A 122,970-nucleotide genomic window follows, 5' to 3' on the forward strand; every position below is an offset into this window, starting at 1 on the left:
CAAACCAACGCTTGTAACATATTTTCCTTATGAAGAAGAAATTAACACAAAAAGCTACAGACATTATCATGAAGAAATTAGTACAATGAACTGGCCACGGCTCACAAGTACCTAACCATTAAAATATGACCCTCTTATTCTTCAAGTAGCAACTTCAGCTGTAGCATTTTTCTTAGAGACGGTGGCTTTGAATGATGGACGATGATGGCGCGTCGTGGACACCCAAGCAGTTTCGCCACTCTCACAGTTTCAGTTTTCATCTAACCTGACACGGCTACCCCACTATGCCCATTGATTGCACCTCCTTATCCCTACAGCTCCCTTTAGTATCTCGTCCTGAACTATCAATTGTAGCAACTCATACTCCGCATGAATACGCGGTATTTTAGAGAATATAAACTATGTAAAAATATTAACACTGAAAACTGCTTTTACGATTTACATATCATGTTTATCATTTTAAAACTAATATATGTATTTGAAGTTAGAAAAATATTTCAAACTAATTAACACGAAACTAAGCTATATTAGTAGTTTTTATGACATGTACGACCTTGACTTGTTTAGGTTTTAAGAAGGTACCTTGTTTAAATAATTCATATTTTATGTTGTATCCAATTAAGCCGTAGGACTTACAAGGACTTATCGTAGGACGATTTTCTACTTTATCCCTCGTATGTTCGTCCCGGTATTTTAATATTGAAAATAAAACCGCCTTTATTACATTTTTGGGTAAAACTTCGAGAAATTTCCATCGCATTACCGCTTTCTCCATTCTTCTGTAAATAATTCAACATGGCTGACGTGTAACGGACAAGAGACCATTACTTTGATTGAAATAATATTTTCTGTTCCGGATAAGAATATTTGATGAACCAATATTAATTAAACCATATAATATACTACTATTATTTTCTGTATTATTATAAATAAATATTATACTTTTCATTTTTATATATGAAAATCTAAATAAATATAGAAACAAAACAATAGACCAGTTTAAATTGTCACATTTGCAACTTGAATAAATATTCTATCAAATCTCTGATTACATTTACAACAAATCTAATTATTGTGAAATCACCGTGTGACTTTTTAAATGTATTTCCCTGGTATATTTTCCGAATCGAAAACTCAAGTAGATAAGTGGAATGACTTATCGAGAATAAACTGTTTGTCGAACACTCCAAACCAAATTTTCTTCTCATTTCGTCTGGATAAGTTTGATTTCAGAAGCAATGCGTATTTTTAACGTTTTTTTTTTTTTTTTATGATTGAGAGATTACTGGTGGCCCGAAGGCCTTTCCAGTTTCACCAGGACAGGTGGGCGAGCAAAGGCTCAGCCAGGAGGGGTGGGATTTGCTAACAGCTGCCCGAGCGCCTCCGAAGGAGACCTAACAACTCAAGAGCAATTGCTTCGCGAATGAATCTACTACCGGATCGGAATCGCGACCCGCTGAGAAGATCCGGCGAGAAACTCAGCGGGCTGATGCATGGGCTAGGTTGCACGTCGACCTCTTTGTCGAGTTCGACGAGTACGGTTACTGGGGTCCCTAAGCCTGCTCCTAGTATTAGAGCTGAAGGCATCTAATGCAAAGGTTATTGGATCTGATGGATCCGTAAGGACGTGTCTAGGGCGTCGACGGTGACTGGCTCCTGCATGATCAGGATTCGGTGAGTAGTCAGCGGCGGCAACGATAAGGCGATTATCATGACGCATAGCCTTATCGAAGTACCGTTCCGACGCTGACTTCATGTACTTCTGGATTGATTCAAGGCCCAGGTCGTCGTGTAGGTCAACGTTCCTCACGAACCACGGAGCCCCGACGGCTAACCTGCAAAAGCGGGATTGTAGGGATTGGAGGGTGTCTATGTGTGTGCGGGCCGCGTGAGCGAACACCACACTCGCGTAAGTCATGATGGGCCTTATGCAAGTTTTGTAAAGTGTCACCTTGTTCCGAAGGGACATTTTACTCCGCTTACAGATCATGGGATAGAGTCTGCCGAGAATGAATGCGGCACGGTCGCGGACTGTTTTTATGTGTGGGCGGAATGTCATAGATGCATCCAGGGTGACTCCCAGGTACTTAACCTTCCTGACCCAGGGTATAGGTTGGCCGAAGAGGGTGATTGGGGGAGTGATATTTCTCCTCCTAATGCGGGAGGAAATAAGCGGTGAGTTTCCCCTTTGAAATAACACTGCTGTGCTTTTCGCCGGGTTGATGTCTATGCGCCATTTTCGGAACCACTGTCCTAGGGCTAGGGCTGCGCTCTGAAGCTTCTTCGCGATTAGGGACTTATTTCTACTAGAATAGTAAACAGTCGTGTCGTCGGCGAATAAAGCTAAATGGGTCGGCGGCGACCGGGGAATATCATTAATAAATAAACTAAATAGGAGTGGTGAGAGAACGGAGCCTTGCGGCACTCCAGCCGTGAGTGGTCGCGGGGAGGAGCGGGTTCCCTCTACTCGATATCGAAAAGAGCGGTTCGACAAGAAGTCCCGTATGATGAGCACGAGACTATCCGGCACGCCCATGTTGAATAGTTTGAAAATCAAACCGTTGTGCCAGACTTTGTCGAACGCTTTTGCGACGTCGAAGAAGAGAGCTCCCGTGTATAACGGTTTTGGTCGATTAAGTCCCACAAGAATGTGCTCCGTGAGGCGGTGCACCTGTTGTACGCATGAGTGATTTGCACGGAATCCGAATTGTTCATCGATGAGAATGCCCTTGGATGAGACGAAATCTCTGAGGCGTTTGTAGAGCAGACGCTCATACAGTTTGCCTAGAGACATGAGGAGGCTAATCGGGCGATAACTCGTCGGATTATTTTTTGGTTTACCGGGTTTGTGTATGCCGATAACGTCCGCTTCTTTCCACACCGTGGGAAAGATACAGTTAGCCATAGCGGCATTGAAAATAGATGCCAACATCACGATGAGTTGGACGGGTAAAAGTTTAATAACGCGGTTAGATATACCGTCGGAACCGGGAGCCTTGCGAGGACGTAGGTCTTTGATCAGGTCTTTAACTTCCATTGAGGTGACGGGCAGTAACGCGTCCAAGGGTGGCAAGGAGGCTCTGCGTTCTACCTCACTGTCTACTAATTCTACATGAACAGGGTCCGCGGATTGAATGCTGGGCATGCACTGGGCTTGCAATGTATCGGCCAGCAGCTCTGCTTTTTCGTCATCATCGAACGCCGCGAGTCGGCCTGAGGGGCCTACGAGAGGGGGCATAGTTACTACCGTATCCGATTTGAGAGTACGAGCTAAGCGGTAGTAAGACCTTTGAGAGGGCGCGATTCCTTCTAAGAAATCAGACCATCTGGCATCTCGGACTTCGGTGATGCGAGACTTTACGTCGCGTTGTAGGGCACGCATTCGAATACGATTTTCCGCGGTAGGATACCTATCGTACGCACGGATCGAGGCGTTCTTAGCTCTAAGGAGTTCCCTAATATCATCGGGCAATTTGAAGCGGTGAAGGAAGTCCTCCGCTACAACTTGCTTCGATGACCTATCTAATGTCGAGGTGATGTGTGACGTTACGATGTCTATGGCTTCAGCGGTATCCTGAGGAGACGGGATAGAGTCCGGACTAAACGGAAGCGATGGTGGATCAGATTCAGCAAGGCTGATGCCCAGCGTGTGCCAATCCACCACAGTCCTCGTGACGGGAACGGAATCGGGAGCGCGACCGAGCTTCATAATGACGGGACGATGGTCTGAATCTAACTCTGAAACTACTTCAATCGAATTTAAGCGCAGAGTTACGTTTTTTAATAACGCTATGTCGAGTATATCCGGGCGATGCGCGATATTTAGCGGGTAGTGAGTCGGGGTCAGCGGAGCGACGATATCGAAGGCGAGATCATCGACTAACGCGTCGAGGCGCCTGCCATTAGGGGTTGAGGTGTGAGAGTTCCACCTGACGTGTTTACAATTTAGGTCACCCGCCAGAATGACAGAGCTTCCCATGCCGAGCAGCGCCTCAATATCACTACTTAGAACAATTTTATCCGGTGGAAGATAAACGGACGCGATAACGATCGGCGCGTGTCCAGTCAGTGAGATTCGGCATACTGATGCTTCGATGTTAGAAAGCGCGGGGGGGTCGAGTGGGACGCAATGCAGGGCTCTTCTATAGTAAATGACGGTACCACCACCACGAGCAGTGAGCCTGTCGTTCCTAACCATGTTGTAGTTCGCGATTTTAGGGTCGCGGCGCGCGGGCTTAAGCAGGGTCTCCTGCACCAAAAAGATGTCAATTTGATGGTCACGCAAAAAATCACAAACCTGATCACGTTGATTTGCGAGACCGTAAGCGTTAAAAAATCCTATCGTTACGGATAGGGGCTTGATTCTACTTATGTACGCCATTGATTACCGGCGGAGTGAGGGGAGGACGTACGTATTTAACGACGCGTATACGTCAGCGTATTCTTGCACAACGGCGATGAAGTGTTGTGCAGTGGAGGCGGCGCGAATGGCGTCGCCCAAAGCATTAACGCGATCAAAGTTGATCGACTGAAAAAAGTCGATCGCTAGAGCGAGATTGTCGGACGCGGTCGGAGGGCAGGTCGCGGGGGAGGGACGAATTTTTAACGTATTTCATGAAATGTATTATAAAATAGTAGTTACACATTTTAATATATTATTCATTTTAGTTTTTGTTTTATTATTATTATTATTTGATTTTTTATTTTTTTATTATTATTATTGCTTTTGTTTTATTCCAAGATTGTAGTTATTATTTTTTTAATTCTGGTAAACAATATGAAATGTTAACGAATGTAATATGGATGCAAAATCTGAAGTAAATGAAATAAATAAAATAAATAAATAGACATATTATTATTATTGACATTGCCGATTGTCGCCCGCATCAAATATTTGTTGACAATCTTAATTATTCATATTATTTGTCGGATTCCCATACAATGTGCAACTATAACTCTACTATTCCACCTGCTTATAATATATTATTCGCTACAAACAACATTGATCTTCCATTGTTTCATAAAAGCGAAAAGGTTATGATTCTCATGTTAATACTTCATAAATAATATAATTACCGTTAATTACTGCGTTATAATGTGCCTAAATTTTACCAGTAGCTTTGATTGCTAGATAACGCGTGAAAATTAAATTTTGAAATAATATAGCGTAACAAGCTTTAGTACTGCCTGAGAAAAGATTCAAACCTCAGTTGAACAAAAGATAAGAACGTAGAGACATTTATATCAATGGACTTGAATTCATAATGGTGATCGCGGTCACTTTGACCTCTGAAACTAATCAATCTTACATTCGCAAAGGCCCTATGAATTCTTATTAAAAATTCTTAGGTTTGAAAGGAAATTTTCCTTTCCAAGAATATTCAGGACAGAATTAATAGAATAATTAATTAAAATTAGCTCAGTTATGTATGGACTTTTTTATTATTTCACGTCAAATTTCGTCGTCAAATTTTCTACATTCGGCCCCCAAAGATTTTTTTTCAATCTGCTATTAATAATTTCCAGATCTAAATTAAATATATATTTTTATTGTAAATATTTAAATAACAATATTCGACATTCAAGCGGCAAAGAGTAATTGCCTAAATACCATCACAATCAATCGTACCTATTCATCTTTAATGTTAACATTCCTGATTTGAATTCGACAATTTTTGAAAACACAGAAGGAATCTGACGAAATCCTGAATCGCGCTAACGAGGGTTTCCAGAACTATATCATTACCTTCATACTTTTGTAGGCAGCGGCTTGGCCTTGCCCCTGGCAGTGCTGAAGTCCATGGGCGACGGTACCCACTCACCATCAGGTGGGCCGTAGGCTCGTCTGCCTACAAGGGAGGAAGAAAAAAAAAAAAAAACTTACTGTCGAACATAATTATACACAGCTACTATACCTGTTGGCGGATTATCTATCAATAGTAGCGTTAGGAAACTACAATTTCACATAACTACAACTTTAAACGTATCCTAGATAAGGTATCTTCTTTGGGAAATCTCATGACGTCGCACTTATTTTCATACGCACAGAAAAGCTGACGACTCACCTCCTATGGAGTAGGTGACAATTTATATACATAGATTGTATTATAAAACTTACCCTTTCTTTCAGAGCATAAACCGCGATTGCTTCGCGGTAAAAATAGGCGAGAAAGTAGGATCGACCCATATCCAATACGATCTAAGGATAAGATCACAGCAAAACCCCTACATAACGGAACTCTTTTCAATTTTAAGGACCAAGTTAGTGCCATATTATTAAAATTGAAGTGACATAAATCATTAACGTTGTGTAATTGGAATGTTGGTAATCAATCTTCTCTCTTCATATTTAAATGTTTACAGATATTCACGGCACACTAATTGATTAGAGGAATCAGGATTGTCTTTGAGGATAAACAAACGGCAACGTAATCACCAGGTAGAGAAACTGGAGACGGTCAGCCCTGGGCTGATAGGGCTATCACATATTTATTATTATATTATATATAATAAATTTATCGCATATTATGAATAAATCTATTTATATTAATACTTGCTTCACACCATTTTTACTCTTTATCTATATATATAAAAATGAATTGCTGTTCGTTAGTCTCGCTAAAACTTGAGAACGGTTGGACCGATTCGGCTAATTTTGGTCTTGAATTATTTGTGGAAGTCCAGAGAAGGTTTAAAAGGTAGATAAATATGAAAATGCTCGGAATTAAATAAAAATAACAATTTTGTTTTTGCTTTGATGTGTCCCCCGTCGGACGGATTCCTTTGGTTTGTTTAAAGTTTATTTAATACAAAAGTTTAGATCTTTTATTTATCGATTGAGGCACTACAAAGTCTGCCGAGTCTGCTAGTTAAAAATAAAAATAAGTGGGCAAGCTCACGGCCTGTTCTTAAGCGGTTACCAAAACTTTACTTAACTTAAGACTGGATTGTATAATAATTAAAATTATTTGCAATAAAAGTTGTTTTCATCTTTTGCTTTTATTTATCAATATGATCAAATTATAATCTCTGTTGGGCAACGCGGAGGACGCTAGCGATGTGTTCTGTTATAATTAAAATTTGCAGTGTTTATAACATGTATGAATTGCAACGAAATTCTACTGGCGGAATAACCCAACGTGATTACGATGTTCTAACAAAAACATATATTTTACGTAAAGATAAACGGTGTCACGTTTATCTGTACTCACGATATATTATTGTATTCACAAAAATAAAATTCTCATAGCTTAGTGTCAACCCTTAGTTCACGTCACGACAGAAATGCAGAAAATGTGTTCTGTTTTATTAGAGAGGCCAATAAATTTTGTACGTGAGTTCTCGCATTGGATCACAACCCGACTACGTAGAGACCTACTGCTCAATGTACTCTTCACAGCTTTGTTATTTGTCGTATCATTTTTTAAACTGCCCTATGTGACTGTTATCAATCACGATTGTCGTTTAATTAGTTCAGTCTCTATTTTTATAATTCATTTAAATTACTGGGTTACGATCAGTGATTATTTAATATTAATAAATTAATTCCTATGTGCTATAACCTCGATTACATTCCTGATGTCTGAGCCTTAACCTACATATATAACATAATAACATAAAGCATATATGACGCACTCAAGTTCCGGGCTCTCCACACCCTTCACTGGCTGAAGGGTGTTTCTTCTGAAGACGCCTAAGCCTCTCCGTCTCCTTTCTTCTTCCCCTTTGTTATTTTGGTTTTACTTTTTATTCTGTCTTTCTTTCTGTGTTGTTTTTCTTTGTGTTTTGTTTTTTGTTTTGTTTTCTTTTATGTTTTGGGGTCACGTCCAAGCCTTTTTCGGCGTGATCCACGGGAGATGGTGGGCCACTTTTGGTCGGCCTTTTTGATGGAGTAGTGAGCCGACATTGCTTACGCATCTTCCGGCCGCTGGTCGCCATGTCCCCGGCTTTGGCTAGAGGGGAACGCCCTTCAGCGGTACCGAGTAGGGGTACCGGTATACCGGTGTGGCTTCGTCGCTGTTGCTCTCTTGAGCGTCGCGCGGTGGTATTTCTTGTTGCTCATTGCACTCGGTGAGCCGCCGGCCAATCTGTAATCCTCACCGCGTCGGGGATGGGAGCCGCTGCCGCGAAGTACGGGACCGCAAGGACGTAAACCTCTTTAAAAAATGCCCCAATCCTAAGCTCGGGTGCCCGACGATGCGTCCAGTGGGTGGGAGACGCCGGCGCTGTTTGTGGACAGGATAAGGAGATGCTGATGGAGGCTGCGGCTATTGCTGCGTGGGAGCCAAAACCCGCGCGGCTCGCGGACGTGGATGCGGAGGTCGATTGGTTCCGGGGCACTATGGCAATAATCTGTGATGCAGCCATGCCCTGGGTCAGCCCCCGAGCACCACCTGGTGGTGGGTTCTGCTGGTCGCCCGAAATCACTAGACTCCGCGAGGAGTGTGTGATGGCCGTCGTCGCGATGTTACATTCGCGGAGACGGCGGTCTGGCTGCACGCTGACTGTTGCCAAAAGCAGGCGGCGCTGCAGCTGGCCATTGGTGAGACCAAAAAGAGCATGAACACTGTCCTCGAGTCGCTCGACAATGATCCCTCGGGGTGTCCATACAAGATGGTTCGCAAGAAATTTGAACCGTGGGCGCTCCCGGTGACCGAGCGGCTCCAGCCTCGGCAATGGTTTCCGGACTTTTCCCGCCGGCAGCGGGGGGAATTTTGAACCCATATTTAAGCAAATAATTATCTTCGTGTTTTAGGTACATTTTTGTTCTGTTTTGCTGCACATTTTTACCTTCCCCTACTCTGATTTTAAGCTTACATTAAGCTCGCCTTTTGTAGGATACTATTTAAATTATGCTTTTTCCATTTTAAAAATAAAAAAATACATTTCACGACAACAATATCAAGTGAAAAGTAAGCAGATCGAATGCGTAGAAGCGAATATCTGTCGCAGACACGTTCTCTCCATCCCGGGGACATATTTTGCAATTTCATTTCCCCCGGGAGGGCACCAGACACGGTTTACGCGACACCTTATTCTTTGCGAACTTTAATATTTCTGTGTAATATTTAGCCTGCCTCGACCCTGAAGATATGCAAAGTCGACACTTGCAAACGTATTACGCCGTCTCACACTCTCTCATGTTTTCAGCATAATTAATTTAAAAAGTCTTAAAATTTAATGTAATATGTATAAGGATATTTATGTACGTAGATATTTAGCGCGAGGGTTTTATAGTTTAAAATATTTATGTCAAACTGGCGACAGTCAATCCCAAACTAAGCAAAAAGCTTGTCTCTTAGGTTTCTGAGTGCAGCAAATCCAGGATCATAGCGGTTAAATAGCGCGCGGATGATTTTCAAATATGCAATGTAAATTACTTTTAAAAGATAATAAAGAAATGATGGAAAAGTAGCGAGGGAGGGTTTTTTGGCAATGTTTGCATGTTGATAAATCTGTATGTGTGTAAGTGTGTGGAATGTGTGTGAGGGTGAATTTTACTTTAATTTAGTTTTACGTGTTGGTTGTACCAAAGTGAATATCAAGAATGCGGATTTATTTATTCATTGATGATCCTTCTTCTTGCGAATGTAAATGTAATCAAGTATACTTATGTGTTAATAACAAAAATGTTTTTACTGATGGTAGGACGTATTGTGAGTCCGCACGGGTAGGTACCACCACCCTGCCTATTTCTGCCGTGAAGCAGTAATGCGTTTCGGTTTGAAGGGTGGGGCAGCCGTTGTAACTATACTGAGACCATACAACTTATATCTCAAGGTGAGTGGCGCATTTACGTCGTAGATGTCTATTGGCTCCAGTAACCACTTAACACCAGGTGGGCTGTTAGCTCGTCCATCCATCTAAACAAGAAAAAATAATGTTTTAGAATGTTATTACCATGTTCATTAATTATGTTCCGAAGTAGCATTGTTTCACTTTTAAATTGAATTGCAGAAATGAATTTTACACAAAGGTGAATAAAACACTTCACAACTCAACGTAACCAACGATCCATGGCCAGAACCCTAAGCTTACAGACGTACAAAAGGTATTAAATCTCGGCCTGAGGAATTAAGTCGAACGCAGCGAGGCTACGGTGAGCACTCGACTACGCCCGGCGGACTATAGCGATTTTTACAAGTGCACCCATTACCACATTTAATTAAATTCTCACTGTTTTAATTTGACTCGGTAAATTACCGCAGAACTCGAGGAGGCTGAAACGCATGCACAATAATGAATAACGCCTAGAAATTGTTTCGGAAGCGTTAGGTAAAGACTGAATTCATAAAAAAAAACTAGTATTTTTTATAAATTTGTAAAGGATTTTTTTAGAAAAAACTAACAAGAAAACAAAACATGTCTGAAAAGGTTTCGACATCGGCCGAAACTGAACGAGATACCGAAAATTCAATTTCGGTCGGACACTGCTTCTTATGGCTACCATTGATATTTTCATATAATGAAAACCACCAATACATATGATAATAATACTTTAAAATGCATTTGATAATAATACATTGAAAATTCGCAAAGAATGTTCAAAAACTAGCAACATTTCCGCTTGTATGTGACAGGCCAGCTTGTCCAACGGACCCACGCCAACCGTGTGCTTTTTCCCAAAAAAAATACCCCGAAACAAACTGACGCAACTGTTTTTAAAAACAAAACAAAAGCTGCCAGCGTTTCGGTATTGCAAAACCGTTCTTCAGCGGAATACGAAACGAAAATATATTGCGTCGAAGTAGGTTCGCGTTTTGCCATATTTTTCAAACTATAAAATGAATTTCATGTTTTTACGTGAGCTCATCTCATCAAACTCTAACTACAGACTTTTCAATGGGCTGTCTATTAAACTAATAAATATTAAATCGCTTAAAATTTAAAGTCTCGTGTAAATATAAAATATATCACTTGTCACATGATTCCACCCTAATGCCTTTGCGTACTTAGTGTTTTAATTTTATGCTCCTACGGAATACTCATGTACATGTTCATTACAGACATAAATCCTGTAGACAGAACAAAGAATATGTACATACATATAACGACCGACCATTCCTCGAGCGTCTAAAAGAAATTCCGATACATAAAGGCCTGCGTTGCCCCGCCGATATAGAAGAATAATAATTTAGGGTATATTTTTTGCTGTGGCTAGCGTTCGCGTTTTATTGCACACTATTCCGACGAATAATCGCGCCGAGAGGGGGTTTAATGGACCGGCCGATGGTCTGGTGCCCCCACCGCCCCCTGCCGTGGGCAGTCCACTATATTGACTACGAATATTGAATACTTTTGCTCTGAACCGTAAGGCTTCGTGTGGCACACCGCTAATCAGTGGCCTGTGATGGAGGGTACGTGAAAACGCAATTTGTACTCTGCTACAATATAACGAGCTTGTAGCACGAAATTAGTTAGCAAATAAATAACATAATGTGGACTTATCGTGTGATTAATATACCGAAAAAAAAACTTTTCAGAATAAGTGTCGTTCAAAGATGAAAATACTGGTTTGAATACTTGTGAAAAAACTGGAATTCCATGTCAATGATATGATACAACATATCGTCGCTGTCAAACCAAAATCTGCTATGTGCAAAAACTCTATTTTGAATTAACGAGTAAAAACATTTTCGTATAAATTTTTATATGAAGGTGAATTATTAAGAACTATATAAAATGAAAGCTATAGATAAATATTAAAGCTATAGACACATAAGTTTTTTTTTATACGGTAGATAGGGCTGTGAACTATACCTACGAAAAGGTCAAAAAGTAAAAATCTCAAAAAGTGCACATAGCAGATTTTGGTTTGACAACGACGATATATCACTTCGTATTATGTTATCACAGTTAGGAATATCTAAGAAACAAAATGCGTATTCACAGTTTTCTTGTCACCGTAAATATGTTTCAATGTTATCTTCGAGTTCTGGAAATGACAAGCCTTTTAGCGTTTTCTCCACTACAATCATTGAATATTCAGTGTCGTGTCTATATAAACATTTATGTCGTACATAACGATATATTATTTACACATAGCACAGTACTGATTTATGATTACATTTTATTTTAGCTAAACATTGACTATAGCAACTGTTACCGATAGATGAAAAGAAAATTGTCCTCTAAGCGTTCAAAAACCATTCATAAAATTGTGATGAAATATGATATCGTTGTTTTTGGCGTTCTAGAAATGGTTTCTATCGCTTCCGCCATCAACGTACGCCGGACAGAGAATGATTACATTCAAGAAATTGATACTTTTAATACAATCGGAAATAATAGGTGATAATTCAATGGTGCTGGAACCTTCCAGTTCGGCATGCAAGCAGTTATTGGTTACTTTGATAATGAAAGCACTACTTAAAAATTTATATAAACACACTCTAAAAACAAATGAAATTTAAAACAGCAGTATTTGATTTAGTTCAGGCCAGAATATTGGACCAAAGCAATTGACTAATTATATTCTTATCGATCCTTGATGCGTATGCAAATCTTCACGCTAATTGGATATCTTGAATTAATTGACAAAAATTACTTTAAAATAACTCGTTACATATTAAATAGAATGATACAGTTAAAGCCGATAAAAACATTTAGAAATAGATTTTAGTAGTATATTTTATTTTAAGCGTAATTGTAAATGATAAATAGTTAACTGGCGCGCGATATTTACGGGATAAGGTGAACGCGAATAGCATTTTGCATGTTTTCTTGAGAAAAAATAATTGAATAATATTGAAACGGATAAATATTAAGCTTTTCCCACGAGACTAATACCGTGTGGCAAGTGGATTCAGTGTACTGTTGGATCTTCGACACGAATGACAAAGTATTTTTCGTGTTCTGTACTATCTTGCTAATAATCTTGATAAAGAATTTATTTCAACAAGTATATTATTAAAAAAATAACAATTCGGGTTTGAAATTTTCATTGAATATATCGTTATTCTATTAGGCCGAAGTGTTAAATTTACCGTGACTAATATGATTCCTTAACACAGTAAAATTATCATCCAACTCATTACAAATTCCAACAACAAACTCTTGAAATAACATCTCGAACGTAAATCAATGTTTATTCCGGCAACAGCCAACGAAATCAAAAATCCGTCTGTCTGCATTCCCGTTCTCGGAATCCACATTGGAAATTGTGTATTCCGTTTGAAAAATCAGAAAGTTCGATATGACTACACCGGCTCGTTCGTAACTCCACCTACGCCGTACGTTGGTTTAGTTACTTGGAAAAACTAAGATAGGCAAGTTTTATTCAGTTCGCAGTAGGTATAAGTTTGCTCTGAAACTTTTTTTCCCAACTTCCGTGATAGCGTATCGAGAGACATGTTTTCCATTCGCTTGGAAAGGGCTTATATTATTTTCCGGTGAAAATTATTCGTGCTTCACACTAAATAACGATGATTGTATGAAGTCATTGATCCTATCCGCCCTAAACACGTCATTACGGATCCTCCCGATCTATTAACGGTGCTTTTGGGTACCTAGAGCACCAGTCACCGTCCTCGCCGAACCCGTCGCTTGCAACGAAGGGCTCGACGAGTAAATTAACCCACAGACACAGCCCAATGAATTTCACGTCGGATATTCTCAGTGGGTCGCGTTTCCGATCCGGTGGTAGATTCTGCGAAGCACTGCTCTTGCTAGGGCCAGTGTTAGCAACACTCTCGGCTTAAGCCCCGTGAGCTCACTTACACGTCAAGGAGAAGCTGGAATAGCCTCTCAAGACTATCAGCATAGGTTGGAAAAAAAAAATAGAACCTGTCCTTTGTTGAAACGAATCGCGTGCCGTCCAATAAATTTTATATTATATATAGATATGTATAAGAACTAAAACATAAAATCCTGAAAATAAACAATAAATTTTTCATTCTGTGAATCCGAAAGTTAAGTACCTAAATAACAAAAATCGTTCGAAATTTCATTCTGTTCATCGGTCAGAATATTCGGAAGACTATTTATTGGCACTGTAAAGCCAAATATGAGATAAAAGTATTTTCTATGTGTCTTGATTATGGACAAATACTAAATTTATGATTTACTTTCATATAAAAATTCCACTGGACCGGTCGAGACCTATGTCCAGCAATGGACATCTGTGGGCTGAAAGATAAATAGATAGATGAAGATTCATATATCAATCTGAAGCATCATGTAAAAACACATCAGTAGAAGATGAATCTGACCTGCAATATTCTGTTTTGAACACTTTATATAAATATGATTCATACAGATGAATGTGATTACATTTTGCAAGGGATATACAATGGTGAGTACAGGAAATTGAAATTGAAGATTTATCACATTTGAATTATCGCTGTATCGTCATCATTTCATGAAGCTCTGCAATTCGTCAGTAGCGCCTCGTTGATCGAGTGGTGATAGACCTTGATTACCATACCACGAACTTCGAATTCGGTTTTCAGAGTTGTAGTCAGTCGTATTGCAAAAGAAAATCAAGCTTGGAGCGATTGAATAGATTAGATATTGTTATGAAAACCTAAAACACAAAACGGTTAGGCAAGCTAAACCGCTAGTGAAAAAATGGTTGTTAACATTGAACTACATGGACACAGAGAACTTAATTAAAAGCAAGAAATAGAAGTAGATTTATTAGTATTGTATCTTTTTGTATATTTTTTTCTAATTAACTTTGTTTATATTTGTTTATTTATTTTATATACGCACCCCACATATGTGTAATTATTTGATGTGTCATTTTTATTACACAAATTATTTTATTATATTATATGTTAAATCTTGTAACGCATGCTTTTGAGCGTAATAATTATTAATAATAGTGATGTCGTTTTGAGGTCAATTATATACATAGTAAATCGCATTTTGGTCCTCACGATACAGCCTATGCATAGTGTGAGGATCATTGGTTAATTTTATATTGTTGATGCCATCTGCGTAATCTCTGAATCTATTAAATATGTAAATAGTATTCTATGTCATGATTTAGAGTTTATGTAGTAAATAAATAATTTATCATTATATTATTATTATTATTGAATGGTATACGTTAACTGTTTAAAGTTTTTGCTCGCTAAAAAGAATCTCTTTCCTACAACCGTTTATAATAAAAAAGCACATTTACAAAACTCGCGTCCCACAATGGATACCTTCTGTTAAACTTAAAACACCTACAAATAAATCAAGAGTTGCCGTGATATTTTACGGCATGCGGAACATTAAATACGCTACGTTATTACGTCTAACTGAAAACGATAACAAAATACCTACGGATCATTGATTCCAACTACTAAATAGTCGGATACGATCGGAATATCTTACATTCCCAAGACCCCGGGCTGGCTGAGGCTACAAAGTTTTTATTGTTTAATACCAAACGAAGGTTTTATTCGATGTTGTAAACACAAAATTGCATTTCGTATTTACGTATTTTCATAGCTCCAAGCTTTTATTACGGTTGGAAGCCACAGCATTATTTCATTGTGAATACGTTAGGTGATGAGTTCACGAGTGCTCACGATTGACAGTCTGTTTGTATTGGCTTTGTTAATGGTCTTGGTGATATTTGCTCCTATTAAAAAACGTCGTTTTTTTTTTTCTACCTACGAATTTTAGTGTTGTTACGAAATAGTTTCTTCTACTGTACCTACTAACGGTTCATTGCATAGTTTGAAGTCTTCTTGAATATCTGTAATGCTTTAGAGTTATTTATAGTTTCTTTGGTTATCGGGAGACGCGACATAATTGAAACCATATTATTGTTAATGCATTATTCCCAAGTACTAACAGCTTATTGCATACTTTGAAGTCTTCTTGAATACCTGTAAAGGGTTAGAGTTATTTATATGTTCTTTGGTGATCGGGAGAAGCGACATAATTGAAACCATATTATTGTTATGCGTTATTCCCTACAACCACGACGACCGGAAAAAAAACCTAACTTGGAAACGTACGAAATAACTTAATTAATTGAAACCATATTATTGTTATGCGTTATTCCCTACAACCACGACGACCGGAAAAAAAACCTAACTTGGAAACGTACGAAATAACTTAATGCGAATACCAAGCGACGGATCACCCGAAATTTACATATAAATACAATAAACAACAGAATATTATTACATATTTCGGAAAATCAGAAACTAGATACACATTCACAACATCAACAACACATTCAAAAGTAATCCATTCGTCCACTACCAAATTTACCAGGCCCAAGTTACTAAATTTTCACTGTATATTTATTTCTGTTTACGGCTCGCCCTCCACGGCTGGGCCCTCGTTATTTCTCGCATTCAATGTTCCAGAATGTTCACCAGTTTCCAGTTCACGATTTTGCTTTCAATGCACATGCATCGTCTGATTTTATGCGGAGTTTCAGCGAGCAATCTGTTGCGAATCACTTTTAATATAAAACTATTTTCGTTTCGAATACTACCTAGCTAAAATGCCATTCCGATTTTTTAACGGTAACATTTTATTTTTAACATCCCAGTACAGGTACATGTTCTTGTTTTTATTTAAGTTACTACAGCTACCGTTAATATCAATAACAATATATACATTTTTTTTTTTCTTGCTTAGATGGGTGGACTAGCTCACAGCCCACCTGGTGTTAACTGGTTACTGGAGCCCATAGACATCTACAACGTAAATGCGCCACCCACCTTGTGATATAAGTTCTAAGGTCTCAGTATAGTTACAACGGCTGCCCCACCCTTCAAACCGAAACGCATTACTGCTTCCGGCAGAAATAGGCGGGGCGGTGGTACCTACCCGTGCGGACTCACAAGAGGTCCTACCACCAGTAGTAATACTATTTAATAAATGAATTTATAATCATTTTTAAGCTTGTTCTTCGAGATGATTATTTTAACCGTAGATTTAATGTCTTAGGATAAGTTATCTATATAGATTTTCTCAAATAAACAATAATAATATTAATAAACCCTTTAATACGGGGCTCTTGTTTCAATTCTATATTTTTATTATGATTGCCCTAAGTGCAGTGATCTTAAGAAGTACGGAACTCTTCGAATGATTTCGATTACTCTAAACCCTACCTTACAACTCTCCTGTACTAACTTTCTGTAAGTGTTCGTAGCCAACTTTTTTGTTAATTCCCTCTTTTCCTTTTACCATTTCTAGGATATTGATTCATTTCACGCTTCCCCCCATAGGTTTGGGAAGTAAAACATAACTATACGAAACGACCGTGCTCCCCAAAAATATGTACACAGCAAAAGGTAATAAGGATATTTATTTACATTTATACAAAAGGCATTTACAACCAGTATCACCAGGGTATTATAGGTACCATTAAAATACATATAAGCCTACGCAGAAAAAACTAATTCAACACTACCAAATTCTAATGTAAACAAGAAAAGAATTTCCACAAGGGGAAAACGTGCGTCGCTGTATGGCTCGGAGAGTTTTAATAACAGGTGTGTGGAGCGCACAAAGCAGGACAGGGCATTGTCTGTGCCTCATTCAAATCACAAACGAACGACTCATTCCGTACCGCCGCGGGCTGGGACCGCCAAAAATATTTGAACTAGGTTCGCTGTCGCCCGCAATGAACTGCACAGACTATAAATGATGTCTTTGTTCGGTTTTCAGGTCCATAATTAAAACACAATTTACTTACAACTCTATTACTTAATTAAAATGACTTTTACGGTTTGGTTCCTCGTACTTTACAGTATTACTTAGTGGTAACGGACCGTGACCATATAGTTTAGGAAACTCGGAAGTAATAGAATGACAATAAATAACGCGACATTAAACCGTACGAGTCGGTTTAATTATGTCTACGGCTCGCGAAATGAAAGAAAATACTAAGTCAATTAGTCTTAGGGTAAGGTACGTGTAATCTAAGTCACCCTCGCCTTTTGTAAAGATTATAAGATATATTATAGATATTTTATTTTACATTTAGCATTACAGTAGATATATTAAAACTTAAAAAGAATGAAGTATGTATTGATCCTATTAAAATCGTAATAATATGTTCCAATGTAAAAACATAAAATCAAAAATATATAAGATACATGTAAGAGTAGTAGTTTTAAACCACAATTACACAATATGTAATATGTATAGAGATTGTGTCTTCATATAATATAGGCTGAGCATGCGAACTCGTCCACCCGCCATGAAGAAACGGAAAAGACGAAAGTCCCTATCTTAAAAAATTATAATTTATAGTCAAGATAAGTAAGTTACGAGAATTTTCTGTAATTCATTAGAATGTAGATTAATTTCAAAATCAGATTATATTGATCAAATGAGAAGATTAAATTGGCAAACAAATCTTTTTCATAAAAATACACGTACTCATTATTTCACTTACACATACCTCCATTATTGTTCTGGAGTCGGGCCTCAAACGAAATGAGCTTTATTTATGCCCCGACAGAATCCGCATTATCTCATTTTAATGACAACCATTTTCCGAGACGGAAAATCGCTTACAAAGAAGTGCGATGGAATCGCTTAACGAGACGCGTGTAAAAAGATAAGTAAACAAATAAGCGAATAATACGGTTAGAATAGTCACTCGGATTCGCTTGGAACACTGAAAGCGTTTAATAATGAGAATGCTATAAACGCGGCCATTTCTTTTTATTCCGCCTCCTTGGCCTTTGTTTCGAGCGCTGTAATACCCAACCAACCCAAGAGCAGGCTATTTGCACGTTATTTTATTTTCAGCTAACTTTCAAGACAGGAAATTTAAGGTTGAATACCCCATTTTTCTGACAGAAACTTGGCAATACCCACTCGAAAATTTTCGGCAAAAATAAATACAAACAAATCTCTGATAAATGTTTGGCTGGTATTTTATATGGAAAGCGCGTGAACTCAATAAGGTGTTGATGTAAAGAAATGGAGAAAACTTCTTATTCGTGTGCTTCGAGACTTATTGTGAACAAAATGAACTACTGTAATTTCATTACTTTTCAGCCGCGATTTGTTTTTAAAAGTAAATAAGTTTTGTTTTCCTTCCGACACCACTGCTAGCATCTCGTCCAGAATTAGGTTCAGTAACTCCATTCCCGCCATCAAAATCTTTGTACAGCCCATTCTGTTGGCTTCGTTGTCGTACCTAGCATAGATTATACACTTAATACCTAGGAGTCACCCTTGACAGAAGGATGACAGATCAATAGTGTCGTATACTGTGTATCGTGTCCCTGCGGGTCAATTGATTTATACATGTTGTTGAATGGAAATCTAATTTTTTTTTCTCCTACCTAAGCTGGTAGCCTTGAGAGGCTATGCCAGCGTTACCGAGCAAGTAGTTGTGAGCTCATAGGGCTCTAACCTGAGGACATTACTAACACTAGGCCGAACAAGAGCAGTGCTTCGCAGAATCTACCACCGAATCGGAAACGCGACCCACTGAGAAAATTCGGCATAAAACTCAGTGGGCTGTGTCTGTGTGTTAATTTACTCGCCAAACTCTTCGTCGCAAGACGGGTTCAACGAGAACGATGACCGGTGCTTGAGGTACCTAAAAGCACCGTTAGTGGATCGGGAGGATCCGAAATGACGTGTTTGGGGCGACGTCGACTGCTTCCCATTCTGTCCGCAGGGTCGGAAACGAAATCGCAATGGACCAGGGTATTATTTATTATTTATGCAATGGACCATAATACAGGAAAGGATCCAAGTATCGATACCATTGATTCGATTCGATACGATTCTTTGCGTAGCTCCAGTATCGGATCAAGTGTTTTTTTTTATAAATGAAACAAGTTTTTAATAGAATTAAAATACAATTTCTTTATAGTGTAATTTACTCGCTAAACCCTTCGTCGCAAGCAATGGGTTCAACGAGAACGATGACCGGTGCTTGAGGTACCTAGAAGCACCGTTAGTGAATCGAGAGGATCTGAAATGACGTGGATTATCATTAACACATACCTAATATGCAACTTTTAGCCGTGTAACCATCTTTCTTTGGTTGCTGAGAAGCGTTGAAAATAAGAGTCAACGGACCTTCTGAGATAGAAAGAAAATCAAGGATGCTAGTCACGATAGACCAATAAATCTTATCAACTGAATTTTATTAACGGTGATGAAAATAAATAGTAACTTTGTATGAAAATAATTTATTTACAATGTTGACTACATCTGATCGATTGAACGAAGATAACCCGAAGAGGTGATAAGACTCAACAATGTTATTGTTAAGCTTTCGTTTTCTGCAAACCGACCTCTTAGCTGCGCTAACAGAGCACGCTCAATTCTTGCAAATTCTCAATATTTGTAGTGTGGCAAATAAAAATAAATCCAACAAGCAAACATAATATATCATTTAGTACAAGATTAAATCATACCAACAAAAGCGAATGAAATTCAACTTAATTTATAAATTATTATTTCACTAACAATGTACTTTAACATTCAACACAATTATCCTAATATTCATGAGAGCAAACTCACTCCAGAAATCTTTCCCTGTCCCCAATAAATTCATTAAGATGACAACATAATATCGACAGATGGCTGTAATAATTTTAAACATTAATCCATTCACCCATTTCAGCTAATTTAACAATTTTGCAAATTATTCATTATAGTTATTATCTTGTAATTTTCCCATCAGTCAACAAAATCCTAGTTTGGACCTGCGAGTTCAAAGCACTAATGTAACGATGATATTAATTCTTTTCATTAACACAAACAATGAACAGGATTTCAGAAATGTGTACACCTGTTACTTGTTATCTTCAAGAATGCATAGTGCTATCACAAAGTCATTCTGATGAAATCAGATTTAACTTTTACCAATCAATCACCATGTATCTTCAAGGGATCTGTGAATTGTGCCGTCACAATATAAAACATAGCCGGAGCGGGCACTAACGACAAATACCATAATTCTTTAAACCCCGTTAGTGATAATATGCCATATGCATGGACCAACCAGTGTCCAAAGAGAATAATTAAATTCCGTGTATTAGTGATAGAAGAAATCAATAGTGCTGGCGCAGACTGTTCTGATTTAATTGAGAAATGCGATGCTGATGTCATCATTGATATTATTATTACTATGTAGGGGAATGAGCAATCTGAAAAAAATAAAACATGTATATATAATAATTTTGAAACCATTAAGAACGTTAATATACTCTGTGTATTCATACCAAACTACTCGACTGTGGCAGTGCTCTTTAATCCCACCGGTAGTACCAGTTTTTAATATAATTTCGACTTTTCGCATTAAAAGCGTACAATTCCCAAAAATATTCGAAATTCAGTTAATATAACCAGTATTTTTCTTATAAATACTGTCAAAAGAGCGTAGTTTAGTATTAGTTTTTTTACCTACATTTTGACTATTATTAACAAAATTAATACATAATTTTAACTTACTTTAAAAGACAGATAATGTAACTGGTAATAAATAAATAAAAAATGTTGCAAAGATGATTAATATTAAAAATATCACATGTTAAAACCTTTAAAACACTGTAAAATTATAAAGTTTTGAGATTATAGTTTTAATGCGAGAAGACGATTTGTTCTTAACTAATGTTCACGTATGACTTCCACAGTAAACAAAAAATTACATGTTATAAAAAATTCTGAATTTGCATAATTACTACATTTATGAGACCTCAAGTGGCTCTGGTTTTTTTTTTTTTTTTTTTTTTTTATTGCCCTTGTAGGCCGACGAGCATACGGCCCACCTGATGGTGAGTGGTTACCGTCGCTCATGGACTTCAGCAATGCCAGGGGCAGAGCCAAGCCGCTGCCTACCTGGTAATCGCTTAACACTAGCTTTTCCATGAGCTTGTTCAACTATCTGAGGAATAAAATCAATATAAGCTATAATTTAATAAATAATAATATCTTAATAAGTAATTTACTTTAAAAGCAACATTTAATGTTAAAATTAAAGTTTAGCATTATACACCTGAACAATATCATTCATATCAGTAAATTCATCTTCGAGACCTTCTGTAATATAATATATGTAATTTCAAATATTAAAAGTGTTATATTATAAAAATAAGAACATAGTTTTATAATATATGTCAACAGTTTTATGTTGGGGACAAAAACAATATTCATGTAACACACAAGAAATGAATAGGATTTGTCTTTTAAAAAACAAAAAATATCAGGGTGAAAAAAGGATCAAAATCACTTTGATCAGATCAAGACTTCTAAATGATGCATTAAGAAAATGTGTACTCACAAATTAAACCGGCAGCAACAGTATGAATCAATACAAGTATAGGATGAAAATATAAAGCACAATATATTGCCTTTTTACCAGAATTGGGTGCATTCCAGGCCAGTAACCATGGTCTTAATGTTATGGTCATTAATAAGCTGAATGCATAAATCAGAAAAACTATTGTATATCTGAAAAAAAAAAAAAATTATATCTTTTAATTTCAAAATCTTGTATGGCAATTAAATTTGCACAACAGGAAGTGAAGGAAATGACACAAAATCCACGACAAAGAAATAAACAAGTTTTAGCAACAGAAATGGTAATCTATACTAATATTATAAAGAGGAAAGATTTGTTTGTTTGTTTGTTTCGAATAGGCTCCGAAACTACTGGACCGATTTGAAAAATTCTTTTTCCATTAGAAGCCGACATCGTCCCTGATGAACATAGGCTACTTTTTTTAATTTTTTTTTATTTTATTTTTTTGGTTTCATGTGTGTTTTAATGTTTCCGAAGCGAAGCGAGGGCGGGTCGCTAGTTATTAATAAAAATACAACATGTGACAATCCCACCTTATTTTACTCAATTTTGATATTGATAATCAACTCACAAATTAATTTATAAGTTTAATGATGGACAGATAAGGATGACAGCAAGTAATTGACAATTAAATTAAGAAGTAGATTAATAACGCAATATTGCTAACATATACCAAGTAATCCAAATGTGTCAGACCAAATGACTGCCAGTCAAAATAATCACAGTCCCCAAATCACCACACTTTAATAAGTTTATTCGTGCTATAGTGCTTTGGCAAAGTGAGGGAACATCTAATAGAAGTTAAACTTATAAATGATTACATGATGGTTAAATAAATTGGCTTACTACTCTGAAATTTTTTAGGACTTACATTCAAATGAAAAATTCAATTTTTTTCATCTATGAGATAAGCTGAAAGTTTTATTGACTAAACAATATCAAAATTTCAAATTTGTTAATTTTTCTACTTACATTACAAGTTGCATCATAGAGTGATTTTGGCTCTACCCCTGGCATTGCTAGCGTCCATGAACAACGGTAATCACTCATCATCAGGTAGACTATATGCTCATCAGCCTACAAGGGCAATAAAAGAAATTACTAAATTACTAATAAGAAAAATTTAATACTTACAAAGGATACACTGCTTCCTGAGTACAATGCAACATCTCTTTATAATCTGGCTGTGGATTATGCAACAGTGTATACCAATCCGAAAGTGCTTTTGGTGAACACATATATAGTGAGACTGACCCAGGCGGAGGCAGCACTAACAATGCGGCAAGTGTTCCTGATATGACCTCCAAAAAGGCACACATGTGTTGTATGATAACGCCATTCTCGCTGAAATGTTAATTTAAAATACATAAGTCAAGAATCTCAAAATATTTTTAGTTCTGTATTATCAAACTTTCTTGTAGAGCTAACAAAATTGTTGATGAGACGAGACAGGTGATTCAGTGAAAATGGAAAACTACCTTAGATTTAAATATTATGATTTACTTTTTCGAAATCTTATCCCTCATAATAAATAGGTAAGCACAATGTGACTGTGTCCGTATTCCAATTTCATTCTGCTTATAGTTTCATGAGCCTTGTAAATAGTGAGCCTGAGATTGGCTACTAGGATAGTAATAATCGAGTTTGAAATTTATGTAAAGATGGAACTAATATTATGAATTGTTTTCTTTAAGTATGAAATACTCACGCTTTACCCCTGGTGACCATGTCAATGAAAAACCAATGCAAAACCATGGGCAGGAGGACCATAAAGCCAAGGTACTGCCAGTCATATAGAGAGGGTTCATCAACGCACGGCATGCAGTAACTTGATGCGTTTGTCCTGAAACCTCGCGGACACGCCCCACAGTCACTCCACGACCCATCTTCGAGTTCAATACGACCACAATACAGTCCTGGACACGATCTTACAGCTGCCATTCTGTAATGGAACAATCTACAGCTGAGCTGTATAGATTGTATTTACTGTTGTATTGTCTAAGTGATATTACTATTTATATTAGTCTCAGAATCTTTTTTTCAGAATTATTACTTCGTCATAATATCAGAATCATATGTTAGACAGCGTACCTGTGTGAAATATTAATATAAATTTTATAATTCTTTTAATTCCCAAGCTTTTAAAAGTTTTAAATTGCTGATATCTGTACATACATAGTAGTCAATGTCAATGTCATGTTTTTCTTATTTTTTTGCACTGTGGTATGCAAAGAAATAGCAACACATTCTATGTACGGTACCAAATTGAATAGAGGTGGCATGTGGCTTAGAATAGGAAATATTGGTTTTCGTCGGAAGAGGCTACCACGCTAGCAATTTATTTAATTCAAAGTTTTAATAAATTTTATAATTCAAAGCCTTTAAAAAAAATTTTACTCTTTGAAAATTTATAAATACAATTCCACATCCCCAAAATGGATGTTACCATTGCTAGCATTAAAAAAAGACTTGACCTAAAGGTTTTAGTTACCAGGTCATAAAATCTCTTAAAGAAACCATTTTTAAGCTTATAAAGTTTTTAAGATTAAGTACCTACCATAGGTTATACACTTAATATTTGTGCCTACTATCGTGTCTATTTCTGTCGTCATGCATCCTGACTTAATGAGTGGGACACATGTTTTACAATTTAATAAATCAACCTCGTATCTCCAGGCGAGTGGCGGCTTTCACTTGTATTGTCTATGGGCTCTCAGTACTGAACTCTGTCCGGGCACAATCAGTCAATTCATTCAATCGAATCATGTTTCCAGATGAGCGGTGGCATACACCCCCTAATATCCATCTTTTGTTGGTTTTTAATACATGAAGTTCCTAACTGAAGCTCAGCAATATTAATTATTATTTATTTGCCTATAAAAAATGTCACCCTTTTTGGTTCTGAGATAAACCACTCCGGTAGATATTCCGGTACGAAGGGTATGAAACGTGTAGAAAACCAATTTTATTCGATCCTCAAACTTATAGGTATCTCAATGTTAAGGTTTGTACCGTAGAACACAAGTACTACTGGTGTAATTAAAAACAAATTTCACAAAATATGTTTAATATTATCGATACTAAATAAACATTTTAATTCGATTTACAAAGCCTTGAATTTTCCTTCTGGTCCTTGACCAGTTCTCAGCACAAATCGTGCTCGTAAACGTCTGTAAATACATTTCAGCACAAGAAAAGTTAAATATAGCAGAAATAGAACGACTGCAAGTATATAAGTAAGAATGTCCAACATGTAATATTTGATGAAGGTAACGCCAACAACTGGTGAACGTAGATGTTGTGCGCCGCGGTTACGAAGAACGTATTCAGTCCACCAGACAGCGTTGTCGGGACCCGAAATCAACGGATCGACAACCATACCTTTAAGCTTAATTATCGCTTTTTTGTACCTGAAAATTTTAAAAGAAGTCAGTAAGTAGATACCAAGTTTCCGAATTAAAACTTATTTCAATTTCATACTTACTTTTCATCAGTGGCCACTGTGGATATGACCTGTTTCAATGTTTGTTTGTCAATGTGTAAGGGGTCCAAGATTTCACCAGCGCCGTACTTGGTAAGCTCTCTTATAAATATCTTTCTAGATGTGATAAGAGGAAAACCTATGATTGGTACTTCATAAAATAGTGCTTCTTCCAAAGATCTAGGTCCGCCGTGAGTTATAAATGCCCTTACGTTTTTGTGTGCTGTAAATAGAGAAAAAAATCTATTTAAAAGTTTCAAATAATTATTTGGATTTTGGAGTATTAATGGCATAAAAATGTCACTACTTAAAATAAATGAATATCGAAAAAAAAAGTTAAAATTCATTAATTATCTTAATATTGTCTCATTACCAGTACCTAAATAAAATCTGCAAAAAATAATAATTACCCAATAATTGTTGTTGCGGAAACCATACGTCTGTGATAACGTTATCAGATAGCTTTAACGTGCTCATTTTACCAATCTTCCACAAAACTGTGAAAGGTAATTCTCTAAAAGCATCCGCGAAAACTTGAAGTGTTTTAACAGATAATTTCTCCGCCTCTTGTAGAGTTCCCAAGCTAAAGTAAATTACTCCCTTCGTTTGAGAGTCTAACAATGATTGTAAATTCTAAAACAAAATTTTGCAAGTACATTCATTACTTACATAAAAATATTTCTGCAGCGTTAATGATCTGTAGCTATAGAATACTATCTCTTAATTAAAATCCATATGTTATGAACATCACAAATAATGAACAGTAAAGTCTTATAACAATAAAACTTTATGCATATAAAATATAAGCAATAGGCTGCCTAATCTTATAAAGCAATCTGTTTAAGCATATATTTTTGTCAGAGAAACCATTTTCGACAGAGTTAGCAAAGAACCATTTTGTGACCTGAGTCCAAAGTCATCACCACCTAGAAACCATATCATCTAACACATGAGATACGAGATCTAACGGAAATTGATAACTGCTTCTCCCTTCTACTTCTTCTTGTTCTGCGGGTTCTTGCCCACAACATACCCTTTTATGTGCCTGCGGCTGAATATATATAAGGGGTGTGCCTAGGGCACTCGATTTATGTAGCACCCTCCCTCGTCGAAAATGTGGTTATGCAGATGGAAGTCCGTTAGACGAAATCGGGTGATGTAAGTGATCAACTAACTGACTCTCCCATACAGATCGTCCGAGCATGAACCATCAGTCAACAACCCTTCCGAGACAGGTAAGAGAAGTGGCCGCAGTCAATACCTCAACCAGCAGCCACCGCAAGAGCGCCAGACTGACGGAATCGTTATCGAAAACGTCTCCACGTGGCGGCACTGCTGATGTTTGGGGATACCCCTCTAGATCAGATTCAGAGGCAAAACCGTGGTTCTTTATTTTAAGCCTAATGAGCTTCGCACGGCCTCGATTTCTCCAGCCACTCCGAATCCGGTTACCGAGAGAGACCGCCATCATAACACCGAACATAACCTAAAACATAACGTTGTAATATATAAAAATAAATACCTGCGGAAGACTCATCCTTGGTTTAATATGCATCCGATCCACAAATTGTATGGCAGGTACAACCGGTCTATTCCCGATTAACAGCGGATTACTGGCAATGAACAACATATCGATGTCATATTCAACTTCTTGTAAATCTCTTTTCAATCCTAGTATCTTTTTGGCGGCAACATCGCATAACGGCAAATAGTTGTTGTAAAACTCTGTTTTCGTTTGTATGTGTCTGTAGAATTCGATAATTTTCTGCCAACGAGTCAAATTACCGTAGTTCAGTGAGTTCACGTCGGGATACAAAATAGGGTGAATGGGATTGCCTTTAGCTTCGTACTGGTGAATTTTTCCATTAAATGTACTTATCGTTATATGTGGAGTCTGGTATTTGTCAGCTAAAGCGTAAAGTAATGGTACATCTGCTTCAGTTATTACCAAGTCGAATTTTACATTAGGATTAATGAGCAGCGCCGTCATTTGCTTGGACTTCAGCTGCGCTATGGCAATTTTTAGTGAGAGCTCGTTCAGTGCTTTAAGCCGCGGATAGTAATCGTCCGTATTGGTCATCAGCCTTTTGTACTCCTCCCAAAACGGTGCTGATTCTTGACTAACATCTAGCTCGATTATGTTTTCTACCTCCGGATATTGAAACTCGCCTGGATAAGGAGTCATGACCACAACGGAATGTCCTCTTTGAGCGAGGAGAGACACATAGCCCCGAAAAACCAGATGATCTGAATAGGAAAGTGAAGAGAAGACTGCTAATATCGAAGCGCCTTGAGCCGCATAACACGGACATAAAACTAAACTAAAGAAGTAGAAAAACTTTAACCACATTGTGGAGAAAACGGACACTACACCAAAAGTGACTAGTTGTGACTGACGTGGAATTCAAAATGATATAAGTTTATGAGGAGGGCACGCAGTAGGTATTATGAGCAATAAAAGAAAATTTCACATCTGTACAAACATGCTCAATTTAGAACCGATTCATTGTAATATAAAAATGTTATGGTAGAACTTGGCTAGAATACGTGCATATAGACAAACATTCATTATAATGAGTTGTAATTATTTTCTTCTGACTTGGTAGTAGTTGTACCTGACTGCTGAGCCAATATTCGTGGGTTCGATTCACACATCGGCTACACATTCGTGTGTCTGAGAGGCTTATTGCTCATTAACTTAAATTATGCTTTTTGGCCTGAATATTTTATTCTACATTGTACTAATTTATTTAAAGGTATTTTAGCAGTCTGTGGTTCCTATAGTAAAGGGAATCCTAGTATGTGCTAAATTAACCGTTGTGATTTGGGCCAGATAACAAATCATGCACTCAAATGGGAGGAGAACATATTTTTTGGTATCAGACAGTGCTACAGCATTTTAAAGCGCTGAACGTACGCTGTTTTAGATAGTCCATAGTCTTGCGAAACGAGATGCTTCGTTGGAAGTACCTACCTTCGTAACATAGAATTTGCAACGTCGACAATTTTCTTTACTGTTTTTTAGTAGCTTAAGTGGAACAACGAGTATAAACAACTACGACACGGCATTTACGATGCAATTCGATCATATTCAATTATGACAAAACACTTTTCTTCTTGTTTTTATTTGCAATATTTATGTTTTTACGAGCTCAAACGTGGAGTTAAACTTAGTGGCTCGGACTACCGCGTACATGAGTAATTTTTTTTTAATTCAGTCGGTTAGAGATGCAAAAATGGCACATAAAAAAATTTAAAGAAATGTAGATAAATCCAGCGTTTCAGAGCTACTCAATTTTTCTAAAAAAATTTATTAGCATATTTTTCTAGTGCACATGTGAACGTTCCTTAATCGTCATAGCAACCAGTCGCCAACAATACTGTGTTGATTATAAAATATGTTATTGTAATATTAAAGTTTTGTAGATAAAACTTAGGGATTATAATCTGTTTTAATGTTATATTAGATTCCATAGTTTCTAAGATGGATTATGATGTTAATAATTATACAGTCGTTGGTCGAATCGGTGAAGGAGCCCACGGGCTTGTTTTCAAAGCCAAACACAACACAACAGGTCGCGAGGTGGCCTTAAAGAAAATTCTGATAAAGAATCTTGAAGATGGAATACCGGTCCATGTCATGAGAGAGATCAAGGCTTTACAACTACTAAGATGTAAATACGTCAGTACTTGTTTAAATTCACTGTAATTTAAATCCAATCCTTTCGTCCTAAAAAATACCGTTACAAAAAAAAGACCGTCAAAAAGCTCAAATTACTTATCTAATTGCAGGAAATTGTATTGTATTTTATTTAAAGTAAATATATGAAAACGATACAGATCCCTTTTTTTTCCTACCTAAGTTGATAGCCCTGAGAGGCTATATCAGCGTCGCTTTAACTAGTAGGTGAGCTCACGGGGTTCAAACCTGATGACGTTGCTAACACGAACCCTAGCAAGAGCCGTGCTTCGCAGAATCTACCACCGGATCGGAAACGCGACCCACTGAGAAGATCCAGCGAGAAACTCAGTGGGCTGTGTCTGAGGGTTAATTTACTCGTAGAGCCTTTCGTCGCAAGCGACGGGTTCGACGAGAACGATGACCAGTGCTTGAGGTACCTAAAAGCACCGTTAGTGGATCGGGAGGATCCGAAATGACGTGTTTGGGGCGAGGTCAACTGCTTTCCATTCTGTCCGCAGGATCGGGCATGTAGTTACCGGCGGCCACGATGAGAGGATTCTCGTGTCGTGCCGCTTTATCCAAGTAGACAGATCCCACAGTTAAGGCGGCGTTTGGTGTGATTTTTAAACAGAAAGGATTGCCATTTCACAGTTCGAAAAAATAACACCGTAACAAAACTGCACAGTGATTGATTTATCTTTTTTCTAATTTCAGATTATTAAACTATACGATATGTTCCCGCGCGGCATGAGTCTTGTTCTCGTGCTAGAATATATGTACTCCGGATTATGGGAAATGTTGCACCAATGCGAGCATGAACTGACAATAGCTAGAGTCAAAACTTATGCAGAAATGTTATTAAAGGGAATGCGTTACATGCATGCTCATTACGTCATGCATAGGGTATAGTATATCATTATAATTAGTACTTTCTAGAATAATCCAGAGCATTTCAATTATTCATTTAAATGTTAATTCAAAATATAATTTCAAAGATATTCGTAAAAATGTATAGCTTTTATTGTGTTTAAGGATCTGAAACCAGCAAACCTGTTAATAAATCATGAGGGAATATTGAAAATAGCAGATCTAGGATTAGCGCGACTATACTGGCCTGAGGGTGGTAGGCCCTATTCACATCAAGTGGCCACAAGGTTAATACGCACTATATTATTTAATTAAACAATCAAAGAAGCCACGTCCGCATCGTTTTTTTTTGTCAGGAGGAAATCACCGGACTTCCGCCCTCCCCTGGGGATGGAGGGCGGGGCATGTCGGAGTTGAACCGACTAAAACCTCCTGTTGCTCAACAACCAGCATCGAAACCTCGCATGAGACAGAACTCATGAAAGGAAAAGGGGAGAAAGTGAAGCGCTTAGTGCGGAGCACATCTCTCCCATCACCTTCCCCCTCGGGACGCCGGACCGGCGGTGGTCGGCGCCACGACCACCAGCCCTCTTGGTCGGCCTCCGCATCGTTTAGTGAATTTTCAAATTATAAAATCGTATCGTTGGCATTGTTTATGGACTGAGAATTCCATACCTTCGTATATAACTTTACTTTAAACTTCACTAAATTACAGGTGGTATCGTGCTCCGGAATTGTTGTATGGAGCACGCTATTACTCTGAAAAAATAGACCTGTGGTCAGTTGGATGCATAATTGCCGAAATGATTACAAAGAAACCACTATTTGCTGTGAGTAATCTAGTATTCGTATTTTTAGTATTTCATTAAAACAATTATTATCGATGTTATAATCACTATTATCAAAGGGGATTTTAATAGGATTTTTAGTCTACACGTTATCATGGCGGCTGCAACAGCGTCTAAATATCAAGAACTTTAATACCTAATAAAAATCATCGAAATTAATAATTACTAATCCAAAGAAATTTAGAAATTTTATATTTGCTTTTTGTTTATTATTTATGAACTGATCTCAGAAAATACAAAACCAATTTTATATTGGATTTCTCTTGGCAAATTATTACACAAAAGTACGGGCACCATTTTATTAGCAGAGCGGAAGGGAAGTGAAGTGACATAGATACATATTGTAATAATACATTATAGACTAACTAAACTAAATTATAGACTAACATATTATTATATAGCCACAGAGTAGTGCACAGATCCTAAAATATACTCAACACACCCCCTCAATTTATAGAAGTTTACAACTGCTAAAATTGTTCAAACAAAATACAAGTTTAATGAATTACAAATTTTGTTAACTGTCCACTCTGTGCATTACTAACACTATTTATCATAAATACCTTTTTTCTTTTTCTTTCAATATTAGTTACATTAAAATATTTACTAAATTAACAGTTATCTAATTAATTCTCTTAAGATAATAATAATGCTAAACAATTAAATATGTATAACATATGCATAGCTTTTCTAATACAATATTTAAACTAAATTCAACTTGCTACAAAAATAATTATGTTTTTGAATAGTTAAAGATTTTGTAAATATATCAGAGATATTTTCATTTGTAGGCACATATGAGATTGACACTATTTTCTTATAAATTAAATCTTTAATGTAGTGATATTTTATTTCAATATGTTTAGAAGCTTTAGTATTCATCTGATTTTGTATCAATTTTATTGTACTCTGATTGTCAATCAATAAATGAGCTGAAATGATACTAGTACTTAATATGTCAGAAAGTATGTATGTATCCTTTGATGTGAATAAGTTCACTCATTGAGTGTGCTCCAGCCACATACTCAGCTTCAGCTGTTGACAGGGCGGTACATGTTTGCTTTCTAGAGAACCAAGTTATTAAGTTCTGGCCTTGATATATAGCACAGCCACTTGTGCTCTTACGGTCTGTTCTATCTGCTGCCCAGTCAGCGTCTGAGTAGGCTATAAGTTTTGTGTACTCTTCGGTCTTCCTATAAATCAGTCCCTGATGCGAGGTTCCTTTAAGATAACGTAACACTCTCTTACTTGCTGTCCATAATTCTTGTGTGGGTTTATCTAAGAATCTGCTTAAGAATGATACAGCATAAGCAATATCCGGTCGACTATTCACAGCAATGTACAACAAAGATCCTATTAATTCCTTGAAGGGTACTTCAATTATATCTGATGGTGATGGAATGTTTACATTAAAATTAATTTCCATTGGAGTCTTGCTTGATTTGCAATCTTGCATGTGATATTTCTCCAGGAGTCTTTTAATTATTTCTGTTTGTCTTATTTCCAAGCTGTCTTCTGTTCTTGTTACTTCCAATCCTAAATATTGATGTACTTCTCCTAAGTTTTTTACTTTAAATTCCTTTTCTAATTCCTTTATCATCTCATTGCTATTTCCAAGGTATAAAATATCATCCACATAGAGTAATATCCAGATTTTTCCTTTTCCATATAGACATAAATCATGCTGTGATTGTACAAACCCTTTCTGAATGACAAAATTATTAAATCTTTGATTCCAGCATTTAGGTGCTTCTTTTAATCCATACAAAGCCCTTTTAAGTTTTAAAACTTTTCCTTCACTAATTTCCATTCCTTTGGGACATTTTATATAGACATTGTCATTTAATTTTCCATTTAAGAAGGCTGTTGGTACGTCCAATTGCTTTAATGACAAATCCAGTTGAACTGCTAAACTCATCATTAATCTGATAGTTGACAATTTGGCTACCGGAGCATAATGATTATCATTGTTCTGTTGCTGAAAACCTTTCGCTACTAATCGAGCTCTCTTGGTTCCATTTTGTTTAGTTCTGAATACCCATTTTGTGTCTATTGCTTTACTTCCCATTGGTAATGTAGCTTCTTCCCATGTCTCTAATTTCACTTGTGAATTTAATTCTGTCTTTATTGCTTTTTCCCAGTCTTTGTCATGAATTGCATCTTCAAATTCTTGTGGATCTCCCGATAAAAGACAGTATGCTATATTTAGATCATATTCTTCTAAGTTTTTTGGTTTGCGAATTTCTCTTCCTGATCTTGTTATATATTTCTGTATATTTATTCTACCTTTTTTATTCAATTTTTCATTTTCTTCTTCATCATCTTGATTATTCTTTGATACTTCTTTATTTGTTTTATCAGGTATTCTATCATGTTGCATGTTTTCATCATTCTCATTAAGTATTCTTATCTCTTGGTCATCTTTTGTGTCCTTCTCAGTATCTTCATTTTGTATTAATTCATCTTCATAGTATGTTTCTCCTTTTATGTTATGCTTTTCTTCAGTTTCCTTGTAGTTTAATTGAGTTTCATCAATTCTGACATCTCTTGACACTATCACTTTATTACTTGTAGGGTCCCATAGACGATATCCATTTGGGCTATATCCTACGAGTCTCATTTCTTTAGCTCTTTGTAAAAGTTTATCTTGTTTTGGTATGATATGAACCCATGATTTTGATCCAAATATCCTAAGTCTTGTTAAGTCTTTGTTTCCAAACATTTTCTCTGCTGGAGTTTGAAAGTTGATAGCAGACGATGGACATCTGTTGGTTTGATAGACAGCACATCGCACCGCTTCACCCCATAAGGTTTTTGGTAAACCAGATTCAATTAATAAAGTCCGAGCTCTGTTATAAATATTTCTGTTCATGCGTTCTGAAACTCCGTTTGATTGTGGGCTATAAGGCAAAGTAAACTGTTGAACAATTCCCTTATCTTTGCAAAATTTATTTAGTTTTTCATTTTTAAACTCACCACCATTATCACTTCTGATTTTCTTGACTTTACATTCTATTTGTCTTTCCATTCTATTAACATATTCTATGAGCCTATCGGTTGCCTCACTTTTTCTTTGTAATAAGTATACCTCACAGAAATGTGTGTAATCATCTATAATTGTATGAAAATATACCTCATTTGTAAGTGTAGGAATATTTATTGGTCCTGATATATCTGTGTGTATGAGTTCTCCTATATACTTTGATCTCGGCTTGGGTGTTGTAGAGAATGGTAATCTTGTTGATTTTCCTTCTACACATATTCCACATGGTTTTTCTGAGATAGGTAATTTCAATAATTTTAAGTGTTTTCTATTAGCATGTCCTAACCTTTTGTGCCATAGATCTTTATCATTATTTATCGAATAACATTTTTCTAAGTTTAATGTTAGATTGATTGCATACAGACTATTAAGCATGGTACCATAAATTATGTTATTTCCTTTAGCAATTGATACAGAATTTTTATGAAATCTGACAGAATTTCCTTTCTCTAATAATTTTTTAACAGATAATAAGTTGTGGGATAGCCCCTTGACAAGTAGTGCTTCTATTTTAATAGGTAAGTTATTATATTTTACATTTAAAATCCCTTTTTTACTTGAAAACAAATATTGACCATTAGCAACATAAATCTTAGTTTTAGTTTCTAAATATTCAATGTTTGACATGTACTTTTCATAACTATCAATGACTAAATTTTGAGATGCTCCTGAATCAATAATAAACTTAATGTCCTCATTATACACATCAACAGATAGTACCTTTTCACTGGCAACAAAAGAAAATGGATTTCTCTCACTTAAAGCACTTTTTCCTTGTTGGAGTATGGTGTCCCTTGATGATCCCCTCGATTGTCCTCTCACGTTGCCTCTGGGATTGCTTCGGTTAAAGCCTCTGCCGTTACCTGGATTGAAGTCTCTGCCGTTGCCTCGATAGAAGTCTCTAGTGTAACTTCCGTTGAAATATCCGACGTTGCCCATTTTGCCTCGATGCTGTCCTCTCATTAAGTGTCCAGTTCTGCACTGTATAGCTTTGTGACCAGTTTTACCACATTTAAAGCAACTGAGGAAGCTGTGTGCATCCTGTGATTCCATTGAATTATTTTGGTTTTTTAGTTCTGCATCTAACAATTTGCTTTTGACATACTCTGTTGTGAGTTCCACATTAGTAGTTTCTAAGGCGGCAATTGTAGTATTGTAGCTGTCAGGCATAGTCAGTAGTAAGTGGCACACCTTGTCTTGTTCATTTACAGTGCTTCCAGTTTCTTCTAATTGTCTTATTAACATATCAAAATTGTTGAAGTGGTCGCTCAGTTCGACACTGGGGTCACATTTTAAGGTTAATAATTTCTTCCTGACGTATAACGCAGATAACGTACTTTTTCTTTTGAATATTTTTCGTAAGTTTTCGATCATCTCTTTTGCACTCGTAGCGCTTCTGACGTATTCCAAGTGTTTGTCTGAGAGGCAGTTGACTATCAAACTTCTAGCTTTTGCGTCTTTCTTTTTGAATTTTTCTGACTTCAATATTTCCTCTGTTATGCCATCTTCAATTGCTTCTTTGCATTCCTTTTCCTCTAGGATGCATGATATTCGAAATATCCACGTGCTGAAATTAGTTCCAGTAAACTCTGGAAGTAATTTTCTTGAAGCGTCGTCCGCCATTTTAGTACCGAGTAATTTTTTGTCTTCCTCTCGACTTTTCGCTTTTATTGTTACTATTATATTTCTTCTTCGTTAAATTAATTCTTTTAAACTCCAAGTGGCGGTCGTTGCGCAGTGGAAGCGTATTGGATTTCTCTTGGCAAATTATTACACAAAAGTACGGGCACCATTTTATTAGCAGAGCGGAAGGGAAGTGAAGTGACATAGATACATATTGTAATAATACATTATAGACTAACTAAACTAAATTATAGACTAACATATTATTATATAGCCACAGAGTAGTGCACAGATCCTAAAATATACTCAACATTTTAAAGATTACTTTGATTGATTTTCCTTTACACTATGTAGAAGTTGTAGGTAAGTAATTTATTCTGATGTCAAATAAATTAATCCGAATCATTTTTTTTATTTTTGCGGTAAATATCGATAAGGCCTGGCATTAGCCACCGACTATGCTGTTCCTGACATTGACAATCCATAAGTATCTAATTATCTGGCTTCGTGGTAAAGCTTTTAAAGGATTAGATGGTACCATAGAGTTACTATTCTAACTGGAGTGCTTACTTCGTTTGACATAAAAACTAAAAATATACTTTATGTCTATGGCTTAAAGTTTATTTTTAAATAGCAAAAGATGTAAGGAAAAACGGTCTGAAAAGAGAATGATTATTAAGTGGTGGTGTCCCTCTCGCACATTTTACAAACAAAAAGCAGTGTTGCTAGCTTAGCGGATTTTCCATAAAATCTCGGAATTTGGACCCCCGTCTTAGTTATCAAAAATGGCTTTTAGTGGTTAGTGGATTTTTTAGTAGCTTGGGCGTTGTTGAAAATTATCGAAAAAGTTAAAATCAATCCACTTTACAGGATTTTAAACATTTTATGACAATAATATATCTAAATACATATTATTTAAACGATGTGACTTAAACTTAACTAGAAAATGTTGCGAGAATTTAGAATTTCCATCAACGTCAAAAATTAAATTGGTTCAAAATAAACGTACAAAGTTATGGTGAAATTAGTTTCGGATGATGACAATTTATTAAAATAAATTATATAAGAAGTATTGATTATATGATATATATTGATTTTTAATAGAACATCATATATTAATAAAACTTATTAACAAAAAAATTATTGTTCTATATTAATAAGAACTCTGTTTAATGGAAAATTTAATGGTAGGTACGTAGATTTCTGATGGTTTTCATGTTGAATTTGGTGGGAAGCCAGATTAATTGTTGGCATCACCGAAAAAGAGCTATGAATGGATTAAAAGAAAAATGGCGTCTATTTACGTTTGTAGTGCGAAGTTAAAATGGCACTGATACAGCTTGTGGCTTGTTTTTTTTCGAAAATCGTGAAAGTTTCCGTGTAATCATGGTGAACACTTTTAATGTAAGTGGTTTTAAGCGAGAATCCTCTCCAGTTTGTGGAATATCCTTCCATATGTCAGATTCATTGATAAATTTTTACTAGTGTGAGCATATATTTTTAAAATGTGAGATATTTTGTCTCATTATAATATTTAATACCATTTGTCTTGTAAATTGTACTTAATCTATGTCATATACTAAATTTGAAAAAACAATCGTGAAAACTATAATTTTGCAATGTATTTTTCATATTATAAGAGCCATCACGTGGTATTTCTTGAACTTTTTTTATTGTATTGAATAGCGTCGCACGCAAGCATGTATATCATTTGCCTGACGTTAAGCGAACGAGGAGGATCTTCTAGTAAATATGACTTTGGAATTTCTGGAAAATGTCCTTTAAAAAGGTCAAACAAGAAGAATCAAGTACTCAAACGCAAGAAATAAAAAATACCCCGAGAAAAGCAAAATTACGACAAGATGTTAAGGTATTGAAACAAAAACTTAAAAGTCGTGAAATAGTGATTGTAAATATAAAGTCGATTTTAGATTTATTAAAGAAAAATGGCGATTTTTAATTGAATTGAAATTTAAATTGCGAAATTTTAATGATACTCATGGTCCACTTAGATATTGATTAAAATAAATAATGTATTTCGTTGAAAAAAAAGAATTTACTTAAAAATAAATAGAGGAAATGTTATATTATAAGATTACAGAAAATTTACTGAACTTAATAATAATAATATAACCAATATTTTGTAAATAGAGATCAAGTACTATGTGTATTGTGTTATGTGTATTGACTTGTCATTTAAGAGTTATTTAATTGTTTACATATAACAAATAAATGAATTTCAGTTCATTTCATTTTATTACCCATTGTGTTTTATTTCCTAAAATGTAACTAGTAGACTTAATATACACGTGTCATGATAATAGCACAGAAGTAAAAATACAAGTAATTTTAAATCAATTGAAGATGTGAATGTAGGAAAAGAGCACCCGATACGCGCAGACCATGTGTGTTGCAGTGTCTCACTCAGTGTGTCAAATATTAATTTGCACGGCCCACTTAGCCAGTACACTAAAGTAGGAATTGCGTAATTAAGTTCAACATAATATTTAAGTCGCGGTTGAGTATTCGGACGTTAAACATGAGTTTGAGGAAGTTTAAGTAATAGCACTGAGGTAATGATGTTTGTAATAAAACTCAGTGCTAGATTTTCGACAACGCAGCAACTTCCAAAAAAAAACGTCGAAAAAAGGCACCATGACGACGAAGCAATGTTTAGAATTGAATTTACATAAATAAAACGTTGCAAGCACGTGTTTTGTATTTACATAGGGTTACACAGAATTACTTAAGGTAAATTCAAAACTGATGCATGTGTATAATTTTATCCTATAAATAAATTTTATATGGTCACCACATTAGACAAGGACACCGCGACCAAAAAGTATTCTCTTTCGAGACCGATTTCTCGGCATCAGACAGCACTCCAGTTGTAGGTACTTATTAACTCCATGGATGGTACAAACACGCGGCGCCACACGCAAAGGGGTTTCCGCACTCAATTCCCATTTCAGGAATATACCAATATTCTTCAATATTTTTCAATGTTGGGTACCTAATACTTTTTATTTGTTTTAGGGAGAATCGGACATTGAACAACTAGCAATTGTACTTCAGCACCTTGGAACGCCCACAGAAGAAACATGGCCCGGTCACTCGCAACTACCGGACTTCCATAAAATATCTTTCCCTGAATCTGCTCCGACGCCATGGATTGACCTTTTGCCAGGCGTGGAGCCAGACGCAATTCATCTAATAAAATCATTTATTTTATATGATGCTGACAGAAGAATGTCAGCGAAACAAGTAAGATTAATTTATACATTGTTACTTTATTGAGCCATTTTATTAGGCACCTCAATACATACCTGTAGCGTATAACCTGAAACGGTTTTTTTTGTAGTGAATTCTTCTTTAACATAGTTATCATTTGAAAGTCAATCAAACGAGAACGTGACAATAAAAAAAGATAAACTTAAACGTCTATTTTTAGGACTTATCTAGGACTCAGCCTTTTTTCACATATAATTCAACTCATTTATGTTCATCTCACGCCTATTCTAGATATCCCATTGTCATAAATGATTAGACGACCATAATGGGTCATGAAGACTGATATTCAATAACTATCGGATACCATAATCATCAGTGTGCTTAGTGCGAGTTTTGTAACGCTCTCGATAGCGAGCCAGTTTGCTCAAATTTGTATGCAATTGGAACAGCGCCCCTAGCGGCAAACGTACCCGGTGTTATTTTGTGAGTGCGAGCTCATATTAACGCTGTGATCACGTAACCGAGTAATTTTACCGAAATGAGTACCACGAATGACATTTGTGCGAATGCGTGTTACAAATTAGTGGATTTTAACGTTTCGATCGAGTATTTCTTTAGTAGTTCTATTTTTCCAACTACAGAGGCAAAAGTATCATGCCATAGAGCCTAATCTTTTTTTATGAAAAATGATAATATGGAGTGAAATGGATTTGATTAATTTGAAGCATTAATCGATTGGCATGGAATGAAATGCAATGAGATCAGATAATATGGGATATAATATAATCTCTGTAAAATGCTGATTATTTACTGAGATTTATTTCAGTGGACTTTTTCGAAGACTTCGAGAAGCTACGTCCAGCGGTTTTGTTTAATTTTTTTACATTTTCGCACTTTCACAGATACTAAACAGTTAATAAACCAACGTTATTTTATTATTGCATAGATGGGTGGACGAGCTCCCGGCCCACCTAATCTTAAGTGGTTACCGGAGCCCAAAGACATCTACAACGCAAATGCCGCCTCCCACCTTGAGATATTAGTTCTAAGGTCTCAGTATAGTTACAACGGTTGTCCCACCCTTCAAACCGAAACGCATTACTGCTTCACGGCAAAAATAGGCAGGGTGGTGATACCTGCCCGTGCGGACTCACAAGACATCCTACCACTAGTAATTACGCAAATTAATTTTGCGGGTTTGATTTTTATTACATGATGCTATTCCTTTACAATGAAAGTCAATCGTAAACATTTGATAAGTACGTATTTCATTAGAAAAATTGATACCCGCCGGCGAGATTAGAACACCGGTGCATCGAAAGATACGAATACACCGGACGCCTTAACCTTTAGGCCACGACGATCCCAAAATTACACTTATACACGAAGAAATATTAAATACGCATTAACTAAGAAACATTAAATAGACAAAATAAAACAATTCACACAATTTAGCTCTTCGCGGTCCCTCCAAAATGTCTTTTCATCTTTTTTTCCTAGTTGTTCAATTGTAAATAAATAAATCAAAATCAAATCGAGTTTACGTTCTGTACGGTGAAAAATGAAGAATTGTGAGTGTGAGTTGAGTTATGCTACTCGATTCGCAGGGCGTTTATTCACCGAGAGCAGCAATATTATTATTTCTCGTATATTGGTAGCACATGGTGTTTTGGCATTAGACCGTCTAAATGAAATACAACGCATTTTAACAGTATTTTAATGGGAACCAACAACTTTCAAAATTATTCGGGTAATGTCACGTGTTCAATACTATTTTGTACCTTCAGAATTAAAGTGGCTCAACCCAAAATTCTTATTTTCTGGTAAACTTCAATATTGTAATACAATAATTGTATTTTTTTAGTTTTTCGGTTTAAACACTTTAAGGCATGCCATTTTATTTGAAAAAGACAGAAAGAGTACTTTGTCCTTTTCTAGACTAAAAGAGACTGTTTAATTTTATAAGCTGATAGAATAATATAGAAAAGAATAATAGGATACCCTCTAATCGTCACATTGGAAAAAGGTATGGCTTTATCATTTAAATTATTTTGTATTGCACTTATAAAACTAATTTAATTTACAATATGTAACTATATCTATAACTAATCCGTACTTGTCAAAATCCTCATAAATTGTCAATATTCTTAATAAAATTCCTATTAATAATATACAAGTGCAAATGTTGAGCTGCTTGCCAGAAATGATATAATAGTGCTTTGTTTTTTTGTTGTTTCCTTGTAGGCTGCCTGTAATAATCTAAATCTGTGTGAAAGGCAATAAATGATTTTATTATTATCTACTAATGGTGGTCCAGTGGTCGAAATTAGACCATAATTTATTTAAATTTTAAGTTTGAACATTATTACAGTTCTATTGTCACCTTTCTATTATCATCATTTCTATAATAATCATTGCTCTATGTCGCTAAGGCTACATTATAGAAAAATAATATTAAATACAAAAAATATTAATCTATTCTCAATTTGCCACAGATTGATAAATCAATAAACAAAAAACGTATAAATGCATGTGTTTGTGTGTGTCAATACATGGTATTGTGTGTAAGGTTTTTTTATTGATTTAGTTTATGTTTTTATTGTTTATACACAATTAAAAAAAAAATTAGCAATCTGCACTACTTCTCTATATTCTCTATAAGTGTGGGAAATTTCATACTTCTCCGTCCGCGCAATTTTCGTAAAAAGGGGTAAAACATTTTTGCTTCACGTATTATTTAAAATGTAGGTTCTTAATAATAATACATAAGTGTTTTGAAATATAAAACTAATCTTAAATTTTTTAGTTATACCACTTCCATTCTAAGGGTGCTATTTCGTAAACAAACTTTGCCGTAGTAATGGCCTAACCTTTAAAATACACGAAAACTGCCCAGCATAAACATAATTTTTTAGTAACTTTAATAGAAGTATTAGAATTAGAAGTTTATTATAGAATTTATTTAATTGTAATGACATATTTAGACATAGGTACTTAACATAATTAATCTTGGAATAGGTAATTAATTATTTCAGCTTTTTTTTAATTAAAGTAATTATGTTTTATATAGGTTTAATCGTTTACCCGTTGAACGTTTATAAAATGATTGTATTTACGGTAATAGTGTTGATGATCTTCATTAGGTGGCCCAAATATACTAAAATTATTACGAGCATCCATCCTTATTTATAAATGTGTAAAGAAGCAAAATTATTATTACATTGTCCAATTTCTATATAATTTATAAATATATATCTGTACGTATGTAGTGTAAATATGTGTGTGTGTGTGTGTGTGTGTGTGTGTGTGCGTGTGTGTATGTGCGTGTGTGTTTGTGTGTGTGTATATATTTCAATAGATAGGTACACAGTGTGTAATTCATTTCGAAATTATTCTTGCCCATCTAATGGTTGTCTGGAAGAGATCACTCTTAGCGATAAGACCAAGAATTGTACTCTTTTTTTTTTATTAATATTGTTTCGCAATATTTATTCATTTTGTGTACAATAAAGAATACCTACTCCATCTCACTCTCTCTCTCTCATCAAACAACTCTCTAAAAAAAAGCAATGATTTAATAAGAATTAAATGAAAGAGCAAATAATTAATATGTATTTACAACTAGCTAGACGTCTATAAAATTTTCTAACCGACAAAATATATGTGTATAAACCATTATAATAATAATAATAATAATAAAGCCTTTATTCAGACAAATACATTTTCTTTTTTTTTTTACATATACAAGTGGTATTAATATTAATAATTTTTTTTTTTCGAATCTTTTTTTTGAACCATTATAAACCATTAGAATAGATAAAACCTTAAAAAACAACATTATTATTAAAAAGGAAAGAAAAAAATCTTGATATTGTATTGGTTTCACGGCAAAATTTTTAGTGACTACTTAACTTGCTTGAAAGTGAAGAAATACTCTCAAAATCCATTAATTTGCAACTCGCACTCGCACATACATTAATCGAGAGGCTCACTTCGGTAAAGCTATTCGATACATGAGACAGCAACATAAGCAAACCTTCTCTCTCCCACAAAATTAGATTCATATGCTTACCACTAGGTGGCACTGATACAACCTCACACAAATTAAACATAACATTAGCATCGACTGAGTAATTAAAAAAACTCGCACTAAGCACAGGTACATTACCCATTACCCGACTAATTATAATTATCGTTAGAAAGCTTGGCATTTCAATTAAACGCCTTAAAAAAAACCTTACGTGCTACCAATATAAAAGAAAAAATTATTGCTTCTCAAGATGAATAAACGTCCTGCAAATCGATTAACTCGCACTCAGAGCTCCGCACGTTTCACCGTGAAGAGCGTACACTCGATGCGAGTCATTCGATTCGATTTTTGAAACTCGCACTAAGCCTACAGATCGTGAAAACTGTCACACACCTCGTGACTTAAATTGTATAGTTTAGTTGTCCTATCAAAGAAAAACGTTTAATTAATTTCATTTTATTCATTTATGGTAGCTGTTGGGCCAAATGGAATGATCGCGTCATATACCACGCAGAATAATCACCCTTTTCATTTCCAGGCTTTGAGACACCAGTGGTTCCAAAAAAATCCTCTACCAGCCTCGTTAGAAGAAATGCCAAAGCCAAAACCAAAGTAGATGTTATATTGAAATTATAAAAACCAAAATGTAATGAAATATTTATTTTTTTAATACATCATTTATGATTTAAATTACAATCATATTTTCGTTTATCCATTACCGAATTGTACTCTTTTAAAAACGATACACCTATAAGTCAAAAATTTATTATTTGCATTTCCATTGAACTCGTTGCGCTTATATTAAATTATAACATTTAAACTCGTTGGGAATAAACCATCGTATTTATTTGTCGCTTAAGGCAACAGTTTGAGCGCAATTTATTGTGCTAACAGCATAAAAAACAAAGTAATAAATATTTTACTAAAAGCGTTGTTAGATACAACGGCGGTGTTAAGTCTTTTATAGATTTCACTAAAGAAAAAAAACAAGAGTTGGAAATACGTAAATAAATATGTATACACTGACAAATAAACACGTATCAGCACAAAGATATTATTATGTGTTTGCTTTTTGCAAAGTTTTGTCGTGCAAAATAAAAACTAAAATATGTTGAGATTACAATACGACCAAAATGAAAATTGCATAATGTGGTAGTCACCCGATTACAAAAAACTTACAAAAGTATATTTTATTTATTAATAACTAATTTATGACATAACAAATAACCATAATCATTCTATAACAGTTCACGTGACACCCAGCACAGTTTGGAAGCTACATACATATACACTTTTTTACCTTGTTTCAATGATAATATTAAATAAGGTTCTATTTTATTAACAATAATTTGTATTTTCTCAGCATGCAAACTTTAGCTCTTTTGAAAAAAACAAAATAATAATATTAATAAAATAGTGCGTCTGTGCCACTTCTCGCTACATTAAAAATTTACATTTGTAATATGCCAAATAAATTATATTTCTTGTTTTGTTTTTTATGTTCTGCATTTGCTGTTTGTACAATATTGCAAGGTATAAAAGTGTCTTAATAAATTAACTAAAAAAATGTAGAACCTTTCATACAAGAGATCACATTAAAACGGAACCCTTTCTAGGAAAAATATACAGGGTGTTTAATTGAAACTAATTAAAATCAATTTAAAGATTACGAAATCGTTACATACCTACCCAGTTTAAACATATTTTAAAATAATAATACAAACATTATAAAACTAAAATTATTTATAAATATGAGCTAGCCACAGCCAAGTTACTGCTACAGCAAAGTTTAAGTAACATTGGACTTTTAATTTTTGGTCACACAGCTTTAACCTATGCAGTTTCAATGAAGATACCACAATATTAAATATATTACTGCGCAGGAACCATCGTATGCTAGAAATATAAAAATCTGTCCACATTTTCACACAATTCGTAACGCTTGTTAACAAATTACCACAATACATTAACGTCATAATTTTATTATACGTTTACTTACATATACAATTAATTTATTAAAACGTGGATGAATTAAATATTCACAACAAAACAATCCGTCATTCAAATGCACTTATTTACTTATAGTCTAATAACTTTGTCTCCAGAATAATGAATGGACCTTTGAGGCATTTTTACATCAACAAATTCTGTCAAATTGTAATGTATATGTATTTATATTATGAGAATATTCAGTGGGATAAGCTAAGATAAGGTGGAACATATTTATCTTTGCAAATTGAACATTTAATATTGTAATTGGTCCTAATGTATTAATACAAATAACTATACGATTTATTTGAAGAGAATTGTTTTTTAAAATAATTATAGTTAAATAAAAAATTCTAGTACCCAAAATAAAGGCAAACACGAAACCGTTCAAGTGATTTTTGTAAAAATTTTATCCAATCCTTGTACTGCTTAACACCTTGAAGATAAATATGTAGAATTAATTTAACTAGCATTCTTCCAACTATCGAAATTAAATTATTACTGACACCTCAAGATTTGGATCAATATATATATATACATATTTATGTATTAAATTTTATATTCTGTTTATGACATATTGAAAACAAATATATATTTCCAAATTGTTTTCTTAATAGTACCTACTCCAATTCGTAGATAACTACTGACCAAAAAAAAAGAAATTGGTTGACATACAACTGGAGGAAATAGTATTTTGGTGTTTTACCACTTATTTATCTATATATGTTTAGATGATATACATATATCATCTGAAATTATACTACCAGCATTTATTTTCGAAATTCATAATGTGAAGTGAGCTGTCCTTTTTTTTCTACTGTTACACCCATATGTTTATTTAAGTAGGTGTAACATAATATATTAAATGATAAGAAATTTTACTTTGTAAAACTACCTAGAAGTAATGGTTCTTTGTTACCATCAATAACTCAAGCAAATAAATAGATACGCGAAGATTTTAATTATAATTGCTTTCCTCGGTACCTCTTTCACTTGTTTTATAAAAATTTTAACACCAGAATGAAAAGGACTATAAGAGCGATACTTTTTTTAAAATTGTAATTTTTTTATTTTTACAAGTACAAAAGTGAGGCATATTCAAAATTTTATTGAATATTATAAACAAAAAAATATTTTATGGTAATTCTATTCAGCTAAAATTATGTCATATATAATAAATAGTGTTAAATGATCCTTAAATGAGAATAACCTTTGTTAAAACATGTTTAGTGGTTTTAAAAAATGCAACTCTTAATACGTGCCGCCGCGCCTCTCTGAACATTAGGTACATACATAATACACAAGGACATTGATCAATTGTCACATTAATATAAAGGCCATTAAAATTCTAATCAATAGTTGCTTTAATTTACATAATCATCCATTACCTTGTGTACTATATAAGTGTTTCATATGTTAGGTTAAGTTTCTTTATGGAAACTCATACTTAAAAGTTAACTTAATATCATTGATTCCTTAATTTTTTCTCTCAATTTTCGTATTCTATATCAAAGCTTCTGTCTATAAACAGACAGAACACTCACTATCAGGTCGTTTTCGTTTTCTATCGTCAAAGTATTAACATATACTTAGTCTGGCCATAAATACTGTTACAATTAAAAATAAACAAAATATTACATTTGAATTTGGAATCTGTCATTTTTATATGATTGCTCATTGAGTTTTCTCATTTTGGCGCCAATACATTGTACAATATTTTGCGATATTAAAATGGAGTGGGGTGATAAAGAGAATCGAATCGCTGTGATTGCATTACACAAAGTAGGTATGGAGCCAAATGCAATTTTAAAAACTCTCCGCACGCTTGGATTAGTAAAATGTTTGTGTACCGGGCTATTAATAGGTGCAATGAGACCTCCTCTGTTTGTGACAGAAAAAGATCTGGCCGTCCACGTAGTGTTCGTACGAAAAAGGTGGTCAAAGCAGTAAGAGAAAGAATTCGAAGAAATCCTGTCCGAAAGCAAAAGATTTTATCTCGGGAAATGAATATAGCACCTAGAACCATGTCGCGTATTTTAAAAGATAACTTAGGACTTGCAGCCTATAACTACCTTACCTACCTTAACTAATAATTTAAAAGAGAATAGGGTGGTAAAATCGAAAGAGCTACTGAAGCGGTACACAAAGGGAGGTCATAGAAAAAATTTGTTTACGGATGAGAATATTTTTACAATTGAGCAACATTTTAACAAACAAAATGACCGTATTTATGCTCAAAGCTCTAAGGAAGCTTCCCAATTAGTCGACAGAGTGCAACGTGGGCATCACTTCAGTGATGGTTTGGTGGGTTATTAGCTATGAAGGAGTGACTGAGCCATACTTTTGTGAAAAAGGTATCAAAACATCGGCACAAGTGTATCAAGATACCATTCTTGAGAAGGTAGTGAAGCCCCTTAACAACACCATGTTCAATAATCAAGAATGGTCCTTCCAGCAAGACTCGGCCCCAGGTCATAAAGCTCGGTCTACGCAGTCTTGGTTGGAAACGAACGTTTCGGACTTCATCAGAGCTGAAGACTGGCCGTCGTCTAGTCCCGATCTTAATCCGCTGGATTATGATTTATGGTCAGTTTTAGAGAGTACGGCTTGCTCTAAACACCATGATAATTTGGAGTCCCTAAAACAATCCGTACGATTGGCAGTGAAAAATTTTCCCATGGAAAGAGTGCGTACTTCTATTGATAACTGGACTCAACGTTTAAAGGACTGTATTGCATGCAGCCAATGGAGACCACTTCGAATAAGCTTTTTATACTTTAAATTGTTTTATATTTATGTATTAAACTAACACACTGTAAAAGTAATAAATGTTATTTGCAATAGAAATTTTTTGTTTTCCTTTGTCTCAGTATTTATGGCAAGACTAGGTATTTGGAACGGAAAAGGGTTTGTTTTACTTGGAAATTATACATATATGTATATGTATATATTCAACATATTTGAAATTTGCAATATATTAAGGAAGAGAATTACTTGTAATTATAATTGTTCTTTTGTTTTATTTCGAGCCGTTTTGTATTCATAATCAGAAATCGTACTAACAATTAACATGAACTGTATTAGATTTATCACTGAAAAGTACATTGTGTCATTTTTTCATATTTATAAAAGCATTTGTATGTTCGTCGTATTTATATGAGCGTTGTGCACGATCATATTTTCAATTGCAGGAATTGAACCACCAAACAATTTTGGTAATTGACTGGTTTCGTAATTAATAACACCACAATTGTGTTTATTTTTTTAGTTTTTTAGATTATCCTGTCATCTCCTTTTCGCAAGCGCCCCGTGCGTCTCCGGAGCAGATTTGACGATTTACCTACATCTTACTATTCAACCACTGTGCTGATCCAAGATGCCTTCCGTAAACTTTTTTGCAAACTACCTTCCAACTTTGGAATGAAGTGCCCCCGCGGTCTACTGAATGCTATGACATGTCTTTCTCTACAGAGTTTGAGATCTCTATCTCAGCGGCAGGCAGACGCCTGGCATTGCTGACGTCATGAGGTATGGTGATCACTCGCAATCAATGGACCATGTGCTCGACTGCCAAGAAAGGCAATAAAAAAATCAGTGCTCTTAGTGGGGAGTTAAACGATGACGTCATTATACAATTGTCATGCCCTTCTTCAAACGAGGCTTGTGAAGAGTATTATACGGTAGACAGCGGCTAGGCTCCGCCCCTGGCATTGCTGACGTCCATGAGCGACGGTAACCACTCACCATCATGTGGGCCGTATGCTCGTTTGCCGGCACGGGCAATAAAAAAAAACGGCGCACATTCATATCATTATGCTCTTCACTAACTTTTAACTCACTTTCAACCTGAATTTTATTTATGTTGAACAGCTGAATATTTAGTTAACTTTTTTTTAGAAAAATAACAAATTTTTCGACTCGCTGATTGTGTACCGTGTTTTTTTAAAGTTTTTAGTAATTTAAATTATAATCCTATACATAAAACCTGTTATTAGACATTTCGGAAGCACCAATAAAAATATCACTATAATTATAATGGTAATAATCATTAATCCAATACAAAATACAAATCCGTATGCACTGTTCTTTAAGTGTGAATTTTGTTTGTAAAAATGAAAGACTACTGAAACAGTTAAAAAAATATTTCAGCACGTGACGTTATGATATTGATGGAAAGTTTATAAATATGCATAATAGATTATATGATTGCAGTGTTCCATCAGAGAGAACAGAACAGTAAATATTAACTTCATATATTGGCTATATGAAGTGATATTTTTCACAGCTCGCGCTACCAACAAGAAAGTCATCTATCAATCGAGAGCTACGTCACAAATACTAATTTTGACGAGTTCTTACCACGACTTAAATGTTTGAAAATCGCTACAATAATCTCTGATAAGTATTTCGAATGTAAGCCCTTCGCGAATGTGTAAAATAAATAATGAACTTACTGCATGTTTCAATGGCTTGGTAAGGATGTACTTAATTTCGAGCCATTTTACGACTTATCATATTCTATCTATAATTCATACCTATATAGTCGAACTCTCTTATATGAAAATTAAAACCTAAACGTAAAGTGTTTCAATGAACATGAATATTTTTCGTTATACTAAAACGTTTAAGACATTTCAACTTTGATGACGGTAGTTTTCTATCGAATAATTTTGACTGATATATTTTGTACTGTAAGCTAGGATTTTTTCTGAGAAATTTAACTTCACCCGATTACATTTTTAAAAACGAAAAAAAGCACCGAAATCCGCAGGCGAAAAGATATTAACATATAGCGCCGGTTCAATTTTGCTAAGCCAAGCCAAAACATTCAATGTATAGTAAACAATAACATAATTTCGTGAGCCCGTAATGTAAAGCTTTCAAAACCAAAGGTCAAAGACCGCATTCGAGCTGCTCTGCGCTACAAATATGTTGGCTTACATTATTTTCAAAATATTTATCATATAATTGTCTTTTTTTATTCATCGTATTATTTCATCACACTTCATGAATAATTTCATGAGATTTCTTGCTAACGCTAAGTGATTACTTAGCGTGTCAGAATTCACCTTCTAGAGTCTAGCAGAGTTCTAGACGCACGTGTCTCCTTTAAGCCGTTTTCACACACTCTTATTATGCGTAAAACTCTCATAAAAGTACTACTTCAACTGTCGAGTCTTTTAGTGAAATGAAATAGTTAATGGTATAACAATAGGTCACTATTTAAAATATGAGTAGGTACTTTTTAGTACTTTTTTTGTTTTGTTTGTTTGTTTAATTGACAATCTGAAATGGAATTATGCACAATTCCGAAATTTATTGTATGCACAAGAGCTTACTTAGGCTACGATCAACAAAGGTCTTAGTTTGGCAAATAAATTAAACACAAGTCATTTGTGAAATTTTAAAATGGCACCAGATAAAAGTCAATAAATATCACTAGGTCACAATATCAAGGTTTTCGGAGAACTCCTTTGCTAGCCTGCTTTGGTACCATGAACTTCTTTTAGCGCAAACTATGTCCAATTGAAAACATTGTAAACGTTAACTAAGTGAAGAATGCAATGGCTATACGATATTTTCCTTAATCGCCGAAATAATTTTTATTCCGTTCGAATCCTATTGTAATTTAGCGGTAGCCAGCGGCTTGTTTCTGCCCCTGGCATTCCTGACGTCCATGAGCGACGGTAACCCCTTAACATCAGGTGGGCCGTACGCTCGTCTGCCTGCTAAGGCAATAAAAAAAAATCACAAATAATTGTACAGACTGTTTGCTTATAACATTGACCGTATCCAATAAACTACTAACTGTAATATATGCATACGTTTTGGCGTTAATTTATTTTATTTTAATACTTTTAACGAATTTTATTTAAAATTGATGGTTTCTAAACAATTTACAAATCTTTAGGGATTTTAGTAAGGTAGTTTGAAAAAAATCCCTATTATGATGATAGCAAGATGGTAGTAGACCTGAGCTAGTTCCGTATCCATCCGGCGGCGTGCAAGTAGTGCGTGACGGAGAGGTCGAGGTCGCAGTCGGGCGCGGGCGCTCGGCGGAGCAACACGCCCTTCAGCGTCACGTACTGCGCCGGCGGCAGGCTCAACGCCGAACACAACTGTACACACATCGTAGTTTCAATAAACGACCAAACGTGCCCTAAATGTTATTTCGATTTTAATTATCAAAAGAAACACGCATTCAGAGATTTTTTAACGTGAAAACAATCTCAAAATTATGTATACGGTGATTGGATTTTTTTTATAAGAGATTCTTAATATTGAATTTCCATTTTCTTCAATTAAGATATCAAGCTTCCATGAGCGATAACAAACTAAAACGTGATTGTGTTTATGAACTGTGGTAACCACTTAACGCCAAGTTTCTGGCCAATATATGTAATTAGAATCGGCCAACACACAACAGTGTGCGATGCGTTTTAACCCACCGAAGACAGGGAACGATGACACGACATAACGGAGAAGAGTCTAGAACAGTGGCTCCCAAACTTATTTTGTCTACTGCCCACTTTGAGTATAAATTATTTTTTAGCGCCCCCATATTTTCTACCTACTTAAAAATCACTATAGCGAGAGCTCAGTCTGTTTCTAAGAGTTCTCCTAAATAAAATTACAGATTGCCTCCCAAGCCTCTACACAACGCTCCCATTTTTTTCTGGGTCTATTACCGCCCCCCCCATTAAGCCTGCAGCGCCCACAAGGGGGCGTTATCGCCCACTTTGGGAAAGGTTGGTCTAGAAGGTGGTGGTCGCACAAATACGAATAAATACCTGTATCTCATTAGTGGTGAGCAGATTCCTCGAGCATCCTGCGCTGTTGCTGTTGCATGAGCTCTTTTTGGAGCATCCACATGCGGTACTTCCGTCCCGTGTGCACTTTGGGCTGGTGGAATTTGAGCCGCTTTCGCCGTCTCTGTTACAGACAAAATTCATGTTCAGGTACGGTTTCGTTGCACTTTTGCATGTGCGAACATTATCGTTACAAATGTTAAATCATGTGCCTGTTTAATATTATTGCATTGATTAGCAGTATTACCTTTTTCTTTGCTGCAGCGAGTTGATCGATGTTTGATCTCTTGTCTGATTGGTTTCCGGGCACCCACTGCTACCCTGGCGAATACAATCGTTATACGGAATCAAACCCAAAACTACATGCGACACTGTTCGGTACTACTAGAATATTCAAATCACAAATGGAACTAACGCTGCAATGATATCCGTATTCACAAAAAAAAAAACGGACAGACGATACATCTCTATAGGTACAGGTGATATATAGACAGCAGCTTGTCTATGCTTCTGGGGTTGCTAACCTCTATGAGTAACGGTGACCACTCACTATAAGATTGGCCGTATGCCTCCAGTGGCAATAAAAACACTATTCAGTTGTCTGATTGCATACCTATCCCTTAAATAACACTTAAATTGTACAGCCCTCAGCCAGCCTAGAATCGACACCTCTACATATTTCTATTCATTAGATCTCTTAGAACACCAATAAGGATCAATATAATAATATGTGGAACGTTCTCCAAGATTGGCAAAACTATTCGAGTTTCAGGGCTATCACAAGAACTACCTTTCTTATCAATGATCGACTCCTATGACTGACATATCAAAGGGCTACCCTGACAATACTCTTGTCGTCCTAGTCCGTTCATCAGGAAGCATAATTCATCCGTAATGACGCGATGACTACAAAACACTTTTTGTTTTCCTACCTAAGCTGATAGTCTTGAGAGGCTATTTCAGCATAGCCTTAACAAGGTGAGCTCACGGGTTTCAAACCGGAGTGATGCTAACACTGACCCTAGCAAGAGCAATGCTTCGCAGAATCTACCACCGGATAGGAAACGCAACCCACTGAGAAGATCCGGCGAGAAACTCAGTGGGATGTGTCAATGGGTTAATTCGTTCGTCGAGCCCTTCGTCGCAAGCGACGGGTTCAACGAGGACGGTGACCGGTGCTTGTGGTACCTAAAAGCACCGTTAATGGATCGGGAGGATCCGTAATGACGTGTTTTGGGCGAAAACACTAAATATACTGGTGGTAGGACCTCTTGTGAGTCCGCGCGGGTAGGTACCACCGCCCTGCCTATTTCTGCCGTGAAGCAGTAATGCATTTCGGTTTGAAGGGTGGGGCAGCCGTTGTAATTATACTGATATCTTAGAACTTATATCTCAAGGTGGGTGGCGCATTTACGTTGTAGATGTCCATGGGCTCCAGTAACCACTTAACACCAGGTGGGCTATGAGCTCATCCACCCATCTAAAAAATAATATATATATATATAGTTCCAGTAAACACAAAATAGTGGGAGAGTAATCATCAGTGCGACTCACGTTCCGGTCGTGGTGCGTGGAGCGCCTGAGCGCGGCGTGCTGGTCGTGGTGCGCGCACTCCTCCAGCCGCGTGACGCCGGCCAGCCGGTACCGGTGCAGCTCCGCCAGCCGCACGCGCAGCTCGCGCTCCCGCCACAGCCCGCTCGACACGCACGCCTGCTCAGCGCGCCCGTAGAATTGGGCCATCCATCGTAGCCGCTCCGTGAACTCTCTGAAGATATACAATCTATATATTAATACGTGAAGCAAAAATGTTGTACCCCTTTTTACGAAAATTGCGCGACCGGAGGAGTATGAAATTTCCTACACTTATAGAGAACTAGCTGGCCCGGCAAACGTTTCTAGGAAAGATAAATAACCTAGATACCGACTGCAGCGCCATCTGCCGGGCTGATTTGTGAATCTAAACCATTCAGAGTGCCACCCAAACGTATACTCAAATTCAAATTTAATTCAAATTCAAATTAATCATTAGCGCCCCACAACGATTCTCATCATTAACGCCCCTGCACCTGGTGTAGGGAGTCCAACGCTCATATAAATATTAGCCTATCCATTAAGTACATGTATTTTCTACATGGATACCAGATTTCAAGTCAATCGGGTGCATGGTTCAGTTGTTATAACGGAACTTCCGTAAAAACCCCTGTAGATTTATATATTTGTATAGATATAGAGAAGGAGTGCAGAATTTTAATATACTTATTTTTAAATTATGCATCAAAATACATTAAATCAATAAAAATAAAAACATTACACACACACACGAATGCATATTATTTGTTTATTGTCAAACTTTTCTTTTTGCTTATAGTCTGTGGTCAAATTGAGAATAGATTAAATATTGTTTGTCTTTTTTAATATTTGTCTAAATTGTGTCAAAACACGAAAATCATAACATATCTATATACTACACATTTGAAATACTTCAAAAATATTATTGGTACATACTTTTTTTCTTTGGCAAGTTTTCCTAGGGTCTTCTGTTTATTCCTCTGATTGTTGAAGAAGACAGACACTAACTGGAAATCTCTAACTAATCTTTTTCGTCTCGTTCTCTCTCTCAGTCTTCTGATGTATATATCAACTTGTGATAGCTTTAGTGCTATAAAAAATAAAAAAAACGGGATATGTCATTTTTTATTTATTATATATATCTTATATGTATTTAACTAAGCTATGAGACGTTTTAAAATCATAAAATAGATATACAGATCTTATAAAGCTTTTAGTCTAGCCTGTTCATAATATGTATCAAATAAGAGACGTCTCAGAGTGAATAATTCATATGTAAATTTCAAGCTCAAGGTCGGCAGTCTATCAGTCATTATTATGATTTTTTTAAAAGGATATTATTATATTAAAAACCACATATTTTATCAACCAAAAACCACTTATCTATTGAATATATATCTATATATAACCTACCAACATCTAATTCATCATCTTCTGGATTTAATGATAATGTTGAGATCAACTGCTCTGCCTCATGATCATGTTCCTGAAATTTCGACACTTTGTAGAACAATATTTTAATTTATTATAGTAAATAGTACAAAAAATTCATTCTTACTCTTTCAAAATCATCTCTATTTGGCATATACCCAAGTTGTGCTGCTTCGTCTACTGTTATAGCTAGGTTTGGTAGTCGAGACACTGCAGTTGGACCAAGTGGGCCATCATCTTTATCTGCACAATGTAGTGATGGGCGAGATGTACTTTCAATATTGCCCCATGTTGCTTTGCCTATGGTGCCTTCCAGGTACCTAGTAATGTATTCATCTTTTGCTTCTGTAATTGAAATTTATGTTTATTTGTTATTATTATTTATTTGTCTTTCTTATAACAATGATGTAAATGAAAGGATTTGATTCGAGCCCTACACCCCAGCAGAGGGTAATAGGAAAGAACGATGATTATGATTATTATTTATTTTTATTATTATATTTAATTAATAAATTTATATATAGTATGATAATTCTTTGGTAATCTTTCTAAAGTTCAGCACTACTGTACCACTGCCACCATGTGAAGCAGAACCTCCTTTGCTCTACCTATAGTCGCAGTTCAGTATATTTGTTTACAATGCTTCCATCGCTGTTACAGGTTTAGGAAGGAGTTTAGAAGAGTGCAGAGGTCTTAAAGAATCTGAGATTGACATGGTCAGTCCTTTTGCGGTGTCAATTTTTAGAAGTATTCTCAACAGATTTAAATAATTACTTCTCACCCTATTTATTATTTTTAGTACTGGTGTTAAATCGTTGATTTGAACTTATGGGATGATTTATTTCCAAATTATTCTTTTTTACTTGTGAAAATAAAGGATATGCATCATGTAAATTTAATCCCAACAAAATTTATTTAATGTAAATGTTTAATATATATTTCTTATTCTTGTTTAATATATATTTTGAGCTTCCATAGCCCATGAAAAAATCCTGTCTTAACATTGCATGTGGTGAGTTTATATACATTATTGAATGGTTGTGACCATGCTGTCACCATTAAATATGCAAAGTTACTATATCAAGGGAGTAAAAGGCTATTCGGTTTAAATGACATTTTTGACAACTTTACAGGAAGGCCATTCAAAGCTTAAAAATTGGAAAAAATATCATAACCAAAAAACGTCTTCAGCTATTTGAATGGAGTAAACGTAAATTGAAATTCAACTAAAAACATCGAACTGTTGATACCAAGTATACCTTTAATTACTAAGGTAATGTACGTTATACCAAATAGCATTTCACCCCTCGATATTATAAAACTGAGACTTAGTAATCATGCCTAAAGGTGGCTAGTAACATTTACGTAGTTGAAATCTCTTGAATCCCGTAACCACCTAACAACAACAGGTAGACGGTAAGCACGTCTACCCAAATATAAAAGCTGAAGCTTTAAAAAAAATTGAAATTCGAAATATTCACCATATTTTATTCAACAATGTTTTTTCGTTGCAGAAGCTATTTTTGAAAATTGTTATTGCATTTAGATAAAAAGTTACAAATAATAGTATGCATATACTAGGTATTCTTTGCCAAGGCATGCAATGTATGCTGTTTGATGCCAATGTTGAAAAATGAACCGAAGCACAGTGCTAAGACAGCAGATTACTGAGTAGCTTATATCATTAAATTACCTTCAGGAGTTCTTGTTTCAATATGTTTTGCTATATCCTCCCAGTTACCAAAGCCGAATTGTTCTATGGCATCTAATAATCTTACTTCTTCGTTAGCTGACCAGCTACTACGTCCTAAAAATATTCCAAAAGCCCCAGAGTCCTGGAAAAATAGAACACTCTTGAAAATCTATTTACTTTCTGTAATAGTATTACAGTAGTCGTTTATAAAGTGCTTACCACAAACTGATATGAATGATCGTTTTTGTGCTGTCCGATTTCAGCACCAAGAGAAAAACACTGAAAATGCATTTTATTGCATATTAATTTCTAAGTGACAATTTTAAATTTTGCGCCAAAACTATCAACAAAAATGGCAGTATCAACTACTTTACCTGCAAACAAATATCAAAATCAACACATTCAGTACATTTAACTCTTACGCCGTTTATTTCCTCTTGACAATATGTACAATTATATTTAGCGTAAAGATCTGAAAATGACATGATTTTTATTACAGTGAAAACAAACTTTAAACTTGTACGTTGGCAGGCTTCAGATTAGCGCACAAATTTCCAAAGCCATTTTACGTTTTTTATTCCCAAACATTTTGAGTTACCAGAGTAATAAAACATATTTTGTAAAATATTTTATTTCCTAAAACTTAACTACGCATTCTAACATGTTGAATAGATTTGAATCTACTATGTATTTGAAAATTAATTTGGTAGCGCAAGATTGGAGTAACACTACCCTATCCGGTCATCGGCGAGAAAATTAACCCACAGACACAGTTCACCGAGTTTCTCGCCGGATCTTCACAGTGGGTCGCGTTTCCGATCCGGTAGTAGATTCTGCGAAGCACTGCTCTTGCTAGGGTTAGTGTTAGCAAAATCGTCAGGTTTGAGCCCCGTGAGCTCACCTACTTGTTAGGTTTGACTGACATAGCCTCTCAAGGCTATCGGCTTAGGTAGAAAAAAAAACTACCCTATCGCTTCCCGTTGTTGTCACAAAATACAACTAAGAAAACTGAACAATGAACGATGCACAGAAATAATAAACCAATATAGGTCTTGCGATCGACAAGAGGCTTATATTAGTGTATTTCTTCCATGAAACCATCATGCATTCTAGTTTGAAGTGTGAGACAGTTTTTACAGTTACAGTTTACAGACAGTTCGACAAAATCAAAATCCTGTTTTGTTTGTAATTTAATGCTCTCATTTAGAAAACCGTATTACTGTGTGAAAAAGATTTTTAACGTTAAGCTAAGACGCATCATTCCTGTCGAATGTCTGATAAGACGTATTTTTACTACAATATCTCTTCCTAACGCAAGTATAGAAAAGGACGGTGATATTAAAATTCACGATGTACAGTATAATTTGCAAATTAATAGTCGAACTTACCAGGCAACCATAGACGTAAAATATAGACCTAAGCTAAATTTGAACCAGGAAACTGTTACTAGTCTTACAAATAGTGATAATTCCAATGAAATTCGTTAATTTCTAGTTTAAAAGCAGCTCTCTTATAATACTGCATATTAATCTGTGATAGTAACATGCTCCTTATGAGCGTTGCTGTAAGTGGTAAAAAGAAAACTACTACTTAATGGAACATGTAAATCCAAAATAATTTCTAACTAGTCTGTAGCTCCAAAACCTTACTACAGATTTGACCTAAAGGTTGTAAATACCAGGTCTGAAATCCCAAAAAAAAAACTTACTACAGATTATATTCTGTTGTATATGACAGCGAAATGTTTTTAATTCAAGTTTTCTCAAATCTTGCTTGAGCGTAGACAGAGAATCTATACATAAATGAATACAAAATTAAACTTTATTGTTACAACACAACAGCAAGGCATCTAAATATCTCGGTACCTTTAAAACTTAAAATTTGTGGTTCAACCTAGTAAATCTACAAATTATAGTAAAGTTGTGCTTAACATGTGCTACGTAACATAAGAAAGCGGATTACAGCTGAACATTCTGCTTTCAACCATGAAATCCAGTAAGCGCCGACTCCAAGCTTTAACTGAAGGTACCGACGGAATGCCGAACTATCTCAAAATGGAAGATTCAGAAACTTCAATTCCACCAGTATTCCGATCTCGTTTGCACGAGCTATTTTCTCAAATAGAAAAGGAGTTCGATCTTCTTTATACGGAAAATTTGAACTGTAAGTAGCAAACATATATAGAATATATTCGTTAAATGTGTTGTGAACTGATGCTCAAAACCATCATATGTAACCGTTTACATTGGGAAGCAGATTGATATTATATTTATTGAAACCATAGGGCTTAGTGAGGGCTGATAAAATGTCTTGTGAATAAATAACTAAGATCAGCAAATAATTCTGAAAAAGATATCTGCAAGTTAAACAGTATTATGTACTTTTAAAATGTATTATAAGCAATTTGAACAGCTATTTAAAAGCAAATGCAATTAATTGCAGTACAAGAAAAAATAGATATATTAAGTGAAAAACTTGAGAGGGAAAGTTATATTGGAGACAGACAGAATGTGGATTACATTGAATTTGATGCTACTGGAAAAAATTCTAAAGTAAAATGTGAGTAAAACAAAATAATATAATCTGTAAGTAGTTATGGGAAACTTGTTGGGAGAAAATGCACTAGGTCTATCTCCTATTGTAGATGCTCTTAAATTTTCTATGATTTTATGTCTATTCCAAATAAAATTATACAAAGTTGTCATTAGTCAATTAGTAATGCCAAATTAAGTTGAATCTATTTAAAATTTTAATTACAATACAAATTTTAATATTCATTTTGGATGTTATTCCTTTAGTTCTTGATAATTTTATTATTGAAATGTTTTAGCCTACCTCACTAAATTTTTCAAATAATTTAAAATATTTAATCGTTTAAAATTATTTTAAATATTTTAAAATTATATTAAATATTTTACAACTATTTTAAATAATTTTAGTATCACAAAGCAACTCTCAAAAAGTAAAAGCGAGTCACAAGTTGAGGGTGCAAACAAGCAAAATAGTGTCTAGCTTCAAAGCACCCACATACAGTTGCCAACTGATACGTGAGTTCACTGGTCACAAGGATGGAATCTGGGATGTCACATCAGCACGTCCTGGGCAGGCATTGATTGGAACTGCTTCAGCAGGTTAACTATTCAAAAATATACTATTATAAATTTTTTTTTATTGTCTTGATGGGTGGACGAGCTCACAGTATAAATTTTTTCTAATAAGATTTCTCTTAAATTACTTTTTCAATCATAATTTTCGTTATGTTTCCTTGTCTTTAAGAATGCTAAATAAGTATCATGGAGTAGTTTAAAAGAAACAATTTTGTAGATTTTATAGAATATGAAGCTTAAAAGCTTATCCAGATTGTTCAACAAGTTATTATCTTGGAATTTAAATAGTTTCATTAATATTAAATGATACTTTTAATCAGCCATATTAGTGTGCGAAGAGCGTCATAAATACATATGCTTATTTCTAACTTAAATTATTTTAATTATTAAAACTGTGGTTTTATAAACTTAAATAATCAAGTAATATTAAAAGCATTGAAAGATGTTATAAGTGGCACTTTTCAGCAAACATTCAAGGATGTATCATTTTAACATTTAACCATAAAAAGTTTTTTGTCAGCTTTATTATTTTCTTTTAATTTTATTATTATTACTTTAATCGTTTAAATTAAAGTAATAACTATAATCTTGTTTGCAATAGATCACACAGCCTGTGTGTGGAGTGTGGAATGGGGTAAATGCCTTCTACAATACACCGGTCATTCTGGTTCAGTAAACTCCATTCGATTTCACCCAAGCAGAGACATAGCATTGACTAGCAGTGGTGATAACACAGCACATGTATGGCAAGCTGCTGTGAACTGGGATTTACCTGTGAGTACTCTCAAGTGTAATGATGAATTTATGTTTATTCTTTAACATACTGGACTGACTGTAATTAAAACAGACCAGCTATAAGATGTTGTTAAGACATGAAAATAATCTTGGTATATTGCTTGCTGTGTTGATTTTTAAAATCAAAGAGCCTGTATTTTGTTTGTTGTCTCTTGTCAGAAAAACAAACTAACAGCTCTTCATGTAGTTAAGTCCTCTGCAAACTTTGGCAATGATTCCACCTTTGTTATTTCGGATGCCTATAAGCTATGGGAAATACTTAATTTTATACTTACAATGATAAATTACGGTTTATATCTGGAGTAGTATTACTCATTGTCCCGATCACCGTCCTCGTCGCCTGCGACGAAGGGATCGACCAGCGAATTAACCCATAGACACAGCCCACTGGATTTCTCACCAGATCTTCTGCGAAGCACTGCCCTTGCTACGGCCAGTGTTAGCAACACTTCCGGTTTGAGCCCCGCGAGCTCACCGCGTTAGGGTGAAGCTGAAATAGCCTATCAAGACTAAAAACCAGATCCTTAGGTAGCTTAGCATCAGCCGAATTTTTGGACAATTTCAATGAGAGTTGAGAACATGAATATCTTCACTGTGGTGTTGTATAATTGACGATTAACGTGTGCGATCTTGAATCTTTGAATAATTTGAAATACTTTCAAATGCAATTGGAACAATATGTAAATCGTTGAAGTTCATTTCAATATATTTAATGTTAACATCTTTATAAACAAGTTTTGAAATGTGATCATCATGTAAATTAAGATTTATTACACAAAAGCATTTTATTATGTACGTCAGAACCACCTTGAGACGTACGAGTCGTCAAACATGTTTGATTGCACGAATCTTCAAAGACTATAAAAAATATATCAGAAAATTACGTGACTAGACTAAACTTTGAATCCAAATAAATGTTTTATGCAATAAATATTTAAAAATATACTTCGGATGCAAAATTTATACAAATCTTACGGTTGAGTTGCCTTAAATATGTTAATCTTTTTATGGACGCGTTCTCAAACGCAACTAATAGCTTATTTTTTTCCTACCTATTTTAGTGACCTCGAGAGGTCATACTAGATTTACCGAACGAATATAATAGTGATGATTTGTGTTTTCTTTGTCGTATCACTCTTGTTAGAGCGGTCGTGGTCGTCAGTAAGTATCATTGCAGATAGAGACAGAAGTTATGCGCCTCACATGATTTGTATACATCGACCTTTGAAAAGAGATCTTTCTTTTTGAGTTTTCGCGAGTCGCAGACATAAAACTACTTTTACGGTATGGACGACTAAAATATCGTCCGTAAGGATGAAAATTGTAAAGTATTTGAAGCGATGGAAATAATAAAATTCCAATAAAAAAAGCGAGATTAAACCGTAGAAGAAGTTTTAGTTAGCATATTGACGACCAAGCTTATCCAAAAGTATCGATACAAACACTAACTGTGAATGTACTGAACGAATTAAATAGAATGAATGTATTTATAATTATAATATATAATCACCACAATCCGACATCAAATACTTTCAGTGTTCATATTTTCTATGTTCACCCTAACAGCTACTAATTGAATATTTTAGCGTGGTCAATCTTCTGAAGAGGAACTTGAAGGCGGAGGCGAGGAGAGTCTTGGGGAAGGCGGGGATAGGCCTGAAGTGCTCCGCACACCACTTATAGAGCTCAGTGGACACCAGGGCGTCGTGGTGGCGGCTGACTGGCTGACCGGCGGCGATCACGTCATCACCGCGTCTTGGGATAGGACGGCTAATTTATATGATGTAGAGACTGGGGACTGCCTGCAGGTTCTAACCGGTAAGTGCCATAAATATATTGCTCCAAAAAGCAGAATTTAGCCTTTGGCTAACTATTATAATCGTATAGGAAACTGACAAAACTCCCATTTTCTATGCTATACGACTTCAACTAAGAACTTCGAAGTTGCAATAGCCCCTTGGCCTACCAACAATTATGTAGGAAAAAAAAAGAACAAAATATGTTGACTCTTGTTTTCCTGTTTTCCGGATTTGTCATATTTGGTTATAGTTTGTAGAATTTTTCTAAAGCAATAACTGGTATTATTGGTACGACATTCGCAATAGGTGCCAGCGAAGTGAAGTTAGCATTAGGAACTGAATTCGGAATATGACACCAATAATAATTACCAAAGCAAACTCAGGTTCCCAGTATAATATATTGCTCAAACTTTTAAATTGAAAAGATTGTTACATAATAATTATGTACATACGCAGACAGTGCATGAGATTTATGTTAGCAGACATTCTAATGTGACATCTGGTAAATTTGATTTCGTATTGGGAAAAGAAAGTTTTTCATTAAAAAAAAAAACGTCAATCGTTACATACACTCGGACTTATTATTTTCTAAAACTGATTTTATAATCATACTGTTGTAATTCTTGTCTTTTTTTTTTATTATTTTGAACTCGAAACTGATTGGTAGCAATTACGTAAGAAGTTATACTTTTTCAACTACACCGCAATATCTCTTTATATTAGGATCAAATAATTCAATTCGAAAAGTTGATTTCAAAGTCTCATATTTTATTGCTGGTGTAGGCAGACGAGCCACGGTCCATCGAATGGTGTGGGGCTATCGTCGTTTGTGGACATGCCAAAGGCACTGTTAAACCCTTGCCTATTGCTGAAGAGTCTCTTCAAACCTCATTATAACATTGCTTTAGTTTCTAGTATCGTATTATTTTACCATATACAATATAAGTTGCAAAACTTAATAACTAGCGGAATAAAAGGCTTTGTATTTAAAAAAAAAATTGCATACATCTCCATAGTAGATACAGACCTGTCCTGGTGAAACATGAAAGCCCTCTGGGCCACCTGTAGTCACTCGATGTCAATAGCCTGTCTATTAAAGCTCTAAAACATTACCTAAAGAAAATGTGTAAATTATTTTATTAAGGGATTAATTTTGTAGTTTCTCTTATGAATTATTTTTTTATTACTTAGATGGATGGACGAGCTCACAGCCCACCTGGTGTTAAGTGGTTACTGGAGCCCATAGACATCTGTAAATGTGTCACCCACCTTGAGATATCAGTTGTAAGGTCTCAGTATATTTACAACAGCTGCCCCACCCTTCAAACCGAAACGCATTACTGCTTCACGGCAGAAATAGGCAGGGTGGTGGTACCCACTCGCGCGGACTCAAGAGGTCCTACCACCAGTAAAATATCAATATCTTCTATCATGACTAGGGCACGATCACGAGTTGACGCATGCGTCCGCACATCACAACGCGCGGCTCGTTGTCACCGCGTCCAGAGATACGACCTTCCGACTCTGGGACTTCCGTGAGCCGATTCACTCTGTTTCCGTGTTCCAGGGGCACACTGAGTAAGTTTTATTATTATTTTTTATTGCGTAGATGGGTGGAAGAGCTCACAGCCCCCCTATTGTCAAGTAGCTACCGGAGCCCATAGACTTCTACAACGTAAATGCCGCCACCCACCTTGAGATATGAGTTCTAAGGTCTCAGTATAGTTACAACGGCTGTCCCACCCTTCAAACCGAAACGCATTACTGCTTCACGGCAGAAATAAGCAGGGTGGTAGTACCTACTCGTGCGGACTCACAAAAGGTCCTACCACCAGTAATTACGCAAATTAATTTTGTAGGTTTTTTGAACACTGATAAAAATTGAGTATTCACTATGGCGTGTGCGCATAAGTTCACAGTTCACACGCAGTCCATAGATGTTGATACAACATTGACTCGCTAAACTTTGAAATTTGAAGTTAAAGATATAAGAATTTAATGAGAGATACGATAGATATGTGACGAAATAAAAGCGATTACTCAATATATTAAATAAAATTGAAGCTATATTTTGAGATACAGATGTCAGCAATATGGTCATACCAAAAACTATTGTATGAAACCATATCGCTGTGTCAAGTGTGCTGGACCGCACAAAACTTCGGAATGCACAAAAGTGGATCGCAATACACCTGCTTTATGTGCATTGTGTTTAGGACCCCACCCAGCAAATTATAAAGGCTGTGAGGTATACAAGGAAATCCTATCAAGGAAAACCTCGCAACACTTACCACGTAAACATAAGCAATTTGAGTATAAACCTCAAAAAAATAAGGAAGAAACTGATTATAAAACATCTGCAAATCAGAATAAAGAGGAAATTGAACCGCTGCAGGAGCAGAGGAAAGCACATGAGCACAAATCGTATGCCGATACAGTCAGATCTCAGGTACATCAAAACAATACAATCCATCAACCAGACTCTTATAAAGTCATAGAACAAATGTTTATAAAACAATCCCAAAAGATTGATACTGTATTACAGCAAATGAGTACATTACTTGAACTCATTACAGTACTAGTCTCTAAGTTAACAAAATGACTGCACTAAAAATCGCTACATGGAACATCAATGGCTTGGCACCCAACATCGATGAAGTGGAAATTCTGATCTGTCTACATAGTCTAGACATTCTCCTAATTTCAGAGACACATATGACGACCAGCAGCTCGATAAGAATTAAAGGATATAAGATCTATTCCACAAATCACCCAGACGGTACAGCCCACGGCGGGACAGCAGTGATAATCAAAGCCACTGTTAGACACCATGTGCTACCAAACTACTGTACCGAACATATCCAGGCTACCACAGTAGCAGTCAGTGACAGAAATGGAGACTTTAATATATCATCAATTTATTGTCCCCCGAAACATAAAATAAGTGAAGCACAGTTTTCTGACTACTTTTTAAGCTTAGGATACAGATTTATTGCTGGGGGTGACTGGAATGCGAAGCATTCGCACTGGGGCTCTAGATTAATAACTACACGTGGAAGGGAGCTGAAGAAAAGTGTAGATAAACAGTTCTTGACTACTGTGTCAACTCCAGAACCAACACACTGGCCCACAGACCAGAACAGACTGCCAGACGTTCTAGACTTTTTCATCACAACAGGACTGTCTCGACTGTTCTTCAATGTTGAGTCATGCCTCGATAGCTCATCTAACCATATTCCTGTAATATTGGCAGTGAGCACCACTATTCTTAAGAAAGAAGTTCGGCAAACATTGTACAACAAATACACAGACTGGGATAGCTTCCGGGAAATAGTTGATACGGAGCTAAGCCTAAAAATAGCACTTAAAACAGAAGAGGATATCGAAGAAGCCACAAAGCATTTCACCACAACAGTTCAAGCTGCCTGCTGGAAAACCTCTCCGGAGCACTTGAATCCCAGGCCACGGCAAAATAAGATATCGTTTGAAATAAAAGAACTGATTCTGAAGAAAAGAAAACTGCGAAGAGTATGGCATACTAGCAGGCTCTCAGTAGATAAAAGAGCTCTTAACAAAGCAGTCAAGGATCTTAAACTTGCCATAAAAAATGCAAGGGACAAAACTATGGAATGTTATTTAGATTCCTTGACTGCAACAAGTGCTACTAACTACTCTCTATGGCGAGCTTGTAGGAACTATAATAGGCCTATGGATCCCAAACCGCCGTTACGGTTGCAGAATAACACTTGGGCAAGAACAAGACAAGAAAAAGCTGACGCCTTTGCTGTTCACTTAGCAAAAGTATTCACGCCTAATGATGCTGACCCAAACACTGATGATTCCTTCATAGATTCGGCCCTAAGTCAAGACTTCCAGCTCGATTTGCCGATTAGGCCTACAACTCCGAAAGAAGTCGTGGCAACAATCTCAAAATTGGAGGACAAAAAAGCCCCCGGGTTTGATTTAATAGACAAAAAAGTCCTGAAGGAACTTCCCAAAAAAGCCATAGTTTTTCTAACCATCTTATTTAATGGCATACTAAGAACTGGACACTTTCCATCACTGTGGAGAGTTTCACAAGTAATTATGATACCTAAAGTAGGGAAGCCAGTGAACGAACTTAGCTCATACAGGCCGAGTAGTCTACTAACCGTAACGTCAAAACTTTTTGAGTCAGTCCTGCTGCACAGATTATTGGAGGAGATTCATCAAAGAGCCATAATCCCGGACCACCAGTTTGGCTTTCGCCAGCAACATGGCACTGTGGAACAAGTCCATAGAATCTGCTCTGTGATAAGGAAGGCACTAGAGAGAAAGGAGTACTGCTCCTCTGCCTTCCTAGACGTGCAGCAAGCGTTTGATAGAGTATGGCACAAAGGTCTCTTGTATAAAGTAAAAACTCTTCTACCCTGTACATTCTTCCCCATCATAAAATCTTATCTAACAGAAAGAATATTTCAAATAAGAGAAGAAGAGTGTACATCGCCATTTCACTCAATCAAAGCTGGTGTACCGCAGGGGTCTGTCCTGGGTCCAGTCTTGTATACCATTTACACATGTGATTTACCACAAAGCGAACATGTTACATTAGCAACATTCGCAGACGATACCGCTGTACTGGCATGTAGCAATTGCCCAAACGAAGCTTCAGACTTCCTACAGACTGGATTGCAAGAAATTGAAACTTGGCTTTCAAAGTGGAGAATAAAAACTAGTGTGACAAAATCCGTTCATGTAACCTTCACCCTCCGTAGAGGAGACTGTCCGCCAGTAACTCTGTGCAATCAACAACTCCCGCAAGAACGCTGCTTAAAATACTTGGGAATACACCTTGATAGGAGACTCGTATGGAAACAACACATACAGAAGAAGAGAGAAGAAATCAACCTGAAATACAGAGGACTCTACTGGCTGCTTGGCAGAAATTCCAAGCTGTCAGTAGATAATAAGCTACTCATCTACGAAATGCTCTTGAAACCAATTTGGACATACGGGATTCAACTATGGGGTTCGGCGTGTGACTCTAACATAAATATCATACAGAGGGTTCAAAATTACATCCTGAAACAAATATCGAACTGTCCGTGGTTTATAAAAACATCGGAGATTCATGAACACCTCAAAATCAGGACTGTTAAACAGGAAATCAAGACCTGGAGTATGAAATACAGAAAAAGGCTAGAAATGCATCCTAATAAGCTTGCCACGCAACTAACCACACCGGACCTAATAAATAGGCTTAAAAGGCGACAAATCCTAAGTCTTGATAGACATGGTTGACAGAGTGGAGCAGTCTCGATGGAGATTTTGCTCTGACCGTCTAACAGCTCTCAACACATCTGCTCATAGTCTAGCTGACTGATAGCAAGATAAAGAAAAAAAAAAAAAAAAAAAAAAATATTTTGAGATACAAAATGTCTTTCACGTTTGCCTTGGAAGAAATTGCCAGATAAAAAAAAATTGAGATGTGTAGTAAAATTGTCGAAATTTAGAAGTGTCTTACGATCGTAAACTAACCTTCGCAAACGTCACTCTCTTAGTTCCCCGTTAAGTAGTAAACGAAAATAATACTAAGGTTGAATTTTAATGTAACTAAATTAATTACTGCCATCTCAAATTGAATCCATAGCGTCATTCTGTATTAATGATATATTGTGTGTTTGACAGGAGTGTAACATCAGCTGTCTTCACGCGAGAGGACAAAGTCGTTTCCGGTTCGGACGATCGCTCAGTAAAGGTACAATTTTATTTTCGGGACAAATCAAATTTACGATATATGAGTCGTCTATTATCAAAGGTGGCAATCTGTGTATTTGGACAAAAAAATGTTGTTGATATGTCAATACAGATTAATTTGAATATAATCGTCTCCTTCAAAGAATACGGTTCAAAACCTGCATTAAATAAAGATTAATACTTAACCTGTTATTTATCTAAAATGTCGTTCAGAAGAGTTTTGTGACTGCCAATAGAATACAAAGTCAATAATTCGTTTTTCTGATTTACCAATAATTGTCCAAAAGTCACATTGCCGGCTTTGATAATAGTCGACTCATATATCGTCTTCCCGCATTAAAACTGTATAATCTCAAAACTTACTAATTTTACAGGAGAGCATTTTAAAGGTTTAACATGTGATATTTTTAACATTAATCATCTTTGCAAACATTATTTTTTTACTTTTTATCAGTTACATTATCTGTCTTTTAAAGTAAGATAAAATTATGTATTAATTTTGTTATTAGTAGTCAAAACATAGATAACTAAAAAAAAACTAACGCGCTTTTGACAGTATTTATGAGTAAAATACTGATTATACCAAATGATTCCGCATATTAACTCAATTTCGAATATTTTTGGAAATGGTTGACTTAATAGTCGCTGTAAAATGTAGAGTAGGGCTCGTAATAGCCTATAATGACACGAACTAGGCGGCCTTATAAAATGAATGTTATCATTTTTCGAGGAAAATTAATATATATGATGATATGAGATGTTTTCACACATACTTTTGTAAACTGAGCCCTATAGCAAAGATATTACGAGTTTAATTTTCTGTTTACTGCTTGCTACACGATCCTTAAATGTAGTAGAGCTCAGTGATTTGGTCAGCTGAATATTGCTTATACAGGGTGTATTAAAACCATTTCCGAAAACCGGTGTTGTATTCTTCGATCAATAATAGTACTAGATTAAGGATCAGGAACAAAAATAAGACGCTCGAGTGGCCACGTTTGCAGACACGAAAACATCTTCATTTCTTAGAAAAAAGTTTAATAATGTTAACGACTTCAGTTTATTATAAACCTTAATACCTAAACATAAAGTTTAATTACCATTGCAAAATATATGTATTTAGGTCCTTTCGTCAGAGAAAGAATATTATGGAATAAATTTAAAATGTCACTTGAACATAAAAAGTCATCAGTACAAAAATATTTATTCTAAAATGATACATAAAGCCTTATTTATAAGGTTAAAAATATTTGTTTAAAATTTCGTGCTTATTGTATTGTGGAACTAGATGTAGTTCTTGGTATTACATTTCAATGCTCAGAACACAGTAAGTATTGAAAGACATAGAGTTGCAGAATATATTTGTTTTAGGTTTGTTTTGTCCGGTCGCAACTATTTTTGACCGATTCAAAAAAGTAGTAGATAATATTTTACATTGCCGCTATTACAACAAATAGGTAATAAAAAATAAAATTGAATAAAGTAAAAAAAAAATGAAAGGAAACACGAAACATGTTTTCCACGTATTCTTTATACAGAAGTAATTAAATAATGTAGGTTTAATTACCTTTAAACAGATTCAGTTTGTTATAAAGCTGTCTTTTAGAAGTCATTTTTATATGAGCGGTTTCTTTTTTACAAATATAATGTAATCTTATATCAATGAATTTTTCTATAATCAGTTTAATTTAGGCTTATTTTATGGCTGTGTTCGTTTCCCCCAGAAAACAAATCCTTTTCAGCATATACGTTTAAAATATTTACACACACATATAAAGTTTTTATAATACTTTTTTGCATTGATTTGCCACCACCACTGAACAATTCTAGAATTTTTATAAGGGTTCTATATTTCTTCTCCTCTTTCTTTCGCGACAATATATATCCATTGTGCACAGCGACAAGGGGCTACTAGGAAATCTACAAACAAAAATAACATTATAAAATAACAAAACTACTCTATGCATTCCCTGTTCAAGAATAGGTGATGTTTGTTACAATAGTTGGCGCCTTGTTGCAAACATTGGCCAAACAATTACAATATTCGTAAATTGTGTTTTATTTACAATATAATTGTGTTTATTATTTTATGAAAAACACTTAATAATATAAACTTACCAAAAAAAGATATTCCTTCCAAAACCTTGGTGTTACGGTGGTTTTTTACTCAGTTTTTGAACGCCCAGTGCAGCGTTTTGACCTCTTAGTGTTGGCTATGATTGGACCATACTACATAATTTGAAATAAGACCACAAATTTATTTGGGGTCTTATTTTTCGGGCCGTTTTTGAAGCGCTAACCGAGAATCTAGTATTATTATTGATCGAAGGTTGTATTAGTAATTACTAACATGATTTATTAAAGGAGATGTCAATGAAAAAATACAAACTTATACAATCATGGAATATAATCTATTAATATCAAACCGCCACTTCCGGCCGGGAATATTGTGTATTGTGTGCCGAATTCATAGTCGTGATCACATTGCTTAGTCGTCTTGCTTAGTCGTGCGCACATGGCTCATGTTGCAAGCCAGATTTTGTTTCTTTTTACTTGTGTTTTGTATGTATCTTTTTAGCTTGTGATGTGTATTGTGTGCCGAATCCATAATCGTGACCACATTAATGGTTCTAATGAAAAACGTTCCGATTCTCAGAGTAGAAACTATAGTTGAAACACATTAGTTCGGTTGCCGATAACGTTTTACGTATTCAGGTGTGGGACGTGCGGAACATGCGGTCCGCGCTCGCTACGATAAGGTCCGATTCGTCGGTGAACCGCGTCGGTGTGAGCAGCGCCGGCCTCATCGCCATACCACACGACAACAGACAAGTGCGTCTGTTCGATCTACAAGGACAGAGACTCGCCAGACTTCCCAGGTCGAGCAGACAGGTGAGAAAAGGACATCGTCTCTGTCAAACCAAAATCTGCTCTGTGCAAAAACATTTTCGTATAATTTTTTTTTATTGCTTACATAGGTGGACGATCTCACAGCCCAACTGATGTTAAGTGGTTACTGGAGCCCATAGACATCTACAAAGTAAATGCGCCGCCCACCTTGAGATATTAAGTTCTAAGGTCTTAGTATAGTTACAACGGCTGCCCCACCCATCAAACCGAAACGCATTACTGTTTTACGACATAAATAGGCCGGGTGATGGTACCTTCCCGTGCGAACTCACAAGAGGTCCTCTACCACCAGTATAATATTTTATATGAAGGTGAATTTTTAAGAACTATACAAAATGAAAGCTATAGATAAATATTAAAGCTATAGGGCTGTGAACTATACAAAAAGGTCAAAAAGTAAAATTCTCTAAAAGTGCACATAGCAGATTTTGGTTTGACAAGACGATATTTTGGTTCTGTTCAAATGTGATCATTTCACAGGTGTTTTGTTTGAGAGTCTTCGCAAATGAACATTATTTTCAGCGCATCCATCATATATTGTGGGAAAAAGCGGAAAGTAAAGATCTTCCACCGATCGGAAGTTTTTGATCTCCAGTTCGACCATACAACCTAACTGTAGTTTAATCTTGTAAACAACATTTATATTTATAGCGATTCAGATTTTTGACGGGTTTCTTTTATAATGTGATGGGTTCCGCAAAAGGTCTTTGGGTTAGAAATTGACAAGTGATAAACTCACTTAAAGCGATGTTTCCGGTTTTAAAGAAACGTCTTTTAAGTCTTGACTGAGAACCCTCGTTCTACCTAAGAGCTGATCACGAATTATGTCTCATGACATAATTCCGCCATTTATATTTTCAGAATTGATTTACAAAATCACGTGTACTTGCAGGGTCATCGTCGCATGGTGACGTCAGTGGCCTGGGCCGAAGACATGTCCTCGAACATTAACTTCTTCAGTTGCGGCTTCGACCGCCGCATACTGGGCTGGTCTATTCAACCGTCGAAGGAAAATTGATCATGAAAAGGTATCATCACTGATAAATGAATAAATAAATAAATATCAAAATGTTAGATTATCTAATTAGAAAATGTATTTTACTACGTATTTATTCGCCGTCTTATGTTTTTCGTGAGAAGAAGTCGCTATTGAGAATTATTATCAAAAGAAGTTACTATAATGAAAAAGATTTATTAAAGTCATCAATCAAGAAGTGACGTTTAAAACTCACAATAAAAGAAATGATCGTTCAGTATATATCTACGCTTGAAAGGCAAACGTGACTAAGCGACAATAACTGCTTTGTACATAAATGATAGGCAATAACCATATTCGATGCGCAAAAATATATATTTCTAGGTCTATTAAAATCATTTCAATCCTACAGCTAGATTCGTTAAAATAATTTTTTTTTAGGTAGTATATTTTAAATTAATTTCAACTTTAAATTAGTCTACTGTAAAGTTCACGCATTGTCGCTTAGTGACGTTTGCCTTTCAAGCGTCGATATGGAGGGTAGAATTAAGGAACACCATCTCAATGTATTAAAAGTTTCCGCCCAAAGGGAATCAATTAAGGTGGCGCCACAGTAGCAAGTGGGAAGATTTTAAAAACGCCCCATAAACTACCACACTTGACTTCAATTCAGCACACTTCACTCTGTTTAAAACTGGCGTATAGATAAATTTTCCACTGTCAACGCTAGCGCTATTTCGGCGAGTCTACGAACTATAACTTGCTGTTTACAGGTGAACACTTTTTCAACTTGTTCCCTAATTTCCTATACACGATGGTACTTCTTTTCCCCTACCCTCCATGTTTTAGTACATTCATTATTATATAGTCTGTTTTACTGTTTTTAGGGATGCGCTAGGCTAATCGATTAGTAATTTAAAATCGATATGTATTTTATGTCTTATACATAAATATTATGATATATGTAGAAATTCGGTTAAAATATATAATTATATTTTAGTTCTGTAATCGTTGTTGTGAAGTTATTGTATTTTTGTTTTCATTTTAATAATTATATTGTAATGCTGTTAAATTTTGTCACTATTTAATATGATACAATGTAGTAGTAACATACTTAATGTTATTTATGTATGTACTGTATTACTAAAAATTTACAGTATCGAATCTCTCAAAAAAAACATTTTTCAATTTCTGGTCAGTCACTTATCTATAAAGTCAACATATTTCAAAAATGATTGGATTTCAAATAGTGACTCTTAAAACACAAAACCGTTTAAAGTACAATTCAATGATTGGATTGGAAGACATTGTCATATGATAAAAACATCTATGCTCATAAAACGACGATCACGTTTGAAAAATTAAATCTTCTAATTACTAACATTGCACTCAATGTAAAATGATTGAAATCAGATGGTGGTGGGCCTAATGCCCTCGAAGATACAACATAACATAATAACAAACTTATCACAACATGCCACCATAAAATACAACTATTTTATTATTGATTTAATATACCTGGATTTAGCGCCGTAGTGGCCTCTGGAACGTTCTCTTAAACCTATGTAATAGGCACCTACCCTCGTCTGTATAAAACTGAACACTAAATATAAAGAATACCAAGCATCAAATTCAAGTCCGAAATTACAATGCCAATCAACTCACTTAAGCACTCTGCTAATTTGTGTTGTTTTTATAAGTAATTTAAATTTTATTTATTATCGTGGCGAACTTTCTTAGAGCTCTATGTCCAGAAATTGTCAAAAAATCTGTGCATAAAAGTAAATGTGAAACAGAAATAAGATATTTTTGTGGTTGAATAGAGAAACTTAAAAACAACTACATTATGAGTTTAGCTTCGAATATCAGTATTACATTAAATCATTTTGTAAGATAAATATTGCTAGGAGTTAGCATTCAAAACATCTGTGTAGATTTTTTTTATTTTTTTTTATTGCTAGATGGGTGGACGAGCTCACAGCCCACCTGGTGTTAAGTGGTTACTGGAGCCCATAGACATTTACGACGTAAATGCGCCACCCACCTTGAGATATAAGTTCTAAGGTCTCAAGTATAGTTACAACGGCTGCCCCACCCTTCAAACCGAAACGCATTACTGCTTCACGGCAGAAATAGGCAGGGCGGTGGTACCTACCCGCGCGGACTCACAAGAGGTCCTACCACCAGTAATAAAAGTTCTGATAATTCATTTCAATTTTTTTTTTTTTTATTGCCCTTTTAGGCAGACGAGCATACGGCCCACCTGATGGTGAGTGGTTACCGTCGCCCATGGACTTCAGCAATGCCAGGGGCAGAGCCAAGCCGCTGCCTACCGAACCTGAAATAGTTGTATGGTTCTATTTTAAAAATATCTAATATGAAATTAATAAAATAAACCTTATTCCAGAATATTTAGAACAACACGGCTTTATCTTTTAGCATAGACTATAGAAGTTTTCAACTTACAGCTTACCTTTGAAAGCAGATGATCATTTTTGAGCTTTTTCGTCAATATTTCTCATGTACACAACACTTTGTGAGTATGGAATAGACCAAATCTATCTAGATTTTCTCGTAGAAATTATGGTTAAACTACATCTTTGTTTACAGTTTCATATATTATATGAATCCGTGTTTGTATCAGGAAAATCAAAAATTATTTAACTCTTTTTATTTATTTATTCGGAATTTGCAATAAACCTAGTCAGCAAAAGTTTTTTTAGCCAAAGATGACATACTAACTCTTTCCTGTGAAATTTTATTTTTAATTATATTAATGAAAAAAATATATATCTCTATGCAAGAATAGGCAAAGTAATAAAAAGGGCAGAGCGTTGGTACTTTCCTGTGCTTGCGGTACTTACACGTGTAATTGAATAGGTTATTTTAGAACCTACTTGAAATCATACAATTCAATCAGATTAAACCTAATGTATGAAGTATTCATTTAATATTTCTATTTACTAGCGTAAGATTAATTATAATATTTAATTAAAATGTTATGTTATATTGTGTTGTATAATTTCGTTTTATAATTTATCTAGGGTGTATATTGTGCGTTCTATCCTGTCCGTCATATTTCTAACAGTATGTCAATATTTCTGTCGTCCTATTTCCGAAATTCGCATAACTTTCTATTATTTAATTCCGGACATCCGCAAATAATCGTTTTAAAAAAATTTGCCGGGATGGTACGAACGTGCAATAATACCCAGTACGTATTTTATCATTATTTAAATTAAAAAAATGTAATTAGTGTAATTGTTAATCTCAAAATAAACTAAAACAGTTTTCTTGTACCTACTGTTCTTTTTAATGAAATTAAATAACAATGTAGAATACGTTAGTCGTGGTCGAAGATTCAACTGTATTGACATAACGTCTTTACCATGCTTTACCATGTCTTTCAAACCAAAAAGTATCATTGTCTCGCAGCAGAAATAAATAGGACGGTGCAGTGTTATACGAGACCGCAAAACTCACACCTGGAATACCTACAGGTCTAAATAGCTTCATAGGATTGCCACCAGTAATCTTTCAATCATAAAAAAAAAAGATTCTTTTTCGCTCAGCATGTCCCGTAAAATAAGTAGCGCAACACTAATAGTTTAGCCGTATAGTTTCCGACGAGACATATATTACGTTCTTTGTAGGGAGCTAAAAACAAAAGCTTCAACTATGAGTATTGTACTTTGTCAAGCAAATTAAAGCTGTTCTGTTTACATTAATATTCATTACATTGCGGCTTTCGAGGCGGTTTTATTACATTATAGAATTTAAGTTTTGTTTATTTGTTTATTGGTTGAACATTAGTAATTGAGAATGGGGGTTTTGTTGGGCAATGGGGACTAGATAGTAATATGAACGTTAGACATCAAACGTGCCCATATTTCTGTTTTATACGTGGGGAAAACCTTCGATCAACAATAGTAACTAGATAAAGGGATACGTACAAAATTAAAGCACAAACTGTCCGCGTGAATGTATACTTATATAGCTACATTCGTTTACTAACAAACGGAGAAAAAAGTTTTGAAACACTTTTACGTTCAAACTAATTACAACTGTGGCACCTAGTAATAAAGTCACAAATCTCCAAAACATTATCTAACACTTACGATCATTCGTCACATAAAACGAGCAAAGCAATAAATTACTCCTGTCACTTACCAATAAAAATACATATTTTAAACAACTTTTAATGTTAAATCAATCTTAAAAGACAACAAATAAAGTAACTTTTCCCTTAATTGCTCTGAGAACTAACATCGTTTTGCTTTGTTTATTTTTGCTTCTTGAAATGCCGATTTCTATTTACTACAGGAAGTAAGGGAGTCGCGCTAAACACTAAAATAATTTATTAATGAATTAAAGTAAAACTTTAGTTGTTTACTTTTTATGTTTTGGAAATGTATGTTTGTTAGTATCTATACATTACTTATTATTTTATTAGCGTTACGTTTTTGTGTAATATTTATTTTTAAGTTTTCGCGACCAGTGCACATAATAAAACAACGTTTAAACGGTTTCAAGCGCGGTATTTTTATAACAAAGTTTCGGCCACGTTTCAGTAGCCGTGAGCACGGAAGACAAAGATGTCCAGTGTCAATAAGCGGAGATCTTAGCTGGCTTATAAAAGTCATCTCTTGTTTCTCTGGCGACAATCGAGATCCATTCTGCACACGTGATTGCTAGGAAAGCTAAAATAAAAATGGAAAGCTAAGTATCTAATGAGAGTCCAACAAACAGACACAAAAGCAGCATTAAACAATTTTAACCAACTAATTTTGAAGTATTGCTAACAAATTTTAAAAAATTATTACAACACAAATCTACTCCATGTATTTACTGTTCTGTTAAGCAAAAGTTTGTCCATGAGTTGGCCGAGCCTTGGCCAACGTTTGTAGCGGTGGCTAAAAATCGGTAATTTTGTTCAAAATTTTATATTATTTATTAGTTTAAAGCCTAAAATATAGTTTATACTTCATGTACTTACCAAAAGTAAGATACTTCAGCCGTTAAATTGCTTTTTCGGGCATTATTTTTGCAACTTTTGAATACACACTGCGGCATTGTGAGACGGGTTGACATTGGCTGTGTTTGAAGTGAACTAAACAAAATAACAGCTCACATTTCAAGTGAGCTGTTATTTGACGAGACGGTTTTTCTGCACCGACCGTGTATCTAGTTACTATTGTTGATCGAAGGGGAAAACACCTATAGAGGACAAGTATATCCGAACCTCGATCATCAAATGTCAATAACAAAATATATGACTAGTTTCACACTAGGCTATTCAATACTCTCTGAGGAGGATCCATCGTTCCGGTACGTGACGTTTGGAAAATATTGTTCTTATCTATTTCAGTCGCCCTGGACGAACTTATGAAATAAAACTACATTAAAGTTAAATGAACATATTTTCTGATTGTAACTTAATGTCTGCAGAATGTATGGGCACGTATAAGTTTGTTCAATAAGTGTAGTTTCAACTCGAATCGGAGAAAAGACGCGTGAACGCTTAAATCATGAACATATATTCAAACACTAACGACGAACGTTATTTTTTATCCAAATGAGAAAATTGAACTTAATTATTTTCAAAATTAACCTATTTTCAGAAAACACTATCTTGTAAATGATTTATAACATTTAAAAAAAAATGTCTGGTTTGTCTTGTACGGTTAATTAACTAAGATGTCAAACAATGTTATTATGATAATATTTATAAATTTTATCACATTCGCTAATATGTAACATAATATTTCTTAAGTGGTGTGTCCTTGTTTATAGCTATTTAATTGCGCTTTAGAGAAGTTACTTGGTATTATAATTATAAAATTTTAATATCAATAGCAAGTACCTACATAAGTGTTAATTGATGCAGTTCAAATATCACTTTACAATGAAAACTTTAAATATGATCTGAGTATTTTTGTTATGCCGATACTGGTACTTGTGTAAGAAAAATAAATAAAAGGGAAATTGTGTGTTTTAATTACATTTATAAATGTTTAGTTAGTAACGGAATCAAACAATGTGACCTCAGTTGCTCTCCACGCCAATTTTACATTAAACATCCTAATTATTTTCCCTTCATTTCACTTTTCGTTCGGAAGTTAAAAACAAGACTAAAATGTTAAGGGCTACTATCATTTTGCCGGTGCAATTTGACAAAATTGGTCCATGAGGGTCAATTCCCACTGAAAGAGCAACGGCGCGCAGTGGCCGTAAGAGCAAGTGACTGAGCGCGGCGCCGCAAGGGGCAGTGTGGCGCCGCGCGGGGCAGTGCGGCGCCGCGAGAGGCAGTACGGCGCCGCGAGAGGCAGCGCGGCATCCCGAGGCGCCGCAATGAGCCTCCGCGTGGTAGCTTTGAAAACTAGTGTGCGATCTACTTCACTCAAGGAAAGTTGTGTGGCAATAAATATGGTGGATTTGGATTTATGTATCATAGCAATGGCTGTAGAAGAAGAACAAGAAGTAACAAACAAAACGGAAAGAAAAAGGAAAAGAAAATTTTTGGTACATGATTTATGGAAGAAAAGAAGAGAAGTTGGTGAATTTGAAACATTTTGTAAAAAATTAAATCAGTACATTACAAATTAAATTCTCTTCAATATTCATTGTTTTCTTTTTTCTCACGGAGCGTAGCACGTTTTAACTTGATACCCTTTAATAAAATGACGCGAAATGCGCAAGCGGCAGGGCGGGCGGGTATGAAAGTATGAAATGGTCGCTCGCGCGCAGCCGCGAGTCTGTCAGCTGCACCGCGGTCGGTCGCACGTCAGCTAGCTGCGCCGCGATCAGCCGCGCGGCGCCTCTTTTGACTAGTCGGTAGAAGGCTCGTGCAGCCTCGCGACGCCACGCTACCCCTCCTTTGCCTTCAAATTACTATGAACTTTTTAATCACGTAGATAAGATTCAAAATAGTTTGTAATATTTTGCCTCAAAAAGACGGTGCCGGCCGCTGCTCTTTCAGTGGTCAAGAATAATTATTCATAGACAATAGATTGGTAAAATCTCAAAAGATGAGTGGAGTAGTAGTAGTGCAGACTTTTTAGCGAGATCGCAATGGACCAGTGTATTATTTTTAAGCTATTGCATAGATTCTATCGCGGGCTTTGAGTGCGGCAGAAATTCCGTAACGAAAATAACCTGACACCCCTACTACGCCTAATATGAAGCTCGCGTTCAACACATTCACACGTTGCGCTGGTGTAGTGTTTGTGAATAAGCGTGCGACGTGACGTCGCACTGCATGAGCATCATCAAAAGTCTGCCCATCTCTCTCTCTCACGCGGTCTAGCTTATGAATGTGAAGGGGACAGTTAATGTTTTGCTTTTGTTAATGTTTATAAATATAGCCTGGTCTTATTTTTATTATTGTCTAATTGTAATTGCATAAGTTGATACAGGTAGTTTTCCAATTACAGCACAAGAGCGCATTATGCGGCATAAAGCTCAACTAAGCTTCAGCATAATTCGGCATTGTGCGTCATGAGTCGCATTATGCTCTGTAATTGAAAAACTAACTGAGTTGAGCATTATGCCGCATAATGTGCTCTTGTGCTGTAATTGGAAAACTACCACAAAATGCTTTGCAATAGCTTTACCGCGGCAGTCTCCGAGTGCCACACGACTTTTTTTATCTATGCAATGGACCATAATACAGGAAAGGATCGATACCATTGATTCGATTCGATATGATTCTTTGGGTCGCTCCAGGATCAGATCAAGTGTTTCTTTATAAATAAAACAAGTTTTTAATAGAATTAAAATACAATTTCTTTATAGTGTGGTTTATTTGTATACATTTGGCCAAATTTGTTGTAAGCGCTCATACACACGAACGGCATGTTGTTAACGGCACAGATAACTGCAGCCGTCGACATTCCAACTGTGAAGATCAGCGGCAGCCGTCGTCAGCTTACTTAGTATAGGACTTTGGGAGTCAGTCAAGCAATTTTCTCGATGGCCATAATTAACAATTCAACATCAATTTCGTCACTAGAAATCATTTTACATATTCCCGACGCATACACAATCTTGAACTATACAGTCGACTGACAAAATGGCGGACGCGACATCGACAGTACGCTACATTGCAAATGACGCTATAGGTCGACGGCTGCATTTGTCTGCGCCGTTGACAACATGCCGTTCGTGTGCATGAGCACTCAGAATCGTAACTTTCATGATTAAAATTCATCTACTAATTTGTGAAAAAAACCCTATTTAACAATAATTAACTTTTTTGGGGAGCCATAAGTATCATCATAGATACTACCTACACTTAATATTATACGAGAGATATCATCAAAATAATTAATATAAAATGTTGGTGAATCAAAAGAGCAAATACACACAGTCCATGCGGAAATGAAAGGCATATTGAAATTTTAGATGCTTAACAAGTGATTGAAAAATCTGTCGCTAGAGAAATATTTATATTAATATAATATGAACCTGTTCGTAGTAGACCATACTTAAGGAATGCAGTATGAAAGTTGCAAATAAATATTACTGATAAATGTTGTGAAACTTTTTTAGAATTTAATAAAAACTGATCAGATTCAGATCCTTATTACACATGTATCGATTTACTATAACGATTATCGTATAGAAAGTCATTGTATCGATACAAAAGTCTCGTATTCCTTTGTATCGATCCACAAAAGTATCGGATTTGATCGAACAACTCTAATTTATGTTTATTTGTTTACCTTACAAAATTTTTCTCTGATAATACTTACCCCAGTCTTTAATAGACCTGAAATTTTCTAAAAAAAAAAATTTAAAATACAAACGCCACGGAAACATATATTATTATATATTAGTTCACAAGAACTTAAATATTGCTCAACAAAAATATCAAAAGAAAAATTACATTGATCAATCAGTATGGACATTGATTTTAATCACATAGAAAGAGATCTGCTAGACGATACTACAGATTCGTCAGTAAAACTGGAATTTAAAGAAGAAGACGACGATGAGCGATATACTATGTAAGTCATTAATATTGACCCTAGTTATATTAAAATTACACTAGGGTCAGATTGAGATTCAAATGATGAATTGCAAATAATGGCCCATCGATTTACAATCTACCAGGTCGGCCTAAATGAAAATAACAGTCTGTCCAGGCAGTAAACAGAAGATATATATTAGGGCTTTCTTGACCAACCTTGTCAAAATTTCCTCATTAATAAAAAAAAAAAAGGAAAAGTATTCATATAATTTAAATGTAAATATCTCTATAATTCATTTTTTAAATACTGTTACTATTGTTGTGGAGCATCTCATCGCCCTGAAGGTGTTCAATATACTATAATGATTAATTCTGCTTTGAAGCAATAATCGGACCAGTTTGAAACATGAGATATTATGAAATGGAGAACAGAAATCTTATTAAATGAGAGAATGTACAGTTATACCCTGCTGCTGCATTTGTTGTTTTTGTCAATTTGTAGTACTTCCCATAAGCACTAACCAGAATAAATGGTCCTAGCTTGAGAAAAAGTCTACATTCTCATTCTAAGCAACAACAATATTCTTTGTTATTTCACAGTGAGACAAGAACAAAGGTAATTAGACATATCAATATATTTAAAAAAAATACTGTAAGCTCAAAACATTACATTACACAAACATGACATTACATTAAGGGACATTTAAATGGTGTTTAGTTGTAAGTTTAGAGTTTATATAGTTTAAGTTCACTGTTTGTCTTCCTAATAAAATAAAATAAAATAAAATAAAAATTATCCATAAAACTAATAAGACCATTGATTGTTGAAAATAATTTAACAACATAAACATATTTCAGGGATCTTCTTCGGCTTGCAACTTGTGTAGAATCAAATACAGATCCAATTGAATTCAACTCCACCGATGCAATAACGGATCCCAAAACTGGAAAAATGGTTTGCCTTCATTGCTTAGGTGAAATTGATTCAAGTTCCATTAATGCTCACATGGTTAATGTTCACAATTATAGAAAAATTCTTTTCAAATGTCACATCTGTCAGACAGTTTTTCAAGAACGCAAACTTTTACAAGTCCATAGAGAAGAATGTCGTCCTCTGCTAAAAACTACTAAGAAAAAATCAATGGGACAAATAATGAAAGAAGTGGACAAGATATTAAAGAATCCTGAAAATCTATTAGATACTGTAGCTTGTCCGGTTTGTGTTGTGGAAGTGCCAAAATTTTCACTGCGGGAACATGTGGATATAGAACATAGGAAGCCTGAAATTAATTTAACATGTCAGATTTGTAACAGAACCTTCAAGTCAAAGCTTACTCTAAAAGAGCATATTAAATTAGTGCATGAAGCTGTTGAAGATTCTGAGCAGTGTGAACTCTGCGGGCAAAAGTTTAGATCTCTTAAATATTTAGCCAACCATAAAAGAAATGTGCACCCGAGTGGTGAGTTAACAAAATCAATTCCTACCTAATCAATCAGTACTAAAAACTATCTAATTTTGCTTGGATCTAGTGCATATTTCATAACAAAGTTAAAATTATTAAAATATATCAACATATAGTGGACTTCCAGTAATCTGACAAACATTTTGCAGGGTGGTATCAGACTTGGAATTTGACGAATTGTAGGATACCCTCCATATTCTGCAATTTTTGAAAAAAGAAGACTATAATCACCCAAATTACAAATCAAAGATTTTACTGTAACTACAAATCATAAATAAAAAATAGTTTTGCACTATCCATTGCACAGCACTAGATTTCCAAATCTTGAGAACTTAACTGTGTTTCAGTAGCAACATGCTTGATTACTTCCGAAGTCGGTAACACTGATCTCGCCCTAGCAAGATCAAGAATCTTAACTGATGAGATTATCTATTTTTGATTTACAATCAGTGATAGTCATGTCGGATTACAAGGGCTCTGTATTCTAAGTGTATCTTTATGGATTATAGAGAGGCAGAGTTAGTGGGGGTCAACTGTAGAAAATTGTCAATGTGTTTCAGGTTATTTTTTTTCATTTGCAGAAATTTAGAAACCAAGATAAATGATTAATTTCAGATGACCTCTACAGTACCTATATCATACAATATATTTGTTTTTATTTCAGGTGACAAAATTCACAAGTGTACTGTTTGTGGCAAAGAGTTTAAAAGTCGTCTTTGTGTTCACCAACATATGAAGCATGTTCACCCTCCAGAGAGTGCAACTGTAGTATGTCCTCACTGCCCTAACAAGATTTTTAAATCAAGCATTAATTTACATCAACACTTAAAAGTGGCACATGGGATGAAGAAGAAGACTAAAATATAATAATATATAATAAACTCATATTATTCCTTCAGCCCCCTCGACCTTACGTTTCCATCCTCAGACTTCCTCTTCCTTCTACAGAAAAACGATCCTTCAGAAGCCTAAAAGTCATGCCCCTCACGTGCCGGGCTATGATCAAAAAGCTCATAGAGCTATTACTAATTCCTACTCTTTTTCTTCCTCTGCTAATGGCTGCGCTCTCAGTAAAAATTCTTCTCCTTCTGAGGATATTCCCTCTAGTGAAATCTTCTCTTTAATTAAACTACTAGCTTCTTTTTTTTAACAAAAATCGACCTACCTGACCACGTTGTCAATGACATAATTTACACTATTTTTTCCCACCATAATGGATCTAAATCTTTTGCAGTGGAATGCCAGGAGCGCCCTCCCAAAAAACATGACTTTCTCCATTTAATCAATTTATATAATCCCGCGATCTTTGCAATTTCTGAGACGTGGCTCTTGCCACATCTCCAATTTCACATCACAGGTTATAGCACCTACCGTGATGACCGTGATGACGGGTATGGTGGTGCTGCTATACTGGTCAATAATGTCTTCCCTTCTTCTTCTCTTTCTCTTCCTCCTCATGGAGCCGGGATTAATGCCGTTGGTGTTAACATCCTTGGTATTAATTTTATCTCCATTTATTTCCCTCCTTCTGTCCCTATATGTATTCCTTTCCTAAGAAATTTATGTATTTTATTGAACCCAATTATCCTTATGGGAGATTTTAATTGTCATCACTTCTTTTGGGGATCTGACCATTGTGACGCTTCAGGTACATATTTGGCAGAGCTAATAGATGAAATAGGGTTATACGGCCACTAGACTCCCTAGACCGGGTCAAAGCAGAAGCTGTGTGGACCTAACACTGTGTTCATCCACTCTAGTAAATTCCCTAGACTGGAAACGTCTTAATTCAACATACGGTAGTAATCATTACCCTATTTGTTCTACCTTTTCCAATAGGTCTCTCCCCAGCAAAAATAGAACTCCCTTATTGCAGTACCGCATTACTGACGCCAGGTGGGACATTTACCAACAGAATCTAGAAAAAAGAATCCTTTCCTTTCCCCAAATCTCTTTTGACAATTTGGATGCTTGTTTGGGTTTGTATTCAGATTCCATTTCAGCTGCTGCAGATCTGAGTATTCCCTTGAAAAATTCAGCTTTGGGAAAATTATCTTCTCCCTGGTGGGACAGAGAATGCACAGACCTTATTAAATCCCGGAAAGAAGCTGAATTTAATTTGTTCTCTCTCACCTTCATCCCCGTCTTGCCAGACTAGGGATAGTCTGGCAAAATTATAAAAAATTTAGACGCGGATGCTCCCCTCAAAATTCTCCCAATATCTCACGGAGCATCGCCCTACAATTTATTAACAGATTGGCTCCTGCCTATGCTCCTCTTATTGATGAATGTCCCTCATTGGCAATTAATATACTCGCTGTTGATCCTTTAGACGAACCTTTCTCCATAAATGAGCTAAATTCTGTACTTAAATATGTCCAAGACTCGTTTCCTAGCTTACATGGCTTTCCCTACTCTTTTTACAAAATGTCTGGTCATCATAGTCGTCAGTTCCTTCTAAATTTAATAAATACATGTTTTATTTTTGGTTATATCCCTGACGCTTGGAAATCTCAATTAATCATCCCCATTCTGAAGCCAGGCAAATCTCCTGATAGTCTTGATCACTACCGTCCTATTGCATTCTCCCCTGTAATTGGCAAGATCCTTGAACATTTAATTAAAAATAGGTTGGAGTGGTATGTGGAAAGTAAAGAAATGATAGCAGACTCTCAGTTTGGATTCCGAAAGGGGTTCAGTACCTTGGATAGCATCGGCACCTTTATTTCTGATACGCGAATTGCCTTCAGTGAAAACCAGTCGGTTGTGGCCTGTTTTCTAGACATTTCATATGCATACGACAATGTCCTTCTTTCCGTGCTCAGGAGAAAATTACGTGAGCTGAGTGTTCCGGTAAAGATGCAACATTGCAAATGTAATTTTCTGGCGGGCCGTACTGTTAGCGTACACATCCCTGGTGATCTTGTCCACACATCGAGGTTGCTCTGGAGGGGTCTCCCCCAGGGTTCGGTGTTGAGTCCCTTGCTGTACAACATTTATACATCTGATCTACATAGGTCACTTAACATCGGATGCCATATTTTACAATATGCAGATGACCTGTGCATATATACAGCTGTCCCATCCATAGTTGACGCTGGCATATCCATGCAAATATCCCTCAATTCTCTGAATCATTGGCTTTCTGCTCATGGGCTCCAATTGTCAGCCTCTAAGAGCTCTGTTGTCGTTTTCTCTCGTAATCGAGTTATACCAGATGTACATCTAAAAATTAAAGGATCTCCTGTGAAAACTTGTGATAATCTACAGGTTTTTTACTGATGCTTCGAAACTTTCATCTCATAGTGGGACGGGTGTCTCAGTTTATTACTAAAATTCCAACATTTTCCTTCAATTCCGGTGCCCTCCGGAAACATCTGTGTTTTCTGGGGAATGCATTGGTATTTTAGAGGCAGGTCATTTTGTTTCTTCCCATAGCACTATTACAAGGGCAGTTATTTTTTTAGACTCTAGAAGTGCCCTGGACACTATCGTCAAAAACCCTTTCAGGGATAAACTCCGCAGTTCAATAGTCTCTGAAATTAAAAATTGTTTGTTTTCATGCTCGAAGAAGCAGATCGACATTATATTGGTATGAATTCCTGGCCACTCTGGCATCAGAGGTAATGAGATTGCTGATTCATTGGCCAAAGCCGCAATCTCCAGCAGCCTAGCCGACTTAAAACATCACTCTGTCTAACCTTATGATTTACTCCATTTTGCTAAGTCTAATATAAGTAAGTCATGGCAAGCCTACTGGACGGAGTCCAGTAAGACGAAGGGAGGCATAAATGCTTCAAGCCAACCCACCATTCCTACAAAACCATGGTTTTTTAAATTCAAAAATATTTCCAAACCTGTTAAATCTGTGCTCTGTAGGGTTCGTTTGGGTCATTGCTGTTGCAATGACGGCCTTTGCCCTGATTGGCCGTGGTACACGGCGCTAGTTTGTCGATAGTGAGGTGACCATGTGGTGAAATAAAATCATCGACAGAATTCTCGACTATATTTACATTTGACATGGTTAATTTTTGTATTATTTTATATTTAATTAATGATACCTAGTATATTCTTAGTGAGACGTATTTTGAGTAAATTAAATATGTATTATTATTATTATTGAGATTATCACTGAATTAATGTGAAGGTATAATATAAAGGGACATGTAGACCTCTCATTTACGGGTATTTACTATATTGTCTAAGACGTATTAAAATCTAAGTAAAATGCTATTTGACTTATGCAATAAATTATAAATTTTAGGTTTCCTAAAGAACCTAACGCCAGGGAACAATAGATTGACGTGACAGGTAGAGGAAACTGGAGACAAAGACGTATTTAACTAGCTCTAAACATTTTACTGAAAATGATTTTACCATTTAAAAATCAGGCTACACTTTGTTTTGAAAAATTCATTCGCAATTAATAGCAAGCACCAACTGCTTAACAAATACGTTTTATTCCAGGGACAGTGATTATTTGTAATTAATAAAAGTAAAATAGTTTTTTTTCAATATTTATTTCATGTTTCATTTTTCCCCATTCCTTCATCAGATAATTTATCTATAAAGAATATTGGTTTTATCAAGCACTAGCGTGTATGAACATTTTTATTGCCTTTTTGCGTGTGTGAGTGTATATGCCTACGGGAGCTTAGTGCTATTTTGCGAACGAATATCTGCCCTGAGATTTATGTATGGGTGTTTTTGTTGTGTGCGAAATATTTGGAATCATAGTTTGCGTATGTGTAGAAATATGGAATAAGTGGAATAGTGGGGATGAAGCGGCGACACTGGTTCTAATACAAAATTAGAGCAAAGGCCTTTCCAACCTTATTTATCTATTCCGTGCAGGCACCAATAATATTGCCAAAATTGGATACTTTTCATAATATAAAGTGTGCTTAAATAGCTCGACAATGTTCCATGTGTAGCCATAACCATAACATGACACTGGCAGAAATTGCTGAAAGTATCGGCAGATTGCCATTAAAAAAAAATTGTTGATGTTGTCAGAATGATTTGATAAATGTAACTATTAATTAGTAAGTATGTAAATAACATTTTAGGGTTGATAAAAAATAAAACGAGAGCTCAAATATTATAAAAACGTAAATATTGTTATGTAGAGAGATATTCTAAATGAGAATTATCTAGTTTATTCTAAAATTGGTTTGCAAGTCAACCTAGTTTCTAGACGTAAGGGATTAACCCACACTCGAGCTGCACAGTAGTGTTTCTCGCCAGATGTTCTCAGTGGTCCGCGATTCCGATCCGGTATCGGATCCTAGTAAATTCTTTTTTTTTTTTTTGTTGCTAAGATGTGTGGACGAGCTCACAGCCCACCTGGTGTTAAGTGGTTACTGGAGCCCATAGACATCTACAACGTAAATGCGCCACACACCTTGAGATATAGTTCTAAGGTCTCAGTATAGTCACAACGGCTGCCCCACCCTTCAAACCGAAACGCATTACTGCTTCACGGCAGAAATAGGCGGGGCGGTGGTACCTACCCATGCGGACTCACAAGAGGTCCTACCACCAGTAATTACGCAAATTATAATTTTGCGGGTTTGATTTTTATTGCACGATGTTATTCCTTCACCGTGGAAGTCAATCGTGAACATTTGTTGAGTACGTATTTCATTAGAAAAATTGCTACCCGCCTGCGAGATTCGAACACCGGTGCATCGCTCGATACGAATGCACCGGACGTCTCACTAGGACTAGTGTTAGAAAAATCTCTCAGGTTGAGCCCGTGAGATCACTTTAACTTCCGTGCGTAGCTGGAATAGCCCCATAAGCTACCAGCTAATAGATAGGAAAAATTAAATGAGCTAAGAAATGAGTATGTACCTATTATATTTGATCAATGTACAAATCAGGCTAAACTTCCTCTCTGTGATCTCTAAAAACGACAGGCAGGTGTAAAGGTAAGGTAAAGTATAAAGTCAGGCAACACAAAATCAATGCTTGGGGAATCCCAAAATTGCCTTTGGATTTTCCAAAAAATAATACCGTAAATCGCGGTGAATAGAGACACGTTTCAACTATGGGCATTTTAAGACTTTTTCGTACCTATTGCTAGCTTACTCTTCTATTACTATCGAATAAATTGAAGCAAGCAAAGTTTCTAATTCCGGTCACTCACATGCGCAGACCATGCATGCGCATGTGAAGGGCCGTCATACATTCATTCGCAAACTTAGCGGCTGTGCAAATGGGTTCGGTACTCAATTTGGGAACCCGTTTTCGCTTCCTCCCACACTTGTTTACGAATGTCTCACGAATTTCTCTTCTTTTTTAATTCACCAATAGAACATTGAAGAGAAAGGGAGTTTTTAATTCTTTCCCAGGCGTCCCTTGGCCGTTAGCCATTCTGTTTTTACGGGATTTCTTTTGAGGGTCCCACATGGTTGATTCATTTTGCAAGAGTTCAATGAACTCCATCACCTTAGTGTTGTTCCAATCCATGATTAAGGTACGCTACACAGTAGACGTCACGAATTATGAAAATGGCGAAACGTCCGTTACCTTCGCAATCGTGGGCGCAACTGGTCACACGAATGTGTGGGAGACTACACGAATAATCGCGGTTCGCGTGCTTTGATGTCCGTTGAAAAACCGACACAGCTTGGAAAACCATGAATGAAGCGAAAACTTTGCATAATCATTTGCAAAATAAATGTCGTCCTACACTTGCAGGTTTGCGTATTCGTGCGAATGTGAGTGACCAGTTTAACACTAAAATTATGAGCACTATAGGAAACTACTTTTAACTGCGATTTTTTTAACAGTTATTAGTTAATGTGTTGCATATTAATTGCTGCCATGTGCTTAATATTTACTAAGATTTTCTAATTCTATTTGTTAATCAAAAAAAAAATATTTTGCGAAGCAATGATAATTAGAAGGTTAAATCAGTATTAATCTTGTCTTTGTTTACCTTTAATCAGATTAAAACCAAACTATATGTATTGCTTCAAATAAAACAATTTTTTTTATTCACGAATATTCATAATTGGCAATTCTTTTTATTGTTATTTTATTACTTAGACACGTGAATGAAAAGGGGCCACTTGTTGTTATGTTGTTACCAGAGCCCACCAAAACCTGAATACCGTTATCCACCTTGACACATGCGGTCTAAGTTAAAATTGTGTACTGAAAGCGGTTGCTCGCCCCACCCTTAATTACTGCTTTATGGCAGGATGGTGCCCATGCAGGCTGAAAATATGCCTTACAGCCACTAAAAAAACTATAAGTATTATGGATTTAAAATATTTCTTACTAAGACTACTATTCAGTGATCATAGTAGTAAGGATGTAAGATGAAACAACCACTCGTTTACTCTAACTCGTTTATATTTATATGCTTTTGTATTCATAACAAAACTCTTCAGGCATAGATTAAAAAAAACCCTTAATCACAAATACAACGTAACATAAACTTAACATTTGAAGAGCGCGTTAGCAAAAGAAGCATCCGTTCACTCAAACTGAAGGTTTTTAACCTAGTGAAAAGCAAAATGGCGACCTGTCAGTAAGGCTAATTACATCTGTCTATACTCCTTCATCGAAAAAGCGGCTGACACGATAACCTAACGTAGTCGTCGCGAATTACATACCCAATCCAAACCACCGAATAACATACAGCCCCCGTCGCCCCAAACAAGTCTTTTCGGATCCTCCCAAACCACTCTCAGCTCTTTTGGGCATTCCAAGCACCGGTTGCGGTTCTTGTCGAACCCGTTAAAAGGTTCGATGCAGTGGCGTAGCTAGGGCCGTTTTCCAATTACAGCACAAGAGCGCATTATGCGGCATAATGCTCAACTGCTCTGTAATTGGAAAACTACTATTAAGTACATACAGGTAGTTTTCCAATTACAGAGCATAATGCGACTCAGTGACGCACAATGCCGAATTATGCTGAAGCTTAGTTGAGCATTATGCCGCATAATGCGCTTTTGTGCTGTAATTGGAAAACGGCTTAGGTAACCAAGGGCCCTGGGGCAAATTAAAAAATAGGGCCCCACTGCTATGTAAGTATAAATATAAAAATATGAAATACTTTAAAAATGCTAAGCTACAGCTCTTTTCTGTGCACTGCAGGGTAGGTAATAAAAAATATTAAACAGTAACAACACAAATTACAATTAATACTTGGTGTAGGTTTGGCTAATAAAACGAAATAGAGAAGAATCAAGGGTTTATTAAATAAAGGTCGGGCTTTTTTTTTCCGGGCTGGGGGCCGAACCTCTTACAAGGTCCCCGCGCCTAGGGTGCGCGCGGGTATGTGGGACTGGTCCACGATTGCGAAACCGCGGGTCCAAGAATATTTTCAGGGCCCTACCGCACTAAGCAACTCCCCTGCACTCTTCGCCCAAGCGTCCGATCCCCTCTGAGGTCAAAACATGGATGAGGTAAGGGTTACTGCGGTGAACACTACAACCAGACGGTGCAGCTCACCTCAAGGATTCCCGGCCGACGGAGCCTTCGAGGCTTAACTCGAATTCACAATAAAACGCACATCGTAGAATAATAAAACGCACATATCACTATCCGTCAAATTGACAACACTGCCAACCTACAGTAAGAATTTAGGGGAATTTCCTATGCATAACCTTTGAATTTCTCTCAACTGAGTTGTTATGATTAAAGTGGGGTTGCAGCCTGTCATATTTATTTAAAAAATAGGAAAAATTTCCAAAAGTTCAGTTTGATCGAGATTTCTGGTAAGGATTCGAGGGCCCCCTGAGCTTGAGGGCCCCAGGGCACTGCCCCGCCTGGCCCCTAGGTAGCTACGCTACTGGTTCGATGGGCAACTTAATCCACAGATACAGCCTACTGAGTTTCCGGATCTTTTTTTATTTTTATTGCTTAGATAGTTGGACGAGCCATAAACATCTGCAACGTAAATGTCACCAGCTACCTTGCGACATGAGTTCTAAGGTCTCATTTTTTACAGTACAACAGCACCCTATCTTCAAACTGAAAAGCATTGCTGATTCACGGTTGAAGTAAGCAGGCTGGTGGAGAGTATTCTTGCGATATCACAAGACGTCGTATCATCAGTAATTATGCAAATTATAATTTTGCAAGTTTGATTTTTATTACACGACGTTATCCCTTCACCGTGGAAGTCACTCATGAACGTATGTTATGTACGTATTTCACTAAAAAAATTGGTATGTACCTGCCTGCTAGATTCGAGCACGGGCACAATTGTGTCGCTTGTTACAAATGCACCGAGCGTCTTAACCTTATGGACCACGACGACTTCTCAGTAGCCCGCGATTCCGATCCTGTGGCAGATTTAGCGAAGCATTGCTCTTGTTAGGGGCGATAATAGCAAAGTCTTAGGCTGACCCCGGCCGTTTTCCAATTACAGCACAGGAGCGCATTATGCGGCATAATGCTCAACCAAGCTTCAGCATAATTCGGCATTGTGCGTCACTGAGTCGCATTATCCTCTGTAATTAACCATTACTTAATGGTAGTTTTCCAATTACAGAGCATAATGCGACTCAGTGACGCACAATGCCGAATTATGCTGAAGCTTGGTTGAGCATTATGCCGCATAATGCGCTCTTGTGCTGTAATTGGAAAACGGCCCCCGTGAGCTTACCTACACATTCGGTGAAGTCAATACAAACCCTCGAGGCTACTAGCAGTAAGTTAAAGCTAAAGAGCTAAGCTAAAGAGTCTGCATCCAACGTATTTGTTTCTATCAGAACAATTCGAAGAGCAGTCAAGTATATCGAAATGTGCTTTAAAGAGCAAGAGCCCCCGACGGTCAGACCATCGTTATTTTATAAAAGCTGAAAGTTTCTCTGTGTAACTCTGTGTCTCCAACACAGATAAGAACGACCCGCGACTATAGTTTCGATTGTGGTTACTTGGGCAGGTAACAGGCAGTAAAGGTATATAATATAGTACTTTAAATTTGTTAAAGTATAAAGTTATTTTTTTTTATATTTTCTCTAGGATATCTTTAGAAATCACGATATCCATTGCCGGACACTTTTTACAGTTGCTACCCCCTGCCAGACACCCCTAGACTTTAATTAAATTGATTATATTATCGTTATATTATAAAAGCTGGATGAATTGCAGTACAGTATTGCAACCATTTTCAAGTTCTGGTAGCCTATAATTAAATAATAAATTCATGAACAGAGTAATTGGAGTTTTCATCTAAATTTCGAACCCCACATTCGCCACAGTAAGATTTTCAAACATTATCTTTGATCATTGCATAATTTTTTATATTTGCATGTATCACACACAGAATCAGCCGCTATAAGGAAAAAAAGTATCTAAACATTTTACTCCATTTTTTTTTTTTTTAATTTATTTATTAGCCGGATACAAAGTCCATTGGCACTTTAAAATAAAGGTATAACAAAATATCTTACACAAATAACTATACTAACTTAACATTAAATACAATCAAATTATTTAAAACAAGGATGAGCTTTAAATTTTCTCAACCGTGTTTTTTATATAATAGTAAATAGATTTAAATAAAACTGGACATTTCAGTAAATCTTGGACACGGCGGGGAATTTCTTTTTGTGATGGTTGACAATGTTGACATTGATGACTACCATTTGCATTGAGTAATGAGTCTAAAGCTGATCTTGTGGGGTTATTTGCTAAAGAATTTCCATGTTTAGTTTGATTATTCTCATCAAAATCCATCAATTTCATAATATCTGTTACTAGTATTAAACGTTGAAATTTAAAAGTCGGGCAACTCAAGAAGAGGTGGGATAAGTCGGCCTCATTTCCTCCACAGTATGTACATCTGTTATTATCTATAATTTTAAAACGAAATAAATGGCTTGGAGCATAGATTATACACTTAATATATTTGAGATAGATGCGCAACTCTCATTTTTATTTTTGCTTTAGTTAGAGCCCGGGACAGCAGGCGTCGCTGCTGTCGATTATTAGTCTCCCTACCCCCCACCAGGTGGCTTTTTTAGTAATTTTAATATTTTTTATAATTAACTCTCTTTATGAAAAAATCTTATCGTTTAGAATCGCTGAAATTCCCGGTAGTACTTATGAAATATTAAAGAACGTTTGATTGTGTTCAGCATTCTAATCGATAAGACCTTTTCATACAGAGAGAAAACAGTTTTTTTAAATAAAAAGCTGTAATTCTCTGTAAGCTATTTAATTTCCCTATATTACAAACAATTTACTGTTAAAAGATAGTATGAACGTACAATTGTATAAAATTTCGAATAACAATAACTCCTCTAGATTAATCCTACTAGCGTACACATTAAATCGAAAGTTATCTAAAAGTTAATTAAGTCTAGATAATCAAATCATTCAATGTCAATTAAGTCATTTGTGCGAAATATAAACATGTCAGCTTTCCATTACAAACATAGTAGACAATTTGAATTAAATTTAATAAATTTGTTTCTTAACGATAGCAGTTCTTGCTTAAAGTTGATCGTGACAGATCATGACCTTGTATGAAAATATTACATCTATAAACACTACCTATGCTTCGTCATACAATAATTGTCATTTATACTAGCATTGTAGAGATAATACACACACTAAAGTGAATACTAAATTATTCTTAGCATTCTTATAAACATTTAGAAATTTAAGAAACGATTAACCCACAATCATGTTCATAACATGTGACATTTTGTTCTGCACAAACGTTTTATTACATGATTTGAAAAACAAAAAATGTTTAAAAAATGTAATGATGATTTAAAGTACTCTTAAATATTGATAGTTTGTACTTAATGACGCTTATAGTAATCTTAGACATGATTACATTAGTTATACTTTTATTCCCTATCTAAATTATTTCTATTCTGACGTTTCTGATGCTTTAGCTTTGGTAATACTAGATGAAACAAACAGCAGATTGAAAGAAAATCATCTTAAAGTTAATTACATTCATTACAAACCATTAGTTTACATTTTGTTACAAAAGAAACTGGTGTTCGTTACATGCAAATGAATTATAAACATACACATGCAAACATAAAATGTAAATTTATCTTTTAATCCAAATTAAATGTACACTAATATTACATCTAAATAATAGAAAGGGTTTCGAAAATTTTTATTGCACTCAACAGCAGACGAGCACGCAACCCGGCCCATGATAAGTGGTCACCAGTGCTTATAAACTTCAGCAGTGCCATAGGGGTTGCTGTCTATCACTTAAGTTTTAATAAATTATTAATATACTCAGTCACAAGCATATTGATTTCACATAATGAAAATGTAAGAAACATAATCATGTTTGGGCATTTTCATTTATATCTGCTCATACAGAAAACACAACTTAGCAAATATATTCCACAGTTAATCTAAATAATTGCAAATAATGCTTTTAAAGACCGTTGACTTTTGATCATTAATTAAAATCATCTTCTCGTAGAATTTACAAAAGGTTATTTACAAAAATTTATATCAGTATTTTCATATATTACTAACTTACTAATTACAACTATTCAAACGTAATACTATAACTATAAGAACTAAACAACCTATTTTAAAACAAAATTGGCATCAATTTAGTTCTTATGAACTATTTCAATTATTAATTTATCAATTATAAACATATTTAAAAAAAATTAAGATCCCTTGAGAGTTCACGTTCCTTGCTGAATCAGTTTCTCTTCTGAAACGGAGAAACAAAGTATCTTAAGTATGTAACAAATATTGAAAAAATACGACCATGAAAAATTTAGTGTTAATGTAATCTTACTTACAAATTAATATATTACATAACACGTTCTGGTTCAAATATAGTGCATCAATCTTTTCATGTTTCAGACATTTTAGTGCTCCTTATAATTTTTCCATAAAATTTTGTCATTATCAAACCTTTGACTACAAAAATAAAAACATTATTTTATATTGGGTAGAAGGATGAACGTGGTCACAGGCCACTTGGTGTAACTTAGTTATCAAACACCAGGAAACAAAACGTGAATGCCATCATCTAACTTTGGATGTGAGATCAATTGTGCTGTATTTTATTTAAACAGGAAAGCATGACTGATTGATCATTCCAAAAAACTAGTTCGGGCCCACTTGACAATAAGCATATAATACGCTGAGTTGGAAAACATAAATACTTCCACCCACTCGAGACAATTTTATTATCTGAGGTGTGTGTGTGATAGTACGAGACTTAATACCGACTGTTTTGATCAAAACTTAACATATATGATAGCTAGGCAGCAGAAATAGGAAGGACCATTAGTTGGTACTAATTCATTTAATTATATTATGAATAATAATTCTGTTAGCAAATAATATACCGGGAAAATAGTGTAAACTCACCGTTATCAAGGCATCCGAAATAGCATTTCATTTTCGATCTTCGAGGCATGCTGATTTTTAATAATAAACATTCTGTAAGAAATGAAAATAGTTACACAGGCTTACGAAACGCTAACGAAGAAAAAAGTATTGGAGCCAAGTTATGTCTAAAGAGAATTCAAAACAGAGTTTCTCAATGTCTAATCGTCTAATATTCTCATAAAGCTAAAAGTTGCTCTAAATTAATACTGCAACGTAAAATAACTCACACCAAGACCAAAAAAAAACGATTTAAAAAATTAAATCGTTACGACATTTTGAAAACTTTTTTTTTTTTGAGATTGTTTTACGGCCCTGGAATTTTGAAAACTACAAAGCAGTGTTTCCACTTACGTTTTTTTTAACACATTTTACCCTAGTTTCTTTTGAATTTACCCTAAAATTTCCTAGACAACTTTCATAAATCCTTTATATAGAAAGCGTAAATAAAATACAGAAAATAAACCACAGCATATTATTTAATGTAGGTATATATAATATAAACGCCCCCAGAAGATCATAGATCTATAGGATTAGAATTTTCAAGGAAGTCGACGCATTGCTTTTATATTCTTTTGCTGCACAACCTAACACTGTTCGGTTCTAAAATTGAGCAATTGTTTGCTGGCAAAGTTGGGAACTTTCTATGAAGCAAGCCGTTCAGGGTTTCATTAGAAAGCCTGTTTCTTTTGTCAGTTTTTAAATTTGAGAACACTGAATAATCTTTCCACCTCAGTCTTTGAAGAAGAAACTGCTAGCAAAAGTGAAATGACAATTACAAGGTTTTCGTAAATGAAATTACCATGATAATCTTTCATGGTACATGAAGTACCTGTATATTACAATACAAGTAAGTTCTGGTGACATCAACGAAAATAGGTAAATAAAATTTTGGCGGATTATACTTATTGGGATTCTGGGGAATCCCTAAGAAAAAGCAGTGGCTTAATCTATGATTTACTTTACTAGAGGGTTACTGTTGAATCAAACCTTTATAGTTTTTATACACAACTCTGTTTTATTCTTTTACTTGTCAACTCGACTTAATGTCATTCTCTCTCCATAAAATAAAATGTTCATTGTTTTACTTTAATTATCGTTTATTTTAAAATTCACAACAGTTACTAGTATAGGCTTTGCTTTTTACCCCGAAATATCCTAAATCCTGGTATTTTTTAAATTGTCTTTATCATCCAAAATATCAGCTATTTTTCCCTAAAAAAGGGAGAATTCCCTAAAAGTGGAAGCACTGCTTCAAAGTACGCTACATTTTTTATTGAGTCAGAACTCATATCTGCCATCTAGTGAGTTTATTAGATCATTAATGCCTAAAAGTTACAAAAATGACGTCGCCACAGGAGTAAGATGACGCTAGTTGTATGTTATTTTCCTTTGTATGGGAGTTGCACCCCCCTGGCTTGGAGTCTGACAGTGGCCAAACCTCAAACGATTAATAATGGTTATAAATTTACGTTCATTGGCTCCTTTATATTTATCATACCATGGCTTACTTGGAAGTTCTTTTTGGATTTCTGCATACCAACTGCCTTTATGCTTTGAGCATAATTTCCAATAGCTTTCCCATAATTAGAAACATGCTCCACTGACTTCCGTCATTAAATTCAAATAAACCAGAAATATTATCATTGTTATTACTAGGCTGCGCTAACTTCTCTAAAAAACTTTCTATCCACTCATCATTTTTGGACAGATTTCTATTAATGTTAATTCTCTTAAATCTTCTAATAAAATTCCACACTCGGGATACTGGAGTGAATCTATTAAAAGATGAACAAAGACTTTTCCAACTGTCTTTCTTAGCCAGTTTGATAATAATTTTTTTCCTAGAATCTATTTTCTTATATTCTATATAATTGTCCATTGTCATATTACGTCTATAATTAGCTAACGCTTCTCTTGATTTAGTTACAGCCTCAGCACAAGTATCATTCCACCAAGGAGCTGGAGGAGCAGACTTTTTACTAGAAGATTTGTGTTTTAACAATGGAATACAGTTTTCTTTTAAACTAAGTAGCAATTTAGAAAATTCATCATATTGAACTAAAGGATCAACGGTTGAAGGAGAAAAATTATCAAATATATCTTTGGATTTGTCTTTGTACATATTCCAGTTTGTTTTATTATATAAATATTTATGTATAGACTCTTGAACTGTATATTTTTGAGTTGAGGTAATGATGTTAACAAAAGTAGGTAAATGATAGCTCCCTAAAGAGTCGTCACCGACATACCACTCACAAAGTGGTGCAATATCAGGGCTAACACAAGTAACATCAATGGCTGATGCATTATTACCACGTCTAGAAATAGTAGTAGGGTCACCTGTATTTAAAATACATAAATCAGCATCATCAAATATATCAAATAATTCACGACCTCTTGAATTGGAAGTATCACAACCGAAAGCTATATTGTGAGCATTAAAATCACCAGAAACAAGACAAGGCTTGGGTAATTGCAAAATAATCTTTCTCAAAGTACTCAAACTAATGGAGCTATTATTTGGTGGACAGTACACACATAGCACCGAGACAGGACCACATACTGTTATTATAGAAATAGCTATAAATTGAATATTTTGATAGAAAGTAGTTTTTAAGACCTTAAATTTAATATTATTTTTTATTAAAATACCTACACCACCATGCTCATTTTTTGCATTTTTTCCAACAAAAATATAACCAGGTATATAAAAAGGCAGACCAGAATCTTTTAACCAAGTTTCATTCAGCAAGCACACATCTATTTTATTTTCATACAATAAAGATTTAAGAAGTGGTTTTTTATTATTGACACTCTGTATGTTATGTTGCATTAATCGTAAATAATCCATTATTTTGTTAAGTTTTGAATTAAGATCTCCTTAATGTGAGCAGTTGTGTTTGCTGTATTAGAATTGCCTAACATAACTAAAGTTTTGATAATTTTACTCAAGAACTGATCATCTTTAATGAGCTGATCATAAGAACCAATATTAGAAGGAGCAGACTGGACTGCAGTTGAGCTATGTGAAGAATTTTGTGATAACTTTTGTTTCTTAGGTTGGACAGTAGATGGAGCTAATTTATTGTGAGCTAACTTTACAACTGATTTATCATTAGGTAACAACGGAGGAAAATCACTTGACAATAATACAGTTGAATACATTTTAGATGAATAATTATTCTCATGTTTTTTAATCTGAGCCGCTTTTTGAGGACAAAACCTGGATACTGCCAAGTGGTCTCCTCCACAGTTAACACACTTCAAAAATTCAGCTGAGCATTCCTTATAGGAATGACCACCTGAACACTTTGAACATACCTGATCGTTTCGACATACTTTGGCACTGTGTCTAAATCCCATGCATTTAAAACATTGCATCAGAGGAGGAATGTAAGTGAAAACTCTGTAACGCCAGTTGTCTAAATAAACATACTGAGGGAGAACAGTTCCTACAAAGGTAACGCTTATAGTAGTGAGGGGTTCCAGACCATCACCAGTTCTTTTTATAAAACGTCTAACACCAACAATTTCAGAGTCTGCCATTAGTTTGTGGTATAAATCCGCGTTACTGCATTCCTTCGGGATAAAACGAATTTTACCCACTCGCTCCACCGAAGAGGCTGGTACAAAAGCTTTCATATTATTGTCACGTAAGCTCACGTGACTCAGAAAATCATTGGCAGCTGCAGCTTGTTTGAAAACCAGCATAATTTTGGCCGCATTAATTCGACGACATTCCTTGATGCCCTTCACGTTTTTGAAAATTTTTGACAATTGCAAAGGATTTTTATTACCGATCTTATCTTCCGGTTTAATTCCCTGTACGTAAACGGGGAACTCTTCTTTATTACTATTATCCGGATAGGATCGCTTATAATCTGGTTTAGAGTAAGGTTTATACTTATCGACATCGTTCGATTTTATAGTATCTAATCGCCTCTTTTTCAAGTCTACGGGTGACTTTTTAGACCCGTCTTCATCACCATCACTTTCTGAAGACATTTTTCTCTATTATAAGTACTCTGTGTTGAAAAAGACAATTTAATTTAAAATAAAATAAAATTTTATTTGAAATACGCGGCTCTCCTTTTCCCGCCAAAAAGCCATTTCCATTTTACTCCAATTTCTCCAGTATTGCTAGCGTCAATTTCTTTTTTCCCTTTTTGCCATCAGATCCTGGTAGACCTATAGTTTTCCAACTATTTTATTTTTTTTCTTTGCAACACCACATCTTCATGTTACGTTTTTTGAAAAGCCAAAGAGTAAAGTGATTGAATGAAAAGCAATACAATACTCAGTAAATATTTTGATTACAACAAAATTAACAAAAGAACGTGAAAATATTACGTATCTAGTAAAGATCTTCCTCAAATAAAATGGATGAATTAAAAGCATTCTTCAATTCCCCATGTCCATCGAGTAATCAAGTTACAAAATTGCGCGGTCCCCTAACAGGTGGTTTTCGTATTCCCAAAGAAGATACAATGAACGATATGAATAGAAAAGAGGCACATCGGCATATGGTGGTGCCTAGTGGTACGGATTACGCTCGAGAAGTGAAAGATCGAGAAACAGAACTGTATTTAAAGGTATAAATAAAAATTGAATAAGGTTGCAATTTCTTACCACCGGAAAAAAAAAAGTTCGGCTTTTAATGGTATTTATACTGCATGACCTCGGCAATATCAACGACACAGCTAAACCGGAAATAATCGTGCCTACATATAGAATCTGTTGAACAAAATTAATGGGCTGGCTATTTGCTAGAGTTAAAGTTTAAAGTTACCCAAGAATTTAATTTGTATGAATATTGTTTATCAAATAAGTAAAGGATATCACAGCTAAAAAGTATGTTTTCTTTCACAGAATGAAATTGAGCGGAAACAATATGAAAGCATGTCGGCCGGCTTGGAGTCTTTGGAGCAACTCTCATTAATTGGTGCGTCGGTACAGAACATTGGGGAGCTCAATGATGAAGCAATGACAGAAGTGTATAGTAAATATTCTTTCCAAAAGAAAGAAGATGCTAATAATCTAGCAATCAATTCATATAAACAACAGGTAAATCTGATATATAACATTGCTTTTAAAACATTTTAGTACCTCCAATGTAAATTGTTAAGTGAAAAGTTTATCAAGAACAATATATCAATTTAAAGGTAAAATTGTTGAACAACAACTTGAAGATATACAGGATCTGTTATTTGAGTTTCTCAAACTGAATGCTTTACTTTTTATATCAAACAACCTCAACCTGAAAACTGTTTCTGCAGAAAGAGATAATAAAATTAGTTAGTACATTGACAGTAAAAGCAAAATATTTACTATAACTCAATCTGTACTAAAAAAATTTTATTGCTGCCAAGTTTCAATTTATATTGTATAACTATTACCCCTTCCCTCTAATTGGAGTACATGACTGCTTAGAGGGTAGTTCCTGTGTGTGCGGGCTCAGAATACACCCTATGATCAGTTAATGCTGTTGGCCATCATAGTGTACTGGAAATACTGAGAATCCTACAGACCATTCTCTGGTAAATGCTTGAGTTACCTTTACAATGTTCATGGGAGGAGATGGGGTAATGTTCTTCTAGGTATATTGAGATCATAGTAAATACATCAGGCTTAAAAAGAATGTCAACCACTATATATAAATTCAGGCTTAAAACTGATTTTAAACATGAGATAAGAGTGTCAACCACTGTATATAAATCTTGGTATGGACTATTCCCAAAGTATTTTTTTGCCCATTTAGGCAGATGTCCACCTATTGGTAAGTGTTTGCTATTGTTCATGGATATCAGTAAGGTCAGGCAAGCTGCTGTCTACCGCTGAGTATTCTCTGTAAGCCTTGTTTGAAGAAGGATATGTCATCATTCACTCAGTGTTCATTGTAAAGTCAGATGCTGCACAGTAGATCTCTAGAAACACATTGTGGATGAACCTAGTGGTTGTAGGTAGTATGGATTAACGCGACTCTGGTGGTGGGTGGTTGAATGAAAAAAACGAAATGATGGGATCATCGGAAACAATTCCTTAGAGCACTCCCCATAGAATATACATTGCAAACACAGTGAAAACCAAAGTCACTCTGTAGACCCAGATATTCAAAAAAAAATATTTGAGCTACTCAATTTAAGTTACTCCACATATGAGAAATACTGTGCTATATAAGGTGTGGATGCTTTAGCTTAAGGACAATATTATAGCTTGTTTGAGGGTAATCATGGACCCTACTATCCATTCTGTTCATGTTCATATCCTGCAGATGCTGTGCTCTCTTCAAACAGACTTATTTACAAAATTTGGTGTTCTTAAATTAATCAATAGGTGTAGAAACACTTATGGTCCATAAGCATGTGTTTCATTGAACATTTTATAATCTATCTGTTAAAAATTACTACATCCACAACATAACAAACCTACAAAAGAAAGAACATAACTTCAAAAAACTTATTAAATAGATTTAAGTCTTGCTTAGAACAATACTACCTAGCCTTGTCTAAGTCAAGACTAATGTACTTTTATTATTCCATATGCTGTCATGTTTCAGATATTAGATCGAATTAGAGGCTTCCCAGTTGTCATCATTGAAGGTCCAACAGGTTGCGGCAAAACAACTCAGGTCCCACAATGGTTATTAGATGATTGTTACCATAACCGAAGACCGTGTAAAATTATTGTGACACAGCCAAGGAGGATTGCAGCTATATCTATAACAAGGCGAGTTGCTCAGGAGAGGGGCTGGGATGTTGGGGGATTAGTTGGATATCAGGTGTTTAATTTTGTTCTTTAATGTTTTATTTTTACTTGGTTGTTTTTAATAGGATTGTAGATCATTAATGTTCCCTAATACTACAATGATCTACCTTCACAAAGGTTAATAAAGCCATTTAAGCCAAATAAGCCATTTATACATAAACATTACAGAGTATTTTTTTTTGTTTTTTCTTCTCTGTGAAGCTGCAGAATAGGTACAGTCATTCATAGATTATAAAATAATAAATGTTTCGTCATGTATATATATATATATATATATATATAACCCCCATATCCACGATATATATGAATATTATATGTGTAAACCATATTTTATAGACATTGCATATTTGAGTCGTCTATTATCAAAGGCGGCAATCTGTACATTTGGACAAAAAAAATTTATTGATATGTCAATACAGATTTATTTGAATATAATCGTCTCCTTCAAAGAATACGGTTCAAAACCTGCATTAAATAAAGGTTAATAGTTAACCTGTTATTTATCTAAGATGTCGTTCCGAAGAGTTTTGTGACTGCCAATGGAATACAAAGTCAATAATTCGTTTTTCTGATTTACCAATCATTGTCCAAAAGTCAGATTGCCGCCTTTGATAATAGTCGACTCATTTAATTTTTTTATCAAATTTTAGGTCGGCCTAGACAATCGGACATCAACAGACACTCGTATACATTATGTTACCACAGGAGTTCTGCTTCAGAAACTAGGTGATTTGATGGATCTTTATTAATGAATGACAAAGAGTTTCTGAATAGATGTTATTATCTAAAAATATTTAATTTATTAAATGTTTTAAAATATTGGTATTAGTTGTGGTAAAAATTTATTTGTTATTTTTTAGTTTCTGCCAAAACAATGAATGAATACACCCATGTTATTCTTGATGAAGTTCACGAAAGAGGACAAGAGATGGATTTTCTACTCTTAGTTGTGAAAAAACTTTTATACACCATGTCCCCAGCTGTAAAAGTTGTCCTGATGTCAGCTACATTTAATAGTAAAGCTTTTGCTGATTATTTCATGATACCAACGCCTCGTGGACTGCAGATGTCAACTTGCATCAAAGTCGAGAAGAGGGAACATATGTTCACTGTCAAAACATTTTATCTGAATCATTTAAATAAGTTTGGTTCGGTAAGTTTCATTTGGTTGAAATGTAATGTAACGAAAATTGATAAATTTACCTTCTTGAATTACAGGAATGTAGAGGCCCAGAAATTGAAAGAAATTAGGATTACTAATAATAGTAATTCTTTCTTCCTGATTTGTAGATAAACTTAATTAAAAGTAAATAATTATGTTCATTATTTCTGTAATTAAATTTTCTTTTTACGTAAATGTTTCGGCCTTTCGCCCGGTGTCAGGTTATTGTTTAGTTTTATGGCAAAATGTAGGAAATATAACAAATACGCATAATATGTGCGTTAATTCCAAATTCTCTAGGTTCTTCAAAACTCAATGCCAAAAAATGGAGAACCCGGAATAAATCCAGAAATGCATCACCTAGTCATCAAACTGTTGAACGCATTTGAGCAAATTGACAAGCAAGAAGACAATTATATGGACAGATCAGAAGCTGACTTGCCGTCTGTGTTAATATTTTTGCCCGGTATCAATGAGATTGAAGATTTGTATTCCAGTCTTACTGATCATGATTTAAGGTACATTTTGAAAGCTCGCATCAATAAGCTTTAATGAATAAAAATATATATTACAGTTCTAAAAATTTTATTGATTGATCACAAGATTGTCTATTTCAGGACAAAAGTAGCAGATTTGGAATGCGCAAACTACAAATGGTGGGTGCTTCCTCTGCACTCTACCATCACAGCTGATGAACAAGTACGTGTGTTCCAACGCGCGCCGCTCGGGCACCGCAAGATCATTCTTTCCACTAACATCGCCGAAAGCTCCATCACTGTACCCGACATCAAATATGGTTCGTACTCTATTATAAATATGATATGACGGAGACTGGTGCCATCAGATTGGTCCACTACATTCAGCTGCTCAAGTCGGAATGTATGGTGTGAATCACACCGTGTGATAATAGTCACTTGGTATCTATAGTAGAACAGTGAGGGTAGTTTGTTCATAATTTTTTCTGAATACTCTATTAAACAATTGTTTACAAGGGTTGGACACAGCCCACTCAGTTTCTCGCTGGATCTTCTCAGTGGGTCGCGTTTCCGATCCGGTGGTAGATTCTGCGAACCACTGCTCTTGATAGGGCCAGTGGTAGCAACCCTCCAATTTGAGCCCCGTGAGCTCAACTACACGTCAAGGCGACGCTGAAATAGCCTCTCAAGGCTATCAGCATAGGTAAAAAAAGCCTTGAACTTATAACAATCATCTTTAACGCATCTTAGTTAAGTAAACAGCAGTGCTGCGCCAACAGACATTTAGTTTGTAACTATCGTAAAAACTCTTTAGACATAAAAACCTGTTATCATCATAATGCGAAACATAAACTAACATTAAACACTCAAAAACGAATATTTCAAATAAATTCACTCCTGACCTTTTATAGTGGTGGACTTCTGTCTAATGAAAGTATTAGAAGCAGACGCGATCACAAACTTCACATCACTGAAGTTATGTTGGGCCTCGAAGACAAACTGCGAGCAGCGGGCCGGTCGCGCGGGCCGCGTGCGTGACGGACGCGTATATCGCTTAGTCACAGATAAGTTTTACGTAAGTATTTTAATTTAAATTTCGAATTAGGCACAGACGACATAAATGGTTATCACATTTCAAATTAGCATTCGAATTAACCACAGATAACTATATAGTTACATTTAAAAAAGAAAAAATATTTATGAATATTTATGAATTTACATATTTATTTCACTAGCAATTTTTGTAAATTGAGCTTTTGTTTATTAACAGGATAGCCTGAGAGATGAATGTCCTCCTGAGATAGTGCGGTGTCCACTAGAAAGGCTAGCATTACTTGCTAAGATGCTGGATATGGGTCCGCCCAGTGATATCCTGGCGTTGGCCATGGACCCACCTGATATGTCTAACATACATCGAACTGTACTTGTATTAAAAGAAGTAAGTGGTTTAAATATCATGGCCTAAATTTAATGTGTTTGAGTTGGTAGATTTATGAAAAATCTGTTATATATTAACATAAACACCCCCCGCCATTTTTGTCTATTATCAGAGACGTCATAATGTACATCAGTACGCTCTTATGCGTTTCCAAATTGATGTGTACTTTACAATAAGTATAACAAAATTTAATTTGCTATGTGATAGTATAATTTGTTCCCATAATTTCAATGTTAATACAATAATATATCATAATAATATTTATGTTCTTTAGATTGGAGCTTTAAAAAAGACTTTAGACAACGAGTGGAGTTCCTCGGATGGTGACCTCACTTATATGGGGCGTATTATGGCAAAATTGCCCATTGATGTACGAGCATCTAAGCTGATAGTGCTCGGCTATGTCTACGGATGTCTGGACGAGTGTGTCATAATGGGTACATATTATTATTAAACTAGCGACCCCCCTCGCTACCCTTCGGAAACTGTAATTTATTATTGATTTCTCCACTATTTAATGAATGTTATTATATACATATAAACCTTCCTCGTCAATCACTCTATCTATTAAAAAAAACCGCATCAAAATCCGTTGCGTAGTTTTAAAGATTTAAGCATACTATGTATACTATATTATGCAGTGATGCGTATTAAGATTTTATACTATATAGGTGCACTTTTCAAAAACGAACATAGGGATAGTGATGTTGATTTTTAACACTGAAACTGAAATTTGCCTAGGTTTTTTCACTGCATTTAATTTTAAAATTCATGTTTAGTAAGTGGGTAATCGGTTAAAATTAGATTCATTGACAGAAACAAAGTATACATGATAAATTGCTAATGTTGGAATCGAATTTGTTGTGATCTAAACGATTAGATACCCGATGTACTTGTATTTTGTATCGATTGATATATCGATTAATTAACAAGTATTTCACTACTACAACAGACTCGCAATGCGAATGCAGAATTTACAATTAAAGTGGAACTAGATTACGTTTAAAACCTAATTAAAATATTTATATTCAACATTTACTTATGATGAATATAGGTTCTCTATACTTATGTCTGGTTATGATCACTGAATGTTTTGAACGCTATTAAATTGCATTTTGAACCGTCTCTACTCTTTAATACAACTCCTCTTAGCTACTCACTTAATATTTAGTTACAATCTGTGATCTCAAAGCTATAGAAAGCAGAGTAATACACTTGTCACTTCACATTGGCGAAATCTAAAAGGAATCGCCATAAACCCAATAGATAGATAGATAATAAAACTCCAATTCTAATATAAGTATTTAGATAATTGTTTATTGTGTTTTGTAACAGCCGCTGCAATGTCTGTGAAAAACGTGTTCAACAGTCCGTTCCGTGAGCGTCTAAATGCGTACAACTCTAAGTTGACTTGGGCGGACGGCTCAACCAGTGACTGTATTGCTCTACTCAATGTCTATAAGGTTGGAATTCGCTAAAATTTATTACATAAACTACTATTTGAAATTTACTTGCTACTTGCAGTAACATGTGGTATGGTTGTGGTCTCCGATGCCCGCCCGAAGTGCTATCTCAACTCTCCAGGCGACTGTATTCAGTCAGGTCTGACGCAACTTCGTATATCAATACACTTATAAATATATATCTGACTATCAACCTGCCCCCGCTTCGTTTCGGAAACATTAAATTTTATTATTGATAGCTGAGTCCCGCGATTTTACCCGCGGTTATTGTCGTACCGCCGGTGACACCGCAGGGCGAAGATAGTCTAAAAAAAGCCTAAGTTACTCTTTATATCATCAGCTACCTATCAGTGAAAGTCTCGTCAAAATTGGTCCAGCCATTCCAGAGATTAGCCAGAACAAACAGACAGACAAAAATTGTAAAAAAAAATATTTTGGTGTATGTACCGTATATATTATATTAATATGGATATAGTAAAAAGCGGTTATTTCAATATTATAAACAGACACTCCAATTTTATTTATATGTATAGATTAGTGTAGTATAGATAGGTATAGATTGGTTCTATTAAAACAATTAATGACAATTTATTGAAAATTAACTAAAGTCGTCGTGGCCTAAAGGATAAGACGTCCAGTGCATTCGTATGTTGTGATGATACACGAGTATTCGAATCCCGCTGGCAAATACAATTTTTTCCAATGAAATACGTGCTTAACAAATGTTCACGATTGACTTCCACGGTAAAGAAATAACATCGTGTAATAAAAATCAAACTCGCAAAATTATAATTTGCATAATCACTGGTGGTAGAACCTCTTGTGAGTCCGCACGGTTAGGTACCACCACCCTCCCTATTTTTGAAGCAGAAATGCTTTTTGGTTTAAGCGGTGGGGCCGCCGTTGTACTCTTAAAAGTGAGAACTTACAACTCATGTCTAAAGGTGGGTGGCGGCATTTACATAGATGTCATGGGCTCCGGTAACCATTTAACACCAGATTGACCGTGAGTTCGTCTATCCATCTAAGCAATAAAAATAAATTACTTACGTATTTTTAACAAGGGGCAAATTCAATTTCTTCAGCTATTTTAACGTTACACAGGTGTGGAACCACTTGAGACAGCAGCAGCAGTTCAAGCAGCAAGGCAGCGAGGTGCAGTGGTCGCGCCGGTTCTTCGTGCAGGTCCGAGCGCTGCGGGAGCTCGACGACATGGTCCGCGAGCTGCGGCTGCGGCTGTCCCGAGAGGGATTGGAATCGGAGGGAAACGCATCGCCCTGGGCCAGGAACGAACTCCCTCTCGCTTTGAAGGTTTGTCACATTAAACAGATTTATGAAAAGAGACTTTTTTTTTCCTACCTAAGCTGGATAGCCTCTCAATGCTATTTCAGCGTAACCTTAACTAGTAGGTGAGCTCACGGGGCTCAAACCTGACGACGTTCCTAACACGAACCCTAGCAAGAGCCATGCTTCGCAGAATCTACCACCGGATCGGGAACGCGACCCACCGAGAAGATCCGACGAGAAACTCAGTGGGCTATGTCTATGGGTTAATTTACTCGTCGAGCCCTTCGTCGCATGCGACGGATTCGACGAGAACGTTGACTGGGAGACTTAATTTAATTAGAATAGTACTAATATTAAAAAAAAAATACACGATTCCAGTACATTGGTGTACTGTCAATATTCTCATTGATAAAATAGTACCATATCATTCTAAGCAGTTCCTGAAACGTCTTCAACAAAATTTGTCTCAAAGTGAGACTGCTTGGGTAGGTGTATACCTTTGGAGATGTTGTAACTACCCACCTTTTGTAACTATAGTTGAAACCTTAGAACTTATATCTCAAGGTGAATGGCGCATTTACGTTGTAGATGTCTATGGGCTCCAGTAACCACTTAACACCAGGTGGGCTGTGAGCTCGTCCACTCATCTAAGCTATGAAAAAAAGAGCTGCAAACTTCCTGGACGAGCTAACTCCTGACTTCAATGTTCACATTCAATAGAATAATGCTATTTTTGAATTAGGTAATAATGGCGGGCGCATTCTACCCACAATACTTCATACAAGTGTCACAAGACGAAGAACGAGAACGTGAGGCTTTGCGGACGCTCAGCGGGTTCGACCCCAGGAACACGGTACGCTAGTTTATCAGCACCTCACCACGTGTTTTTTTTTGTTAAGGGATTTTATGACCTGGTAACTAAGACCTTTAAGTCATATCTTACTTTAATTTATATTCTTAAGTATTTTTATATGAAATATGATAATATGGAGTGACATGAAATGAAATGAAGATTATTAATTTGAGACATTAATCAACTGGGATGAAATTAAATGAAATGGGATGAGATGATATGAAATGAGATCAGATGATATGAGATGAACTATAATCTCAGTAAAACGGTGGTCAGTTACTGAGATTTTTTCAGTGGACTTTTGGAGGATCCCGAGAAGTTACGTTCAGCGGCTTTGTTTTATTTTCCCACATTTGTGCACTTTCACAGATATTAAACAGTTAATAAACCACCGTTATTACACATTTAAACCTGAAGAAACACGAAATAGGCAAAATGAAACAAATCACACAACTTCACTCCTCGCGTTCCCGCCAAAAAATCCTAACCACGTGAATGTTGATAGTGTTGCCGTTGGTAAATTAATTCACAAGCTTGAGTTGAAGTATTATTCGGAAAATTTAAATATCAATTCTTTTCGTTTTAAGTCTAGTCTTAAGAAAAATCGCGTAATGATTATATAATTTATTCAATATATTGGGTTTGTTCGAATTTTTAATTACACTTGTATTCACCAATTAGAACGAATTATCGCCACTTAGAATGAGATGTTTACGTAACTCTAGCGATGTGAATATTTCAAAACTTTTTTTTTTCTAGGTTTATTTGAGGAACTTTCCGGATCACCAGCCCGGGGAGGTGTATGCGTCTCTCATCAAAAAAGTAGTAAAACAACAAATAGGAGACGAACCCTGCGTCTCATTTGATAAAAACGGGAGGTAACTATAGTAGTAGTAGTATTTTATTGCCTTGTTAGGAGACGACCATATTGCCCGGCCCACCTGACGGTGAATGGTTACCGTCAGTCATGGACGTCAGCAATGCCAAGGGCAGAGGCAAGTTGCTGACTACCATTGAAATGAATGTAAATGCACAGCGCTTACAGAAAGATTTGTGAAAAATCATAATCGACATTATCACCCTAAATTGTTTCAGTCAATTAGAGAGAAATTTTCCAGTAGAGGCAAATCAGACTAGATAATAGTGAACGGGAGAGTAGAAAAAATAGAAAACTAAATCATAAAATTAGACGATGAAGTATCAACTATATCATACCGCGCACTACACATCGGCACATATCAATTAGTCCCCAATACAGACTGGATTAATTGCCCACCAAGTGTTTCAAATTAAAGATTCCTCCTATCTGGAATTTCATCATGATCCAACCTTAATATGAGTCGACTATTATCAAAGGCGGCAATCTGACTTTTGGACAATGATTGGTAAATCAGAAAAACGAATTATTGACTTTGTATTCGATTGGCAGTCACAAAACTCTTCGAAACGACATCTTAGATAAATAACAGGTTAACTATTAACCTTTATTTAATGCAGGTTTTGAACCGTATTCTTTGAAGGAGACGATTATATTCAAATAAATCTGTATTGACATATCAATAAATTTTTTTTGTCCAAATGTACAGATTGCCGCCTTTGATAATAGACGACTCATATGTTACCTATCTATTGTTTTGCAGAAAGGTGTTCTTGACCTTCAATGACGGGAGCTACCTGTCGAGAAGTGAAAAAGAAAATAGTGGCGTAAGTATGACTTTAAAAGAATAAAAATTGACACATCACGCACAAATTATTCACATTGTTACTTTTACTTAATCAGGATCCAACGATTCCCGGTCAAGTGGCACTACCTGTTTACAAATGTATCAAAGCTCGACAACTTCGGTTGGATATCAGGATACCTTTACTGCCGTAAGTGACTACACGAGATTTTCTAAATATCAAGAATAAAATCTTACCATGACCACAGAATTTTTAAATCTAGAATTTAAAAAAAATTGTGTTTTACGTTTAATTGATTTAAAAAAGGATGATGTTCTCAATTTGGTTATTTTTTTTTTGCTGCCTTAGCTCGTTGATTTAGAAACGGAATTCAAAACATAATTTTTATCAGTTGTATAGAAATGTTATCAAATTCAGTGCAGTTTTTTTTTACATAAATATAATTAGATAGAATATAATATCATCCAATAAATTTTTGAGACAGTGATTTTTTAATATTTCAGTCTAAATTTAATTTTTAATTATATTCATTTCATCTAGAATTTTCAATTCATTTTTATTATTGCAGCCTGGAAAAAGCAAATGCTTTGGCAAGCGCAATGCAAATAAACAACAAGGATATCAGCATGGAAAGGACAGTGCCGCGCCTTCCGGAGATCGATGACACTCATTTCCCACTCAAAATTACCCACGTACGTTCTTAAAGCTTTATAGTAATTGAACATTAATGCAAAACAATAGTAACAACACTGGAAGTAATTTGAAAATTCTTTATAAATTATCGTAGTAACAAGTAAATAGGATTTATGTGTCGATAAACGTTAACTACACATTGTGACATCCCTATCGACAGCAGAGCACAGCTCCCGGGTAGGCAAGACAGTAATCTGCTGATATCGATGCTAGTAATTATATTAAAATAATTAACAAGTTAAGAAAAACAATTTGAACTACAAAATGAGAAAATCATTAATGTCGATTTGCATTATTTAGTATAATTGAAAAACGAAACTAAAATATTTATCAAAACCGGTTCACTTAGAAAAAAGTTCTGAATTAACCCACAAAAAAATAATACAGCCATGGCCAATTTTATTGGCCAAACCAATGGGCCATATGCCTACGAGAGCAATTAAAAAAGGTGAAGTCCTCTCTAACAATTCGAGAACTCCCCATGGAACATACTGTACAAGAGAACCGAATTCTCTCCGTAGACCCAATGTAATTAATTCCTCCCACTCCTATCACTGAATACTCTAGATTTTTTTCATCAGATCAATTGGTAATACATTATGTACATTAGGATATTTTCAATAAATTATAATTTATGTTAAATCACTTTTCAGGAGGTGAACGTTGGGAAGTTTTGGGTGCAATATGACGATGAATCAACCGCAGCCGAACTCCGCCTTATCCAGTACGCGCTGAACCACGGGCCCCTGCTGACCCACACTGGGGACGTGTCCGCGGACGAGATATACGCCGCCCCCTACGCGGACGCCTCGGGGACCGTCATGTGCCGAGTGCGGGTGCTTAAATTGTTGCCCATGGACATGGTCGAGGTAAGACAACGCCACGTGTTTCGCGGCCGAGAGGTGCAGAACAAATTTTCACTCTCAGCAATGTGTTCATACAATCCTAAAGTTGCTTATTTACTGTGTTTGGGATGTTATACTGTTCTGTGATCCACATCACTTAGAGCGTGCTTTATTGCGTGATTCGACGCGAGACTTCCTCTGTTACACCAGATTGTATAATCAAGAATTCAAGTTCCCAGTACTAAATAATATGCTTAGTGTGCAAGCATACCCGATCCTGTAGACCAAATGGTAAACAGTCGACGTTGCCCAAAGCACGTCATTACGGATCCTCCCGATCCATTAACGGTGCTTTTAGGCACCACAAGCACCGGTCACCGTCCTCGTCGAACCCGTCGCTTGCGAAGAACGGCTCGACGAACGAATTAACCCACAGACACAGTTCACTGAGTTTCTCCCCGGATCTTCTCAATGGGTCGCTTTTCCGATCCGATGGTAGATTCTGCGAAGCACTGCTCTTGCTAGGGTCAGTGTTAGCAACACTCCGGTTTGAGCCCCGTGAGCTCATCTACACACATTAGGGTGAAGCTGAAATAGCCTCTCAAGACTATTAGCATAGGTAGGAAAAAAAAAGTGTGCAAGTACCACGTTTTGTCATGTTTGTGTGATCCGTACAATCGTCGGCTGTCGCAGGTGGCGTACATGGACTACGGCGGCACGGGGCGCGTGAGCACGTGCAACCTGCACGCGCTGCCGGCGGGCGCGAGCCGCACGTGCCCGCCGCTGGGCGTGCCGTGCGCGCTGGCCGGTGTAGCGCCCGCGCGGCGCCTGCACGACCGGCCCGCCTGGTCGCCGCAGGCCTACAGCTGCTTCCGGGAGCTCATCTCGCGTCCGCGTCTTATAGCCAAGGTGTTATATTGATAAGCACAAATCAATCTACGATAGCGTTCTGTTGCACATTTAACATCACACCTTTAAATCGAGAAAGTAATCAATCTAATCACTACATAGTATAAAACAAAATCGCTTTCTCTGTCCCTATATCTGTCCCTATGTATGCTTAAATCTTTAAAACTACGCAACGGATTTTGATGCGTTTTTTTTTAATAGATAGTGATTGAAGAGGCTTTTGAGCTTGAGCTTTTAGCGACAAGACCGCCTATTGTACAAATGTATCTGCTTTTTTTGATTGTTTTTGAATGTAAATTGTGTTTTGGTGTGCAATAAAGTGTACTCTCTCTCTCTCTCTCTGAAGAGGAAGGTTTATATGTATAATAACATCTATTAAATAGTGGAGAAATTAATAATAAATTACAGTTTCCGAAGCGAAGGGAGGGCGGGTCGCTAGTAATCGATAAAGAAATATTAAATTTATTTATTGCAACAGAGATAAAAACATTTATTTTATTTTATTATTTTATTTTATTGCATATATGGGTGGACGAGCTCACAGCCCACCTGGTCTTAACTGGTTACCGGAGCCCATAGACATCTACAACGTAAATACCGCCACCCACCATAAGATGTGAGTTCTAAGGTCTCAGTAAAGTTACAACGGCTGCCCCACCTTTCAACACCAGGTAGGCTGTGAGCTCGTCCACCAATCTAAATGACATAAACATAAGACAGAATCAATATAATATGCTCACGATCTCTTGATTTTCTTAAAGTCATTAAACTAAAATTTTTACTCAGGTTTATTCTGTAGTACATGGCGTCGTAGCTATCGAACTGCTCACAGATGGCGGCCATGTAAGCGTTAATGAAATACTAATTAAAAAAGGATTTGCTGTTCCGTGTGAAGAGAGTTACGAATCTAAGGTGAGTAAATTGATAGTTGAATAACAGTTTTAAAATAAATAAAGCAAGTTTCTATATTAAATGCCACCACGCCAACACTTTCTCAATTATCTAGAAGGGTAAACGAACTCGTGGTCCATATGAAGTAAAGAGATTGGTGGAGCCCATTAGTCATCACAACTTTAGTACCTCCAACCGACTTCAGACGTGAGGTTATCTTAACTTTATTTTACGACTGCTGTCGCGCCTTCCAAGCAAGAATACATGCCTGCTTCGTGACAGAAATACTCAAGATTGTGTTGTCTATTCGTGCTTACTTTTTTTTAAGAGATTTTATGACCTGGTAACTAAGACCTTATGTCAAGACTTAATTTTAATGAAAGCTTTTTTTATATGAAGAATGATATTATTGAAATGAAACGAAGTCGATTAATATGAAACATGGCACGAAATGAAATGAAATGAAACAAAATGAAATGAGATGAAATGATATGGAATGAAATATAATCTCAGTAAAATGGTGGTCATTTACTGAGACTTTCGGTGGATTTTTTGGAGGATACCTTTGTTTCATTTTATTTCTATTTCTAACCCAGACTGTAGTTCTTGACAGATGCTTAAAATATTTTATTTTAATCATTCGCACACATGTCTGTGAAATGTTGTACTTAGAAACGTTGTGTACTTAAAGACTGTGTTGTGTTAATTCGTTAGCTGAACCATGACCTGAGACAGACTGCGAACGAACTGAACCTCGCGCAGAAGCGAGCTTATAACAAGGAGCAGACGGAAGCCGCGTTCTACCAGCTAGGGGACGCGGCGCCGCCTAATTACAGGGAATGTGTTGCGGATGTTTGCCTCAAAGGACCCTACAGGTAAGTAATTTTTTTATTTAGAATATTCTATACCCAAGTTAATCGTATTTTAATTCTATATTGTGTCTTGTAACAAAAAAGAATAAGAAAATAAATCAAATCAACTACATAGTCTTACTCTGTAATATCTAGGAATGCGAAAACTAGGACGTTCCCCACCTCCCATCGCTTTAAATTTCGATTATGGAATACGCATGTCCTTGAAAACCTACAATGCTGATAATTACTACACAAAAAAAAATCGATAAACATATCGAAATTTGTTTAACGGACGAACGTGCTCCGGAAAATATTAGCGTTCATCAAAACGATTCCGGGAATCATAGATTAATCGATGTCGCGGATTTCATCAAGCGCTTAGAGTCCGTTCACACTGATCAGTTCGGAGAGCATCGGCTCGCTTTTTTCTTTTCACACAGACCGGATCGTATACGTTTGGAATTGGCCGGAGCGGAGCCGTCTACTATTTCACATAGACCGGCTCGAAGAGATCTGAAAGCCGATCGGCTACGCGAGCGAGAAAGAGAGCGCTATCGGAGCCGGTCGACTCCTCTTGTCATTTTTAATGACAAAAAAGTGCACATCGTCATTGTCAAACCAAAGTCTGCTTTATGCACTTTTTGAGATTTTGACTTTTTGACCTTTTCGTATAGTTCACAGCCCCTATCTACCGTATAAAAAAAACTGTTATGTGTCTATAATAATAATAATAATATAATAATAACAATTACTCAAAACTTTGTTTCCATTGTACTAAAAGTCTGCTCCCCTCTCCGAGCCGGTCTGTGTGAACCTCTTAGCTGTTGTCCAAAAAATGAGAAAGTCGTATAGCGTTGTCTCTTTCGAATACAATGCGGGCCGTTGCCGAGCGTAACGTGCGTGTGCACTTGCAGCCCGCTGGAGTCGTCGTTGCACAACTTGATGTACTCGAGCCGCGACAAGCCCGTGCAGATCGACAGCAGCTCCGTCAACTCGGTCCTGCTCGACACCGAGCCCCAGATTACGTACGAAAGGTAACTAAACTGTAACTAACTACTTAACTGTAACTTCATTATACTATATTTTTATTGCTTAGATGGGTGGACAAGCTCACAGCCCACCTATTTGTTAATTGGTTACTGGAGCCCATAAACATCTACAACGTAAATGCGCCACCCACATTGAGATATAAGTTCTAAGGTCTCAGTATAGTTACAACGGCTTCATGACGGAAATAGGCAGGGTGGTGGTACCTACCCGTGCAAGGACTCACAAGAAGTCCTACTACAAGTTATTACGCATATTATAATTTTACGGGTTTTGATTTTTATTACACTTCAGCGTGGAAGTCAATCGAGAACATTTTTTAAGTACGTATTTCATTACAAATATTGGTATCTTCCAGCGGGATTCGAACACTATTGCATCGCTAGATACGAATGCCTTGGACGTCTTATTCTTTAGGCCACGACGACTTCACATATTGTAATATCTGATTTCAGGTTGCTGGTCGCGGCAGAGGTCGGACAGAATGAGAGCTTTAGCAAGCTGACCCTGCGACTCTCGACGTTGATGCCGAACATTCCGGCTCTGCCCGCCATCATCGCGCTGCTGTTCTGTCCCACGTACGTTACACGCTCAAGAAACTATCGTTTAATTCGATATGTGGAGGTCAAACACGGTCGTATATTATGGTCTCTGTTACATTGTAATAGTGGTTAGATGTTACGTACAAGAGACCCCGGTCTCGTGGAAATAGTAGGCATGTGGAGGTAACTTTTTTTTTTTGTTGCTGGCACAATGTAAATGCGCCACCTACCTTGAGATATAAGTTCTAAGGTCTCAGTATAGTTACAACGGTGACTATTCATTTAACTTGAACTGTGCGCGTGAAATGTGTTAATAGTAGTAGGCTTTCCACCCTAAAATATTTATACCTAATCTAATTTTATTGAATTTACGGAATGACTTAGACAGATGTCTATCGAACATTGAAATTGAATTAATAATTTAGTCAAAGATTTAATAATTAGAGAATATGCATGTGATTAGGAGATGTATGGAAATGGTAGTGTAAGGTTGAGGGGGAAGAGGTCGACCGAAAAAGACATGGATGGAGGGAGTGTGTTAATGATGATATGAGAGAGAGAGAGAAGTGAGTGTTGAGAAGACAGCTGATGGAAGAGAATGGAAGAGAAAAATTTGAAGATAAAGTGGAGAAAAAGAAGAAGAATTTAGTCTAAGATTTAAATACCACATTTCCTCTTTGTGGGACACCCCGTATACAAGTTCCGAGCAATCATTAGGCAGCCGGTCTGCAAAACACTTCGCGCGTTCGACGGAAGATCTTTCGTTTGCCATTTACCCCCCCCCCCCCCAGAAATATTTGGTACTTTTTATTCCATTACCATGGTCACGGGTCACGGAAACGATATAAAGTGTAGACCACATGAGTGAAGCCGAACGTTAATAATGAATAAGAAAAATTACAATAGAGCTTAGTAATGTTTGTGGTCGGTTCGGACGATTTGTCGATTAACATATTTCTAAATTATGGAATGCGACCGCGACGCAGGGCGGAGCTCCGACGGGACAGCTCGGCCACCCGCTACGTGAGCGCGCTGTGCGGGCTGGGGGCCGCGCCCGACGCCGCGCCGCGCTTCCCCGAGCACGACCTGCTCGTCAACATCGACGCCGACCTCGACGTCGAGGACATCGGATGGGTAACTACACGCCCCGGACCTCACTCGCACGACACTCACTCGACATACACACGCACGACACTCAATCGATGCTCTCTCGACACTCATTCGACGCTCTCTCGACACGAACTCGACACTCACACGACAATCTCTCGAAACTTACTTGACACTCATGCGACACTTACTCGAAACTCGCTCGACGGGGACACTTGTCTAAACACATAATCGGAACACTTCGGTCAATGAAACATTCGTTTAGTTGAACATTAGAACATTATTATTTAATAAAACCTAAAAAAAAATACGCTTTTATAGCTAACCGAACTGTGTGCTTAATGCGAGTTTTTAACGTTCTCGATAGCGTAAAAGTTAACTGACATTTGTATGCAGTTAGAACAGCGCCCCTAGCGGCACGCCTAGGTAAACGTTCCAACTCCATACAAATTGGAGTTAACTTTTACGCTATCGAGAACGTTAAAAAACTCGCACTATGCACACTGGAACACTCGATGTAAGATTACGTGGATTATTATTCATTTTTTTTGTTTTTTTTTAACGTAGACGAAGCGTACGGCTCAGCCGAATGTGAGTGGCTACTCTCGCTCATAGCAAGGCCAGGGTGAACACCCAAATCACTACCTAAAATAGTAAAAAAATATAAAATAAGAATTTAATTTATTAATAAAGTATTGAATTTTTGTGGTAAAAACTGCGGTTTAATTATTAATTTTTCTTTAAACAGATAAATCACAATCGTTACCTGACGGACTACATGCTGTACTGCGGCGAGGGGCAGGACATGCCGACTGCGGATGATGAATTCCGACCTCAGATTCCCGGCATCATTCGAAAGAATCTCATGCAGTACGTATTATACACGATTATGATTCGATTATTTCGGCTGGTTAGTGATGCTGTGTACTCTATCCCGAGATCGATTCCCGCTCAGAGGCAATTCGTGAACCTATTGACTGATATGTAGGTCACCAGTGCCCTACGTTGAGCTCTGGAGTAATTGAAGACATGAGTGGGGTTAAGTATCATTTTTAAGATTTTTTAGTTTTTACATTGAAGGTGCTATGCGCCTATAAACCATATTAGACCTTAAAACTCCGAGCTTAAAGGCTATTTTTAGAAATTTCAAGTGATGAAGTTGCGTACGAATAAAAAGTACAAGTACCTGGTTTTCAATTATGTCGATGCTTTGGAAACGGATAAATTCCATGACGGCTTGCATCGATTTGTAACTGTTGCAAGAAGCTACTTAATCTATCATTGGTACCTTAAAAATGTTTTGATTTAACTGTTAGTTTGTAAGAAAATGCTTAATTTTCAAATCGTTTGATTTTATCACGGCAGAAATAGGCAGAGTGGTGGTACCTACCCCTGCGAACTCAAGACGTCTTTCCACCAGTAATTGCGCAAATTATAATTTTGCGGGTTTGATTTTTATTACACGATGTTATTCTTTCACCGTGGAAGTCAATTGTGAACATTTGTCAAGTACTTATTTCATTTGAAAAAAATATATACTTGCCAGCGGGATTCGAACACCGGTGCATCACTAGATACGAATGCACCGGACGTCTTATCCTTTAGGCCACGAGGACTTCAAGTTTTAGTTGTAGTTTTTATGCGCTCGTGTACTAAAAAGTATGTATGTATTGATAGGTTGATAAAGAAACGTCGCAAGCTCCGCCCGACCGAGGCGGTGCCGACCGCGTGGGAGTGGAAGAGCGTGCCCGAGGACGAGCTCATGGAGATCACCGTGCCCGACATGGTGGAGCGCGCCGTGCTGTACGAGCTGCACGTGCCGCTAGAGCTGCACCCCGTCTCGCGCGACCACCTGCTGGCACTCAAGCGGGACAACGACCAACTCAAGCTGCTCGTCAGCAGGTTAGTTGCCCTCTATGCTACCATTTCATTACTTTTCATTAGACGCCTTCAGCTCTAATACTAGAAGCAGGCCTAGGGACCCCGGTAACCGTACTCGTCGAACTCGACAAAGAGGTCGACGTGCAACCTAACCTATGCATCAATCAACCCGCTGAGTTTCTCGCCGGATCTTTTCAGTGGGTTGCGATTCTGATCCGGTAGTAGATTAAAATACCCTTAAATTTCATAATAAGTATGTAAAAATTAAAAAAAAAATCTATAGATATTTCATTAATGTCCTTGAGAGCACGAGTAGTTGGGCCGAAAATGGCCCATGTACTTTGAGTTTATTTTTAGGCGATCGAGAACGTTAAAAAACTCGCACTAAGCACACAGATATCCCGCGAATCTGCCCACCCATACAAGGTGTTATTGTCTGTACTTATTATACTGTTTGTTTTCCGTTTAGGACTCCGATATCGTCAAGCGCCGAATTGTCGTGTAAGCTGTGCGGCACCGGACCGATGCCGCCTCACGCCATGAGGCTGCATCTCTACTCCAACATTCACAAAGAAAAGGAAGAAGATTTTCAGATGTTCCAAACATAACATTTAAAAAAACATTTTAATTTTCACACCAAGACCACCGTTTATTTTTAACATAACTGTTTGATAACAAAAATGTGTTAACTGTTGAGAATAAAACCTTGTATAAACATATTGATTTATACAAATTATCTTCGGACGTAAGCGATAAGTATTGTTTGTTAGTCTTTATTTTATTGTTTTGTTTTTTTTCTTAAAGTTTCGCGATAAAGAAATAATGTCGACGAACATAAAAATAAATTTGTGTTTTGAAATTTTTGATGAGATTTTCTCTCAGGGCAAATTTTATGCGTTTAGAATTATGATACCTTGAAAGAAGTGAAATTGAAAATATGGCCTATTTGTTCCTAATGATACGATGCTATATATTACTCCTAGATAACGATATCATCAAATTGTCATTAATATCGAAAACACAAATATAAGTTTTCTTTGAAAATAAACCAGATCTGTGGCTTAAGAAAGATGGGCTTTGTATATGGCATACTTGTTTTGTTTACGTTACTAAAGTAATTTGTGATATTTTTTATTGTGACATTAAAATGTGTCTTTGACACATTCTGTTACGTAACATTTTGTTATTTCCGAAGTTGATCTCGCTTAGTACTAATAGGTAAGAACACAAACTTTTAGAATCTTTATATTGTTCTTACGCCGAATAACACTGTTCTAATTAAAGGCAGTGTAAATATAGGTTTTATTTTTAAAATTTCCGCTAAATCGTTCTAAGAAATCTCTAGTGATATCACTGTCGTCATTATAATCTATTTTAAATATTGAGAATATGCGTATACACTATATGTATATAAAATAGTTTTAATATAATTTTTGGTTCGCATTAAAGGAAACTACAATGTCGATATAAACAAAAGAAAAATATACATTTTGTATTTTGTGGGTAAAATAATATCTTCTACGAACAAAAAAATTATTTCATTTTGATATTGAATTAGTATCTGTATGTGAAGCAATATTTTATACAAGTTTTTCAATCATAATTTTTCTAGACTTCTGACAGGTTTTCCGTTTTGGCGGGAATTTGATGTCTGCCACAGACTACATCACTGTGGGTATACCTGCAACCCGCCACAAAACGTTTAGCTGAATATTTAAAAAAATAATCTGCCCATACGGAAATTAGTTGCAGCTTCTAAAAGTTTGTCGTCTACCCAATTGAATCATAAGTTAAATTAACTCGATAAAGAGTTTGTGTAAAGTGTATAAGTATAATTAATTAGTTTATCACATAACTAAGGAGTTGTAATGTTGATGTGAATAAATGATTGACTTGTCTTTTTGCTTGTTTTGGATTCTTTTGGTTCAAAAGTATTTCCTATTCAATGCTATGCAAATATTATTGATTGGTGTACTTTTTTAGTAATAGGGGTTAAAGTATGAAATTGTCGTTGTATTGTAATAGGTACTTCAAATTGACATAGAACCTTCATGGTTTGAGATTTTTGTGTGATACTTTTTTCAAATGGTACCTATGAGGTTCTTTTTTAAAAAAATGTGCATCATTCCATTATAGACTTTCAGTTGTTTTTTTTGTTCAGCTTAAACAAGAAAGATAGATATTTCGAGTGATTTTTGAATACGAGCTCCGACGCGGAACTAACGCTGCAGAAACAGCTCGCAATATCAATGTTGCGTTCGGAGAAGGGAGTGAGGGGACAGCTAATGAACGCACCGTGCTATTTTGGTTTAAACGCTTTCGTGATGGAAAGTTTGATTTGAAGAACGAACCACCTGGAAGACCGCCCACACATGTGAATAATGTGGACGCCGATCCGAGCCAAACCACCCAGGAATTAGCGGCATGGTTTAACGTTACCTTACCAACAATATTGATGCATTTGCATCAAATCAATAAAATAAAAAAATATGAAAAATGGGTGCCTCATGATTTGACTGATCTGCAAAAAGAAACGCGTGTTGAAACTTGTGTTGCCTTATTGAATCGATACAGAAATGAAGGAATATTGGATCGAATTGTGACATGTGATGAAAAGTGGATTCTGTACGATAACCGCAAGCGAAACATTTAATGGCTTGCTCTAGGTCAAACGCCGCAACAGTAAAGCTTACCAATAAAAATGTAATGGTAACTGCTTGGTGGTCAGCGTGGTGTTATTCGTTATAGCGTACTCCGATCTGGTCAAGTAATAATGGCAGATATCTACTGTGCCGAACTCCGAACAATGTAGCTTTCCGAACATTATAGCTTTCTGTGATTTGATCAAGCAATAAAGTCAGATATCTACTGTGCCGAACTCCGAACAATGATAGCAAAACTTGCAGTGAAACAGCCCCGACTCATGAATCGATCTTCACCATCGATCTTCTCCATGATACCGCGAGATCTCATACAGCACGAGAAGCCGTTTTAACTCTACAGGAACTGCGATTAGAAACTATTCGTCGCCCTCTATATTCGCCGGACCTTGCTCTAACGGACTACCATTTTTTCGTGAATTGGACAATTTTCTACGTGATAAAAAGCTTTGTACCCAGGAGGCAGTACAAAATGCTTTAACACCGTTTGTAGATCACCAGAGTTCTATCGCAAAGGCATAAATGACCTTCCTATTAGATGGCAGCAATGTATAGATAATATGTATTAAAAAAAATCAAATTTTCAGTACAAATCGGCAGTTTCATATTTTAACCCCTAATATGTTTGTAGTTTGTTTCATTTCCGTTTGAGTTTTAAAAAATCTCGATGGCGCCAAAATTAATATCAATTTAGGAAAAATAAAAACGATTCACATTGAACAGTTCCGAGGTAGGATGCCCTCCTTTTTTTCAATGCGTGGA

General features: G+C 35.9%; 7 protein-coding genes and 4 long non-coding RNA genes across 16 annotated transcripts; 6 read left to right on the top strand and 5 right to left on the bottom strand.

Moving 5' to 3' along the window:
• Positions 1-20,107: 20,107 nt before the first annotated feature.
• LOC101743925 (JNK1/MAPK8-associated membrane protein) lies at positions 20,108-24,482 on the bottom strand. Of its 2 annotated transcripts, none has more exons than XM_004924441.5 (5): positions 24,332-24,482; positions 23,949-24,182; positions 23,375-23,584; positions 22,220-22,389; positions 20,108-21,086 (listed from the first exon to the last, which is right to left on the bottom strand). In XM_004924441.5, the coding sequence occupies exons 2-5, from the start codon at positions 24,179-24,181 to the stop codon at positions 20,806-20,808; spliced, it is 894 nt and encodes a 297-aa protein (XP_004924498.1). In that variant the 5' UTR covers position 24,182; positions 24,332-24,482; the 3' UTR covers positions 20,108-20,805. The 2 variants fall into 2 exon arrangements, with proteins under 2 accessions (XP_004924498.1, XP_012544454.1); XM_012689000.4 differs by having other exon boundaries at positions 23,949-24,208; positions 24,332-24,443.
• Positions 24,483-25,343: 861 nt separating this feature from the next.
• On the bottom strand, positions 25,344-28,071 carry Ugt2 (uridine diphosphate glucosyltransferase 2). The gene is made up of 4 exons (NM_001134258.1): positions 27,244-28,071; positions 26,132-26,354; positions 25,725-25,944; positions 25,344-25,650 (listed from the first exon to the last, which is right to left on the bottom strand). The coding sequence occupies exons 1-4, from the start codon at positions 28,069-28,071 to the stop codon at positions 25,344-25,346; spliced, it is 1,578 nt and encodes a 525-aa protein (NP_001127730.1).
• Positions 28,072-29,059: 988 nt separating this feature from the next.
• On the top strand, positions 29,060-43,741 carry LOC101743926 (cyclin-dependent kinase 20). The gene is made up of 6 exons (XM_038020226.2): positions 29,060-29,403; positions 30,118-30,306; positions 30,436-30,557; positions 30,986-31,100; positions 38,821-39,048; positions 43,584-43,741. The coding sequence occupies exons 1-6, from the start codon at positions 29,206-29,208 to the stop codon at positions 43,659-43,661; spliced, it is 930 nt and encodes a 309-aa protein (XP_037876154.1). The 5' UTR covers positions 29,060-29,205; the 3' UTR covers positions 43,662-43,741.
• Positions 36,178-38,044, top strand: LOC134201405 (uncharacterized). Its single transcript, XR_009976681.1, has 2 exons — positions 36,178-37,188; positions 37,471-38,044. It is a non-coding gene; the product is annotated as an uncharacterized LOC134201405 (long non-coding RNA).
• On the bottom strand, positions 43,691-57,127 carry LOC101743634 (transcriptional adapter 2B). Of its 2 annotated transcripts, none has more exons than XM_012688994.4 (10): positions 56,911-57,127; positions 56,756-56,815; positions 56,537-56,678; positions 54,971-55,188; positions 54,826-54,898; positions 54,349-54,502; positions 53,398-53,608; positions 52,091-52,164; positions 51,826-51,967; positions 43,691-51,153 (listed from the first exon to the last, which is right to left on the bottom strand). In XM_012688994.4, the coding sequence occupies exons 1-10, from the start codon at positions 57,019-57,021 to the stop codon at positions 51,013-51,015; spliced, it is 1,326 nt and encodes a 441-aa protein (XP_012544448.1). In that variant the 5' UTR covers positions 57,022-57,127; the 3' UTR covers positions 43,691-51,012. The 2 variants fall into 2 exon arrangements, with proteins under 2 accessions (XP_012544448.1, XP_012544449.1); XM_012688995.4 differs by having other exon boundaries at positions 51,017-51,153; positions 52,091-52,159; positions 56,911-57,106.
• Positions 51,079-55,799, top strand: LOC134201404 (uncharacterized). Its single transcript, XR_009976680.1, has 3 exons — positions 51,079-51,281; positions 51,840-51,993; positions 53,350-55,799. It is a non-coding gene; the product is annotated as an uncharacterized LOC134201404 (long non-coding RNA).
• A 1,120-nt stretch (positions 57,128-58,247) lies between the features above and the next one.
• On the top strand, positions 58,248-77,857 carry LOC101743495 (WD repeat-containing protein 37). Its single transcript, XM_004924523.5, has 9 exons — positions 58,248-58,699; positions 58,979-59,095; positions 59,476-59,667; positions 60,245-60,417; positions 62,025-62,256; positions 63,677-63,815; positions 67,905-67,974; positions 70,689-70,865; positions 71,776-77,857. The coding sequence occupies exons 1-9, from the start codon at positions 58,522-58,524 to the stop codon at positions 71,899-71,901; spliced, it is 1,404 nt and encodes a 467-aa protein (XP_004924580.2). The 5' UTR covers positions 58,248-58,521; the 3' UTR covers positions 71,902-77,857.
• On the bottom strand, positions 69,525-70,226 carry LOC134201406 (uncharacterized). The gene is made up of 2 exons (XR_009976682.1): positions 70,092-70,226; positions 69,525-69,893 (listed from the first exon to the last, which is right to left on the bottom strand). It is a non-coding gene; the product is annotated as an uncharacterized LOC134201406 (long non-coding RNA).
• A 1,767-nt stretch (positions 77,858-79,624) lies between the features above and the next one.
• On the top strand, positions 79,625-86,814 carry LOC101743776 (PR domain zinc finger protein 5). Of its 3 annotated transcripts, none has more exons than XR_009976625.1 (4): positions 79,625-80,867; positions 81,214-81,446; positions 81,689-82,290; positions 82,958-86,814. XR_009976625.1 is itself a non-coding variant. In XM_004924438.5 (3 exons), exons 1-3 carry the CDS (start codon positions 80,761-80,763, stop codon positions 83,158-83,160), a joined length of 912 nt encoding a protein of 303 aa, XP_004924495.2. In that variant the 5' UTR covers positions 79,625-80,760; the 3' UTR covers positions 83,161-86,814. The 3 variants fall into 3 exon arrangements, 1 of the variants encoding a protein (XP_004924495.2); XR_009976624.1 differs by lacking the exon at positions 81,214-81,446 and adding an exon at positions 82,443-82,853; XM_004924438.5 differs by lacking the exon at positions 81,214-81,446.
• Positions 86,815-93,462: 6,648 nt separating this feature from the next.
• Positions 93,463-95,966, bottom strand: LOC134201363 (uncharacterized). Of its 2 annotated transcripts, XR_009976621.1 has the most exons (4): positions 95,880-95,966; positions 95,632-95,703; positions 95,055-95,175; positions 93,463-94,963 (listed from the first exon to the last, which is right to left on the bottom strand). It is a non-coding gene; the product is annotated as an uncharacterized LOC134201363 (long non-coding RNA). The 2 variants fall into 2 exon arrangements; XR_009976622.1 differs by having other exon boundaries at positions 95,632-95,892.
• Positions 95,967-99,845: 3,879 nt separating this feature from the next.
• Positions 99,846-121,446, top strand: LOC101743633 (probable ATP-dependent RNA helicase spindle-E). Its single transcript, XM_012688981.4, has 27 exons — positions 99,846-100,244; positions 100,522-100,716; positions 102,209-102,430; positions 103,068-103,143; positions 103,278-103,570; positions 103,880-104,097; positions 104,197-104,375; positions 104,967-105,130; positions 105,326-105,493; positions 105,768-105,930; positions 106,829-106,956; positions 108,061-108,267; positions 108,986-109,096; positions 109,856-109,974; positions 110,737-110,800; positions 110,877-110,968; positions 111,348-111,471; positions 112,126-112,341; positions 113,011-113,226; positions 114,013-114,138; positions 114,832-114,992; positions 115,886-116,005; positions 116,474-116,596; positions 117,547-117,694; positions 118,416-118,537; positions 119,345-119,569; positions 120,018-121,446. The coding sequence occupies exons 1-27, from the start codon at positions 100,032-100,034 to the stop codon at positions 120,154-120,156; spliced, it is 4,332 nt and encodes a 1,443-aa protein (XP_012544435.2). The 5' UTR covers positions 99,846-100,031; the 3' UTR covers positions 120,157-121,446.
• Positions 121,447-122,970: the final 1,524 nt, after the last annotated feature.

This window comes from Bombyx mori, chromosome 25, assembly GCF_030269925.1.
Source record: "Bombyx mori chromosome 25, ASM3026992v2".
NCBI classification, from domain to species: Eukaryota; Metazoa; Arthropoda; class Insecta; order Lepidoptera; family Bombycidae; genus Bombyx; species Bombyx mori.

Excerpts from the sequence above, each read along its gene's own strand:
- LOC101743925 (XM_004924441.5), bottom strand. The coding sequence starts at position 24,181 with ATGGCAGCTGTAAGATCGTGTCCAGGACTGTATTGTGGTCGTATTGAA. Across the intron at positions 23,585-23,948 it reads ATGGTCACCAGGGGTAAAGC|CGAGAATGGCGTTATCATAC; the intron begins GTGAGTATTTCA and ends TTAACATTTCAG. Across the intron at positions 21,087-22,219 it reads TGTTGCTGCCGGTTTAATTT|ATTGCTCATTCCCCTACATA; the intron begins GTGAGTACACAT and ends TATTTTTTTCAG.
- Ugt2 (NM_001134258.1), bottom strand. The coding sequence starts at position 28,071 with ATGTGGTTAAAGTTTTTCTACTTCTTTAGTTTAGTTTTATGTCCGTGT. Across the intron at positions 25,945-26,131 it reads TCCGCAACAACAATTATTGG|CACACAAAAACGTAAGGGCA; the intron begins GTAATTATTATT and ends CTCTATTTACAG. Across the intron at positions 25,651-25,724 it reads ACAGTGGCCACTGATGAAAA|GTACAAAAAAGCGATAATTA; the intron begins GTAAGTATGAAA and ends TAAAATTTTCAG.
- LOC101743926 (XM_038020226.2), top strand. The coding sequence starts at position 29,206 with ATGGATTATGATGTTAATAATTATACAGTCGTTGGTCGAATCGGTGAA. Across the intron at positions 30,307-30,435 it reads CTCATTACGTCATGCATAGG|GATCTGAAACCAGCAAACCT; the intron begins GTATAGTATATC and ends ATTGTGTTTAAG. Across the intron at positions 39,049-43,583 it reads GAAGAATGTCAGCGAAACAA|GCTTTGAGACACCAGTGGTT; the intron begins GTAAGATTAATT and ends TTTCATTTCCAG.
- LOC101743634 (XM_012688994.4), bottom strand. The coding sequence starts at position 57,021 with ATGTCATTTTCAGATCTTTACGCTAAATATAATTGTACATATTGTCAA. Across the intron at positions 54,503-54,825 it reads AGATGATGAATTAGATGTTG|CACTAAAGCTATCACAAGTT; the intron begins GTAGGTTATATA and ends TATTTTTTATAG. Across the intron at positions 51,968-52,090 it reads TCGCTGCAGCAAAGAAAAAG|AGACGGCGAAAGCGGCTCAA; the intron begins GTAATACTGCTA and ends TGTCTGTAACAG.
- LOC101743495 (XM_004924523.5), top strand. The coding sequence starts at position 58,522 with ATGAAATCCAGTAAGCGCCGACTCCAAGCTTTAACTGAAGGTACCGAC. Across the intron at positions 59,096-59,475 it reads AAAAAATTCTAAAGTAAAAT|TATCACAAAGCAACTCTCAA; the intron begins GTGAGTAAAACA and ends AAATAATTTTAG. Across the intron at positions 62,257-63,676 it reads CTGCCTGCAGGTTCTAACCG|GGCACGATCACGAGTTGACG; the intron begins GTAAGTGCCATA and ends TATCATGACTAG.
- LOC101743776 (XM_004924438.5), top strand. The coding sequence starts at position 80,761 with ATGGACATTGATTTTAATCACATAGAAAGAGATCTGCTAGACGATACT. Across the intron at positions 80,868-81,688 it reads GACGATGAGCGATATACTAT|GGATCTTCTTCGGCTTGCAA; the intron begins GTAAGTCATTAA and ends AACATATTTCAG. Across the intron at positions 82,291-82,957 it reads AAGAAATGTGCACCCGAGTG|GTGACAAAATTCACAAGTGT; the intron begins GTGAGTTAACAA and ends TTTTTATTTCAG.
- LOC101743633 (XM_012688981.4), top strand. The coding sequence starts at position 100,032 with ATGGATGAATTAAAAGCATTCTTCAATTCCCCATGTCCATCGAGTAAT. Across the intron at positions 104,098-104,196 it reads CTTACTGATCATGATTTAAG|GACAAAAGTAGCAGATTTGG; the intron begins GTACATTTTGAA and ends TGTCTATTTCAG. Across the intron at positions 111,472-112,125 it reads TCCCACTCAAAATTACCCAC|GAGGTGAACGTTGGGAAGTT; the intron begins GTACGTTCTTAA and ends ATCACTTTTCAG.